Raw genomic sequence first — 144179 nt, 5'->3', positions numbered from 1 at the left:
AGGGAACACATAAATTCCATATACAAACAAAATACCTTCAAGATTTATTTTTAGTGTTACCAAACCAGTCCAGTTAAAACAGAGTGTGGATTATGTTCAAACATAACTTCCATCTGATCAGCAGGAATAATTACATGTTTACCAGAAAATGTAATCCAAAAATGATTAAATGTAGAACTATGTATCATGTCATCAACACTAGGCTCAACAATCATTGAGGTAATGGGTGCTAACACCCACCAAATTTTCAACAGGAAGGCCCATCACATGCTATACAAGCTTTTGTACTACTAATGCCCTCTGCTGTCTCCTGTGTTCCTTTACAATCCTACATATTATCAAATGATACACCACCAAGGCCAATATTTCACACCATCTTCCATGAATAACACAGTCAATTGCAAAGTGTCTTCTTTACACAGTGAACTACCTGTACATTTCATATATCCACATTAGAATACTATCAGCATTCAGAGAATTAGCATGATATATGTACTTTAACAAGTGCTCATTTTTTCATGACCTACCACATAACTTATGGTTTTTTTATTGCTAGTGAGGTGTGACTAAGTTCCTTGTACTGTGGCCACTTCTGCCTTATTGTACCAGCCCCAGATGATAGGTGAGGGTGATTGTGGGGCAATTGGTGGAATGAAGATTGGCAGGGGAAACTGAAGTACTGGGAGAAAACATGCCCCAGCGCCACTTTGTCCACCATAAATCCCACTTGACCAGACCTGGGATCGAACCCGGGCTGCCACGGTGGGAAGCCAGTGACTAACCGCTTGAGCTATGGCGTGGCCCTCATAACTTATGTTAATGCAACCAGTTAACGCTCTATAATTTGTTGCTATGGTAATGCAAATTTGTTTTCACAGCTCTGGTCTCACCAATGCATTACTTATACATGCATAGGACTACATAAAAGTGTGAAATAACTAAATAACTTACCTGGGCCAGGAAATGTTATCTGGACTTGATTGAACATTTCCCGAATTTCACGGATATTGTCTCCTTTACTACCAATGATAGTTCTGTAGAAGCGATGATCTATGATGATATCCCTCTCCTTTTCATTTTCCAATTTATGAACCATATCTTCGAGTTCCTGCAACAAGCAAGAATTCTGATTGGATTTTTTTTTGCACTTCCTATTAAATATTTAGCTATCTCAGAAGAATTATTAAACATGAACAGCTGTAGCATTTAACACAAAATGGGGTACGTATACATATAAGCAGTATGAATTCAAATGGGAAGGGTTGGTGCTTTTGTTGACCTTATAGATAATGTCCCTGGGCTTAATTAATTAAGCACCATGCCACAAAATTGTATACTGCAGTGGAGGTATAGCACCACTTTTTTTACCTCAAAACTAGATGGAGAAGAATGATCAGTTCATGATCCCTTCCAACACTTTACCTCTGGAGAAACAAGCCCCAGTACTCACTGTACAGGAGAAGTGGGCCCCAGAGTAAATCTGGGTGTCATACAGAAAAGAATCTCTTGTCCCTGCTAGGAATCAAATCTGATTCATCGGTCATCCAGCCTACAGCTCAGTCACTATACCAACTGAGCTATCTACTGATCTTATAGTACTGCAACATGATTCACCACTTCACTGTGAAACAGAAACATCCCCATAGCAAAATTTATATTCAGGACTTCAAATATCTGATTGAAACAGTGAACAATACAGTGACAATATATACAGAACATCATATACAACAAAACAGATGAACAGACCATAATACAAGGGAGAGTCAGTAAACAGGTCACAAATGGAAGTAAAACAGCTGGAATGGACATATTTTCTTTTTATTGCCAGTGGGGAGGGACTAAGTCCCTTGTACTGCAGCCACTTCTGGCCTATTGTACCAGCCCCAGATGATAGGTGAGGGTGATTGTGGAACTGGTGGAATGAAGATTGGAGAAAACCTGCCCCAGCGCCACTTTGTCCACCACAAATCCCACCTGACCAGACCCAGGATCAAACCCAGGCCGCCACGGTGGGAAGCAATGACTAGCCACTTGAGGTATGGCACAAACTGGAATGGACATAAGCAAGTTCTCTATGTGTATCATTATGTAGAAGCACCCCAGCTTCATGACACTGTAGGTAGCAGACACATGTTCATGTTCAGAGGCTGGTTTCAGTAGTCAAAATGGCAACTGTGCTTGAGGAGTGTACTAACAAAGACTCTGTGGGAAAAGGACTCAATGCAAAGAATATTCATAAAGAAATGTTCCCTATTTATAGTGGGAAGTGTCTGTCATGTAAAGCGCTTCATAACTGGGTGGCAAACGTTTCACTAATAAGAGGCTGAAATGCAGGGCCAGAAGTAGCTGAGACAACAGTCAAAAGATTTCTATGCTGTGGGTTTCAACACACTGGTAAAGTAATGGGACAAAAGTATCAATGTTGGTGAGGATATGTCAAGAAATAAATGATTTCTTTCCAGGTTTGAATATCACATATTTTACTGCATTTATGACCTAGTTAGTAACTCCCTCATACCTGCTTTGCCTTTTCCACGCCAGCTTTGATGCCTTCGATACGAATTAGGTTGCTACTATCATTTTCTGCGATGTTAATTACCACTCCAAGTTCATCTTTCATCCGATTAACATTAGCACCATTTTTTCCAATGATGTGTTTGTAGTACTTTGGATCAACTGTCATCTCCACAAATGTTAACTTCGATATCAGGTCTCTTGCCATATCTTCTAAAGAAGCCTGAGCTCTCTCTACTTCCTCTGGCGGTCCTTCAATCTTAATTCTGTCCTCCTTGTCAGTGAATTCAACGTGCACCTAGAAATATCACAATTAGAAGGAAACTATAACATTTCTTACAATATTGACTCCACAGCCATTTAACAGCACATCATCAGCCTGAAATTTTGTAAGGCATTACTTACTGATAGTGAAGTACTGAAGAACTCATACTCATACAAGCAGATTAATTATCGTCTGCCTGTAGGCAGTTACCGACAGTACAGAAGCATATGCTTTGTGACCTCCAGTATCATAAAAGAGCTTCTTTCCATACCATTATACGTGGTACAGTCATCAAGTTCGTGGACTGTGGTTTTATCGCATCATATTACAAGGTATTTACATACAAGGGTGAGTCAAATGAAAAACATAAATTTTTTTTAAAATGTAATTTACTGAATGAAAGCGGTACAAAACTATATCATTTTTCTAGTCTCCATTCATGCACGGCCTGCTGTACCTCTTCATCAGAATGGAACTTCTTTCCTCCCACGCCTCTCTGAGTGGCCCAAATATGTGGTAATCACTTGGGGCTAGGTCTGGTGAGTATGGCCAATGTGGAAGACGCTCAAAGTGCAAGTCTTGGATTTTGCAACTGCTGCACAGGCAGTATAGGGACAAGCATTGTCATGTTGCAAAAGGACACCTCTAGTCAAAAGTCCACGTCACTTTGATCTGACTGTAGGTCGAATATGATTCTTCAAAGAGATCTGAATATGAGGCACTGGTGATAGTGTTTCCCCTAGGCATGTAGTGCTCCAAGAGTACGCCTCATTTGTCCCAAAAGAGAGTCAGTATAATCTTCCCTGCAGATGGCTGCGTCTGGAACTTCTTGATTTTTGGTGATGTGGAATGATGCCATTCCTTGCTTGTTCTCTGTTTCCGGTTGATGGTGGTGCACCCAAATTTCATCGCCAGTAATGATTCTCGAAAGGAAGCCATCACCTTCTGCTTCAAGGCACCGCAGAAGTTCTTCACAGGCATCAACACATCATTGTTTCAATTCTGGAGTCAGCTGCCATGGCACACACTTTGCAGACACTTTGTGAAACTGGAGCACATCATGAATGACATGGTGTGCTGATATGACTCCTGTTAAGAATTTCAGCTATTTCATCCACCGACACTTAGCAATTCTCCATCACTAGGGCTTCAACTGCTGCAATAAACTCAGGGGTCACAACTCTGTGCGCCTGACCTGGGCGAGGAGAGTCTGCCACAGATGTCACACCATTTCTGAATTTCCTACTTCACTCATACATTTGCTGCTGTGACAAGCATGCATCATCATACTGAACCTTCATCCATCAATGAACTTCAATCAGATTCACACCTTCACAGATCAAAAAACGAATTACAGAACATTGTTCTTTCATACATGTACGTAGTGGAGCAGCCATCTTCAAACCGGCACTGTGATGGTGTTCTATTTGTCTGCATAATACTGCCACCTATAAGGTACTCTTTATAGCATTAGTAACATGTATGCCAACTTATAGGACAATGGCACAATATTTCGAATTTTTATCTGTTTTACAGTTTTCATTCGACTCACCTATGTACACTTACACAGATCCAAATCGGCCCACAAAATAGTCGCCATTGGCCACTATGCAAGTCTGCCAACGTTGATATAGCCGCCAAAAATACTGCTGAAACATATTGGCAGGAAATTCCCGTATGGCGTCTCTTGTGGCATTGACAACCTCCTCGGATGACTGAAATCTACGACCACGTAGCTTTGCTTTCAAGCGGTGAAAGAGAAAGAAATCGCACGGTGCGAGATCAGGTGAGTACGGAGGGTGTGGTAAATGGTGACCTGTTGCTTTGCCAGTTCCTCTTGGACAAGAACAGAGCGATGTGCAGGGGTGTTGTCATGTAGCAACAGCCAATTCTTCCTAAAGATCAGGATGCTTATGATGAATTGAATCGCGTAAACGGATAAGGATCTCCTTGTACCTGTCCTTGATTACAGTCGCTACATGTTGGATAAATTCCATGTGAACAATTCCTGACACGGCGAAAAACAGTTCAAGCATCACCTTGCCTTTTCACCTGTCCTGTCACGGTTTCTTCTTTCTTGGCGATGATGGAGATTTGCAGGTGGCTTATTGTCACTTCAGTTGCGGATCATAAAGAAAACAACATGTTTCATCTCCTGTAATGATCCGGTTGAGAAACGTCTCATCTTCGTCAGCACTACTGATCAGATCACCACAAATGGTCACGTGATCATCATGTTGGTCTTGCGTCAGGATGCGTGGAACACAGTGCTCGGTAACACATTACATGTTCAGGTCATCAGTGAGAATTTTGTGGCACGTACCAGAGCTTGTCCCTACTGCTGCTGCGATATCATCTATCGATTGAGAGCGGCTGGCATGTACTAACGTTGTAACTTCTTGAACCTTGCATTCAGTTCTGACTGCTTTTGGCCAACCACTACACTCATCATCCTCCAAACTGTCTCTCCCCTGCGCAAAACGTTGGTCCCACTTAAACACGGCACTGCAGCCCAAAGCTTCTTCGCCATATACTTGCTTCATCATGTTAAAAATTTCACTATAGTTTTTGGCAGAACTTGCCCATTCTTCAAACTGCCACATTTTCAATTTACGCCACTCATATGTAACTGCAGTTCACAATAGAGGCCGTAGTTCTGCTTACACTGTTTGCACACCACTGCCTTTTGCTGTGATGAGAGGGGAACTGACAGGGCAACATATTGTGCCTCAACTGTAGTGCACTGCAATGATACTTTGCAGTCAGTCCACGAACTTATTGACTGCGACATGTACTGAGAACAAGGTAGGAAATATATGAATAGTGTAACAATTCTAACAAGTTCCCTCACTTCTATTTACTTGTACCAGTCACAAAAAGTGCACAATTTTTCTCTGTAAAATCCATTCAAAACATTTTCACTCAGAAAAATATTCACAAAGTTATACTCGAGATGGAAACAAAATACGTACAAGGATCTTTCATTACCATCTGATTTTCACCAAAACTGGAAAGTGTTAATAAATATTTAGAAAGTTATACTCAAGATAGAAGCAAAATACTTGCAAGGATCTCTTACTACTGTCTGATTTTGACCAAATTGGAAATGTTTTGATAAATGTCAGTAAATCTCTAGAAAATCAAACTTCATGAATGTCCATACAGTAGATCTTCAGTTATATGCAGAGAGAATGACAGACATGGTAATGCTTTCAGCATATTTTTACAATTTTTTTAAATGAATATTTCGAACAGAATAAATACTTCAATACCACCAAACTGTTTCTTTTAAACATTCATACTCTTTTATACCATATAAAATTATAAGTTGGGGCCAGAATACAGACACGTAATTCAACCATTATCAGATATTAAAGTACTTGTTAGAACTAGTATATTTAAGGATTTTATAAATTTTCACTACACTGAGGTTGCACTGCAGCATGACTGAATTATAGCACATTATAAAATTTGGTATTTACTATATACGAATGATTTTAATATTAAAATACCTTTGTTAGGTCTTGTGTGAAGCGACGTATGTTGGCACCCTTACGCCCAATGATGTACTTGTGAATCCAATTTGGAGCATCCACAGTAGCTGTGATAACACTATGTGCCTTCTCATACACCATGTTCAGGGCTAAATTCACAAATGAATANCACAGATCTGATACTTTCCCCCTCCCATTGGTTTTTGAAGGTCAAAAATAGCGTTTTTCCCAAAATCGATAGGTAAGTTTCAAGTTTAATTACACCTACAGAAAGTGAGCTGAGTAAAAACTTGTAATAATATGATTTGTAGTCCATATCATGAGGAACAAATAGCGTTTTTATTGGAGTCTGTAGCTTCAATAGTTATCGAGATATGGAAGATAACGCAAACCTCCATTTCAGCCGAAAACGCGTTTTTTCGCATTATAAAAACGCCTGTACCGAGAGAACTGAGCGGATTAGAATTTTTTTAAAAATTTTTTTGTAGTATGAAAATATGTATAAATAAGTGTACAAAATATAATTTTTTTTAAAAATGGTGAGCGACCTTTCTGGATGATTTCACATGGAATGACCCTATATACGAATGATTTTAATATTAAAATACCTTTGTTAGGTCTTGTGTGAAGCGACGTATGTTGGCACCCTTACGCCCAATGATGTACTTGTGAATCCAATTTGGAGCATCCACAGTAGCTGTGATAACACTATGTGCCTTCTCATACACCATGTTCAGGGCTAAATTCACAAATGAATATATCTTCATATTCATAGTAATAAAATTCCACATATGACAAGATTAGTACATCCCAGTTTGGTCCTACTGACTTTCCTGGTTTATGCAGTGGAGACTTCTATGACACACACTCAGCTACAACTTATTTTTAGGCAATGATGTGAATTATGGCTGGCAGAGGTGACTTCCACATTAATATGGGTTCTGATCCTTGACACTGACCTGGTATTCCATTCCACTCATCAGAAGGGAAGATAAATACATGTAGAAATATCTACACTGGATATGGCCTGTACACAAATCTTAGATTTCTGGCACACAATTCTGGTGCCTTACCAAGAGACCTCTACAGTTTTAAGTATAATTTAAACTTTTATTTCACTAGCATATTTCATGCAATGATTTGTAGTATTATGCAAATATCACATCATAGATACAATCTCTAACTTGACCTAATATAACAATTTTTATCTTAATCCTTTATCTAAATCCCTAACTTTGACCAGCACATCAATTATCATTAACACGATTTTCACAAGACACGGCAAAGAACAGTTTCTCTGGTTGTGAAATGTCTGGAAAGTATTTAATGCACAATTATATCTGATGAAGCATTTCAGTCAACTGTTCCTCAGTCTTTACTCTCAATGCAATAAAAATGAATATGAAGAATTTATTTCAGCCGACATGAATAAATACTCACCAAGACCAAGCTTGTCATGAGGACCTCTAAGGGTGATAGTGCCTTTACTAGAGTCATTAGGAGGCATCTCTACACTGACTCCGGTAGTTTGCAAGATTTCTGCAATGGTGTTGCCACGGTGACCAATCACATGCTTGTGTTGTGACTTTGGAACTTCTACTGACACAATCGTGCATTTCTTCTCCTATAATAATAGAAGATACTGTTACATAAGTTATAAGACTAAGCTACATTTGTATCAACAGGAAATCTATTGTAACTGTTCATCATAATTTGCCAGACACTTTCATATTAATTAAAATTGTATTAACTTAAGACCATGTAATCTATAAACAATGATCCAGCAGATAGCCACATTTCTACATTGAGAAGTGTAAATAGTTCAAGTTTTGCTATGTGGACAAGAAGTAACATCTGGTACATTTCCTGGAATTCTGGCAATTTCAGCAGAGTTGGAAGGTCTCTGGGAATTTGAGACCTGACAGTTTGGAACAGCTATAACTTAGAAGAAGGAGTGCCTGAGCCTCATCCCCCTGATCTTACTGATATGTTGGGATTTTGGACTTTATCCATCATCCTGGTTTTTAAGATAACAAATAAAAACACGACATTGACATTTCAGAAACTGGATCTGTTTCCATCCTCAGGTGAAGNGGAAAACACCTATTCAGTTGGGTCCCTTAGAAAGAGCTAGCCTCAATCACTGGACAAACCAATGTCACAAAACATGAAGATTATAAACACCTGAGACCAGGCTAAGTCCATGAGAGCTAATAAGAAAAAATATTCATGACAAATTGTAGCAAACACTTACAAGCGTGGAACCAGGATAGATAGATCTGTAGAAATTTATGCCACGAAACTAAACTCATAACCAGGTCCATGACCCCACGGCATGGAATAGAAAGAAGAACTAGTAACAAAAACTAATAGTGTTAAACCAGGGTCAACAATGGAGTAAATCACGTCTATCTAATTTAGAACTTAATAGAAATAAATAAAAGCATATATCACATCATACAGCTCTTCTATGTGAATTGGTGACTTCATTGCTGATAATGGGGATCCAAATGGGAGAAAAGTCCAAACTGGGTTGGCTAATTGGGTTGGCCGAGCATGCCATATGGGCCGCTTCCAGGAACACAGTGCAGGTGAGCCGCAGCACAGGGAAAGGAAGGGATACAGGTGAAGGCAGTTATAAGTGACGTCAAGTCGGGCAAAAGACAGTCACGAGTGGCAACCAACACATGGTGTAAGTTTCAACCAAAGGGAAAACAGTTATACTATATGACTCAGTATCTGATATTCTACTTCCATGGTTCCCAAAGAAAACTCACCATTTCTTGATAGATGCTGAGAATCCGCTCTTTGGCTGTCATCACTCCTTCCTTTTCTCCTGTAATAATGATTTCATCTTTCTGCACTGAAAGAGGAGGGATGTTGATTCTTACCCCCGTCTCATTCATGAGGGCTGTCACCTTCTCATTATGTGCTCCACAGATAAATGGATGGTACATCTTTGGCACAGAGATGCGCTCATACGCCTGCTTTGACTGAAGGCATACAAATAAGTGGATGGTACATTTTTGGCAGACTCATGTTCACATGCCTGCTTGGTCTGAACATAAGAGTCAGCCAGCACATAATGCGTAAGTTCACTTCAACGTAACTGTTCAACAACTTTCTGGGCTATAAATCATAGAGAAACTGGATGAAATTCGGGCTAGGTTTTAACATTCTTTTGACTATAAAAACAGTGAGCATTTCCAGTGTTTGCTGTAACCTGGGTAAATTTTATATGTAATGTGTTTAGATTGTTCTCACATCATAACATTCACAAATTTATTTTGACACCTCTAGATGGAAGACTCATAATCAAATTCAGCATATTTTCAAAGGACACAGCACTTAAGTGTGCTTGATGTCCAGTTGTTCAGGGGAGCAGACTGTGATACCAGTATCTAGTCATTGCAAAAGTAAAGGAAAGACTGGCAGTAAATAACCAGACAACACACAGATTTCATATGGAGAAGTTCAGTCTCAAGAAATTGAAGGAGGCAGAAGGCATCTCAGCTTTGGAAAACTAAACACACTGAGGTGGATATTAGAAGAGCTTGGGAAATTATCAGAGGGAACATCAAAATTTCATCCAAAAAGAGTCTAGGTTATTATGAACTGAAAAAGCACAAGCCATGGTTTGATGACAGATGCTCAAAATTATTAAATCAAAGGAAACAAGCCAAACAGCATGGTTACAAAACCAAGCAAAATAAATGGGGATAATCTGAACAATATAAGATGTGAATCCAGCAGATATTTGAGGAACAAAAAGAGGGAATATCTAAAAGAAAAAACTTAATGAGCTTACAACGAACAGTAAAAACAAAAACATTAGAGATCTGTATAGAGGAATAAATGAATTACAGGAGTTACCAAACTAGAACTAACTTAGCAGATAGAAATACATACAGCTGAGCTGTCAGTAACTGATCCTGGTCCTTCTGAGGTTGAAAGTGCTATTGCAAAGATGAAAAAGTATAAATCGCTCAGTGGTGATCAAATTCCAGTAGAAATAACTCAAGCAGGAGAAACATTGGTCTGAGATCCATAAGCTCATTAATTCTATTTGGAATAAGAAAGAATTACCTGATTGCTGGAAGGAGTATATTATTGTACCAATTTACAAGAACAGTGATAGGACTGACTGCAGTAATTGTTGTGGCATATCACAGTTATTAGACTTATTACAAAATTTTATCCAGTGTCTTTCTCTTAATATTAAGTTCATATGTATATGAAATTACTGGGTATCATCAGTGTGGGTTCCTAAGTAACACATCGATTATGGATCAGATTGTTTACATTCATCAGATACTGCAGGAAAATGGAGATACAAGGAGAAAGTATATCAGCTACTCATACACTTCAAGATAGACTATGGTTCACTTAGGACAGAAGTATTGTACAATATTCTCATAGTCTGGGGTACCCATGAAACTAGTTGGGCTCATTAAAATGTGTTTAAATGAAACCTGTAGTAAAATCCATGTCATGTTCCGGGGGCTTCTTGAGGGAGCATGATGCCAGATCCACAAGGCTAAGCAGGTCGATGGACAGCTGGCAGCTTAGCCCTGAGATTGTCAGGTCAATGCTCTCCCAATAACCTTGCCTTCCACCCCCATACCTGCTCTGGCCTGCTACCTGCTGGCCCATCTCCACAGACCCTTCCCCTCTCCTCTCTATTGACTTCCCATGTGGCCCCTCTCCCTTCCCTTCCTGTTCTTATATAGCTGGGTGTTTTTTCTGGCACTCAGTCTGCAGCCACCTTCTCATGCTGGTTGATCGCCCGCAGATTTCTTATACCCTGAAGATGGAGGCGATACTTTCCTCGGGAACATCGGTTAACACATATCTACACAGCGCCACATCCCAGAAGATGGCATTCTTCATAGTCACCGCCATGAAAACCTCAAATCTTACATCTGTCTGACAAGTTTCCTATCCAAAATGGTCTAAAATAAGAAGCTGCTTAACCACCATTGCTTTATAATATGCCATTAGGAAGGTCCATGAAAAACAGTTGGGACTCAAATTTAATGGGACACATCATCTGCTGGTCTATGCTGATGATGCAAATCCATTGGGAGATAACACAGATACCACAAACGCAGAAACTTTAACTGATGCTAGTAAGGAGGTTGGTCTAGAAGTAAATGCTTTGGAAACTAAGTTATGCTGCTGTCTTGTCACCAAAATACAGGGCAAAATCATGACATAAAGATAGGAAATAGATGTTTTGAAAATGTGCCACAGTTCAGAGATTTGGGGATGATGATAAATCAAAACCTGATTCAGGAGGAAATTAAGAGAAGACTGAACTTGGGTAATGTCTGCTAACCATTAAGTCAAGAACCTTTTTGCCTTCTTGGCTGCTGTCTAAAAACATAATATTTAGAATATACAAAATTACACTTTTCTTTGTGGTTCTGTATGGGTGTCAAACCTGGTATTTGACATTAAGGGAAGAAAGTGGACTGAGGGTGTTTGAGAACAGGGTGCTGAAGAGAATATTTGGACCAAAGAGAGTGAAGTGACAGGAGGTGGGAGAAAACAGCATAATAAGGAATTTCATAACTTGTATGTACTCTTCACCAAGTATAATTAGAATGATCAATTCAATGAGGAAGAGATGGGATGGGTATGTAGCATGAAAGGGGGAAGAAGAGGGATATATATATATATATATATAGGATTTAGGTTGGAAAGCCAGAACGATAGTGACTACTAGGAAGACCATGGCATAGGTCAGTGGATAATATTAAAATGAAAGGGGTGTATGGACTGGATTAATCTGGCTCAGCACATGGACCAGTGAAGGGCTCTTATGAACACAGTAATGAACCTTTGGGTCCCAATAAATGTTGGGAAATTCTTAAGTAGCTGCACAACTGGCAGCCGAACTAGCAACTCAAATTTGTGGCCCAACTTGAAAGGATGTGTGAGACCTCTTCTGCATCAGCAGTGCCACAATTTACATGAGGCTCTAAAAGCTCAATGCACTTTTGCAACAGAGAACCATAACAGATCCAAGAAGCGTTTAACGAGTTAAAAGTATGAGGATTGACATATTAATAATTCCTCCCCCACACCCAAGAATTTCAAAGGCCTTCAAGTACTTCAGTATCAGTTCTCTAGTGTGAGAAGTCCAAATGGCTTAAAGCCAGCTGGTACAACAACGTGTGACTTTGACATTAATATAAACATTTATTAAACACAGATAATTTCAGCCCCTTCTTACTTATTCAGTTACTGATAACACAACTATAATGCATTAACTGAGATTTCAAACAACTTTCTTATAAATACCTGTTCATCTGATGTTACTCTGATTTCATGTACTGCCTTCTCTATGCCTTCCTTTGTTCCAGTTATAGTAATCTTATCTGAACCGTCAGCCATATTAGGTACAGAAATCTTGGTTGCTGTTGTCTTTTCCAAGTCCTTCAGTTTGTTCCCATTCTTCCCTAGGATGAAACGATGGTGCTCCTTGGGAATGGAGATGCACATACTGGCCTATAAAAATTCGGACAAATACGAGGGCTATTCGGAAAGTAACCTCCGTTTATTTTAGACAACTAATGTAGGAGTGGGGGAGAGCTCATGCATGCTAGGTAGTGTCCTATGACTCACTGACTTGTACATCACCACACAAATGGCCACTTAGCATTTGTTCTTGTCTCTACAGAGTGAGTTATGATGTGTGCTGCAATTGATAATTCTGCCAGCTATGAAATCTGCACTATTGTAACTGTCCTTCCTCGATGCCCACCATTGCTTGACACTTATAACTTTCCTTTTCTTCATTGGCAACTCACACCACGACCTGGTCGTCACTCGTGACTTTCTTTTTCCCAACTTTACGGCACTTATAAGTTCCTTTACCTGTATCCCTTCCTTTCCTTGTGCTGCGGCTCACCTGCACCTTGTTCTTGGACGTCTCCAATGAAGTTACACTGCCCTCCTTCCCTGTCGCATGGATGTCGTGAAGTTAGGTGGGAAGGGAGGAGAATGGCGATTGCTGGTGGTAGTAGGCAAGGGTTCTTTTCATGTATGATTAAGGTGTCTTGCAAGAAGAGAAAGTCGGGAGTAGCTGGGTTCTGCTCCATAATGGTAGAGATGAATTCATATCTAGGTTCGTACGGGCCTAGCTCGGGCAAGGCAGGAAGATCCATACATACACCATTAAAAGCAACTATGCACTTTCAGTAATTATTTATTTAACTTTAGCTAACACTGAAAATAAAGGAAACTTAAATAGTTTATGCTTATGTGGACTGAACTTGCACTACTTCTAGCGAAGTGACGTAGTTTTTCTGTCTGAATCAGCTGAAAGTTTTATAAAGACGCTCTGAGGTAGAATGATCTCTCTCTGAATCCTGAGGTCCATGAACCATATAACATTGTAGATAAATCCACTCCTTCAACATGAACTGTTGGTCTGATTTGAAAACTAGGAGGTTCCCTAAATTAGTGACTTTCCAATCATGTTGCTTTGCTATGTGATTCTCACAGTTACTGACCTAACGCTATAGCTGACAGTGGCTTGATCTATTATGGTCAAGGGGGATGAGGCTCTGGCACTCCCTCTTCTAAGTTATGGCTGTACCAAACTGTCAGCTCTCAAATTCCTAAAGACCTTCCAACTCTGCTGAAACTGCCAGAATTCCAGGAAATGTACCACATGTTACTTCCTGTTCACATAGCAAAACTTGAACTATTTACACTTCTCAATGCAGATATGTGGCTATCTGCTGGATCGTTGTTTGTATATTACGTGAGCTTAAGTTAATAAAATTTCAATTAATACAAAAGGGTCCGGCAAATTATGATGAACAGTTACACTATTAGGCTGCTTTCTTCATGCTGAAAACATGAGTGCTACAGAAATTCATCATGAATTATGCACAGTTTAGGGCCAAACTGTAATGAATGAAGGAACTCTTTAAGACAATGCTGTAGAATGATCAAAGATGCGCAAAGGAATGTTCACAGTGAAAAGCCAAGTGGTGGGCCATCTGCAGTGATGATTTTGTTTAACCAAAATATTTGTGAAAGATGATACTTCACAATTTCAGAACTTTTGTGTGAATTTCCACAAATTTCTGGCACTGATCTCTATGAGATTACAGTCAGGCTAGGCTGTCACAAGATTTGTATTACATGGGTTAAGAAAATGTTCACGGGTAGTCACAAAATGCAGAGAATGTCTTTGGCTTTGGCTTTTACAGAATGATACCACAAAAATGGCGATAATTTCTCAGTCACATCATATAAGTAATAAGTGATGAAACTTGGATTTTATTTCTGAATAATGCAACCAAAAAGCAATCAAAACGGTGGATACACACATTCACACAACAGGCCAAAAAAGTTAAACACTGTCTGCAAGAATGAGATAATTGAAGGTGCCAAAACGTGGATGAACTCACAGGTGGTAGACTACTCTGATACAGGCATACAAAAACTTGTACCCCCATAAGACAAGCGCCTCGATTCTAATGGTAACTATTTTTGGAAGTAGCTTAAGTGTGCATGTATTTTTTGTACATATTTTTTTTCTTACTACTTCTTTTGTTAACATATCACTGGAAATTACTTTCTGAACAGTCCTCATTTTGAAGAAAGCAGTCTTCTGGGATTTGGCACCATATATATGGGGCGTTAACAGATGTTTCGGAGGAACGTATCACAGTCTGCTTTTACCGGTTCTCACGGTCTCTTCGCTTGCGGATTTCTTATATTTTTCTTCTACCCTGAAGATGGAGGCGATACGTTCCTCCAAAACGTCGGTTAACACCACATATACACGGTACCAAATCCCAGAAGACTGCTTCCTTCATAGTCACTGCCGTGAAAGCCTCAAATCTTAAACAGTCCTCATTTTATTCCTCAAAGTGCTAACAAAATCATGCGAGCAACATTCCTCCCACTCTTCCTCACAGTCCCACAGTTCATGAGTCAATATATTGTAGCGTGTTTTGCCACTGAAGACGCCGTTCAGATTGTTAATTGGTTTATTTACCAACCTACAGATCGTAACTAAAATTTACAAACCCTACACACTAATCAATTCATTCTGTCCTCAGAAGTCTTCACGTCTTTATAACACAGGAGCCATACCAGTGTCACTGTATTACAAACTCCCAATAACTTCTCACACTATCGGTATTCTTCACGTTCACGATTCGCTCGCTACAACTGAACTCGGCGACTGTTGCAATTCAACTGACTACGGAGGCTGCTACATTTTAACTGTCTTAGGCGGATGCTAAGTTTCAACTGACTCGGCAATTTCACAATCTGCACTGTGTCATTCCTGATCACACACTCTCTCACATCCTGCTCAGCCGGCTTTTTATACCGTTCCCTGTTGCCTGTGTAAACAGCGGTGTCACATGTTACATCACAGTAGGCAGCACTGCCACATCACCGCGCAATACGTCACAATATTATGAAGTGAATTATTTTCAAAACTGTGGTCGATACTAAGATGAAAATCCTGGACAGACTCTACCTCCTTATAATTAACTATGATTCTGAGCGACCACCACTTGTGTGTGCTCTTCTGTTGAGCTGCATCACCCTGCCAATATAACTTGGTCACATCCTCATTCTACTGTGAGCCTGAACATGAGTGCAGCAACTTCCTCTGAAACACTAGTATTCACTTTCAACACTACACTGTGTCACAACCCAGAAGAGCACAATCTAAAAGAAAATGAAATCTTACAGGAATTTTCATGCTTTGTTATGATTTCATTTTACCTGTGTTTGAAAATGTGTCAGAATCTTGCGTCTTGCATCCAATACTGCATTCTGTTTCCCAGTCACTAGGAATGTCAAAGACATGTCTTTTGATGATGCTATTTCAATATGTGCCCCAGTCTCCTTCATGATCATTGAACAAGTACGCACAGATTCGCCTTCGCCAAACTTATCACTGTGATCAAACTTGCGTTCCTCAAAAGGCACTCTGAAAACCTGTAAACATAACAGTGCAATGACATGAAATTTTGAAGTAGTAGACAAGGATGCAAATATGAGGGCTATTTGGAAAGTAACCTCCAGTGTGCTGTTAACAATGCTGTTAACAGTGCTGTTAACAAATTAAGCAATGAGAAAACATTTTTATTATATATAAAAAATACATACATACTTAAGTTACATCTCAACATATTCACCGCCAGAACTGAGGCACCTGTATCAAGGAATAAGTTTTTGTGTGCCTGTGTCAAATAAATCAGCCATGCCTTGTATTGTGAAACACTAAAAAAACTGAATAAGGCCATTAACTCTTTGACTGGCGCGGGCGTGTTTTAACGCCCGGACGATGCCAGCCGTTCCCTGGCGTTGGCGTGTTTTAACGCTTTGACAATCTCTTCCCTTCTTTGCTCCCTTGGCACTCATCAACCAAAGACATATATATGATAGTTTTTGTGCATGTTTGTAAAGAACCCTTGTAAACTTTGTGGGGGTCTATATTACTGTCAGAACCCTCTGAGAAGGAAAAGGTCAGAAAATATTTCACATTCATTCAGTTTCACCATGGCTTCTTGCAGCAAGTGTCTTCGTGTTCCTACAGACCAGCTGGAAAATGTTGTGAACGAGATTTGTTCTGATGATGATAGTGGCGATGAAATAATGATTCCTGAATTGGATGAAGTTGATAGTGACAATAATACAGTGATAGACAATGATCCACAAGACAGTAATCATGAACATTTACCTACCATGAGTGCGGTGCCTGACACGCCCATCTCATGAACGTACGGAGACATTGTACCCCCAATATTTTCATTTGCTAATAGTTTCGGGATCAAANGCGACATAAGGTTTAAAGGGCCTGCCAGGACAGGGGTGGGATTTAAATACCCTTCGCGCCAGTCAAAGAGTTAAGACCAAAAGGCATGGAATCCTGACATCCAGTGCAGTGCTCCTCCATGACAATGTGTGTCCGCATACAGCTGCTTGCACTCGAGAACTGCGGGAGCATCTCACCTTGGAATTGTTTGACCAGCCTCTAACTCCAAGAGATTACCACTTGTTTCCCTACCTGAAGAATTGGTTGAGACCACAGCACTTCAAGAGTAATCGGGAGTTGATACAAGATTTCAAAATGTGCCTGAGCTCACAAGCTGCAGACTTCTTTGGCACAGGCTTACATTAACTTATTCCTTCATATGACAAGTGCCTCAATTCAGCAGTGACTATGTAGAGAAGTAGCTTAATTATGTACATAGTTTTCCTGTACATAATAACTTTCTTTTATCATTTGGCAGCCTGGGTTTGATTCCGGGGTGACTGTGACGTGTTTATGTCACATGTTACAGGTGGTAATGACACCATCCTCGGTGAGGTTGGCTAAACCACGGCTGTGTCTTGGTGGGGACGCATCATGGACCAGGCATGCGTTGGGACACCTCCTCATGGTCCAGCCAGGCAACGACAGCCCCCTTCTGGGGCTGGTGGCTAAGTTCCCATAAAGGGCCATAGCTATATGACCAGAGTAGCGGCATAATGACTCTTGGGTTTCACTATGGTGTACCCAGGATGAATGTGGGAGAGCACTCCTATGGGGGTAGCTTCGGCTATTTGAGTTGTCTCTCTAGAGTACTGATAAGGTGCCGCAAGCCTTAGAGCTCAACACTCTTAAAACGGTTTGACCAACCCATGTGGAGGGGTGAGAATGAGGGAGCTCATAAGCTAGCCGCAGGGGCGACTTTCTCATGTAAGGTGCCCTGGTCACAACCTCATGACCAACTCGTGTCACACTCCCATTAATCATCTGGGATACCACCCTCCCCCCAAACAGTCACTGCTGGTGAGCCAGATAAAATGTGCTAGATGCTCTGCACACCTCATCCTCCTTGACTTATCATTCTAATTATACTTGGAGAAGAGTATAAGTTATGAAGCTCCTCATTATGCAGTCTTCTCCAGCCTCTTGTCACTTCATCCCTCTTTGGTCCAAATATTCTCCTCAACACACTGTTCTCAAACACCCTCAGTCCATGTTCCTCCTTCAACGTCAGACACCCAGTTTCACACCCATACAGAATCACAGGCAAAATTATAGTTATATCCTAATTTTTATGTTTTTGGACAGCAGACGAGAAGACAAAAGGTTCTGGACTGAATGGTACAAGCATTACCCGAGTTCAGTCCCCTCTTAATTTCCTCCTGAACCAGGTTCTGATTTGTTATCGTGGTTCCCAAATATCTGAACTGTGTCACATTTTCAAAACTTCCGTTTTCCTTTATGGTATCTATATTATCACCCAGTAGATTCACATCATCAGCATAAACCAACAGCTGATGTGTCCTGTTTAATTTCAGTCCCACCTGTTTCTCCTGGACCCTCCTAATGGCATATTCTAAAGCAAAGCTGAAAAGGAGTGGCGATAAAGCATCTCCTTGTCTTAGACCATTCTGAATAGGAAATTTATCAGACAACTGTTTACCTATATGGACTTTACCATATGTTTCATTTAAACACATTTTAATCAGCTTAACTAGTTTCATTGGTATCCCAAACTTTATCAGAATACTGTACAATACTTCCCTCCTAACTGAATCATAGGCTTTCTTGAAGTCTACAAATAGCTGATGTACTGTCTCACTGTACAGTTTTTCTTCAATATCTGATTAATGCAAAAGATCTGATCTGTAGCTGATCTGTTACATTGAAATGAACACTGATGATCCCAAACAATTTCATCTATGTATGGATTTAACCTTGAGAGAAGAACACTGGATAAAATTTAGTACTAAACTTGATAGGAGATATCACCCTTCTTGTGAACTGGTACAATAATAGACTCCTTCCACTGATCAGGCAATTTTCATCATGCCAAATAGAAGTAATTAGTTTATGGATCTTAGAACGTAATATTTCCCTTCCTGCTACAATAAATTCTACCAGAATTTGATCCCATATTATCAAGAAATAACCTAGCAATGAATGGTAACAGTTCAAAATAGTATGACTTGAATAAAAATTCTATGCTTAAATTACATAATCACTGAGTACTAAAAATACAGAAAAGCAGCTTTCAAGTTACCTCCTCTTTAAGTTTCCTGATATTATATTTACCACTGTACCTGTTATATATTAACTCATACAACTGACCTGATTCTGTATTTTAAAACAAAGAAGACACTACTGTATCAACATTTATTTTACTGAAGCTTTTAAGGATGCGACATGTTTTGACCCTTATATTGGGCCATCATCAGGCATACAATGTTCGGCTTTAAGCTGCTGAACTACATCCAATTATCATTCAGTTCACTAAATAAGGATCCTTATTTTGTTTTGGACTTAATTCAGATACATAAATATATATAAAACAAGTCTTGGTCAAAATTTAACTTAATGTACTTAAATGATACAGTTAAAATTACAACATAAAAATAAATAATAAAATAATAAAAAAATATATAAAATAATAAAAAGTAATAAAAACAAATGTTGATATAGTAGTGTCTTCTTTGTTTTAAAATACAGAGTGTTGTTGTGTAGACGGTATATTCTTGTATGCCTTATATCTTATTTGAGACACACAACCTGATTCCTTGAACAAATACCACCATACATGTTTGGCTGAAATATTTTTAATAGCAGTGACATAATATGTACCCATAATGGTAGAATAATGACTTATTAGTACATCAATGTCAGTGTTCTTCAGAGTATGTACTATATTCATACAATGCTAATACTGCCCTAATATACACGAAGCTGACATTGTATTTATATTGTCCGAAATAATAGGTCAGCATCAACGTTCTTTAGAGTAAGCACTATACTTTGAACAACAGTGGTAACAACTTAATAATTATGACCGTTCACTCTATCATTACGGACAGGGAAATTTTTAAAACTATTAACATGTTCACAGCTTCAAACTTCACTGCTACAAGGAAATCGCTGGCCATTAAGCGCACACGAATTTTGTTGATGACTCAAGCATGCTTGATGGCTGATAACATTTGGAATGAAGGAAAATAATTAACCGATAGATCTCTACACAGTATTGTGTTACAAGGTGGGAAGTGCAGTTCATGCATGGGAGTTTTCTTTATGACTTCTCAGCAGTATGCAGTAGTTATCAATACCATGAGCCATTTGTTACCAGTTAACAGTTAGTCAGCAGTTTGGCACGACATGGTTCACAGTACTTTAGAGCAACATGTATTTCTGTTATGACACCTATGTGAAATATGGTTCTGCTGGAAAGTGTCAGCAAAGATTTCAACGTAAATTATGTGATGAAAGAGTTCCCAGCAGACAAACAACTCAATTTTGTGAATAAACTTAGAACAATGGGACTCTTAATAGACAAAAAATAAAATATAACTGTCGAGTGCTAACTGAGAAGTGATACTTGTGATTTTTCCTTCTGGGGTTGTGTGAAGGACAGTTTACAGCAGTAACTCTTAAACAGAACTGAAAGAAAACAGTCACTGGGGTATTTCAAATATTCCTGCAGAGAACCTTCAGACAGTAAATCAAAACCTCTTCCGCCAGTGCAAGGAATGTCTATGTGTAGAGGGACACCATTTTCAACATCTCCTGTGATTGGTGAACAAAGGTAAGAACTTCCCTTCATTCCAAATGTTAAGTTCATTAAAAAGCTCCCTGTATTACTTCATCATTTTATGAACATTTTAACTACATGTTTTACAATTGTAATATGTTACTTGCTAAGTTGACCACCCTTGCAGGAGGTGAAATTTTACCCCAAACATATTAGGTGATTAATTAGTTGCATGCCATTAACCACTTTGATTGGCTTGGGGTATCTGCAGTCAAACTACCACAGCCAATGCGATCAGCATGCCATTTATCATTAGTTGAGCATGTCAGTGTTTCTATCATTTGAAGGTTATACACAGTAAGTAAAGATATAACCTGATATATTTGTATATAGTTTCCTTGTATTCTGCATTTCATCAGACATATATCCAAATCACCACAATTCTATCTTCTCAGAACAAAAGATAGCTGCTCACCTGGGTGACAACAGAGGAACCAATTCTCATTTTATTATTCCATTGCCCAAGTTGGTTTACGGTTGGGGAGGTTGAAGTGACTGACTCAGGCAACGCTGGAAAAGCGTCGTCGTATTTAAGGGTTGGGGGATCATAAGCGGCTTCCTCCTCCATCACTGCTTGCTGCATTGTAAGGATGTCCTGATTCGCGCCAAGTCGTTACAGTAACACTACATAACAACAAACACACATACTGTACCATGTACAACAATAACGCCCGAATTCGTTTCACGAAATTGACAATTTGGTCTTCCTTATGGAATGGTAAGACAGTGTTGTATGTCTGTATAAAATCCCTGACATTATACAAATATTATTCCAAAGTTACTTAATTATAAATTACAAAATATATTTCAGACATCACATTTGATTTCAGTTAAAGGCACAAATGTAACAATACTGTTTTCCAGCCGACGTGTCACGGTAGGTAGGTTGGACCCCACACTGACGTGGACTCTACTTACTGTACTGTAATCCAGATAATCCGTCCTAGTTATTTCTTAATCGCATCCCTTTCTCCAATTCGACCGTCGTACACCTGCAATTCACAGCAAAACATTTAAATACAGGAATCAGCCAAGTATTTCACAATTTAATATCCTACCAACCACACTCTTGGCCTTACCAACGTCCACAACATGGACCGGCTTCATGCGCATGCGCTATTAGTTTGTGATAATGTCAGGACCGTCAAGACCGTCAAGACTGTGTGTAAAATTCACATTCGAAAGTTGCGCAATAATGTTAATTACGAGATATGATTAACAAGTTCATTATAATGCTTTCCTATTTCTAAGACAATTGGGAAATATAAAATCCAACATTAACATGACCAACAGTGCGTCGCGGAAGGATACAGTTTTGCGACAACTGGTCGCCTTAGCGATCCGTGGTATTTGGTATACAAAGTGATCCGTGGTTGGGTCTCTGTTCAACAGGACAATTCTGGATTCTGGAGGACAGAACTCAGTCCAGAGTGGTCCAGAGCGGTCTGGAGTGAGGCGAGGCAATGACTTCTGAAGACATGGTAATTTTTACTCATTGTTCATTGTTCGTTTATTTCAGGTGTAATGAATTGTAACCCTCTCGTCAGAGAGAATGTTACATAAGGATTATGCCCGCAAAGTGTTCAGTTGGGGAAAAATTTTACTGGTCGTGATACTCAAGGGGTTCTATCCAACATGAGCTGATTGGCGGCAAACCACCAGTAGTAAAGTAACTCTGAAACGGAAGTCATGTAAAATATCTTGGTGTTATCTTCGATAAGATGACATGGAGACTGCAAATGGGAATGATTTAAGCCAAGGCCTTCAGAGCATTTATTAGAATGTACTTCCTATTCAAAAGTGAGCGCTTAATCGGAAATATTAAACTAACTGATAGGCACTGATGAGATCAGTAATGACTTGTGCTTGTCACGCCTGGGAATTAACGGCAGACACTTACCTGCTAAAATTGCAGCGCCTGCAAAACATGGTTCTGCGTACCATTGGAAATTTTCCAAGGTGCACGCAGGTCCGCAATATGCACAGTTTTCAGGCTTCCATATGTACGCGATTATATAACAAAAGTGTGCAGGCAACAAGCAGAGGACAGAAGCCATACAAAATCATGAGAATGAATATGTTCGCGGGACACGACACAATGAAGCTGGACAAAGAAAATATATGAGGCTTGAACTTGGCGGTGGTCAAGCTTACGACCGTTAGAATGACTAGGATGCCGTTGTGCCATAAGATATGTAAGATAGGCATGATCCGCTTTGCAAAGTGTGGACTGGCAGAGGACGAAGCAAAGCCTGTTGATAAGAGACAAACCCATCTCGTCAGAAAGAAAGCCACATAAGGACTATTACTGCAGGGGTTCAGTTGAAAAAAATCTGTGGCCTGGGGTCTCAAGGGGCTTGCCGCCAAGACGATCTGATTTTCGGTAAACCGCCAGTCGTAAAGTAACTTTGACTTTGATATGGAAGAGGCACAATAGTTCACTGTGGTCGCGGTGCAAGGGCCAAGAAGGCCCACCCCTTGTACATTATTCATTGATACAGAAGGGGGAGTCTATGGAGTGAGTTGTAGTCGGCCGGGAGATCACGTTAACCCGCACACCAGATCTTGATTGGATTTAGTGATGTGGACGAAACGTGCGTTGCACACAGCAGTTTTTATGGATTTCACTTTATGTAGTGTATTCACGCAAACTCCCATTTGGCGGAGATGGCGTCGGTGAAGCCTGCCGCCTGGCCGCGGGTGACCGTAGTGCTGCGCGAAACATCATAGAAGAGATAGTGTTAGTGTACACGAAGTTGGCGGACGTCATAGTACCGGGACTAAAGAAATACTGGAAACAGAAGATAGCATCGCTGAAGCCTGAATGTTACGCCAGCATGGGCAAGTATCCAGAAGGAGCTAAGGTAGTTTAACAAGTATACCAAGTACTCCGCGTCATAGCTCATGAGGTTAGTCGCTGGCTTTCCACCGAGGAGGCCCGGGTTTGGTCAAGTGGGATCTGTGGTGGACAAAGTGGTGCTGGGGTAGGTTTTCTCCGAGTACTTCGGTGTCGCTTGCCAATCTTCATTCCACCAATTGCTCCACAATCACCCTCACCTATCATCTGGGGCAGAAGTGGCCGCAGTACAAGGGACTTAGTCCCACCCCAGTAGAAATAAAAAAAAAATACCAAGTACTCTGTGAAGGCGAGTCTCCTCCGATGCCATCTGTGGGAAGTACGACTGGGTCAGTTCTCAGTAAGGCAGTCCTGCAATGATACGTGGTCTGACGATTGTCATTTATGTCCCTGTGTCAGTTGTCATGAGGCATGGTCTGCTCCCTCTCGTCCTGCCCTTTTGTTCTCTGCAAACTGCAACGCAGACTCACTCCACTGAATTCATGATGTGAACACTGAGACATAAAGATCAATGAAGGGGATACTCAGGCAATCTATTTTATCCAAAAGACTTAAGAGTCCACAACGATGTACTACAACTAAACGGATGAGACATTCCCTTTGTAAATAATGTAATGTATCTTGGCGTCACTTTTGACAGGATGACATGGAGACGCCCAATCGAGAGGACTATAGTGAGGGTCTTGCCATGTAGGTAAGGGCCTATTCTCTATTTAAAAGTGGGCATTTCCATACAAATATTAATCTTAGACTTTTCAAAGCTCCAATTAGGTCAGTTATCACTTGTGCCTGTCCCACCTGGCAGTATGCAGTGGACGCTTACCTCTTGAAATTGCAGCACCTGCAGAACAGAGTACTCCACACTACTGAAAATCTTGACAGGTGTACACCAGTCTTGAGCAGCTGAGCAACCGGTGTCTTCTTCAAGGCTCAGCTCCACAGAGTTAGTCTTTTAGTAACATATAGTGATGTAAATTGCTGAAATACCTACTATAACAACTAGATGTCTGGGTACAATTTTTATTCTCCAATAATGCCAGACAACATAATGTATGTCTGAACCATATATCAAATTTAGCAGGTATTCAGCTAAAAAGCAAGGTAAAATAACAGGCTGATAAGTCAATTAGAAATTTGAGGTCATGTAATATAATTCTTCCACATCACTTAACATGCAAGTTTGACTATCATGTTTTTTAGTCCAGTAAAACTATATCTTTTGGGAAATTACTTTTCTATTATACAGAAAATCCTGAGTCCTATGTGTATATGCAAAGCATTTTTATGAGACATACAAGTAACATACTGATACCCTCATTCACCTCCACCTTTAATGCAACTTAAAATGTTCAGAATCTGTCATTTAAAATAACATTAAAATCACATCAGCTGCTACATGTTTTGGCCTTACTTGGCCACCTTCAGGCAACTGTTCACTTTTTGAAAGCTGCAGCACTGCATTATGAGATCTTAAGTCAATATATTTCCATTCTATTGCATTACTGTCACCTTCACTAAAATGCAAGAAAACTCCCTCTGATCTGTGTTATTTTCCTTTTGAAGCACTCATATTTGTGCCCCCACTGTATGTATGTTCTCACTAGTTGCAACAGGATGCTCAAATATAACATGATATTCTGACTTCAGCAGATACATAACAATGCCACTTGGTTTGTAAGGCACATTTCTCATAGGAATTACTCCCTGCACAACACATCTCTGACCTCTGTAGAATTACAACATAACAATTTTGACCCTCTAAATTTAAATTTTACAGAACATTTTTCAGTCCTGTGTGGTAAATTTATTTCAAGTGCTGAGATTTAGAATCAAGCCTACAATTAAACATGTGCCTCTGATGGCTTACATCAACACTGGACAATTCCAAGGACCCTCTTCAACCAAGCCTCCCCCCCCTTTTCTTGTCTTCACAGGGGGTGACGATATACTGAGAAAATAATATACTTGTAATACAGAGTGTTTCACGACTTTAGGGCATAACTGCAGGAGGTGATTTCCTAGGTCTTTGTGATCAAAAAAGTTCATATAAACATGTGTCCGATCTTGGATGGTTACGAAGTTATGACCGTTTTGTCATTCCTGTACACGCCCTTGTATGAACCGCGTCTGTCATCTGGCGGGTCGCTATTTTTAGCCAGCTACAGACAGAGCGTTCTCGTTATGTCGACACTTGAGAGGTACCTAAGGCATGGTGGTTGGTATGTCCGGCGCGGTTCACAACTGAGTGGCAGCCTGTGTTGCGGCTGGTGGTGGCATTTTCGAAAATCAGCCTTAAGCACCAATAAATTCTAATTAACGGTAATTTCACGAAGTTAACTTTACAGTAATACTTTAAATGTATCATATATTATGCTGGTTTATTATTTTGTTTTGTTTATTGTCAGTAATCATTACCTTCTATTCTGAGTTTAAAACGGTCGTAACTCCGTAACTGTCCAAAATCTGACACATGTTTATATGAACTTTTTTGCTCATAAAGACCTAGGAAATCACCTCCTGCAGTTATGCCCTAAAGTCGTGAAACACCCTGTATATATACTTATATATACATACAGTATGCGCCAAAAAATAAGTACTGAAATGAAAATATGTCCTGTTCATACCAGTGTCTATTCATGTGAAGGCCCCCTGCATGACAGAACCTTCTCAAATCCTGAAGAAATGGTCCGATGACCATGTCACTGTAGCGTTCTTGAGTGATGGTAAGAGCATTGCCTTCCTCATCCTCAATGAAATAGGGGCCTAATATANGCGTGCTCATATTTGTGTCTGTGCGCTTAGCCACAGAGTAATTCTGTATTAATTGTGAGTGTGTTTTGACCAGCTACTGCCCCTCAGGCAGAGTCACCTGTATCCCTTGTTATCAATATACACATTTATTTATATGTTAGAAACGCCTGCAGTATTTGTGTATACTTGGGTTGTGTGGTTTCCCTGCTAGTTCAGGCTAGCAGATCCGTCCAGCTTGGCCCATTGTGCCGACTGTGGTTTTCCTCTCCCGAGATCCCCTGCTCGACCTTGGGGAGGCATAGTGCACCACGTGCAAGCAAGTCGTCTTATGAGCCTGTCCCTTGCCCACAGTGAACAGGAGTCCATGGGTTAACTGGGTAGGGGAACTGGGTTCCCGACCCGCATGGTCAAGGGACATACGGCTCAGTACTATGTAGTGGTTTCTGGACGATAACATCTGGCCGCTCAAAACCAAGGATGTGAGTTGTCTGGCAACCACTTCCATATGAGTGGAAATAATACTAAACTATGAATACTTCTTCCTCCGTCGAGAGACCCATTTCCAACAACTGCACAACACAACTTCCTTTTCACTACTGGGAACACATGCGGCTGGAGCTATGCCCCGTCAACAGACACACGTGCGTGTTTGAGATGCACGAGTTTCAGTACTTTTATTTTTGGCGCATACTGTGTATATATATATACACACACACACATAATTTTTTTCATGGCTTTTACAAAAATGAAGTTCAAAATATTACATAAGTTATATTAAAGGTTATCCTGTTATGCATATGGCAACAAAATTATATCCAATATGAATGTTCCAGACACTGAAAATTTTAATTCAGCATTAAAAACATTAAAATATATTGTCATATATAGGATGTTATGCGTGACAAAAATGATGAGTTCTGGTTTGGATGGATTTATCAGCACCTTGGTTCAACGTCTCATAATCACACTCAAATACAGGAAATACAGCACTATCGCTGGATCCACACTTTATACAGTTTACTGTTACACACACTAATCCTCTCCTGGTAATGCAATTAAAACACAGGAACAAGGGCTTCAAATCACTCCAAATATTGCATATGAATAAAGTCTTCCAATCGTACACGAAGTCCTCACACAACAAACTCTCCGTGGCTATTTTCCAGCGAGAACTCTCTGCCACTTAAACAGTGAAATCTGTTCTGTCTCTGTCGTTATATAGCCTCGGTACCGATTACACAGAAAACAGGCTCTATTGTTGTAGAGGAGTGTTTACCACAATGTTGCAAAGCAGCAGTCGCAGCACTGATTTAATAGAAAACGCCGTACTTCTATTGTTGCCTTGCGCATATTTGGGATCAAGGTGTTTAAGAGTCAGTTACCTAGCAATGCTCTGGCTGTCCACGTTACAATATTGATTGTATTTATCCGACTATAGGAACCACAGATACAACATAGCCCCTTTCTCCAGCACAAAGTTTTAGGAAAAAATAATTTTATCATATTGATAAAACACATTATTGTTTTTCAGAAGAAATGCAACTTTTACCTCAGTCACCAAACACTGGGCTGAACAATAATATATCTTGGACTGCATATAATTACTAGTCTCGTTAGAGACCACCAATTCAAAATGGTCATCATATGTGGCGTGTGAGAATGAAGGAACCTGTAAGCCAAGAATACTTCTAGCTTACATATAGTCTCACATAATTGTGTCACGTAATTTATTAAATCCAAGTATTATTGTAATAAACACGCTTACTATAAGCATTAAAAAAAACATAATGTATTAAAACGAATTTCAATCATCCATAACTGTTCACTACTTGCACTTATACCATACACTGTACCTTAAATCACTTCATAACAATCACCACAAAGTGCCACCTGCATCCACAATCTAAATATCTCCCAATAATTTTATATCCTGAAAAACTTGTGTGGCTCTGCTGATATATATATGGAACTGAATAAACTTCAGGTTAGGGTGGTGGTACTGATGCTGGAAATCTAATGATCCCTGGTTTTGAAATATCTTCAGAGTGATGCAATATTCTAGATACACAAGTTTCGTGATGTGCCACAGATACGAGATACTACTTTCCCAGAACTAGCTGAATCACATTCAATTTTTATGTAGCTTTTTAGTCACAGATATAAGGTGACCATCTAGTCTTCAGGATGAAATAAAACTTAAAAACACTGTCTTAAGAATCAGGAAGTATGGCATTCAATGCCACCAAGAGGACATCAAAACTTACAATTGGTGCAAAATCATGAACCCGCCATCACAATGAGAACAGACCTACTTGCAGTTACTTGTAAGTTTAATGAGTTTTGGTAACCCCTTTATGTCTGGCCCTAGAAGTTTTGGACAGCTCTTAAAATGTTGCTTAATTTGTCCATCTCTGATGAATACTGAAATGAACTGCATGAGGTCTCTACATATGTATAATATGACATCACAGCACCAAGTAGGGAAGAGTATCATCACCGTTGGTAACTGAGTTTTATTCCCTCTCAAACTAACATATGTTTGCAACACTTCTCATATACACCAACTATATATATTTTCAATGTTGCTACCAAATAGACATGTGAGATTGAATCCCAATCAGCAGCACTGGATATGAAATTTAAAACTGGTTTATATAGACTAAAACTGATACTGAGGAGCCATTAGTTTGTATTGGATTTCAGGTTTTCATGGTGGTGAAGATCTGGATTGTGGTCTTCTGGGTTAGGGCACTGTGGTCTGGTAGCTGTATTCAACATTCTGAAGTAATATACTGCCTGAAGTTTCATTTATACCCTGAAGATAGAAGCAGCAAGTTGATAAATACCTACAATTCTACACAGTGTCATAATCTGGGAGACCATGACCCCAGAACAGTTTTCACATCCTTCACTTTCAACTTCTCTTTAATTCTCTCTACCAAAATGTATGCATTTGTGAAAGTCCAGATGGTTTCATGAGTTCAAAACAATTACATTAATGTGAATTACTACATCAATACATTCATGGACATACTTAGTATATATATCATTCAAAATGTGACTGAGTTTCTTAAATACATTATACTTTTAATTATCTGGAATAAAGACAAGGCAAAAAATAATTTACTTTTAACCCACACTACTGTGTAGTTTGCTAAGAAAGATGAGCACTGAATTTGCAAGTACATGTGGCTATAGTTCATTAACCAATAAAAGAAAGTGCACAAAATGAAACAAAAAATGTATGCACAATTCAAGGGTTTTTAGTAATAAATACCTATATGGACTACAGCAGAGACATGATAGATGTCCAGCTGAAATTTAATTTCATTCCACAGGTGTCTTAAACATCTCTGGTGTGACAGTAGCAGCAGCTGCAGTGATTTGGTGTTTTAGTTCCTCCACATCGGTTACCTTCCCAGTAGACCCATGGATGACACTCTTCACGTAACACCAAAGGAAGAATGTGAGAGGCATCAAATCAGGTGACCTTGGAGGAAAAGGGACTGGGCCTCCATGTTGAATACATGTACAGCAACTGTGCTTGTTTACCACACCTCTAGTGTGGAAAGTGGCTACATCCATGAAAAGAACCTCTAGAGTCTTCTATCTTTACATTTTGAAGCTGCAAATGTAGCCATGTATGTAGAACTCTTGTTTACAACTGACTTCAAGTGAAGAGTTCTGTATTCTGAGATACAATGCTGTGTAGTCAGCTGAAAGCCAACTGACGTTTCAGTGGAACATGTCGCCTCCATCTTCAGGGTCAAAGAATAAACCAAGCAAGAAACCAGCATGAAGCAGGTAGCAAGCAGAGCTCTGCTTGCTCTGAAATGTTGGAAGACTTTCAACGGACTACAAAGCATTATATCTCAGAAGATAGGACTCTTCATAACCACTGCTGTCAAACCCTCAAATCCTACAAACTGACTTCAGTATTTTCTGTTCTTGGGTTCACCAACTTATGGATTTCCCCAGGCTGCGTACAACTGAACCTTATATGCATTCAACATCTGCTTCAGAAATTCTCAGTCAACTAGCGTGTTCTGTTTGCAAAACAGTACTACATTGTCATGTATTTAGTGACCAGACAGAGGGACTGAATTGGTAATTCAATTTATTGGGCTCTTATAAACTGTAACTACAATTAATTATAGAACTATGGTGAATTCACACTCTACAATTCACTATTGCAAACACTTATTCTTCTCAGTCTGCTGTGTTTTCACTACGCTTTGCCTGACAATGGATCCCAACACTGTAGATTCCCCAACTTCCATATATGACAGCTCTGTCCTCACTAACTGGTGATTGTGTCGCAACTCCACGCCATTGATGTTTGGCTGTGCCTGGACACCACTAGCTATCACAGGTTAGCAGTGACTTTCAACTTGTCCTCTTGTCTTACTTAAACCTCCAGTTGGCTGTCCTTATATAGCCTCTGCGTGGAGCACAAAGAAATGCAGCCTCCAGCATTCCTCTTACTGCTGCATTCATGTATTCATTGTTGTGCAAAAATGTTTACCACCTGTTTGCTAGCAATGGTCATTTTTCTGGTTTTAAGTCCTCATGTTACAATATCCTCTTCCATCCATAAGTGATCTCTTGTAAATCTGTCTGAATACTCTTTGCACACCAACAAATTTAAATTCAGTGAGCCACCATCCATCATGCAGTATGCTTTCACTTGCCAAGTCTCAATCATACTGAGGATGCTTACCACTTATGTGACACAGAAGCAGTGCTGTGCAAGGAAATGGTGCCAATATGCCAACATAACTCTGAATTATGCATAATTTTTTGGTTTAATGTTGTTCAGTATCCTTATTGGTTATAAAATGTACTCTTACAAAATCCCGAGTCACTAAATGGACATGTGTACAACAGTTTGGTTCTATAAACCTTAAATAAATTAGATTTGTAATGAAAATGAAATAAGGAGTCTTGAGCAGAACTTGTAAAGCCTACCTGCTGACTGCACAGACTTCCAGTCCTGCAAATCTTGTACTCTTCATGTTATATGAGTATTTAAGTAATGTCAATTTATACTTCAAAAATAATATGAAATTCAGCTCAAGGGTTATCATATATGTAAATCCTACTTGAGGAAGAATTCTTTTTACTGCCAGCAGCTGTGAATATACAAGCATTGCAGATGGTTGTTGTTTTATTATTTTATTTCTAGGAGAATTTATACATTGTCTATATTTGTTTTATCATATATATTCCCTAAGTTTGGCACTGTTACCATGTTACTGCTGTCTTAATACAGCTTATATACCTCAATTTGTATGAGTTGGGATAGCTTTTTCAGTATACTGAAGGGTTTGATTGCAGGCAGGGTCAAGATTTTACTCTTCTTCACAATGTCCAGACTGGCTCTGGGGTCTACCCAGCCTCCTGTGCAATGGGTACTAGGGGCTCTTTCTCTGGGGAGGTAAAGTGGCCAGGGCATGAAGCTGACCACTCACTTCAATCTAGCACAGAGGTCAAAAATGATGGAGCTATACCTCCACGCCCCTATATTTTTTTTGTGGTGAACTGCTTAATTAAGTACAAGGACAACCATACCTTATAACTATAGGAATGCTTATAATTTGTCTTCATATAAGATCTCATCCTTCACGCTCCAATGGTCCATTAGTACGGCCACAGTGCAAGCAAAATGCAAATTTTCACTCAGTGTTGTTACTGTTTCACAATATACAAAAAACTTGCCTTAACAAATAACTGCATATTTTTCAAGAATATCTATTACCATACATCTCTTGAGGACCTCATATTAAGTGGTGCTAGTGTCGCAACCACCTCACACAAGTTTATGTACATGCCATTTCAATGTCACTGGATGTAGGGAATTCAAAAGTATAAGACTGGAGTAGCCTACAATGGCACAACATTCATACCAAGTTTAATGAAATTTGGCCAATTAGTATAATATTTAAAATGGGACCACACAAAGAGAATGGTTATCTCATAAGCCTATTCCTTTTCCTTAAGAAAAGAAACAAGGCTAAAAAATGCATGGACAATCCACATGTGGATGATCAGGGTGAGAGTTAAAACTCTCAAACAATAAAGATACAGGCCATATTATGTTTATTTTTGTCAAAATAATTATAACAGAGGTTATGGCTGCTAAAATACAATATCTAGAAAATGCATGTTAGATATTTTAATTATGAGTTAAATAATTACAAATAACCTAGTGCTGAACTCTGTGAACAATGATTACCTCATCATAACGATATTTAGAAGATTAAGAATGCTTCACTCTTCTCTTACTGCTCCGGGCACCAACGAAACATTTTCCGACTACAATGAAATAAAAAAAAATCCCAAATTTCACTATAATTTCTTCATATTGTCTAACTGAAAAGTCTGCAACATATTTAATGTATATAAATTTATTCTTCTATGAACAATTTCATTTTCAGGAAAGACAGAACTGATACATTATGAACACACAGATGCAAAATGTGTTGCACTATGATGACCAACAATGATAAACCATATTAATCACAGGTGACTAGGAAAGTAATGGGTGTTCAAATAATTTCTTAATGTCAGCACACTCTTTTGCAATCCACACTTGCCCTATTTCAATTTGCTTCTCAAGCTCATTGTTGAAGCAGCAATAATTGAAGCCATCCAATTTTGTTCAAGCTTAGACTGGATCGGGTGTTCCCGTCACAGTGGGATTTTTTTTTCAAATCTATCTTACTGATCTTCGCTGCCCAAATTATTCATAATTTTAATGTCACTTAGAGGTAATCACCTTGCCAGAGTCTTCATGCCCCTGGTACTTTGGTTTCCCATATGAGAATGGAAGGTACCGATACCTGATCATATGCTGAAACAAGAAAAAGTAACAAATAACGATAACATAATAATATTTCATGCATTACTATCTAAACAACCTCTCTTCCACCATTTCTGGAACTTGTTTTTAGTTCTTTGAAGGAAAATTTGAAATAAAAAAAAATAGCTCACTTAAATTCTCATTAATGTGGGTAATCAGTAATCAATATCAAATGGCAAACGTGTCCCACATTTTACAAAAAACTAGCATCATTCAAAATTTCAAGGGGTATAATTAATGACATGATGATGTTCCCATATCTATCTAATTCAGCCAATACACAACTGTTTAAACATTGTGTCAATCCACATGAAGATGACAATACTAAATGCAAAAACATAAAGTGGATGTACAATTAATGTATTTACGTCAATTAACGATATTCAATAATTGACAGGTTACTGTTTTAAAAAGGCTAATTAAGATCACAGTTGTTGCATGAAATACATGCAGTACATTTCCAGTTTAATTCTATAGTTGTAATCTATGAATCACTGCAGCTTTGTATGAAAAATCTTGTATAGTGTGTTATAAAATCACTAAAAATCTTATGGCTTATGGTATCATCATGTCCATGAGTCTGATGGGTCCAACAACTTTTGAACAAAGTGGCAAACTTTCATGTACAAAACGGTAAAGATATTCCTGTAACAGGCCACTGAGGCCTATAGGGTTGTGAGATGTTGAGGCTCCCATATCTTCCACAAAATAGGCTCACAGATGGTGGTGAGGTTGTCAGCCTTATGCGCCAGCCACACTTTACCCCCAGGAAGATTCCTGATACTCATTTCTGTTAGAGGCTGAGTTGACCCCAGGGCTATAGTGCAGCTGGAAGGATTAGATCCACCGAAAAACCAATGACCTCATCGAGAATTGAACCTGTAACCTTCCAGCTCATAGCACAGTGCCTCAACCAACTACGCTACCAGATGCTTTTTTTTTTCTTCCACATAACTTAGTAAATACTGTGCTACTAGGGACAACACCTTTGTACATTTTAATTTTCTACCATCAATAATATCAACATGGTGGCCAAGCAATCATCTGAGTAAGGAGCGACAGAAGGGCTAGTTAATATAGGGTCTTGAAGGTATGTGCGATAAAAGATGTTTGAAAAATATGCAGCTTTTATTGATTTCTTTCTGGAGAATGCAAAACAACGTAATCATACAAAATTATATACACCCATTGGTCTTATGGTGGTAAGTAAAGGACCATCAGGGCCATGCATGATATGAAAATACGTGGGGCAATCCAAAAGTTTCCAAAATTTGAATTTTGCACGCGAATGGTTATGAGTACATCGAAATACCACTAGGTGTCTCCTCACACATCCTTCTCGAAACAGTGTGGCAAGCGGCGTCGAGTTGAGTGGTTGGGTTTATTGTTGGTGAACGTATTTCCATTGTTGTGTTTCCATAAGTTTCTGGTTTTGCGATGGCTGACCTGAAAGAGCAGCGTGTCTGTATAAAGTTTTGTTTCAAACTTGGGAAAACCGCTGCAGAAATGCACCAAATGTTGAAGCAAGCTTTTGGTGAAAATGGTTTAGGCCAGACATAAACTTACAACTGGTATAAGCGTTTTAAAAATGGCCGAACATTGACTGATGATGACGATCGTTCAGGACAGCCGTCAACGGGCAAAACACCAGAAAATGTCGCGAAAGTTAGGGATCTGATTCTGCAAGATCGTAGACTGACCATCCAAGACCTCTGTAACACCTTGGGACTAAGTTATGGTACATGTCAACGAATTTTGTCAGAGGAACTGAACATGAGGAGGATTGCGGCGAAGTTTGTGCCACGACTGCTGCAAAATGAACAGAAGCAGCATCGCTTGGAAGTCTGCAGGGAACTTCAACAACAGCTTCAAGAGGATCCAAACTTTCTTTCGAAGGTTGTCACTGGTGACGAAAGTTGGGTTTATGGCTACGACCCTGAAAGTAAGCAGCAATTGTCGCAATGGAAGAGCCCTTCTTCACCTCGGCCAAAAAAAGCTCGACAAGTCAAGAGCAACATTAAGTCCATGTTGATCTGTTTTTTTGATACTGACGGGATTGTTCATAAGGAGTTCGTCCCTCCTGGTCAGACAGTCAATAAAGAGTTCTATCGTGATGTTCTAAGGCGTTTGAGGGAGAACATGAGGAGAAAACGTCCAGAGAAGTGGCGCACGAACGACTGGGTACTCCACCATGACAACGCACGACCGCATATGGCTTACATTGTGCAGGAATTTTTGGCTAAAAACAAGATGGCAGTTGTTCCCCACCCACCATACTCAGCAGACTTAGCTCCATACGACTTCTTTCTCTTCCCGAAGATGAAAATCAAGTTGAAGGGGCGAAGATTTGATACAGTTGAAGAAATTCAAGCAAAAACGCAGACGGTACTAAACACCCTAACAAAGAAAGACTTCCAGGATGCATTTGAAAAGTGGCAGAAACGCTGGGATCAGTGTATGCGCTCCCAAGGGGACTACTTTGAAGGTGATGGTGCAGAATAAGATCTAGGTAAGATGTAATAGTTTTTATTAATATATTTCGGGAACTTTTGGATTGCACCACATAAATCATGCACACACTTAAAAATTCAGTTCAATACATTGTTTACATGTCAAGAATACAATGTGGTGGTAGCAGGAAATTTTGAGTTTATAATTGCTGATAAATTTAATATAACTAATATTACTACCACTGGAAAGAATGCAAGAAATTGATAACCACCTCAAAACTGCGGAAATGACGATGATGGGGAGAACATGATGTCTTTGGCAGGATTTCATGCAATCCAACTCCAAAATAGAGAGGGCTGTAGATATGTTTATACATTTATGTAAACATATGAATAGAATTATTACTTCAGAGTATAAAACTATCATTACTACTATAATCAAAGAACTTTACCATTCACAGATGGGCTAAATACAGCATACAATCACAAAACAGCTCCTTAAACATCAGACAGTCCAAGAATATCATAATTTTTCTTACCTGAATTTGTTTCCTCATGGTAATACAGAGGAGGGTTATGAAATACACAACAAGGATGGGCCAAAACACAGGAATGTTGAAGCAATTAAAGAATGTGCATATTATTCCAAACACTGATGATCTTGTCACTGAATGCCAAAACTTGAACTCAGGAAGTCGGCGGATGAATGGTCGGAATTCTTCGTTTGCCCTTGTGGGTAGCTGTGGACCTTCATCTACAACATTTCACAATATTCAAATAAATTATAAAGATGGGCTCCACATATGATATACAAATCAACAATAAATATAATATTGACAATTATTTAAATATAAGTACCTTCATATTCATCTGCAGGATCTACCTTGGGTGTAATGAATGCTATGAATAGATTTAAGTGGTAAATTCCCAACGCATATGTAATGATATACCATCCCTGAAACAAAAGACAATGACATTTAAATGAATTAATCTATAATAATATGTTTAATTACATGGAGCTTGGAAAGTAATATAGTACAAACACAAGATATTAGAGGAAAATTAGAAGTAACAGATACATCAATATAATTATAAAAAATACTATTAAAAGAAATAACTAGAGCATTCGAAAATAATGCCTGGAAATAAACACCAAACCTGTTCTATCAACATAAACCAAAGTGTGTAAGATGTTGCAGTAATTCAGCAACACAATAGAACAATTTTTATTACTTGTAACAGAAACAGGCTAAACCAGTGACAATTATGATGATGAAGAATATGGATAAATGTTTACTGTGGCTAGCAGTTCAATCCAGTGTGACATACGAGTACAAACAACACAGCACGCACGTGAACTACACTACTAATAATAAGAACATAAAATCAAGAGAAATAAATGACATCTCCCACCATCAGGAGGAAAACAACATGACCCAATGTCAGCTCAAGATATTTTAATATAATAACTAATTTTTTACATGGAAATTTTAATACAATTTTAAATAGATTGGGAGGCTACTGTATGGAAAAGTGAACACCATATTGCGTGCAGTGAAAAACCCCAGTCAGAATAACCAGGAAATACACTAAAAGAAACTCATCATAAGTAAATCTACACTTCAAGAAGCGCCATTGTGAGTGCCTAAGACAAACATCAAAACCAACTGTGATAACAAAATTTATATAGAAAGCATTTGTCATATCTAAAGTGCATATTGTTAAAATTTCTTATGTGACAGTGTTTCCTTATCGTAGTGGTGCACCTCTGAAGATGATTCTTTTGAATCGAAACGTAAGGTGAATGAGGACTGAAAGTGTTGTAAACTTGTATGTCACACTGGACTGAACTTTTCATTATCTACTCTGTATCTAATCAATAGTGGATCTACTGTACCAAAATCCATAATTTCCAGTAGTTTTGTCTACATCTGGAATTAACCTTGTAGAAGATCACTGAATAAAACTTAATATGAAGTCTATAATGATGACATTCCCTGATAATTACTACAGAACGTATTACTGCCCCTTTTATTAAATACGAACTGTAACAAATTCCTTCCACTGCTGTGGCAAATTATTCCTTATTCCAGACATGATAAATTCATGCATCTTAGAACACAATGTTCTATCTCTTGTTTGGAACACTGCTCCTTAAATTTGATCAATGCCTAACGATTTATAGCTCTTCAACTTTTCAATCAGAGCCTCAACTTCATAGGAACTACATTCAAGCAGTACGCATTTCAACTGGTCTAACATCATTAACCCCATTAACAGCAGTAGCCGACAGAAGAAAATTTTCTACCCATGCAAAATATTGTTGGAATCTGCAAGCAAATTACCCTTCTCATTCTTTATTAACCTAGTTCTAATTTTGTAGTCTTTAATAAATTTATTTATAATTTTCAGTGAATGCATCCTGTTGTGTATCACATATTATTTCTTACTGAAAACTGTCACAATACAACAATCAATAATATGTGTAAGTAGCTCTATGAGATACTTTTGCTACATGTTTCAGCCTTCAAAAAGCCATCATTAGGCAAATACATTAAACTTTTTGTTATTGAATTGCATGTCAAATAGAGGATACAGTGCTAAACTTCCAAGTGTATACAATGCTATAAAATGATATGAGTGAATATAAAATATAAATCACAATAAAAGTTGAAGTCTTAAAATAACAAGTTACATAGTCAAAAGTACAGTTAAAAGATGTATATGTGATGGTATTTGGAAGCTGGCAGTTGTAATCGTAATTATGTAATGTTCATACGGACATATTATATTCACAATGGCTGATGTGGTGTTCGGATGCCCACTGTTATGTTGTATGTTATTATTTAATATTTGATACCTGGAAATAATATATCATTGGTAACTATTATTGAATTACTTAGTGATTTTATATGGTATTGATTGAATTATTATGGTTATGTAGTTTACTTACTATCTGACGGGCAACTCTGTTGTGTAAATGTATGATCTGATGGATAGATAGGTAGATTACAACTGATTTGGGATGTATGTCATTGTAGCATGCTGTGTGGGTGAGGGGTGTGGGGGTGTGGTGGATGTAGGATAGGGGTAAGGAAGTGTTTATATTTGGTAGGTTGCAATTATTGTGCTGAATATTGGGTTAAATGTTTCAGTAAAACTGTTGTTCAACTGGATGTTTTGCTTGATGATTTCATATATATGAAATCTTTCATGAGTATCTAACATTCGTCCTTTCTTTCTGATGTACTAAATGTCTATAGTTTGATCTATTGTTCGATATTCGTGGATAGTGTCTACTATATGCTGGGCAAATCTGGAACGTAGTCCACATTACATATATTACGATTACAACTGCCAACTTACAAATACCATCAAGTATACATCTTTTAACTGTACTTTTGACTATGTAACTGGTTATTTTAAGACTTCAACTTCTATTGTGATTTATATTTTATATTCACTCATATCACTTTATACCACTGTATACACTTGGAAGTTGAGCACAGTATCCTTTATTTAACATGCAATTCAATAACAGAAAGTTTAATGTATTTGCCTGATGATGGCCTTTTGAAGGCTGAAACAAGTAGCAAAAGTATATCTTAGAGGTACTTACACGTATTATTGATTGTTGTATTGTGACGGTTTTCAGTAATAAATAAATTTATTTATGCCTCTATAAAAGTCTCTAACATTCCTGTTATTACTGTCTATTTCAAGCTCATCACAATTAAACCTCGATTTAATAGATTTTGGATTTAACACATAAAATTCTTTGATACTACCCCATTATTGTCCAGTTGACATGTTAGTAATTCACCATAACAGTCTGGTTAATATGTCATGTATGCATACTTTGTCAGTTGTGCTGCAAACATAACACATATCTGGTACATAGATCGTTCTATCACAAATTAAATTTGCGTTGTGTGTTAAAAATATATTTTTTTTTTAAATTCACCACAGATTAAAAAAAAAAGAAAAAGAACAAACATGAGTGTAAAACAAAAGTTAGAACTGACTGTATATTAGAATTTGGATTTAACAGATATTCAGTAATTTAAGATACACCTCCCCTAGTTAGCCTGTCAAACTGAAGATATACTGTAGTTTCTGTCCTTCACATATCCCCCCCTTCATTTTGCTCCTGAAATATCTATTAGTTTCACATCTTACATTTTCAGATTATCTCCATTTGACTTGGATTCTGGAACCACTGCTATTTCAGCTGTTTCTTTTAATCTAATAATTTGGAATATTCTTCATCGAACCATCGTTATGTTACTTTAACTCATAACAGCTTACACCATCTTTTGCCAGTTTTGATACTCCCTCTAACACTCTACTTTTCCAAGTCCTGCTTATATCCATATAATCATATAACTTCCCAAATGCTGCAAATCCTTTGAAATATTGACCTAATACTTTACATTAATTTCCACATTGTTTCTTGAGATTACATCTCTGCACTGAACTACTGCATTTATCTTTTGCCTATCAACAGTCTCTCTGTAACTTTTGCAACAATCTCTTTTGCCTATAAACAGTCTCTCTATAACATCTGCAACCATCAGAAAGTGGTCAGCATTATAATCAGCTCCTCTAAAAATAACTGGATATGACATATACAGGAATATTTTTTCTAACTATGAAGACATAAACAATCTGATCCCAGTATATTTATGAATGCTGTGATGTGAGAACATGTACTCTTTAATAATTAGACTTCCTGACAAGACAAAATTTACTGCTCTAATCCCAATACATTTACTGATTTTATGAAAACTCTCATACCAAGCTGTTGGTTTGAAAATATTTTCTTTCCCAGTTTTTGCACTTAAACCTTCTAACAAAATTTCCATATAGTATTTAGGAACCTTAGTACATACTCTAATTCCTTATAAAAACCAACCTTTGTATCATACTTTACTGGAGGCTGCACACTAAGAACAATATCACACCAATGGCCTCTTAATATTACATATGACATCCTATCACTAATAAACTCTACCCTCTTAACCACTGATAAGTTTCAGTCATGTACAACCCTTCCCCCCCCCAGAGAGAGAGAGGGACTGGTGTGTCCTTATGTGATGATTGGCATCTCCATTTCTGCAGAGAAATGTATCTGCTGATTCAGTGCCATCCCTGTCCCATCTGACATCCCGCATTTCCACCAAATCTAAGTTACACTTCATTAATTCTCTAGCTACTGTTAACAACAAACGTGATGGAGACTCCTAACATAGCATGCTCCAATTTTCATGTCCATTTTCTGTTGCTCAGGTCAGTGGTTCTCAAACGCTTCTAGCTTGGTCCATCTGTGTTTAGATCAGCAACCTAATTTTCGTTTTCTTTCCTAATCAAATAAGGCTATTAGCATTTAATAGATTGCATGCACTTGCATTTCTATATCTGACTCTTTCTGCAAATTACAGAAAACATACCTGTAGCAGAAAAACTCTTGCTAAGAAAGCTATTATTAGAACAGCTGCAAATAACCACCTTGTCAATGCATATGGTGTAATATCATCCAGAAACTTCTGGTAGATCTGTAACATGTGTGCAATTAGATAAAATATTAAATAAACAGTTAATGTTTAAAAACTACCTTAGAGCTAATTTTGCCACTACATAATATTCTAGCTGGTTATAATTTTCTTTGTCTGTAGTGATAATGAAACTGAATTACACAATAGTAAAATGATCCTCAGCAAAAGGTTACATTTTTGCTTTGTTCTGACACCACCAATATTAAGTCACATGCTGAAAAGTAGAATGGAAATATGAAAATCCTGAATACCACAGCACATTATGCCTAATCAAACAGCATTTTCTCAGGATTCTAATGTGTTGAAAACTCATTAATTACTTGGGATATAATTTAACATTAACATTATTTCATTAATTATTTGGGATACAATATATCCCATGAAGTAAAAAGTATTTCAATGCAAAAACTATGTCAAAACAATACAAATTGTAAAATCACATCTTCAAACTGTCAATAGTTTCCAGGCATGTACATGAATATGAATTTACAAGACACTTCTTAGACCAACATTACATCACTGAGTGAATCATGGGCAGTGAGTGGTGATGAGAACAGACTGATGTAAGCAGAAATGTGTTTCATGAGATACACCCTTTCATACCATACAAGAAATCAAGCAGTTATGATGGAACAAATTCCCCAAACAACAGAGTTTAAAGAACTATAGAGAAGAAACATTTTAACATGATTCCCAAAGAACACTTTAACATATCAGCAAAAAGAAAGATGATGTCTGAGAAGACCTATGAAGTGACAGAATGATTCTGTTGTATAATATCTGTAATAGCTCTCAGAAGAGCTTAATATATGAGTACATGGCAGAAAAGATGAAAGTGATGACATAAATCCTGCTCGCTTGGGGAAAAATTCAAACATTTGCAGGAGTTTCCTTATTCATGGTGCTCTTCTGAAGGATGCAGTTGAGTTAAAAAAATAAAAAATCTGGAGGACTCAAATATTTTTTAGGGAAATATGAATGTACTTGCCCCAGGTTCCATGACAAGCAAGTAATAAATGCAGTGTCCGAACATACAGTACGACCATGATATCGCCAGTGTTACACAAGACAAACGTTTTTTACATATTTCTATCACTGACATACCATTTTCAAAAAGCAGTCTTCATCCCAAGTCACATAACACGAAGGTCCTAGTACAATGACACAAATGGAAAAACAGATGATAACAACAACTACAGAAAGAAGAGTACCTAAACTGACAAAATTTGCATGTTTCTTGTAACAAAAAATTATATTTTTCTAAGAAACCGCTTTTACAGAAGGAGCAATCTCTACTCGATATATGCAAATGGCATTTAGATGTTCAGTAGGGCCACACCATAGCTCAAGCAGTTAGTCGGTGGCGGCCTGGGTTTGATCCTGGGTCTGGTCAAGTGGGATTTGTGGTGGACAAAGTGGAGCTGGGGCAGCTTTTCTCTGAGTACTTCCGTTTCCCCTGCCAATCTTCATTCCATCAATTGCTCCACAATCACCCTCACCTATCATCTGGGGCTGCTACAATAGGCCAGAAGTGGCCGCAGTACAAGGGACTTAGTCCCACCCCACTAGCAATAAAAAAACAGATGTTCAGTGGCTAAAGGGGAGAAGACGGCAAGATGGTGTGTGCGTTTCTCACAAATTGCCAAACATGATGAGAATAATTTATAACATTTACACAAAAAATATTAAGAAAAAAAAAACAGAAGTGCACCACAATTGCCATCTCTATTACAACTGACTGACAGACAGAGAGGCCATCCACATTACAACTGTCGTCATGGATCATAAGTCAAGGAATTAAAGGGGAAAGATGTCTCAATTCCTCACAACTACTACCATGAAACCAGAAGTGTAAAAGAAACATTCAGTTGGCGAAGAGTCTAATGCTTGGTTCTGCTCATGACTCTGATAAGAACTGCCAGCTTCAAATTGCACATGCTCACCTCTTGGAACTTCATAATGGCTTTCGATATGATCTTCACAGTTTCTTCCAATCACCAATATGGGATGTCGTTATATGAAGAGACAAACACTTCTTGATATGTTCTATAATATTTATTATAGTTGCACAGTATACACAGATGCACTTTGGTTTGAAGAACTGAAGACTAATAATAACAATAGTGAACTCTGTAACAACTTGAACGTTGTATTGAAACGCAGCTCTGAACTAGAAATGTAGAACTTTCACTCAATGAATGTATCTTCTTATATAACCTTGAGTCAGACCAACAGAAAACATGTCACTGTCTGTATTGTATCAGGATTTGCCATCACCTGCTGTTTACTCAGTCATTGCTAGGCAGCAAATGGTTTCTAGCTCCTGATTGGCTAGTACTTGATCCACTGTGTGTGCTTCCCATAGTCACATGTAGACCTTACATAGAAATGACTGTTTACTCACTGCTGCTAAGCAATGGTACTTGCATTGTCACTGTAACATTCTTTTTATGCTAGTGAGGTGGGACTAAGTCCCTTGTACTGCAGCCACTTCTGGCCTATTGTACCAGCTCCAGATGATAGGTGAAATGATTGTGGAGCAATTGGTGGAATGAACATTGGCAGGGGAAACCGAAGTACTCAGAGAAAACCTGCCCAGCGCCAATTTGTCCACAATTCCCACTTGACCAGAATTGAGCTTTCATTAGTGTGCTGGTATGGTGTGGTGTTATGTTAGGGCTACAGTCTGGGTATTAGCATGCTCATTCCTCATAATTAACTGTCTTGTACTTGAGGTTCTTACAGCAGTACTGGGCAACATTCATCACATCCCAGAAGATAGTACTTCTCGGGCTTTGTAAATTCTTTTGTGTATGACTATTAATTCATATATAAAATACCATCTTATACATATGTCTTACTGCAGATCTGAATCTAGCAAATATTCTTACTACCATTTACATCCCTTCCTTCGAAATTAACGCTTTCTAGCTATTACACTAGCAGCCCATTTCACAAACATTTCCACAGTAACGTCCCACTTACACTGGCCAACATACACGGAACACGTACCCATGAAAAAAGTAATGCTGCATGTGATAAAACTTTACATTTCATCACCTACTTGTCATAACTAATTACATACCAATCATATCAATTCTTGATACGGTACCTCTTTTAACAATTCAGATTATACTATTGCACTTCCTCCTCAGTTACCATACTGATCCCATTAAACATCACTTCAATAATAATCAGTGGATGGTTTCCACAAATTTATCCTCCTAATTAATTACAAATTAAAAACAGATCTACTCATGCAATAATAATGGGAGAGACAGGTCATCAAGCTGATTCACATGTTTAAATTAACACAGTGATCATCAAATACTCATAAATAAGCAAATAGCATGCACTCACTACGGTACTATGTACATTTTCATACCTGCTGTAGCCGTTTCCAAGCTTGAGATACAACATTCCCTTTGGAATTTGGAACTGCATCATCACCTTGCATCATCGTGGATATCCCACATCTATAAGTTTACTTGTCCACAAAATGATTCCCTGTAGGCCTATGGCATAAATATCGTATTAGGTTATGTTCCATAAACAGAGTACAATATCGTCAATCTCAGTAATAACTTATCCAATAAAGGTATTTCATTAATGCTTCAACCAGAATTCGAAGCAGACGAAGTCACAGTCCTCGTGTCGATTGATAAGAACAAACACCTCGAGCTTCTAGACACCAGAAATTATGGTATTTAACATATTATTCAAAACACAACAAACATTACTTCTTGCTGTAACTGTCACATTATACTTACATAAAACTGTCCACGTCAATCACCTCTCACCTAGACATAATCATCACGCATTGCTAACTGCAGATATGCAACTTAATGCTAATAACGGGAACAGCACCGAGGAGCACAGATTACTAAATACTAAATATGCACTAGTAACATATTGACCTGTGTCACTGACTAGATACAAGGTTTGGGTAGATAATTGGATTTATTAAACGGTTATGACTCAAAACAAGAAAAAATTATTATAATACTTCCACTAATTCGTCCATCCATCGAAATCATGCTACGAGGAAAAGGCTACAATTTCAACCGCAAGACGTGACACTTGCGCTCTTGGGACTAGTTACAGAGATTATTTTCCTCCCACAACATGAATATTACCACAACATCTTTATTTCATTTTGCTCATATTGGTATTGGCTATTTTGAAAACAGAATAGTATCATGACGCGTTATTTGCTCTACATATCGTATTTAGGAACGAAGTTTAGGTATATTAATATTCATTCTTTGGTATGCTTGTGCTACTTGTCACGAGTTTATTATTGCGATATTTCGAAATGCGGACATTTGGAATTAGGCGTACATAATCTGGTATGAGACGCATGGTTAGGTTAGTTATTGTAAGGGCCGTCCATCTCAGCAGGTTAGAATATCTTTACATTTTTATTTATTACCAGCGGCTAATTACTGGCTTGAAGAACCCTGTTAATCGCAGAAGTCAGAGTTTTCCCATTATTACTACCGATTACTACGTCCAGAACGAATTGGAACTAGAATTAGTATAGAACACAATGTTACTGAAGAGTTCGATCTTGTGGGATGCAATGCTTTGTAGTTCGTTGAAAATCAACCGACGTTTCAGAGGAGCATGTTGCCTGCCTTCACTGGTTTCTTGCTTGGCTTATACTTCGACCTTGAAGATGGAGGTCGCTTGTGCCCTCGAAACGTCTATTGGCTTTCAACGGACTACGCCGCGTAACCACCACTGTGAGTACCACAAGTCCTACATAGGATATTACTGATGAACGTAAAAAAGAAAAATAAACTGATATTCTGTAGTGATAGTTATGGCCGAGATATACCTATGTAACTCAGTAAAACTAATGTGGATATCTCATTGTATGGTGAAGTTAGGAATGGTGCTAAGGTGAAAGATGTACTGAAAAATTCTGCAAAGAATGTGCAGTATTAGGCCCTAAGGACCATGTTGTAATTATGGGGGGTGCCAATTACATTTTCAGGAATGAAACAAAGAATTTTATAACAACTTTAAAAAGTACACTTTCTGCACTGACCTCTACAAATGTTGTGGTTCTCAATATACCAACTAGGCATAATTTAATAAAAGAATCAATAGTAAATAAGGAAAGCAATTATGGACATAAACAAGGTATGTAAAAGATTCAGAAATGTAAAAGTACTAGACGTAAGCAACATAAACAGAGCGTGTCATACAAGACATGGATAGCACCTAAACAAAATAGGCAAAGAGCATATATCTCAAGAAATACGTAAAATAATAGGCAAGACAGAAAAAAATAATAATAAGTGATAATAAATGAGACTGGATCCATAAGGCTCCAGTGATTACAAAGTATAGAAACCAACTCTAGACAAAAGCTCAAAATAATACATCAAAATGCACAATATCTCAGTAATAAAACTCAACTATTCACAGCATTCCTTCAAAGTACCACCCCAAATATACTGGCAATTTCTGAATATGGTCTTAAAGATGATGAAATTACTCAGTGTATATTAGAAGGATATACTGTAGCCTCACACTTCAGCAAAAAAGATCAAAAAGGGGGTGGGATAGCTCTTTACAGTTCTAGGAACATACAACATAAATCTCCGAAATGGGTTACTTTTGAGGTTAGTAGTGTGGCAGCATCCCACATAGCACGCTGTTCCGCCGGTCTTTCAGACAACACTCACTCCTAAGTGAATATCACATTGGTGGCGACACTCATTTTTATACAGCACTCGATGTCCAACCCACTTGCAGATCATCACGTGCGCTAACCAATCACATTGGTAGCAGCACTCATATTTGAACAGCACTCGATGTCCAGCTCACATTTAAATCATAACGTGCGCTAGCCAATCAGCACTCACAAACGCAACTGCAAGTTTCGCTCCTCCATCAAGCATGGTATAAAAGGTGGGGCAATCACCAGTGAACACACACAATTCAGAGCGATCAGCCATCAGAGGCATCAGCTCTTCACTGAGTCATACTTTACAATTTTCAGCAACTTGTCTCAGTTCCTTTTTGTGCATGGCAAGACAACTTTCTCCCACTTTCATTTGTCATTCATAATCGTGTGGTTCTCATCACATAACATGCTATGACACAGTATCAGAAAATAAATGAAGAAACATATGACATGTAGGATTTGAGATTTTCACAGCAGTGGTTAAGAAGAAAACTATCTCCTGGGATATAATGCTATATAGTCTGTTGAAAGTCAACCTTGGTTTTGGAAGAACATATCTCCATCTTCAGGGTGGAATAAGCCAAGATACCAGTCTGAAAGGTGGCAGTTTGACTTGGCTTGTCACCTGCTTTCACGCTTGTATCTGCTCAGCTTATTCTACCCTGCAGATGGAGGGCATATATTCTTCTGAAACATAGGTTCACTTACATGGAGTTACTTACTACATGGAGTTATATCTCAGACATATTATATTACATGCTCAGACTTATATTATTATCAGACTTATTATATTTAGTACAAACATCAAATCTTGAAGCCTTTATATGTTTATCATCAGTAACTTAAGCCTTGTACCACCATTTGTCTTTAAAGAAAGAATTCTATCTACTTTCCATTGTGTTCCCATTGCCATTACTTAGAAGCTTGTGAGTCACCCACATCATGTCTTCAATGCCTTGAAATTGCATTTCTCTTCTAGGGGCGTACAGAAACAGCTGGTGAATGCAGAATCTACAAAATCAGATCCTGAATCAGTTCAAGGAATTCTTGAAATTTGCTCAAAACGTTTTAAGCCAGTAAATGAACCTCATGTTTATATGTCAAGCAGGTAGTAAATTCATTCATTCTGTAGGGATCAATGTGATAAAGGACAGAATCCAATAGTCTCATCATTTATAACATATCTTTCCCATGACAGAACAGATCGAGGAGTCCATGCACTATGTTCATCTGCTCACGTAGACTTGGAGCATGCTGGAGGTTTGACTTATCATCCAGCACATTTAACTGTTGGTTATAATCGGTACTTTGCTGAAGCAGAGCTTGATGTTAGGTATGAACATTTCTTCTTACTGATGTAAAACTGTATGTACAGTGAATGAAAATAGAAACATAATTCTCAGCCATGGGCCATAGACCCCTTTTGCATGCCATGTCAACGACATGAATCCATTTATATTTTTTGTTTTCAAGAGCCATATAAGATTAGTTTTAAATACAGACTGTTGGATACTTCAGTGAATAACACAAGTTCCTTGAAGCTAATGAGGCAAAGTTGTTCCTGTACTTAACTAATTAAGCACTATGCCATGAAAGCATATGGGGAAATGGATGTATAGAGCCACGTTTTCTTGACCCTGGCACTATTTGGAGGTGAGTTAAGCAAGTTTAAACTAATTTTTCAGTGCTTGTAAGGTCACTAAAAATGTATGAACTTTTATGCACATTGGGAAGTGTGGACAGTAATGAAAATTTAGTTGTACAAACATCAAGTTGAAATGTTGTCCTAATCTAGTGTCACCTAATTTCAGAGTTCAGAGTGTGCACATTGTGCCCGAAACATTTCATGCCCGTTTCAGTGCTAAATCTCGAACGTACCTATATCGTCTGGCTGTAAGGAATCCAGATGCTCCACCTATCAATGGAAATAGTTCCTGGATGGTAGAAATTCCATTCCTTGAATGGAACAGGTGCCATTTCATTCAGTAAGTAGCTACTGGTCACTTTGTAAATATAATAGAATAGTTGTGTAGGATATACTGCATTGAATGTGATGTTCGTAAAAGGCAGTAGACATGATTTTTTATGATGTACCAACAACTACTAAGAAAGCAGGTAAACCTGCTTAATTGCAGTTTCATCCACCCATATCCAGTTGTACTAGGTTCATGTTGATCATCCTAAAGTGGACAGATTTATAAGGTTAAAATTTTAAATGTATTAATTCAAAACAAACACACTTTATACCAATTGTAAAGTATGGAAACATGTTAGTTAGTATGGCATGAGACAGTATCATGTATTTGAAACAGAGTCTATGAAAGCTGACATATGCTAGTGTAGAACTTTCTCATTTTAAAATCCTGACCACGTTTTGGAGTCTTCAGTTTATTTCTTTCTGTTACTTGCCAGGAAGGTGGATAAATTTGATGTGTCACTGTTGAAAGCTGCAGCTGCTCTTTTTCCTGGCACAAAGGATTTTCGTACATTTATGGGAAACAAAGCCAAGCTTCCCCCAGACATCAGCACAGTTAAGGAAATGTATAGATTGGACATCACTCCTGGCACACCTTTGTTAGGTGCTGAATATTCTTCCTGCTGCTCATATTATACCTTCTGGGACATCACATGCCAAGCCAGATCATTCCTTTACAGACAAGTAATGTGAATTTGCTATGAACTAAAATTCTAATAACAATCTTTTTGTTTGCTATTGCTGTGTTTTACAAACTGCAGGTCACACTCAGTCAGTGAGTGGGTTACGTGAATTCATTGGGTCACGTGTATTAATATAATACAAAATCTTACATAAATAAATATTAGTACATTTTTTAAAATAGTGTCACTCATAGGGTCGCATGCATGACAACATGACGGGTTCTAGTTCAGTAGATTGGATTTATTAACACTTTGGTTACACACTCTTAATTACACTTAAATAGAGGCAATACAACGCTATCACTTTTATGCACACACTAGTATTCTCAGTCTCTACTAGTTGTCTCCTAGCAACATATCTCAGCACAGAAACTGGAATACAATATGACATTGAAATCAATTGCAGAATGATAATCTCAAAATGATTTTCTATCAGCACTGCTGGCAGAAATGTATTTTTGGACCACTTTGAAGCAATATAGTAATTTTGTTTCATACTTCTAATTCTTTAATATCAGTCCAGCAAATTTATGGTTGGACCTTATGTAATTACTTGGAACTGTAGCATAAAGCATATACTACATATGATGTATACATTACTCTATATCGCAGTTTTGTAATAGTTAAAATAGAAGTTTATGGTTGTCAGATTCCTGCCCTCGGTAGAACTGCTTTTATTAAATAACCCAAAAGGTTTCTTTTATTCGAGTGTTAAATTAAAAACCTCCAAATTTGGATCTCAGAAGTTTATTCCAATAATTTATTTTTCACGGTTGCTTCCTTTGTAAAGAGAGTCAGATATAATTCATATCTTTTCCTCGGTGGCGAGGAGCTGTATACAATCAGTCTTGTCAAATCCTGTTATCAGATACAGGTTTGGTACCTTGTTTTATGATTGTATACTACCAGTAAGATCTTGTGCAACAGGTACGGCGAATGGTTGGAGCACTTATTAGTGTTGCTGTGGGTCACATTTCCATTGAAGAGATCCGGTACATGTTGGAGAGCCCTTCAAAAAACAGTTGGAACAGCAGAATAAATGTTGTCCCACCATATGGTCTGTACTTGGTTGGTGTTGAATATGATCCTCTTGAAATTGTCATGCCACAAGAGATAAGTGAACAAGATCAGAAGAGGAATACAGCACTTCTTGGTCAAGTGGAATGAACATCAAGTTTTTTTTTAACATACTGATCAGTGCAAAGGCATAATCTAGTTTTAATCCTGTTGTTTCAAGAACTTTCAATGAAGTATTCAGTAGAACTAGAGGGTGAACTAAAATTAAAAGTTCATCTGTAATAGGATGTGTTGTATGACTTAAAATACAGCTGATTCTTGGACATTTAAATACAGAAACTTACTCTTTCGCCAAGTTATGTGATTTTGCTAGAAGACTTCAGTATAACCGGACAAATAACCAAATCTGATTTTAATGAATTTGATTTATCTACCGCGTGAAATGTGAATGTTAGAAATGAATCTTGCAGAAAAAATAAAAGCCCGTAAATCTTGCCTGAATTCCTGTGAAACCACGGTTACAACTGTATCAGGGCACAGTTACAAGGAGAAGATTCTAGCAGATGGAACTGTCATCACGTCACAGCCACAAGCTGGCACTTCTCCTGGTTATGTTGTCGACATGAAGCCAGACTTTCAGGTGGCCCTGGTGCTGCCTGGACTGTGCATGGGCTCACAGGATGTTACACAAAATAATGACATACTTAAAAAATATTCTATTACTCACATCTTGAGCTTAGGCATCAAGCCCATCATACTGGATGAAACACTCTCTCACATGTATATTCCAATTCTTGATCTTCCTGAAACTAACATTATGAGCAGCATAGATCAGTGTTTCACTTTTATAGATAATGCAATACAGACTGGAGAATGTGTTTTTGTACATTGCAATGCAGGCATTTCAAGGTCAGCAGCTGTGGTAATAGCATATCTCATGAGAAAAAAATGCATGAGCTATCAGGAGGCATTTCTCCACTTGAAGACAAGAAGAAGTGTAATTAATCCAAATCCTGGATTTGTCAAACAACTGAAAGACTATGAGAAAATTATAAAGACTCTGGATAGTGAGTAGCAACATTTTGTTACTGCAGGCAGAACTTCATTTATGAGAGTTGAGGTTCTCACATCAGTGAATATCAAGTCTTAGGGATGTGACACCATATACAAGGTGGAGCAGAAGAAACACATGTTCTTCACATAAGAATAACTTTGTTGATTTTCAAGATAAAACCTTTTTAATTGCATAAAAAAGAGGTATTTCAATACATTTTTAACTTATACTATGTACGGAAAATAATTTCAGTTAGATGACATCCTTTTTGCTGGACACACATTTGGAGCCTTTCCTCAAAATTCTGCATCGCATTCTCCAATATGTCTTCTGGCACAGCTGCGATTTCTTGACGAAGGGAAAGTTTCAGCTCGTGGGTTGTTCATGGTCTGTTCGTGTACACTCTTGCCTTGAGGTGTCCCCACAAAAGTCACAAACCGATAGCTCAGGGGCCAAGAAACATCACCGAAACGGGAGATCACACGTCGAACAACTTCCATCGATGCTCCTGCATCCAGAACTCCTAAGGCAGTGGGTAAACATGAGACAAATGTGGTTCCAACAGGATGGTGCCACAACTCACACGGCGAGACCTTCGATGGAAGATGTTTGATGCATGTTTCCCCAAACATGTGATCTCCTATTTCTTGGCTCCCACGCTCCCCTGATCTATCAGTTTGTGACCGTTTTGTGGGGATACCTCAAGGCAAGAGTGTACACGAATGACCCAAGAGCTGAAACTCTCCATTCATCAAGAAATCGCAGCTGTGCTGGAAGACATGTTGGAGAATGTGATGCAGAATTTTGAGGAGAGGCTCCAAATTTGTGACGTCATCTGACTGACATTATTTTCTGTATGTAATTTAAGTTAAAAATGCATTAAAATACCTTTTTTTGTGTAATTAGAAAGGTTTTATCTGAAAATCAACAAAGTTATTCTTATGTAAAGAACATGCATTTATATTCCCTACAGAATGGACAAACTGCAACTGAGTTACAATTTATATTCCCTATAGAACAGACAAATACAAGTACACTGTAAGATGAGGCACTGGCTAAACAATTAACTTCAGTACTATACTACATCCATACCACGGGCCTCCAAAGCAGTTTATTACATGTACATAAAATCTAGAATATATCATTATATCCGCGGGAATATAACATAATTGCAACAACCAACAACTGACTTGATGATGTAAAACATAACATGAAGAGTCTTAACTTTGTTTCACCCCATAACTTCCGTTTTTTATATAGTCTAGTTGATTGTACTTTTATGCCAAGCATTTTATAATGTAATAATTATCATGTATCCAGTTTTACCAGTACTACAGTTCAGTGGAGTGTTTGCCTGATGATGGCTTTAATAGCCGAAACATGTAGCTGAGCCAGTCTTGGCCTTGACCTTGATATTGTTGTGTTGTGACAGATTTTAATAAAGAAATTGTATATTATAACACAACAGGGTGCAAGAAATGAAAAAGAAAACAAAAATGTGCGTATTGTTCATGTCACAGCCTAAAATACAGTGAGCTACTACACTGTATTTTCATTTACTTTAAATGCTTTGCTTCCATCCACATCATGGGATTAAAAAAGAACTATTTTCTCCTTTCAGACTGGTCCCTTATGTCCTTATTCTATCATGTGAAGCCTTTATACTGTTGTTATGTTTCATTTGAGTACCATCTTCCTGTCACCATCTGTTCAATTATTTTATTAATCTGTATTGCATTTCTTATCCCCTCCACACTATAAAACTGCCATCTATTCTCCTTCCATTGTGATGAAACATCTCGACCGTTTTTGCATTACAAATCCCATTTTCAGAGTTACATCATTCCACCAAACTAATCACAGCACACAAAAGGAAAGTACAATATAAATATGGACCTGTACAATAATTGTGCTATCTTACATCTCGGGTACAGTGAAACTTCATTGCAGTATTTCCTGCATATAATGTTTCAGTTCATGTTCCGTGTGAATAATTCTTAATATCTAGATCCCATTTAACTTTTCTCCCAATTTTAAAGGCATGATGGTTCTGTTGTGGTGTAATGTTCATTTAGCAAGTTTTCCTTAAGACACATGAAGATGTATTCATTATTTCTTTCAGATTTTAACCAAAACTGGGATGTAAATAAAAAATAAAGTTAAAAAGAATATAAAAATGCAGAATCTAAATAACAACTCAAGAAAAATAATACAAAATAATAATCTTACTGACAGATTTTTTTAAAAACCCATTCAGCATTTCTCTAATACTTTTATGCATACTTAATAGATACTCTACGGGCCTGTGAATGCACCCAAGAAGAGTGCTTTCTGTACAAGAATGGTGGGATTCAGGCATGTATACATGCTGTCAAGTAACTTTCAGCCCTTTATTACAAAATGTAGTTCCTTACACATTAATCAAAATTCTCTTTCTAATGCAAATCATTCTAAAGTTTCATTGTACAGAAATATGCTTGGCACTGGAATGTATTCAGCAGTTGTTATATTCAACAAAAATACAATTTACAGTCTTTGATGAACATAATTCTGTTCACTTAATTACAATAATATGTAAAAAGGCAACTTTTCAATTTCCTACCTGATTTGAATTTTGCACTGAACTATAGTATTTTTGTCACTGTTGGTAACTACATACATACAATCACATGTGATGGCAATATAAAATGAGCTCTATGATAGAGAAATCAGTAAAAATGTAAACAAACCACCCATCGGAATGGTATATCCAGGTTTAATCTGAAAAACCTGGCAAAGCAATAAACATAAAAGAGGAAGTATCTGACAGAAAACTGCTTGGAATTGGATGCTGACTACTGTTTGTGCTAAAATCTTATCAATGTCAACAGTTCCTTGCTGTGCTAAGTGTTCACCCTTTTCTCAAATACCAAATTTTATATCAATTTAATATAATGTAAATTACTTAGGAACTTAATCACTGATAGAAAGCTACTGCAGGACACAGTATACTGAGGGATTTAAATGCCCTTGCTGATGGGTTGAAAGTCCATAAATATACACAAAACATACAAAAAAAGATACTGATAGTTTTGTTCAAATGTGCCCCATCTCTCCTATCTAGTATTCTGATCCATCAAATAGCATCATTGTATGACTTTTAGGCTTTTGTAATTTTTTTCACAGTAAAGTTCATTTTACTGTCCTACCCAGATAGGTATGAGGGTAATGTCCCTACGCTTAATTACGCACCACACTATGAAGATATCAACCGAGCACTAGATGGAGGTGAGTGGTCTCTTCATGTCCCAGCCATTTTAATCCCAGGGGAAAAGCCCTTTATACGCACTGGAAGAAGGTTGGGTGGGCCTCAGAGCCAGTCTAGATGATATGAAGAAGATAAAAACATTATTCTCATGGTGTATATATCATATTTCACACAATTAAAATTTGTAATCTATGTTACCATTTTACTACCGCATGTGAACCATTATGTTTTCAATTTAAAAATAATCATATAACAAAGACAAAACTCTGTCCAGTGTAACTATTGAAGTTTTTACTACTTGAAAACTTGAACACCCTTACATGTTTCGGTCCCTATAGACCATCATCAGAGGGACACTGATACTTTTTGGAAACTACTATCACAATGGGTGTTTTGAGTGTTAAAATACATATACATACAATGTCTGTAATGCACAATATATACAAAATCCAACTTTTCCACAACTACAGCAGCTTTCTTGGTATATTAAAGTTTTTAAAACTTTGTTATTTAAGTTAAAATTTATAAACCAAATAGGTTCGTGTCCCTTCTCCCATCATCTTTCTTGACTGGGGGCTGAACTTGTGCCACCTGTCTATCTTGAGAGGGAGATTCTTGGTATCATCTTGTATTTGTTTGTGGTGTTCTGTGTTGTTTGTGATAGTAGTTTCCAAAACGTATCGATGTCCATCTGATGATGGTCTATAGGGACCGAAACATGTAAGGGTGTTAAGTTTCCAAGCAGTAAAAACTTCAATAGTCACACTTGACGGAGTTGTTCTGTCTTTGTAATTTGTTAGTGTGATGGACCAGAATGAAACAAATCATAATCATATTCCGTGGCTGCTTTGTTGTAAGTCATATAAAGTGTTGAATCTGCAGAGTACAATCCAATTAAACAAGTCTTCTATACTGGTTTCAAAACACTGCATTCTATAAATACTTTATATAAGATAAATTCAAATATATGTATGTATATATTTTACAATGAAACAGAATAACTGACAAAAATACTGTCTTGTACCACCACCAATTCAGCCAGACTAAAATAAGTTCACAGAAAATCTGCTTCCTTCTGTACTTACATGTAATTTATTTATAAAGGAGGCTTTATTTGTTCCCTGAACTCACAGGACAGATATTATAGTTCAGTGCTCAAATCAAGATTCCCAGGTATGAAACAATAAATGCCATACAAAAGATAAGTACAATTGAATTTACAAATATATATTTTCAGGTCCCCTCTAGTATTAGTAACTAATGTGTAATATATCATATATAAAATATGTAATAAAAATATGATTCTTTCACTTATGCTGAATTGCTGCATGTATTCACAAATTTTTAAGTACCAACTGCTCACTTTATAATTGCAAATATATTTAAAAAAATAAATAATCAGATATGTTGTGTTTTAGTACAATATAGTAAAGTAGGTTGTTTACAGATTTGTTGTTTCAAGTGTTTCAATATTAAGATCAAAATGTTGCATCACACAGCTGAAAATGATAAATACACTGCACACAAATGATCAACTAGAAATGGTATTTTACAATCATTCTTTGTTATCTGGTGTGTAATGTTTGAGAAGGCATGGTCCCACAGAATCTTAAGCAGTCCAATCAAAGGATGGAGTTGCTGGATCAACAGGGATATCACCCATTACAAGTTCACATTTAATTATATCACAAATAAGCATCTTCACAGCAACACACTTCAGTGCCTGCAATAAGCTGACAGAAACACCCTCAACACTGGCATCAGCCACCCTGCTTTGTACCCGCTGATTTGTACATTTTTTCTGGAATGAAAGTCATCTCACAATGGTGCATCAATATCAAGAGGACTATGAATAAATACAGTACCAAGCAATGATATACCAACTGGAAGAACTGTGTGGTAGCAGAAGGGCTGTAATTCAAATGAGATATGGTGTAAAATAATGTCACATAAAATAAATAAATTAGATAAATAAATACACAGTGAAGTGTGGAATCTGGTTCTGCTACATATGCATATTTCCCACACCATTTATTCAATGCACAATGTTTCTAGCATGTATCAGTTTCAGCTGTGTAATATCCCACATTTCTAGCATAGCTTGCAAATCTAATTAATAGAACATTCTCTAGATCAATGTTTCTTACAAGGCCAATACATTACTATTTATGTTAAACAATATTCTTAACCTAGGTATATGGCAGATATTTAGAAAGAATTTCCATAGCAATGCTTTAAAATCTCTTTCAAATAAGCACACTGATTTTTTTCCCACCTGCCTTTTATAAAGAAATGTAGCATTATGATACAATGTCAATGTGTCTGCTTCTCCCTTGCCACTGACATTTTTGAATGAATTCAAGGACCTTACTTTTGAAAACTGGTATGAACATCCTGCCACTAGAAGCCTGTCCACTTTTGTAATAATAATTATTTTTATTTAACATTCATCACAGTTACAAATTGTAACTCTTGAACAAGTCACATACATATACAACTTTTCCAGTCTAATTGGCCTCCTGCCCAATTGATTGAACATCATCATATACTAATGTACTAATTCTACCATCAATAATACCAATTTGGCAGCTCTGAGGTGGGAGGAATACTAGCAGTACTTAATGTAAGACCTGAAATTTTGTAATAGATCATACAGAACTATGCAACTTTTGTCAGGGAAATTCTAGTACAAAGAATGTGACATAACAGCCATTCAGAATCTATATTTAGCTTTCTAACTGATAGTAATAATTAATAAACAACTGGAACTAGGCATATGGAATTTTATATGGAGATAATACAAATTATATACCAAATATATTTTTATATATTAGCACCTACCAACTTGATGTATTTAACACTACATCTGAACTAATGGAAGTTATGTATGGAAACAGCTTTCTAAATTATGCAAACATTCATACACACTTGCTAGCCTCCTTAACTGAAGCATCTGAAAGACTGTTAGTATCACATGTTCTTCCCAAATTTTGTGTTTCCACTTACACAGACTGAAAATGAAGTTCATACTTCTGAATTATGCTAAACAGAAACAGAGCAACAGTGAGTCAATATGGGAGCTGTACATGACCCAACATTTCAAAATCACTTTCTGTACTGTACTACATTACACCCATTACTGATATGTCTATTTCTGTTCCTCAGAATCTTTGCATTTTAAAAACATTGTATGTGCATAACACCTATAAAAATGTTATTCTCTGCATGCAACAGTAACAGCGAAGCACTGATCGAGAGCAGTTCTATAGCTTTTGCCAAGTGTGTAACATTATTTATTTATACAGCACTAATAATAAATAGGATTCAGACAACAGAAATAACCTATTTATATTAACAAATGGTATTTTCACAACAACAAAATCTTTTATACAAATGTAGATATGTGTAAAATCATTTACTATTATAAAAACCAACACTTGGAAGATGGCTCCTATTCCAAAGCTCCCATGTGGACATAATCCCTGGAAGATTGCCTTTCTTAACATTGCTCCTTCACCAAATACCACACACCAAATTATGCATATTCCCATAGTCTTATACTGAAAATACGAGTTACATTATTTATATTTCCATTTTTACATTAATAAATATAGCTGAATGTTCATCCAACATGAAGACAATTTAAACATTAGGAATGACTGCTGTCTATTAATTCTTTCTCATGTATACTTATAAAAGATGCAGACAGCAAAAAATTGAGTAAATCAATGAAAAGATACTCTGAGCTACTGTAGTTACCCAAACTCAGACTTCTTTTGGGAGGTGGCTAGCTTTGCTGAGACTTTCCATTTTAAAGTCGTGAATTATATATGTAACTGAAGATTATTTATTTTGATCAAACATTTAATTTCCCACAAACCAGTGTCTCATAAGAACATGACCAAAAAACAAGACATCAGTATACTGAAACCGATGAAAAATTTCAATGTCAGTCCTTAACAAACAGGACTTGCTCATGAAATCCTTGATTACATAACCTAAAGGCTTAGCACTGTAATAATCGAATCAGTCCAGTTCACAACATACTTCCTTAATAGCAGTTTTAACAATTGGTTTTATTTCACATATTTCATCCATGCAATTCCATATAACTTCCTGTTAGGAAAAATAGTTCCTGGAAAACTTACTTTGTTCCTCCTTCCTAACCAGCCAGACTACATTAACAGCTTTCATATCCAAAAGCATAAAATTTCCAATTAACATCTTACAATGCTTGAACAAATATTTTATTAAAACAGTACCCTCATATATTACCACTGGACTAAAATGTAATTAATGTTGGGAGTTCCATGTGCTTAAATTCATAGGAATCAATATATAAACTACATGAATGTCGAATGACATACATTTCATTTTTTCCTAACAGCCAACTGAAATATGTTCACAAACTGCAACAGATGGAGTCAAGTTTGTCAGTACTTTTGAATAACTATGAGCTATTTGTTGCTATCATGAAATTACACAATAAAAAGGTATGCTGGATTGATATCCTCCCCCCTCCTCCTTTGATGGGTTATTTAACAACAGTTTCAGTATTGAGACTGTTCATATCAATATTGAATTTTGTCCCCAATACATTTTATTAATTTATCAACACTGACAGCCACAGTAATTTATGGAACTATTAAACATGTTCAGTTTAATTTATACAGAAACCTGAATCTGTACATTATTCTTTCATATATATGTCAAACATTTTGTGCCCGAAGACCCTTCTTGATATCAGCAAACTGTATTATTTTGACAGGAACATGCACTGTATGAAAGCCTGGCAGCAGCAGTCATCTTCTACACAGGACAGCTCAGTCCAAGGAACATTATGTATTCAAAATCAGCAACCCACAAAATTATAAATTATCTTAAAATATCAACCAAGTTGACAGAGTTGTCAGCCTTATAGTCTCCTAGACTAAAGAATTTCAGGGATGCGGTTACATCAAACAGAACAAGTTACCTACCTATTTTCAATAGAGCCCTGATCATGTATTTTACACACACCTTGTAGACCTACCAGTCCCTACATGGCACACCCCACTATGAAGCCAACACGAGCATCAAACAAGTGATATCAAAGCAACAACTTCTACTTCCTCCATCATCTAAATTACACTATTCACTTTGTATGTGAAAGTGCTACCTACCAACACAGAAGAAGGGGGTGTGTACTCACAAACCATTACACTAGTAAAGAGACTGTGCAAGAAGCTATGTAAACCAATAAACATTGTGAAATATTATGTTGTTCCCATATGGTAAAAAGGTAAAGTTGTCCCTGCGTGCTTAATTATCTAAGCACTATGCCATGAAGACAAATGGGGGAGTGGAGGTACAGCACCACCATACTTGACCTTGGCACTAGATGGTGGTGAGTGGTCAGCTTCACAGCCCTGCTGCTTTAACCTAACAATCAGCTCACAGGTAGTGGTGAGGATGTCAACCTTACGCGCCAACCACCCTTTACACCCAGGAAAATTCCTGGTACTCATTTCTGTTAAAGGCTGAGTCAACCCCAAGGCCATAGTGTGGCTGGAAGGATCAGGTCAATCGAAAAGTCCAATGACCTCATTGGGAATTGAACCTGTGACCTTCTGGCTTATAGCATAGTCCCTTAACCAACTACGCTACCACATACCCCCCATTATGTTAAAAATAATCTGTTATTGTCAGTGCAGCACCTCTGTCAAATATCCTACATATTGGGTGTCTTACTGTATTCAGTACAGTAGAATTCATATTGTGGCATGTAGACCCATTGCCAGGCAATGACCGTGAAACAAAAAATATAAAACAGTCATTGCTATGTAGCAGCTCCACCAACAGACACAAATGCAACAATTCCATGGCAACAAAAGGAGACAATAATAGTGGGAAGTGGTGTTTTCTACGGGGTCCATGTCGAGATGTTATAAGCAGAACAAGTTATTGAGGAGTTGCTGTGCTGTGACAATGCAGATATATTAATGGTGAAACTATAGTGCAAAAAAAGTAGCACTTATATAGAAAGATGCGCCCCTCCTTCATCAAAGGAGAGGCCCCATTTTGAAACACATACATGTCTAGGACATAATAAAAATCTTGGTCATGGATACTGAGGAGACTGGGGCCATGAAAAACTACTGGCAAATGCCAGCAGCAATTTAACCAACCAACTGATTGAGAAGTTGCCAGTTCGTCAGTGAGTTAGATAACTGCTGGGGTTCAGCTGTTGTGAGCTGTTGCTGTTAGAAGCTGGTAGCTGAGGGCTGGGATAGTTCAGGAAGCCAGGGGAAGGGAACATCTGCTGTTGGAGAAAAGCCATGCCACATAGTGACACACTAGTGTTATTTATGTTTTACCAGTATTTTCAGTTAGTACATGCCAGTATGCACTGACAAACAGTTGATATATATTGGGTAAACCATCACATAACTGGCAGTGCAATGTGTTTCAGCCTTCAGGCTACAGCTGAATATGGGAGAAACAGCAAACATATTTTCAGGAAGAGAAGCAGCATTTTACATTGGACTTTCTTCATCTCATGTTTTATGTGATCTTTATACTACATTAAAAGATTCTGTATAGTTAAGAAGTAATTTTACTGCAGTAAATATGATTTTAATACCTTAAGAACTGCCAGTTACATTATTTGCAAATCAGAAAAATTTGCACATGATCAGACCAATTTTCTTTCAAATTTATAACTGGAATAAAGAGGGAACACAAAATATGTGATGTTATGAATAAGGTTTGCAACGGTTTATGAAATATAATAAAAAATTAGATTTCATATTTGCAGCTTTATACCAACATAAAATCTTACTCAGACTTTTAACTGCTGTGTCAGATAATGTTTCCAACACATGTGTCATACATGCTGCACAGGAAACAATTTTTAGGAACTGTACGTGGGTCCCATTAAATTTTCATAGACTGAATCACATAGAGCAGGAAATGTGTGTGCAAAGAAATAAAACCAATTATTTACTGGAAAAAGTATGGAACAAAGAATGGCTTCAGCTTTGGCTTTTTATTGTGATACCACATAGATGGCAATGAATTTCTCAATCACACTGTATGAGTAAAAAGTGATGAAACCTGGGTCTCATTTGTGAATAAAAACCAAAGAGCAGTTAAAGTAGTGGATGCATAGACATTCACAAAACAAGCCCAAAAGCTTAAACAAACGCTTTCTAGAAAGCTGATGGCAAATGTTTTCTGGGACAGGACACAAAAGGAGTATTGAAGTTGAAATTCATGTAATGAGGCCACATTAATGCCAGGAATGTATTGCAAAACACAGAGGGCCTTTCAGAATGAAAGCTGTGGACTGCTGACATGGTGTAGTGCTCCTCCATGGCATTATACAGCTGCTCACACTTGAGCACTGCTGGAACATTTCAACTGGGAGTTGTTTGACCACACTCCTTACAGCCCTCATCTTGCTCCTAGTGATTACTGCCTCTTTTACCTTCCTGAAGACCTGTTTAGGACCACAGTGCTTCAAAAGTAATGAGGAGCTGCTGGAAGGTATCAAAACATGGCTCAGTCACAGGTGGCAGACTTCTCTGACAAAGGCATACAAAAATGTATTTCATGACAAAAGTGCCTCATTTCCAGCAATGACTATGTTGAGAAGTGGCTTAAGTATGTATGTATTTCTTGTATATAATAAAATTCTTTCTCTCATTGCTTGTTTTGTTACAGCTCAGCAGAGGTTACCTACTGAATATCCCTTGTATAATATTCTTCCATCCATGTCTTAGTCTTTTTAAGAGGTCTCTTCCATTCAGATTTTCTGCCTAAAATTTTGTATGCCTTTTTTCTCTCCAAGCCAGCTTCACAATTAAAAATGCCCATCGCAGCATGTCTGCAATACAGTGGTATCTGCTCTTTACTGTATTAAATCCACTGTTCCCTCCAAAAAATAATCTTAAATTGGAGTTTCATTCAATTATGTTATAACATAGGTCTGCCTGATCTTATGAGACAACAGGATTATGTTCCGATCTTGGTACATGACCCACTAAATCTTTAACTTAGTTTCATACTGCAGTTCTAAGACTTGCTCCTCTGGCTGGAAGAGAGTTGCTTTTGGCTGGGATCTCTCTGGAATGTGAATGTGCCACTACTATGGACAAACATTGGACCCACTCCTCAGCGTTCTTCCCATCTTTCGGTTTAAGGATAAGTGACTGGTCCCCTGTGAAGATCTCAAATGCCTTAGGAATGTTCCTGGCACCTCGGCTCACCTTCACACTGCGGATCTGATTCACCTCAATTGGAGTCATGTCTTTGTCATCTTTCTGGAAAAAAAAAAAAAAAAAAAAAGAAGTCACAGAGAACATGGCTTCAGAGGCTAACTGAAAATGCTTTTAACGCTGAAACCTTTTTTTTTTAGCAAGACAGCTGCTGATGTTAATACTGGCAGATGGACAACAATAAAATACTTTGAGACTGAATGCTTGACCAATTAATGGTATACTTAATGTATACATGCTCAAATCGCTACATCAAGTAGACCAACACTGCATCTCCTTGATGTATATTTTGATAACTACGTCCTTTTTTTATGAACTCATTACGAAAATATTATGCAAATTAATCTACTACCCACTATTTTTTAAAGTTACATTTTGTCACTTCTTTGAAAATCTAGGTAAGATGAGTAACAAATCCATAGCAACTTAGCCTCACTCCAGTGTGTTATACAAGCATGCAAATTCCTTATTTTTGTGGGCTTTTATATACTGTTTTGGTGAAACTCAATTAGTGTTTCAACACAGAGTCTCATGGAAATCTATATAAATAAAAATGTAACTGTTGGTTTGGCTCTCCTCGAAGATCTCCGAAAGTTCTTCACCGATTGCCTCAAAATTTTGACACAACGTTGCATTTGAACACACGCGTTTTTATATGCCTATTATGTAGATGTCACACCCATGACAGGTAAAAACAGGTAAAATATTAACTGTATTCAATATTAATATACTGTAACGTTATACATCAAATACCAACAGATCGTTGCCTAGGAATAACTGTGGCAACGAACTGTTGAAACAGCGGGTCGTTGCCTAGGAATAACCATGGCAACGAACTGTTGAAACAGCGGGTTGTTGCCTTGGAATAACCGTGGCAATGAACTGTTGAAACGGCGGGTCGTTGCCTTGGGATAACCATCACAACGAACTGTTGAAACAGCACATCGTTGCCTTGGAATAACCGTGGCAACGAACTGTTGAAACAGCGGAAATAATGCATTTCTGCGGCAACGAGCACAGAAGACGTGAAATGGAACCCTCGGCAAAAGTGCCCTCTATTGCGCCCGAAACCGGGTTATAATAGTCCAGCTCCGAAGAAATTTTCGGTGATACTGGACGTGATAATAATTGTGCTCGCTGGTGTAAAAGGGAGCGTTCAATAACTTATTCGCTGAATCCGAGACGTGCGTGGAAGTTATTTCGTAAGTATAGTTTATTTTTCGTTGTTTTTCTTTTCGTTTTCTAAGAACAAGCTTAGGTTGTCGTACTCGCAGAGCGGAAGCAATGCGTCGAGTAATTTCAAATCAAACTGGGGAAGAACCGGCAGGCTGAGCCACAGCAAGGCGTGGCCGGGCACAGCTAGTATGTCATAAATGTCTTAATAATCCTGATTCATTTTGTACGTGTGTGGGGAATTAACATTAAAATCCCCAAAACAAATCATAACTACATTATAGAAGGGCTACGGATTACATTTTGTATGTAAATTAGGAGATCATAACAAGAGGTAAGCTCCCCCATAGTTGTAGTTCGTGTAGTAGCAAATTAATGAGTTAACATTCATATTTGTTTCCTGCTGTTCCCATGGTATGGAAGGAGCAAAAGGCTCATGCCAGTGATGGTTGCTTTTGTCTGACAAATATATCTCTGTGTTTCATTCAAAGTCAAAACATTCCACACAGTACACAAACCTAGAACAGCCATATGAAGAGCACATCATAAGAATTTACCAGTACCTAACATATTGTAACACGTTTGGAGTAGATACTTCCGTGGTAACGCAATAACAGTGAGCCATTGCGCAGGAATTGCAGAATCAACAAACGCGTTTTCCCAGAGATGGAAGGTTTGTTGTGTAACAACGAATTGTTAAAAGCATTGAATATGGTGTTCGCTAAGCGGTTTGAAAAACCCCTATATAATGGGTTGAAGGCATTCACCGAGACAGTTCAATTCTAGCGACTGTCAAAAACAGTGAAGTTCCACTGTCGAGCATAGTCGAAGACTAGCATTCGCTGAGTGAAGTCGAGAATCGACTACGGTAGAAGGAGTAATTGTGACACTGTAAAGTGTATGAGGGAGTAAAAGTGAGTGTTCAATAAATATTCGCTAAATCCGAGACCCATTTGAAGTTATTTGTCGCGCTGCATAGGCAACATGCAACAATATGATTGAATGGACTTTGGAGAAAGAAGAATCTAGCAGTAACTTTCACAATGAACTGTCAACTTCTCAAAAATTTATGCATCCAAAATTTCAGTCATTTAAATGAATGGCACCTCATTTATTTCACAGAGAGGAATAATTCCGTTACAGACACAGATCTCTAAAATAATCACGTGGAGCTTCTAGGATCTAGATTACAAGAGTGCAGTTGCATAGAAAAGAGAACTAAGATAAGTTTGTTTCATAACTACCATATATATGTATTAATGTTTTCATATGTGACAGATCTAAGTGGAGATCTAATATTTTCAATTATGTAAATGGACTTGTAGGTATTCTAGGCTGAGAACACAGTCCAGATGCACAGCATTTGTTTATACATCATCAAAGAAATATGAAGACAGTACTTAAACAACTGAAATGTTTCCCTGTCTCTATGAGTCACATATGCTGTTTACGAGGGAATCTTATAGTAACAATCAGTTGCTTTTAAAGGGTGTTTGTTAATTATGACAAATATGCATGAAATATCTGCTGTGACCTGAAATTCTAGCATTCCATTAGGGGTGCAATTAGGATACATGATGTGGTACAGCATTCTACGAGAGGTCAAAAGACAGCCATTATAACGTTAAAGACTGAACTCTTGGGGAAGTTTACTTCCAGAACAGAAAAAATCAACTAAATGTAAACCCAGCAAACTCTTCTCCTGTCACCATTTCACATTAAGTTAGGATTGAGGAAAATTCTGTCAAATCTCTTCATTTAATTCTATTTAGTATAGATCAAAGAAGGTATTTTTATTGGCCAGCATATAAGGCATGGATGAGAGAAACTTTCCTGACAGCTTAAACAATACTATAATAGCAGCAAGGAATGCATACAGAGTGTTAGTGCTGACTTCTTACTATATGTTAAAGTTAATAATTATGTTGCACAAAGGAAGCTCCATATTTTTCAAGATATATTTTCTTCATTCATATCCAAACTTCTTTCCATTTTGAGTGCTGTCAGTGATGGGCATACAGAAAGGTTCCACCAAGATATACCTGAGATGTTACAAGCAAAGGCGAAATTCAAGCATGCTGGCTAACTACTTTCAGTCTCTCATTGGAGAAGCTACAGAAAGTTGAGATATAAACTCAGTGCATCTCAGTGTACTGGAATCACCTATTTTCATTCTGCAGGGCAGTCTTATTTGTTGTATAAGATAATATATGTGCCTATTCAAATGAAGACCACTTCAGTTTAATTAAATCTCTGAAACATGGCATTTCAAGGTTAAAATTTCACTATATTATCATCAGTTATTTATTACTGCCAACTATCATCAATATCACCAATACAAAATCTTTCAATAAGTTGTCCTTACAGAACCCTTATATGATAGATGTGCTCCCGACAATGTGAAGTATCTTGTTCTCCAACGTTTGAAGATCTTCCAGCGCCCCTTCTTCTCCTTTAGTTGTCCTTCAATAACAGGCTGACTATCCTGTAAGAACCCCACAGCTCTTTCAGGATGGTTACACAGGAAACAGCCCCACTGAGCTCCTCCACTTGGCCCTGGGGTCCCAGTTGCTTCAAAGACATCAAAGAAACCGCTGTGACGTAGCTCATTCAGCAGAGACTCTTGGTCCTGAAAATTATGAACCAGTTACTCATTGTACTTGTAGAACAAATCAGTTCGCTATCTGTATTTTTAGTGGAAGAACATCCATTTCCAGAAATTAAAATGAATGATATAAAGGGCTATGAAAATGTAAAACGTAAGTAAAGTTGTCCCTGAGCTTAATTAATTAAGAACTATACTATGAAGACGTATAGGGGAGTGGATGTTTAAATCCACATTTTCTTGACCTCAGCATTAGTTGGAGGTGAATAGTCAGCTTCATTCCCTCCAGGAAAGAGCCCCCATTACCCTTGAATAGGAGGCTGGGTGGGCCCCAGAGCTGGTCTGGACAACATGGAGAAGAGAAAATTCTTCACCCTACCAGGACTCGAACTCCAACTTCTTGGCTAGTCCAGCCCATAGCCAGTCACTATATTGACTACACTATCCCAGCTACCTCTATGAAAGAGTACATAATGTAAGTATTAATCTGAATAATTGTTGGGTCTTGCTGTGTTCACTGTATGTGCACATTTACAGTTACTGAAATAAGTGCTAGTCAGTTATTTTGTGCTGTAACAGTTGCTGAGATGATCTTGTTCTAAATGAGATTTGCTAAGAATGATAAATTGGGAGGAAACAATCATGGCTTGCTTTTAAATTACTAACTTGACAACCTGACTTGAGGGACTGAAAAAAAAAATCATGAAAGCTGGTCCCTAGACAGAAATTGAACTGGGTACATTGAAAATGGTTTCCCACCTAAAAAGTTAAAATCATAAGGTCTCAAAAGTAATACCACAAGAATAATTATTTATATCTTGTTTAAAACGTTTCCCAAATAAGATCTACTGTCTAAGAAGAGCAGTTTTAAAGACAGCTATCCAAACGGTTTACTTTTTAACAAGTTTCTGTTTTCTCTCTCTCTCTCTCTCACACACACACACACACACATGCACACACACGCATGAGGTCTGACATTAAAGTTAGTGAACTCGCCACTGTGTTCTTACTGTGGCAACAGTGGAAAGAAACCTCAGTATGGTTTGATGACATTGGCATATCAGCATTTCACAGCTGTGTTGTTGTTGTTGACTTATGGCAGTATCTTTCTGAGTCATGTCTATTATTGTCTGAGTGTTTTAGTGTGTTGTCAACAACAACTCATGGATCTTGCAGCATGACAGTGCACTTGATCACACAGCACTGTCTGTGAAAGAGTTTTTTGCTAGTAAACAAATAACTGTGCTGGAACACCCTACCTATTTGGCAGATATAGCCCCTAATGACTTTTTCTGTTCCTGAAGATAAAGAAAATATTGAAAGGAAGGCATTTTGATGACAATGATGACATCAGGAGTAATATGACTGCAGCTCTGAAGGCCATTCCATAAAACCAGTTCCAAAATTGTTATGAAGGGTGGACTAGTAGCTGGCATCAGTGCATAGCTTCCCAAGGGGAGCAATTTGAAGGCAACCACAGTGATATTCAGCAATGAGGTATACAGTACTTTTACCGTGATGAGTCCGTGAACTTTACTGTCTGGCCACATACATACATTACATACATCGTATATACAAAACGAATAAGAAACAATGTAGATGCTGACATAAATTAACCTTTAACATACAGATTTTTAAATTGCCGGGAGCCCAATGCGACCAGAATTTAAATCGCCCTAATTAATTAACATTGCAAACTTTCAGTAAAAACTACATATTTACCATTCTATGCAACATAGAAATGCGAACTAAAAACAACCTAAAAGACAATAAAATTTTCTACAATTTTTACAAACGAATATAAACTGTGATTATTTTGTCATGAAATGCAAAATATAATCTTTATTATGTTATGAAATGCCAGAGGACTTACCTGTAGTTTTTCTTTCAACTTGAGACTTGCTGATATTGTAAATATAATCACACTATATACAATAATATTTTGTTCAGACTGTATGCGAGATTGAACTGCGTCACTTCACAGTTTACGATACCTCACACTCTTGACGCGCGTGCCACTTCTTGAAGCAGCCCTCGACACACAGCAGAACATCACACTTTTTGCAATAGAAAATGGTGCTCCTGCTTTTCTTATTTAGCAAAACACACAACAACATCTTTGTTTCCCTTTGGTTCGCCAGTGTTGTGAATGTTTCACCTCCAGTCAACTCAGTTGGGCCCCAGATAACCTTGGCCTCCCCCAAGAAATGCCACTGACTGATATTCGCCTTGTGCAATTGAAGAATCATTTTGAAGGGGGGTTTCCAGCAAAATTGAATAAATTATGTTGATTGACAAAGCGGCACTCTCACCTGTTAGTAATACTCACAAAATAGTGATGCAAAGTAATTATAATAATACTAGTCGAAAAGAGTGCCAGTCCGACACTGATACTGAAAGTCGCAGTGGCGAAGATGCCTTTTACTCGCAAAGTAAAAGTGGCTCAGTAGGTTTATACCTCTTCCAAGACACAAAATAAAAATGATATACATAGAAATATTAGACAGTCCGACACTGACTTCCTAACTGATAATTCACCACTGGAAACCAATCCTTGAATGTGTCACACTTCCTTGAAGGCTCTGGAAGCACTCATCTGAGAAGTGGATGAAGGGATTTTTAAATGCAATGCAGTTATGAAATGTGGATTGCTAACATCAGCTGTATCTACATATCTACTGAAATAAAATAATGGTATAAATCTAAAGATTAACATTTGTAATTTGTTTTACATGGTTGTGAAATTTGGTTCCTCACTCTAAGAAGAAAATACAATGACGGTGTTTGAGAACACCGTACTTTAGGCATTATTTGGACCTAATAAACAGGAGGATCCAGTAGACTGCTTACTGAGGACAACCATTTGTACTTTATGCCTAATATCCTTAGGGTGATCGAAAGATGAGGCAGGCAGGGCATATAGGGATAGACATAAATGGGTACAAAACTGTGGTCAGAGGACCTCGTAGAAAGAGACTAGTTGGAAGACTGAGAAAGAGATGTGAGAATAACAAAATGGACCTTAGAGCTGGATATAAGGTGTAAATGGACAAAATTCAACAAACTCGCATGGTCTGGTAGAAGGCCTCCAGGTTCCATAACAGCACAGAATTTCTTTACCAACTGAACACCTGCCGACTTTTCAAGGAATATTTTGCACCATGGAATTAGACAGCTAGCTTGCATAGTGGTAATGGTTTCACTAATGATCAAGTTCATACACTTACTTCAGTGAAACATATAACTATTATAACATACACATGACATGAAGTTTCATACATAAACAAGTTTCTCAAAATCCCTTCCACTCTGGGCAAGGGAACGAGGGAATAAATTACTCAACTGACCTTAGCACATGGAAATGCTGATGTGACGAGAGTCAGGAATGTTTTGTTTTCACATTTTAGTATATCCCAGCAATTCTTTAAACTGCTTACAGAAGAATCTCTTGAGCTCAGTGCAGACTCAGACCGTGCCTGCAAAATAATTTCAGAAATACAGTCTACTTTTGCTGTCTGCCATGTACAAAGATAAGAGAAAGAACAAGTTTTGATAAAGTAGTCACACAGCAGCTAGATATATTTAATTCTTCTACAAAATGGCCAAGCATTTGGTCCAATGATACACACAAGTTTCCCTATTCAATTAGTATAAAATATTTTTGGTTGCTCCTTCAGTCATTCTTGCAATGTTTCTTTCCACAACTTGCTCATTTCTGATGTAATTTTATCAATGCCAAATTTTCAGTTGTTCCTGTCAATCTGATCTGCTCTTTAATCTCCACATATGTTACAGTTGAATGCCTAGAACACACATCATCAAAAATGCCTGTCCCTCTGCCTTTGAATATTCCCATTTATTTGCACATTTGCCTCTGGTTCATACAATTACCACGATAATAAACTGCCATTCTTATAAAATTTCAAAAGTTTTAACACATTCTCTTCATAAAAGCTGATTATGTTGTTGACCTTCTTTTGTATATTCTATCAATGAAGCAGAGTTATCACTAATCATACGACATTGAAAACCAACAAGATGCAAATGAGGGAAGGTTAATATTATTTATATGTGCCTTCTTTTACAGTGCTACCACCTTCACTCTTGAAGTACTGTAGGTAAGCATGAAGTCTGCTCCCATAAGAGGGGGCAGCAGTCATCACTATTAGCTGGCTCAAAAGCATTGCCTAGCAGTCTCTTCTTAGTATTATACTGGAAGATTATTTCTATCACCGTAGATTTGTTTCAAGATATCTCATGTTCTAACTGGTCTCTGGGAACGATTTGATTGGCATTAGATTCCTGAAAGCATGGAGATAATGAAGGCATTAATATGTATTTTTGAAGCTGTGTGAGTGCGAGTACAGATAGTTACAAAAAATTCAAATTTCTGCCCAAGTTTTGAGCTGCTATAAATTTTTGTTCTATAAATGCAACATAAAACTTTCAGAATATGGAATGTAGAAGGTCTGAAGGGTCTTTGTTCTGAATGTTCTCTATAATTTGAAGTTTAGGTGGAATGTCAAATCTTTCACCGTGAAAAAAGGTTGACTGTGCAAAATAAACAATTCTGATTGGCCCATCAGATCTTTTAAATACACTTCAAAATTAAATGAAAGTCTGAAACTGTGTATTCCTAAGTTAGTGCCAAAAGAAACTGAAAAACTAGGAAAGGGCCATGGGCTCAAATCCCAGGGTCCTCTTTATTTGTAATTATTATTAGGTATCTTCAAGCTTATTAAAATGAACTGGAGAAAAGATGGTAGGCCTGAATGAAAGAAATGTTTTAATCCATGGTTGGTTCTGAAAATAGTATTCGCACTGTTTACATTTCAGAATCACCTACATGATGCTTGAAATATATGCACACAACAATTTTCCCCCACATTGTGGGTCCCTGTCCTTAGTTAAGACCATGCCATAAAGATGTATGGGGGTATGGAGACAAAGCTTCATGCATGCTTAACCTTGGGCCTGGCTCCAGATGAGTGGTCGGCTTCATAGTACAGCCAAACTACCACCATAAAACAGGCCCCAGTAGCTTTCATTGTTTTACTTCTTTATGTATGAAGTAGACCTATATATGATCAAATATTGTGACCACAAAACTATCTCCAGAATTTGACAGATTTACAGTTTTTGAACCTACTAAATACTAAATATGGAAATGTGGTTTCAGAAATACCATCTGTCTGTATGTATGGATGTGCCTTGCTAATGCCTGAACAGACAGATGACGGATAGCTTCCCCCCCCCACACTCAGTATTTACAAGTTATCCACCACAGATTGGTGTCCAGTGTATTTGAACACTCTACCGGGCATTCAATGATAGAGGAAACCTGGCAGCAGTGTAGAGCAGACACAACATTTCTTACAGATTGCTGCTGTAACTGTCAACAGCAGAATGAGTCATTAGTGCTGATAAATCAGAACAAAATCTTGTTTTCTTTATTTTACTACCATATTCCAAATAGTTTTGGATTATATACAGCTTCATATGCACTATGGGCTCTTTTCTAACAAAAGAAAACCAGCCAGAGCTTGAAGCTGACAACTCACCTCCATCTGTAACCTGGGATATGAATGAATGAAGTCTGATCTTCATATTCTCTGTATACCTTTGCAGTGTCAAATACAGTTATAAGTTTCATCTTTGCCCGAGTCCACAGAGGAATGAAAGCAAGGTCTTCATTCACCAGTACTTAATATTGAAAAATGGTACAGAACAAATTTATATACTGTAATGAGGATATTTAATGCTATGAAAATTGTATGATCTATTTTTGACAGCACTGTACTCTTGTTAGTCAATGTTACAAAATATAATTTTAGAGTAAAGAACATCTGCATGTATTTTTCCACTTGCCACATCCTATCATTTGCCCACAAGGTACAAGAAAACTGCAGAAATATGTCAAGGTAGGCATTCCTTGCCAGGTTTAGAACTGACATCTGCATACTTCTGAACATGAGGCAGGACAGGTACCCACCAAATTTAATTATAATCACTGTACTTTATTTATTTTTTACTCTAAAATTGCAATTAACTTGATTTTTAGAATAAGAGTTCTTTTTTCAAGATTATGCAGATGGTCAAAGCCAGAGTTGGTCATACTAAACAATTTTAAGCACACAATGAAAGATGTCACTAAAATATTTGAAAAATCCAAAAGATTTGAATTACTACAATTGTTGTGTTTGTGAACAATCAGATGATCTACCAGAGCCATGTGGGTAGATTCTCTGTATTTCCTGGTGACATGAGCAGACCTGACATACAACCTGACTCAAGATCTCCTTGAAAATCAGAATTAGCCCAATATGCATACAAGGCCACAAAATATGTTGAAAAGAAGTGAAGATCTTGCACAATAAACCAAACACCACCTACAAGAAATCCACCCATCCCTCTGGTAGACCCATTGATCAGTCAAACCAGTTTGGGCATCTCTCCCATCTGAACTCCCATTATTGCAGCGCAAGTCAGAAAACTACAACTCTGCCCAGGACAGACTGTGTAAGAAAGCTGTTTTTATATTGGTACTATATAGAGAACTTGTTTCTTTGGTGATGGCTTATATTCTGGAAATGCACTAATTTTATAGACACTGGCCATTAGATAACGGAAGGCACAAGATGTTGGGTCTCAGGTGTGGAAATTTTTAAAGTTTTCCATGTATGTCTTAATTCTTGTTGATGCTTTATGTTGTGGCTGGTTTATATGAGTATATCCTACCTGATGTTGGTGCTGGTGTTAGGAGATAGGGCCTGACTCTACTGACTGGGGCTGAATAGGGTTTTATCTGGAGACGAAGACAGAATCCAATCTCCGAAACGTTTAAAATAAAAAAACAGGACAATGGATAATGTCCAAAAACACAATAATTGTTTCAATATTCCAGCAACACAAACGTTTAGATCTTATCTACATTTACTACATCTACTGGATGTGCTTTCTCTCTTCAAACTGCAAAAAACTTTTCCATATCTCCTAGCTGACAATTATTAAAATAAGAACAGCAATCCAAGGGTTGAGTTTTTTGGAATAGTTTACAGTGAAGACAGTGGAACCATCCAATGTAATCACCAGAAAAACATGACAAACATATGACTGCTTGTACCATTTCATGGAATACAGCACATACTGGGAACTATGGCAACATCTGTTTTTGCATGTTATAGGTGATATATATATATCTTAGAAGACCCTCAATAAAATAGTTCTGGCATTAACATTAAGCACAGGGCTCTCTGAAAGGCCTCTGATAGATCAAAGATGCACAGTGGAACCAGGAGTGGTCTGAGTGCTTGGGGTGACTGTAAATTACCTCCCCAGCCCAATATAACAATACAATACCACAGATGTTTGAATATAGTGATGTTACATCTTTCCATTCTTCCTCATTTATCATATATGTTTTTCATCCCAATATAATGAGCAATTCATTTTAACCAATCTGCATAAATTTCAAAGGGCCTGTAAATGTAAGCAATTTTTAATTTTATGTTCCAGTGGCGAGTGATCATAAAATAGGCCAAGGTTTGTTATGGACGGTAGCATTCATAAAAGGGGAAGACATACAAAACTGTATGAATATGATAAATTTCTGTATATATGGTTCATAAACTGAAGTAGAAAATTAAATACAGTTGGACATTCAAAAGATTCTGAACTAGAGCTCTGCATAATCACAATCCAATTATATCCTCATAACATCTAATAATGAAAAAATATAGAACACAGGTATCAAGAAACCCTTTAAATGAACATTTTTCATGAAAATGACAACAGCAGAAGACACAGATTGCTGGAAGGTTCAGCTGCTCTTAGAATTATTACTACCTGTAACCAGGATGTGAAGCACTCTTATCAGCACACTGAGTTACTGTAATCACACACAGCATCATTATGATTTTCTTGTATATAAAGATTGCCCTTCTATGTACAGTTAGTATATAATGAAAACTTATATTCCTTCCTGTGACTAGCTATTGCTTTCCCTTTAGTATGAGCACTGAATATGAAATACCTGACTTCCTCACCTGCAATGCCAAGAACATCAGGTGAATCCATATGCGAGGGTTCCTTGTCTTCATTGTGAAGAATGTACGGTTGTAGAGACAGTGCTCTCCACGACCCTGACAAGCAAAATGGAGTTTGGCTAACTTCTTTGCACGCCGTTCTATTAAAAAAAAGTAGGGGAAATTAACCTGTTGTTATGTGGCATAATAAATAATGCATTAATATCCTCTTTATCCATTAACAATTGTTAATCAAACTAGATTTTAATGAAATTGTACAAACAAACCATAACTGCTGAAAGATGTTATGTCACACTGTAGAAATTGTTTTCCACAACGAAATAGTATATTTAATTCAATGTATGTGCACAGAAATATGATCAGTACAGAATTAATATTAATATAATCAACTTACACAAATAACGTCCATGATTTATTCTGACCGTCTTACAGTGCATACATTTATTCACCTTGCTCTTCTCTCTTGCACTACATGTTTCGGCACTAAAGTGCCATCTTCAGGTGCTTTTCGATGTACGTCGAACTACTGCATTGCATGCCCTGTTGTCTTTATACTAAAATAACTAAAATATATATTCGTCATATATATTGCTAAATTTTAAATATTAAAACTGTTCAGGATTTGTCATCCTTATGTCGTATTTCAGTACGCGAGTCACGCTTATCTTCTGTTGGAGTATTCTTCCTACTTTCATGTGTATTGTGCTTTGTGTTGTGTCTTACTCCTGTGACTGCATGTGTTATATTGCTGGGCCTGCTGGATATGTATACCCAGCATGTATGTACCCATGTATGTATACAAAGCACAATACACATGAAAGTAGGAAGAATACTCCAACAGAAGATAAGCGTGACTCGCGTACTGAAATACGACATAAGGATGACAAATCCTGAATAGTTTTAATATTTAAAATTTAGCAATATATATGACGAATATATATTTTAGTATAAAGACAACAGGGCATGCAATGCAGTAGTTCGACGTACATCAAAGCACCTGAAGATGGCACTTTAATGCCGAAACATGTAGTGCAAGAGAGAAGAGTAAGGTGAATAAATGTATACACTGTAAGACGGTCAGAATAAATCATGGCAATAAATCAGTGCAACAGGACGCTAAAATATGACATTACACAAATAAACTGGTAACTGAATTCCAGCACTGACAATATTTTTAATGCAGAGAAATAAGACTATACAGTGAAATGTCTTACAAAAATGTCAGTCATCCTTCTTAATATGTTCAGCAACAATGGAAACTCTTTAAATGAAAACTGGTGAAAATGTGTGTAAAATACTGAAACATGCTGTCATATGTATAATGACAGGAAACTGATTGCCCATTATGAGTTTTCAGGAAACTATATGAGTATATGCATTCAATCTCAGTGGATTCAGATAAAATATTATATAAATTGTGCATCTATTTTCAGCTTACTTTTTAATTTTATTTTTATCATATCAGCATATCTGTGTTACTTTCATGCATCTGTGACTTCCTCGTAACTTTTTAACCATCTGACATATTTTCACAAAACTCAGTACATCATGCCACTGGAGGTCACCTAAATTTTGCACTTTTTTTATGTTCTACCAGCAAAATCAAAATGGTGATTGCACAAATTCCGGAGGTAGGAAAAGATCTAATGCAATATAATTCAGGGTCCTGAAATTTTATATGCTTGTTATTTTAAGTTTGTCAACCAGGATAGCTCAGTTAGTAAAGCAACAAGCTAGAGGCTGGACAGCCAGGATCTGAATCCCAAAAGGGGAGAGCAAATTTTCTCTTCTTCAGTGTTCATGCCGGTTCTGAGGCCCACCCAGCTTCTTACAGAATAGTCACTGGGGGCGCTTTCACTGAGAGTAAAGCAGCTGGGGCCTAAAGCTGACCACTAACCTCCATCTAGTGCCAAAGTCAAGAATGGTGAAGATATACCTCCACTCCCTCATACATCTTCTTGGTGTACTGCTTATTTACGAATAGGGACTCCTTTACATTTTTACCTCTACATTTATGGTATGTTTTGCAGAATTAATACAAAAAGAAAACATACTGGAAGTGTGAAATTGCTCTAATGGTTCATCAATTATCACTGCCAAATGGAAAGTTAAATACAGTTCTCAAATGGACATGTTTTATATTCCACAAAAGTATGACCTAACAAGAAATTGTACAGGTTTTAAATAAATTTCCACACAAATTGTACAATTCTGTCTTAAGTGGCACTACTGTTGCCTCTGCTTCAGAAATTTTCATGGGTACCATATTGGTATTGTGCCATATAGACCTGTTGCTAAGCAAAGATCTTAAAATAAAGAATGAGCACAGCCATTGCTATGCAACAGGCCAATAAACAAATGGCCGTTTCTAAGCAACAGCTTGGTAAACACATTCTGGTGGAAACAAACACGCATGCAACAAAAGGTGTTTCCAATGTGGTCCCTGCCAAGGAGTTATAAAGACAACTGGGGCAATTCAGTTCAGTTGAGGGTTGACAGTTCAGCTGAGCTCTATGTGGAAGGCGGAGAAGAGAGTGAGTTAGGCTGAGTTCTGCATCGGTGGCTGTAACAAAAGGATCTGAGCACAGGAAGCAGAATACTCTCAATTATCTGAAACTGTTGCCACGAAACGTCTAGTTGAGACTGAGAAGACTTAGCATGTTCTAGCGATTTGTAAAGTATGGAGATCAGCAATAGCGCTGTAATTACTTTTAGGTTTGATCAGTGTGTACAAGTGGTCAATAAATCAGTTCACCAATCCAAACCCCATCTATAATCACACACCTAAATCGTGATAACACGAGTATTACTGATCAGAGGAAAAAAAATACAAAGGTGGGGTGATCTCTAGAACTGATGCTCCAAGAAAAAATAAAACAAAATTGTTTTAAAAGTTATTTGACATTACTGCCAGATATACAGATATAACATTTGCCTGTATTTCCTTATAAAAGAATGAGGTTAAACAGAAAAGAACATGACACACGATACAGTAGAAGTTCTGATATTCGGCACGTGAACACCGGAAGTGTGCAGTCAGAGAAGCACTGCAGAGACATAAACCGCTAGACAACGGTTCGGTAAACACACTCAACAGTGGAAGGACAGCCGTTGCCAGGTATCAAGTTCCTAGGCACGTTTCCATGACAACGAATACGCATGTAGTGATAAAGAAACTGTTACTGGTGGTGATCTATATTTGGTTCTCCCGTAGTTATAAAAGGGAGATACTTCATTGATTAGTGATTCAGTGAGTCATAACAGATTCAGTAGTAAGGGGATTAAGAAGGCAGTTCAATAGCTCAGTGTTCAGCTGGGGAGCGTAAACCAGTGGACAACAGAAGCTGAAGAAGTGATCAATTTGTAAATCAGAACCAAGTCAGTCGTGGCAGAAAAGAAGACACTCGTAGTCCAGTAAGGAATGGAGTGAGTCTTAGACAGTCACTGATGGTCAGCTGTTATAAGTCATTGTGATTACAAGTGACTGTAATATAAGGCATCCAATCATCTGATCCAGAATCCATTATTATTAGCCACAGAAGCCTGGACACATGACAATATTCGCAATTAGTCAATTTCTGGATCATCCACTGTCAGGTATTGCAGTTTTACTGCACTATGAATCACATCTGTTTGTAGAATATTTCAAACCTTAACCCAAGTGCAGCTTCAAAACAACTTACCTTCAATCGTACATTTTGCAGGAGGTGGGATACGAACAGATACCTTTTCCATATACGATTTGATTTTGTCCAAATGTTTTTCACAGAAATGTTGCACTGTGTCTCGCATGGGATATGGTTCAAACACGCTTATCCTCTGCAAAACAAAATTGTATGCAACAGTAGACACAGACAAAAAATATTATATTTGTAAAAAATAATGCAGAATGATTTTAAAAATAGTGAAGGCAAATGAAGGCGAAAGTTCAGTAATCCTGAAACATGAAGAATATTCAGAGAAAATGGAGAAAATAATATACAAAAATTAATATCAAGAACTGATGAATGATCCCATACATATATACCAAAAGGAATTAAGAGAGATAATAAGGAAATGATGACATTACTACAAAAAAGGAACATATTTATACAAGCAAATCGAAAAACACCAAAGCTAAGAGTAAACATAAGAATGCACAAAGTCTATCAGCCCATATGACTAATTTTATATTTCACTAGTGCACTTACATATAACACAGCAAAGCATGTGAGAAAAAAGCTTATACAAAGTACAGAATTAAAAAATCAATATAAGAAAATATAAAGAATACTAAGCAACCCACACAGAGAATCTTAAAGATCTGAACATCAAACGCAGTATAAGAATGATGTCATTAGATATCACAAACTTGTACACAAACATACTGATACAAGGAACAATATGAAGCTAAAGCTATAAAACAAGAAAAATAAAGACAAAAGCATGCAAACAGTCTAATTAACACAGAAAATTTTGAAACATAATTACTTTCAATCCAGAAATAAGATTTATGGACACAATAATGGTATACCAATATCAAGGATTACGGCCAGAATATTTGTACAAACAATGATAAATGCAAGCAAACTGGAGTACATAAACTTAAATGTAAGCTATCCAACAAAACATATATATGACAAACTGGGAGAAACTTCAAGGGAAGATACAAGGAACACATCCATAATATAAAATACAATAAAGAAAATTCCAATATAACACATCCTGAACACACACTACGAATATAAATAAATGGATGAGACCATGGATACCTGCAAACAATTTTATATAGATAAATAAACTCATATTAAATATGAGAGAAACATCAATAAGGGAGGGGCACAGGACATATTACAAATTCCACAACTAAAAGTGATTTACAAACTATGATTCAAGAGGTAATGCAGTTGTGACAGATGTGAAATGATTGATATAAATTATAAAAAAAATTGTCATGAGTGAAGACAGTCAGTTACAAGAAATAACATTGATAAGTAACTTTGTTCACCATCAAGGGCATTGCTGCACTCCAAACACTGCTCATCCTTCTGTTATCCTGTGAAACTTTCCCTCAGCCAATTTTATAGCAATATCTAAACAGAAACAGATATTCTTTCTGGTGATATACATGTCAACAGATGCCCATATCAGTCCAGTCAAATTAAGACTGTCATTTGGTGGTAAGGGAAAGAAGGAATGGACATGGTCAGATTGAAAACCAGCAATTATGAATATTCTGAATCTGGACTCGTTCATTTTAATAATATCACACAGATGTGGCTACTGAAAGATATGCCATGATTCAAAAGCCAGCTGATCTTGGCACTTTGGTACAATACAGCAGTTGGTGCTAGACTACTCTCAGAGCATGATAAAGAGCCAAATGTTAACAGAATTTGTTCTGTGGTGATAATCTCCAGACTCTGTCCTCAATTTAAATAATAATAAAGCATTCAGAATAAAGCTATTTTCATCATGATTATGCATGATGGTACTTTGCTGTCCCTTAGAAACAGTCACAAGTAGACCTGCAGTCATACTGTGGCATATAGACCCATTACTAAGCAGTGACTCTGTAAACAGCGACCATTTCTGGGCCATGACTCAATAAACACATACCTGTTGCTGGGCAGCAGATTCTTAATATTGCACCAGCTGGACTACAACAATGGTAATGGGGTGCTTCTACATGGTCTGTGCTGAGATGTTATACGCAAGAGACAAAGTTCAGTTGATTCTGCATGGGAGGCTGTGAAGAGAGGACCTTAGCATGTGAAGCTGAAGAATCTCCACTGTTAGAAGCCGCTGACAGGGAAAGGCTGGTGAGGTACAAGAGGCTTGAAAAGGCTTAGCGGGTGCTGTGATGATTGGTGAATTGTGGAGATCAACAGTGGGGCTTAATTGCTTGTAGTTCCGAGTTGTGTTAAGTGGTCAGTCAATCCATTCACTAATCCAAACCCCATCTGTAGTTGTCACACATGTCACGTGACAATACCGTTACTCCAGACATGTTCTTTTTGTGTGTTAAGAGTGAATATGCATTTTGCTCATGTGGGTGATATGGCACAATTAAATTTCATAATTATCTCTTCATCTTAGTCCTCTTGCATGACCAACATTTTTTTCAATAAGAACTTCTTTATCTTTGATTTTCTTTACCTAAAACCAAAGTCTCTAATTATGAGCCACAGAGCCCACATCCTTCCACTATTGACAATTTTTTCCTTACACTTACTAACAGTGATTGAAAATTACAACTTAATTACAAATTAAGTTAACTTCATGAAATTACCTTTAATTTGAATTGATTGGTGCTTAAAGCTGATTTTCGAAAATGTAACCACTGGCCGCAACACAGGCTACCCCTCGGTTGTGAACCGCGCTGGACATACCCCATAGGTAGCTCTCAAGTGTCGAGATAACGAGAACGCTCTGTCTGTAGCTGGCTAAAAATAGCGACCTGCCAGCTGACAGACGCGGTTCATACGAGGGCGTGTACAGGAATGAAAAAACGGTAATAACTCTGTAACCGTCCAAAATCGGACACATGTTTATATGGACTTTTGATCACAAAGACCTAGGAAATCACCTCCTACAGTTATGCCCTAAAGTCGTGAAACATCCTGTATAAGGAGCAGAACTTCATCAGGGTGGCCTACTGAGGTAGAAATATCAATGGATAATGAAAACTAGTGTCAATCACTAACTCTGCTGGGCAAATTTCTTCAAAGGCTGATAATCACCCAGCTGACCAAGAAATTTCCTGCCATTTATTGAATGGGCAGATTTATTACCATATTCTCCACAACAGTACACCATGGGATCCTACTCTGAGGTAGCTGAATCCAGTGCACACTTCTGCATGTCAGTTCTTTACAACTGACTTTAATATAATCCTCCCATCTGCAACTAGCTTCCCTTCAGGTTTGCCAACTAATATTCTGTATCCATTTTACATCTTCCCCATGCACGCTAAAAGCCCTATCCATCTGATCCTCCTTTGTTTGATAAAAATGATGAAGCTCCTCATTACGTATTTTCTCCTGCTCATATGTTCTCTATACAGTTAACAAAATACTCCAAATATAATATGTAAAATACAGCTACCATTGATGTATTTTGTTAATCTGTTTATATGGCAAGTTTCTCATACTTCTGCTATTTCCTCCATCAGAAATTCATGCACGTTTCTCAAACTCTCTCCTCAACAAGGTAAAATTATCATTTCACGCAATTCACAAATTCAGATTTTTAGACATGAGACAGGAACATGAATGATATAATTATGCAGCTGTGGCATTCATGCTTAAGGCATATTTTTGTACAGTTTAAAAGAGTTTTCACAGTGGCGTGTAACCATAACTTGAACTTGAGTTTTTCAAAACCATAGTGCTTTGGATATTGGTCACATTTACACCATGACAAGTGTTGGGGGAGATCTACTATATTGTGCCCACTGGACAGAACTAGTCGCAAGCACTGAACAAAAGAAATTCTGAGCGAAGAATATACTCTTGATATTGTAACGTGTCTTGCTACTGAAGACGCCGTTCGGGTTGTTAATTGGTTTATTTAACAACCTACAAGTCTTGGGTACAATTAATTATAACAGTGTTATGGGTTTACACAATTTACAAACCCTATGCACTAATCTATTCACTCTGTCTTCAGTAGTCTTCACTTATTCACAGTACAATACGGGAGCTATACCAGTGTCACTGTATTACACACTCCCAATACCTTCTCATGCTATCACTTCTAATCACATGTTCCGGTATTCTTCTTTCCGCTACAACTGAACTCGGCGACTGTTCCAACTGTCTCCGGCGGCGGCTATATTTCAACTGCCTTCGGTGGCTGCTGTATTTTAACTGCACTCGGCAACTTCACGATCCATACGGTGTCACTCCTGATCACACACACTTCACATACTGCTCTGTCGGCTTTTTATACCGTTCGCTGTTGCCTGTGTCAATAGTGGTATTGTGTGTTACATCACAGGAGGCAGCGCTGCCATGTCACTGTGGGGGAGGGGGAAGAGTGTTGACTGGCCTGTTACCAGAGCAACGGCAGCACTCCGATGCCGCCATGTCACCGGTGGCAGGGAAGGAGATGTCCTCCATCGCGCAATACATCACAATATGAAAACTTAACAGCAGGATGTGATAAAATTTCCAATAAAAATTAAGAAGAAATGAAACTGAAATCCCTTAGACGTAGGCTTAAAATTCTTCATAGAGTCACTATAACCAAATTTAGAAAATGACAGCTGAAAATTTTCTGTTGTAATCAAATACTGACAGTATAAGACAAGCAAATGATGCCAAGAAATGGCAAAAACTACAAGAGAACTAAAATCCCCTGTTGGTAAGGTTAGAATCTTGCAGAGGGTCACTACAGAATGACAGCAGAAAGTGCTTTCTGTTGACATTAACCATCATCAGCAGGAGACAGTAATATGTCAATAAAAACTGTAAAAGAATCCACTATGGAATAGTCATCTTACAATTGGAGATGGAAGCACAACAAGTTTTCAATATGCTATGATTTGAAAAAAAGAAACTCATGACAAAGTCCAAAATATCACTCCTAGTTATACATTTTTATATTTAATGTTAATTTAATTAATTAATTAATTAATAATTAATAATGTTAATCTTAATTTAAGAAATCCCCCATTACCAGTTAATTGTGGAATATTGGCTTAAATAAATTTAAATAAGCTGTTAAGAACTTTCAACCTAGTAACTTATATAAAGGAACATACCTGTGATGCAGCAGCAATGGCAGCATTACTCTGCAGGTTAGAATTGATGATGGTCACACTTGTATTTGCTCTTCTTGATGTCACAACTGTGGCTGGTAAAGTCTGTGAAGTTACTGTCTGAGCACATGACTGATTATGTGAAACTGCAACTGACTGACTTGCAGAATGTGTAGATGATGCTGAAGTTAGTACTGGCTGATTAAGAGCAATGTTACCAGAACTACTAAGTACACGGGATGGCATCATATGAGGCTGTGATGAAGTGAGGCTGTGTATTTTGTTGCCAGACTGACTAAGATTAATTCCTGTCATATTACTTGCTGAAAACAAGAATTAACACATTTTCAAACAGATCTATTATTAAAGTTTTACATCTGTTCATACATCTACTGAAACTGATAATTTCATCTTCTATCTTTCTTTAAAGAATCTCTAGTAAAACAAGATTACTGCCCTAGATCTGATCTAGGCCATACCGTGTTGTTTACTGCAATGAACTCTGGATTACCTGCAAGCAGATTACACAGTACCGCGAATACAAAACAAATTATTACATTCACCATAACCATCTCATCTCTAACCTTTGAACAACCGTTCATAAATTACTGTTATCTAACAAAACATTTTAGCAACATTCTGCAGATACTGTACTTCAGTGAAACAGTTGAGAATTTAGTCCTCAATTGATGCTTCTTTCACTACTCTTCTATAAAATGGCATGGGAAATGTAATGAAGAGGTACTAAAAAGCACAAATTCTTCACAACTCTGAGAGGGTTATGTTGTGGCCTGGTAATCTGTCATCCAACAAAAGCTGAACATTGAAACACAGGAAAAATCGTAAAATAAAAAGACCGAAAATGAAACACCAGTCCCAAAGGGTGAAATTGCCTCATTGGAGAAATTGAAAAGAAATAAAAACTAAATCATAACAAAAACAATGTTCATAAGTCACTACTTGATATAATGTCATGATTGCAACAGTTAACATTAATGTGAATCAGGATATGATTTGACTAAACGTGACAACACAAAAACATCTAAGTGTATTGTTATATTATAATTTTAAATTCTAAACCTTATTAACTTACTGTATATATTTTATAGTATTTTTATGAATATTTTTAAGCATCCACAACTTTTAATAAGTTTTAATATGTTTAAAGATATAGTGATGATTCTGTCACGTCGAATGTATTGACTATGTATAGAACAAAATACATTGATAATTGTAATAATGTAACACATATACTTATGTGAAACAATTCAATAGTTTCAGAACATTTCTATTAGTGTATATTCACCCGATGATGGCTTTTTAATAAGGCAAAACATGTAGCAAGTTGAAGAAAGCAGTCTTCTGGGATTTGGCACCGTGTATATGTGGCCCAGAAGACTGCTTTCTTCATAGTCACCGCCGTGAAAGCCTCAAATCTTACATGTAGCAAGTTATACCACTAAGATCAGTAAACTGACTATACACACTTGATGCAAATGAGATAATTGAGAGTTATGTTGTGACAGATTAAAACATATGCTTTATCAACTGTTGTGTCTATGTTACATGTTATGTAACATGAACTGGTGATTATGACTGATGAATGGAAAGGATGTGGAAGGGAGCAGTCATGGCCTATTTCAAGGCACTATACAAGGATTTGCCTGAAATGGCTGGAAAATGTGGTACATTAACTAGTTACACTATTTCTTTGACCATTCACTCTTTTGTTTATTTTCTCCTTCACCTCTGTCTGCATAATTTATTTACAACTTTGTTGCACATTACAACAGTCTTTGTTATCAGATTTATGCATATACTTTCTGGCTGCTTCCAGTCCTTTCAGTGCATCCAAGAATATTGCTTTTGCTTTATATTCTGCAACTTTCTCTTCCTCTTCTTGTTCTTCTCCTGGCCTTGCCATAGGTTAATCTAACACCTGGTTGACACTCCAGACTCCACAGACTTCTAGAGCGCTGTCACATGCTGGGTAGCCCTCAGTCTGCAAGAGGATGTAGACTATGCCAGTCATCCTCTTCTTCTTCTGTGAGTTTCACTGCACTGCTTTCATTGCTGCTGACATGATCAATCAAGAAACTACACTTCACAAAGCAGTTCCTAATTGTAGCAGGTGTTATCAGTCTCCAAGGTTCTACTACTAAGTGCACTGCAGACAACACATCTAGCTTCATCTGTGCAGCGTCTTGGAGCAGTCGCCCCAGCATCATGGTGGCAGTCTTCAAAATCAGCTGCTTTCTGTAATGGCACTTAAATGTATGGATGATTCTGAAATACAGAGGGTATGGCTGGGTGGTATAGTTAGCTGGGAGAAATAAAATTTTGGTGTCACTGAAAAATGTAATGTACTTTGAATAAGCATCACATGGATCAAAGCCATATTTTGCAACTTTTAGCACACAGTTTTCTAAGCAATGTTGTGTCTCCTCTTTAAGTCCGCTGATCCAACCAGTGGAAGCCAAAAAGAAAATCAGAGATCTGTAAGCCCTTTTCCTTGAGGTGGGTGCCATCTATGGAAACACTACTCTGATGTGCTTCAACTATGCAGCAAATGCAGATTTCACTTCCTCCAGTGGTGAACATTTCAATGACTTCTGCTGCTTGAAGAAAGGTCTACAGTGGATGAAACTCCTTTCAATTTCTTCACAGTTCGTCACAACAAGGTTTAATGCGGGCATTGAAAGTCTCAACTATGTACCTGTTCAACATGTGTTCCATTATGTGCATTAACTTGTACTGAAATATTTATTTTATCACTAACTGTAAGTGACTTAGGTTTTCCTTTATTATTCACATTTCATCCTCTTGCTGTGAAATCTGTCTTAGTCTAACTACAATTTGGCCTTTACAAAGAGAAGTCACATGGGCACAGGAAAATGAAATAATTTAACCTGTGTACATTTCTGTTACGTTTCACCTATGAAAACACAATAGTTACGGTGATGCAATTGTCATTCTTTGGTACAAAAACAAACTCTGTGGTTCTAGTCCGCAAGCGAACTATGCCCACTGAGCGACCACTGCTACTCAGAGAAGTTAGTGCTAACTTTAGCAGATACAAGGTATGGCGTGGTCATCACAACGATTCCCCACGGCCATTAATTTCGGTTCTCTAGACTGGCATTCTTTGGTCAACTTGTCAGACATGGGAGAGACAAATTGCCCTCAATAAGTTACTGTTATACTAAGATGCATCAGGTTAAAAACTTGTTTAGCACACCTGTGAGCTGTCTGAACTGCGATGGCAGAAAAATCAGCTCATGCGTGCTAGGTCATAGTGAAGTCATATGGTGCATGCTTGAATCACAGCCATGCATCAGCTACATGACACATGTTTCCACACTGAATTATTAGGGACTGCTAACACAGGAGGAGGTCTGTTGTCTCAGATAAAAAACTGTGAGAATTAAACTACAAAGTGTAAAATGTGGTACATTTTCACAGCCATGATTAGAAAACAAAGTGCAAAATAAAGGGAAATGTAAAGTTTCAGAGATGTAAAATCCATTAAGTTTAACATTAATCTTATGGGCATTTGGCCAGGACCATGCAAAGGGCATAAATTCGTGAAAAACATAAAATCCAAGATTGTAAGATTGAAGTTTCAGTGTAGTACCCATCAAGTAATAACTGCACAAAATTTCATCTGCCAATACATACTGCAAGTGTCAATAAAACAAAAAAGGGAAACATACGCAGAGTTACAACTGTGACTAATTCTATTCCTTTTGTGTAATTATCTCAAAGACACATATACAAATTGCAGAAAAATTTGGCATAGTAATGAATATTTTAATGTCCTGTCTCAACTGGTCATAGTTCCTGAATACTGATCATGACATAAGTACAGGTGCATGCGAGCATGCGTGAATGTATGAGTGGGTGGGAGTGCACAAGCACATGTAAACTTTCAGACCACTGCTAATTATCTTCCTGATCATTAACAAAGCTCATCGCTTTCCATTTCTCCAGCAATTCTAAATAAATTGAACACATCTCTTCTATACGTAAAATGAGTTTTCAATAAACTGTTGTTTTTCCTACCTATGTCTCTAGTTCCTGCTTGTACGACCAAAGGACTGTTATTCTGAATAGGCAGAGGGTAAGATGCAGAGATGGAAACAACCAGGTCTCTGTCTTCTCGTTGGCCAGATGAATTACCTCTGAAAAAATAACAGTCAAGTTGCATTACAATAAATCACTGATTTTCAGGTATGTGTTTAGAATTTTTCAATTACAAAATGTTACCAGGATATCAAATGCAGAGTTATCTCTCTCTTCATGGACCAGTGTCCTTCTTGTGCCTCTTGGAGAATCTAAAGGTTTATTACTGTGTTCATAAGAGGTCAGCATTGTCTCTATCCTGAACCAAATCAATCTGATCCACACTCTCTCTCATTCTACAGTATCTTTCAGGTCCATCCACGCCTAAGCCTTCCAAGTTTCCTCTTCCTTTCAGGTTTTCCATCCAAAACTCTGTATACATTTTCTATCTCTCCCATGCATGTTACAAGCCCAAACCATCACACTCACCACAATCTGAATCACCCTAATAGTATTTTATGAGGAATACAAATTATGAAGCTCCTCAATATGCAGAATTTTCTGGCTTCCTGTTACTTCATCCCTCTCAGGTCCAAATATTCTCCCCAGTACCTAATTCACAAACTCCAAGTTTCATAACCACACAAACAAGAGACACAATTATGGTTCTGTACACCAATATGTTTATCCTCACATTTGTCAATGGGGCACAGGAAGGAAAAAGATTATGATTCTAACTGAATCATAGTAAACATTTCCTAAATTTATTCTACTAGCACTTTTTACATGAAACACTTTTGATCCGTTACTGTTGTTTTCAAATATTTTAACTTAGTAACATTTTATAACATGTCTGATCAAAATAAATCTTGGAACCATTGTTTTAAGCTGCCTGCAACTCATTCATTACACCTGTTCTCCATATATGATGGCCATCTCTTCCAGAGTATGCTGCGCCCATGCTGTAGAGGCAAGGAATTATGAGAGCTGCAATTCACTACATCTGCTTCATTCAAACTGCACTAAAAATTAGTCTACTTCATAAATAAGCAGTCCCATCATGCAAGGAATAAATTTAATCTGTCTTACATTATGCTTTTATTGGGACTTGCTGTTGTGACTGTAACTCCTCCACTTGAAACCTTCTGAGCTGCTGACACACTGTATTGCCTCCCACCATTGATTGTGGTGATACTACGGTTATTGCTTATAACAGTGGGTCCACTCACGGAACTGGGCACTGGAACCAGGTTTATTTGCTGACTGGAACTCAGTCGCGTCATGCTTTTATGGAGGCCACCAACAGAGCCCACACGACTACCACCAACTGTAAGATACCGGGACTACAGTAAGGCACTGGTTTCATTTACACGTCATCCATTCGCTCATTTACTTTTGGCATTAGAATGCAAACATTTCAAACCACTAACATACAAACCCACACTGGGCAGTTCAATCTAATCCACTCACAAAGACCCAGCTTCTTGGAATTCTTCTTAGTATTATTATACAAATGATTTTTACTCACTTAGTTCAGGTTTATTTAATGATGCTCCCAGTAGCTCAGGCTATTCAGTATTGAAGGAGAAAATGGTTCAGTAAATAATAAATTGTAAAAGATTAGAAAATGCTTATGGAATAATTTGAAGTACTATCATGGAACTCCTTGGAGGGACTGAAGAAAACTGCTTAGAACATCAGTAAAGACAGTCTTGTGTCTTCACTGAGATCCCATCTGTGCACATTCTAAATACAAGTCAGAAGCATTACCACTTCAGCCAATGTTCTCAAAATAAGCCTATATGAGATTCCTGATATTCACAGTGGCACAGATTCATAAGGTCAGAATTATGATATACTGCTTCTACCTTCAGGGTAGAAGACAGTAATGTGACATGGACGGCGCAATGCACGGTAAACCACCCCCCGTGACATAACAGCACTTCCCACAGTAACATAACAGGGGACACCGTGGTTACTACGCACCAATATCAACTCTCGGCAGCGTTCCCCAGCAACGCCTCTAAACACGGTGTTTACGCAACAGTGAAGCGAGGTGGGGTTTCTGCTGTCCAACTGAGGGTTTATAAGGGAGACTGGAATGTGTAAGGAGTTGAATTGTAGCAGCCGCCGAAGCCAGTTGGTATTTGAAGCAGACAGAAGACAGTGGAAGTCTAGCAGCCGTGGAAGAAGAACATAATGCGTGATCAGAAGAGTTTATGTGTGATAATCAGTGATAGTTTGTGATAACTTAGAAGGTATTGTGAGTGTGTTATTCAGTGACATTTGTAGAGCTCCCGCGTTATAAATACATGAAGACTACTGAAGAGATTATTGTGTAGGGTTTGTAAATTGTCTAAACCCACAAGAGTGTTATAAGTATTCGTAGTTGTGACTTGTAGGTTGTAAAAAAAACCAATTAACAATCTGAACAGTGTCCTCAGTAGCAAAACACGTTACAGTATGTTTACTCAATATGTTGGTATCAACCTATCAGACTACCAGGTGTCATAACCCAGGAGGAAGAGCAGCCAAAAATGAACATGGTGGTGGTAGGGGTGGTAGCAGAATAATAATACTTTCATATTCTTATGTCACAGACTCAACATTTCCTAAACTGTACCTCTTTCCTGACACCTGCGTCTGAAATGGAAACTGAAATTCAACTACCCACCCCCCCAATAAACATGGTTCAGACCCAAAAATACTGACCAATGTTCAGTCTTGTCATGCTCCTGTTGCCTATAGATGTGTGTAACCTTCCTGTACTCCGACTGTCACCCCCAAGTCTTGGACGGTTTATAACCAAGCGATTCACTTCTTGACGATTCAACCAGCACCCTCCAACATCTTGCTGAGCTAGAATTGTCTGCCTGGGACATGAAATCAGCTGTTCTTTTGCTCCTACTCCTGGTGCCACTTGCTGCTGCTGGGTCTGCACTGACAGGCTCTGCTGCAGATCTGGTCGACTTCCGCCAACTTTCACAATAGTTACACCACCAGACATCTGGTTTACCTGTGTACTAACAAAATTACTAACATTACAATTCAGACATCTTGAACAAAGAAGGAACATCTACACAGTCGCAGACTAAGCGAGTGGTGTGAAAACTACAAAGAATAAAGTGACCATAATGAAATAATTACAATAAGCATAGAAGGGAAGCCAATTGTCTAGAATATGTGGGAACCTCAACATCTCACGACTCTATGGGCCTCCATGGCCGGTTACAGGGATACCTTTACTTTGACTTCTTTACTTATAGAAGGGAAGATCATTTCTAATTGGAACTTAATGAATGGAAATGTGAGGCTGTGCAGCAGATTCAAATAAATCAGGACAGGATCTGGAGGCAGACACTTGTGATATGGTAATGAACCTTTCGATCCCATGAAAGGCAAGGCATTTCTCAACAACCAATGTGACTACCAGAATCTGAAAGAAATGTATTTAGTTTTGGTAGGCTCTTGTGAAAATGATAACAAGCCTTCAGCTTCCATAAAATACAGTTAATTTATTGACCAGCTGAGAAAATATCCATTTCTCAAGCATGATTCTGCTCCATGAAGTTCATGCAGTTTGTTAATTTTATAAAGTTAACCCAAGTCCAGTTTCTTGGTTCATACTATCTCAACTGCACAGGTTATGCAGCACTGGAGTGGAAGGATAACGGCAAATCATGAACTGAGACAGATGTCAATGGAAATGGCTGGGACCTATTTTAAGGTAAAATCCCAGCATTAGCCTAGCAGAACTGAAGAAACCACAAAATACCCTGTGCCACAGTAGCAGACCTCTGGACTATGATAAGGATTTCCTGAATGTGAAACATGAATGCTTCCCATGACATGAAGTTCATAAACACTAGGAAATGTTAAAAGTAAGAGAAAATCAATAATTACAATGGTTCATTAATTCAGATACGAAAAAACATGATAAATAAGAGCTGATATCAACAATGGAGAAAAACTTTGCATAAAGACTAAATAAAACAAAATACTCCTTTATTAAATTTGAAAAGTCATGAAAACAAGATGATTCTAAGAAAAATCTTACTACAGTAAACTCCCAGTTATCTGGCAAGTATGGGGAATGGAATCTTCTGTTTAGACGAATCTGCTGGTTGTGTGAGAAGAGAAAAGCTCTTACAGAAACCCCCAAGATTTACACAATTTCTCCCTTCTCCAGTCTTTGGCACACTTCCATTTTCTGTTTCAAGTACAGGACGTCTTCTTTACAGATACAGTGAATTGATGGGTGGAAGATTTTGGGTATAATGTAACATGATCAGAAATTCAACTTGCCTCTGCTGTAATCACAGATCAATGTGACTGTAATGACATCTGCTTGAGAAGATGCTGGGCAGCACTTCTAGTTTTGCAATGCAAAATTTTTATAATAATGGTAAATTTCCTTTGAAATTTTTGTCAGTTGCATGAAGATTCCAGATCCTTGGTGACTAGCTATCTGGGAATTTATCATATACATATCTCACAGAATACAGGCGCAAAATGTAGAAAAAGACGTTAACTTTTACAAAGTATGATCAAAAAAAATATCAGAACTACATCACTGGAAATTCAGACACAACACTTACACAAATATGTGGATAGCTGATCTTCAAAGCAGACTAATTCAATGCATATACACCTAGTCCACTTTCAAGTATTTTAGAGAATACAAAACTCTTATGTGTACAGCAGAATCAGTTAATACAGACCATCCTGGCACTGCATCTAGTTTAAGCAAGCTAGAAGAAACAAAGTGTTTTACTAATATAACTTACAAGCTATGTATGCAGTGTATGCACTGCAAGACGGAATAAACAAATCATGAACTTAAATCAGTGCAACAGGACGCTAAAATATAACATTATTTATAAAAGGTGAATTTAATTTAAGCTTGCTACATAAAACAAATAGATCCCCTAAAAGAAATTAAAAGTTGTTTATAACAGGTAAACATGTTAATACTGTATGCATCACTAATTACGTGTTACAGTATTTTACTTCTGGCAACTGTACCACAAGGACCAACGAAGATTAATCAAACCTGTGTGACAGCCAGTTTCCTCACCAAGATTCTACTGATGACCCGCTGAATATGAAGCACGAATTTAAAAAAAGATTCATACTGAAATGTGGCAGTTCTGGTCAGATAATTCTGATACCCTTTTCAGCTTCAGGGTAAGAGATAATAGGTGCTTGGATAAGGTTTAATTCTTCACACAAATGCAAGTAAGAATAAATTCACTATAATCTTATGTAATTATCGCTTGCACAATAAAACCAGCAGTTAAAGTTTCCTTGAGAAGCAGTAAAACTGAATTCTTTTACTGAGGGAAATCTTAAATGGAAGACGTTTAATGTAGGATATTTATTTTTAATTACTGAAACTGAATATTATATTATGAAAAACATTAAATTGGACAATATTAAAATGGGTTCTGCTGAAATATACAAATACTTATGCATTTACAAAATTAAAAAAATTTTACTGTGGGCTTACAATGTACAACCATTACTACTCGTATACCACAGTCATTGGTAATTAATGCAGTAAGTTTCCAGAAAAAATGAGAAGAAATAAAGATAGAAATAGGACATGGAAATTAAGACTGTGAAGACAGATGATGAATGGGAAAGATAAAGTTAAAACATATTTTAATCATGCAGTATTCTAAAAACAACAAAGATAACTTATGTTGGATACTGTCCATAGTCTTGAGTTTTCTTTAAATACAATGTTTTGGGAACTGGACCTGTTTCTGACATCAGGTGTAGGGAAGGAAAAATTCTTACTTAGTTGTACCCAACAGAAGGAGCTAGTCTCAATTACTGAAGACCAGCTCCTTCTAAAGAGGACCAACTGAGTAGGAACCGTTCATCATACCTCTTGACAGAAACAGGTCCAGTTTCTGAAATGTTTTAAAACATTCAAGACAATTAACAATATCCAAAATAATAGTCGTGTTTATTGTTAACACCATCACCAGAAAACTTTAGACATGGCATGTAGCATTTAATCTGAAATAAGCAACACTCTGTATGATGCAGATGAATCAAGTTCTACAAGATATAATTTGGTACTGACAGATCCATTCTCTTATTTTCTATTTGATTCATACTTGTTATTTGACTGATTCTTGTAGCTACACTGCTTTACTTCTGCCAACATCTTCTCATTCACCAGAACAGGGTAGCTACTACACAGTAGTGTAGCCTCCCTTAATAATGTCCCTTGACTTCCACGGTCAGCCTTTGGCAGATGTTCCAGCACAAAATTCAATGCTTCTTGAGCATGATCCTTATTGAGTTTACCAACTGAAGAAATTACTTGGGCAGCAAGGCAGAGAGTATTTGGGTGACATTCTGCCGCCTGCTTTATCTTGGACAGATGGTCAACAAGTAACTGTGGACGCTTGCCTGCCATATTGAGGAACACTTGCATTGTTGCTGAAGTGGTTGAGGCAGTGCTCAAGTATTCACAAAGCTGTGGCAAACTCGGCTCAAGAAGCTGAAAGAGAACATTACAGTTCAATTACCTCCTTTAATTCTATGTTAACTTCAGAAAGGAGCAATATACAAATGTATACATTTTCTTTGGCTCTTTACAACTAAAGAGCAGAGGTGCACCAGAAAACCCAGCTGTGCTAGTTAATCAAAATCATCAGCAACAAACCTCCCACATTTAAAAAAAAAATACTATTTGGCCCACTCTCCTTATTTTAAAAAAATAAAATAGGCATATGAGATCACCTTGCTCTGTGCATGTATCTGCATGTGTCTTCCTCCTAACAACTTTTGAACGCTTGAACTGATCTTTATGAATAATGTATAACAACAACAACAACAACAACAACAACAAAGCAGCCTCTGAAACTGTTTACTGACTTTGTTATGTATACATATGGAAATGTTTTCCTACCTGTATCAAGTACTCAAATTGTAGTGAAAGAAAAGTAGGTGATCAGTTGGTACTTCTTGCCAGTACCATGTTAATGAGTATAAAAATATGAACAGGTATACCTCACTCAATGACAGGGTCAGGTTCCTCAAAAACACATTATCAGAATGGCAATTTTCAATATATGCACATGTTGTACTATCAGCATTCCTTGAAAAGGAATTATACTATATTTTAAATATAGTATAACAATTCTTAGGAGCATGAAAATTGTGAAAGAACTAGAGCAGATGTATTCTATTTTGCATAAATTTTGCATAAACTGACAATATTTTGTATAAAACATGTTGATGAAATAAAAGATCAATATAGTTTTCAAGATAACAACTAAACATAAAACAGCCAGAATTGTATATTCCAAATAAATTACACCTCAGCTTGGTGAGAAACGTCACAATTATGCTTTACTTATTTAATAACACTTTCTCAGCTACAATGGTTACATGGTATCAAAACAGTACAGTGAAATGTGAATGAAGAATCAGACAGAATGTTAAATGAAACAATAGTATTACAATCTTCAGCCAATGGCAACTAAGATAAATCACCACAAAAAGTACATCAGGACAAATAGTTACCAGACCAATCACAAACCTGGAACTTCTCAAATATGAAACAGGAGTACCAACCAGTCAGTTATGATGTATCCTACAGTGCTGTATTTCTGTGCCACTTGAAAGTATTGTCACTCAAATGTGTACATTTTTAACATGTTTTGGAAATGATTTTTCAGACATCATTATAATGAAGTGTCATTAAATGAGGTGTATCCATATTCAGCATTAGCATAAAATGAAAGAGACTAGAACTAAATATGTAGGATCTGAGGCTTTCACAGAGGTGGTAATGAACAGTTCTATCTTCTGGAATATGACGCTTTGTAGTCCCTTGAAAGTCAACTGAAGTTTCAGAGGAACATGTCTCCATCTTGAGGGTCAAAGATTAAGCCAAGCAAGAAACCAGTGTGAAAGCTGGTGGCAATACCTGTTTTGACACTGGTTTCTTGGCTTATTTTACAAACCTAGCCAATAAATTAACTCCATGAACACCAATGCCTACCACTAGTGCCATTTGTGGAGTAAATCCTGAACACTCGAGACTAAAACCTAAGAGAAACCCCATGATGAATCTGTCACGTCATATGGATCTCTGTGAGTTGGTAACCTCATTGCTGATAAGGGGGATCCAGATGGGAGAAATTTCCAGATTTAGTTCGCTGATTGGATTGGTTGAGCATGCCATGTGGGTAGATTCCTTATATTTCTTATACATGCTGTGACTTTCAATTTCTAAAATCCTAGATTCAGTCCAGCCTACCCTATGATCCTCTTCATATGCATGCTGGACTAATTTTTATTTTTCTAGAAGACCCTCATTAAGATTGTGCCTATGTTCACAGAGCCATACGGCCAGAGATCTGCCTGTTTTGCCAATGTAGCTTCTGCAACATTCACAGGGAATACTGTAGATGCACCGCGCGGTCTGTTGCAGATCTCTTTCTGGTCTGGTTTTGTGAACTCCTATGGATGTGTTTAGTTCTGAAAATTGTCCTACTGTTAAATCGATTCCCTATCCATTTTCTACCTCTCTTCTGCTTTATCACAATTTTTATTTCATATTCTCCTACTGTCTCCCTTCAACACAGCCTTGTCTCAGGTGATTAAATAGCTGTGTGAATCTGACAGGGGTTGCCTAGTGATTGAGGTTAGCTCTTTCTAAGGGACCCAACAGAGTAGGTGTCTCCCCCTCACATGAGGACAGGAGCAGATCTATTTTCTCAAACCTTGTGTTTTCTACACAGAGTTACTGGGATTTTGGACTCTTTCCGTTGTCTGGAATATTAGGTAATAGAGGACACAACATTTCAGAAACTGGATCTGTTTCCATCTTCAGGTGAGAGAGGAAGACACCTACTCAGTTGGGTCCCTTAGACAGAGCTGATCTCAATCACTGGATTTGCTCTTTCTAAAGGGCCAAATTGAGTAGGTGTCTTCCGTTCTCACCTGAAGATGGAAAGAGATCCAGTTTCCGAAATGTCGTGTCCTCTATTACCTAAAATTCTGGATGATGGGAAAAGTCCAAAATCCTAGTAATTCTGTGTGTCATCCTTAATCGTCAGAACCCTTTAGAATCTACTTCTGTTTTATAGCTTTTCAGAATACCAGATGATGGACAAAGTCTGAAAACCCAATAGTCCTAGATTGATGATGTTTTTCAATCACATATTATAATGGTTCTATGCTTTTGTGTTATGTACTTCTGCCTGAAGGGTGAGCAATTCTGCATTCATATAACCATTACTAACGTTCTGGATTGCAAGTTTTCTCGCCTTTGTCTGACTAGGGAGAGGCCCAGAGGGTGGACTAATGGTAGTACTTTTTGGAAACCTGCAAGTACATTCAGGAAAAGAAATTACACAAAAAAGCTGCAACTATTTAGGAATCACTCATAATGATAAAAATAATGGAAGAAAGATCCATTTTATACACTTTTTCCATACATGTAACATTAGGAAAGTGTTAATGAATTTGTCACCATAATGAAGTTCCTGCTACAAGCCAAACCCATTCTATCACAGTTATATTGCCTATGTGAAAATTTCTTCAGTGCAATTATGCCACACTTTACATACTAAATTCTGCCCTCTGTTCCAATGTAACTCTAGGTTTATATTTGTTCTAAAATTTGATCTAATAGTATATGGTCCCCTTTCAAACTTTCTATGGTAACATTTTTACATAATTAAAATATTTCCATAGTGATTGTGTAACTATTATATAATATCTAATTCACTCATACTCCATTCCAACTGTCTCTAGTGATGTTGTAACTCCCTTTTCCTCTGAAACCATGAGTTTCATATACTGAATTCATTTCTAATACAAAGCTGTAGTTGATTTTCTCCTGTGCTATATCTTCCTGCTTCACAATTATCTCCCAATGCATCAAATCCTTCTCCATATTCTCCTCACACCTGAATATTATTATTCCCAGTTACAAAACAGGTTAGTCTAGATGTAATGTTCTAACACCTGCACTGGGGTGTTGCTCAGTTCAAATATCAGCCACAATACAGGTTATCCTGGTTGTGGTTTTAATTTTTTCTTGGTTCTCCCAGCAAATGTTGCAGTATTACCTCAATTATGCCACTAGCAATTCTGTGCAAATACTTTTCGCCATTCACATCATTCTACAATCTGAAGCTATACAGTCTGGAACTGGCAATAGTTTTAAATAACCCACACACACAAGAAAATATTCCCCATTATGCATACTGTTTCTCCTACAGCACCTCTGTCCACTTCAGTAAAAAAACTTCTTTTTACATGGCACTGGAGCCAACCTAAGTGCATATACCAAAATTAACTCTACTACTTGTCCATCCATAATTACTGGAATCCAATACTGAGATGACAAAGTGTGATAATTATGCATGAAATTACAACATTTCAGACAAATCTGTACTTACACATGGGTTATTTTTTGCAATGAGAGCAAATAAGTTGAGTAGTGCCAGTTTCTCAGGATTTTCACACAAAGGCAGAAGTGAGACAAGGGCCATCACATGTTCATGTAGAGGTTCTGTATTTACTGCATAGATTTGTGGTAGTACACGGCAGAGAGGATAGTTACCTGTAATTAAATGTTACACATGAAGCCCTTTGGTTCTCACCATGATAAATTATTTTGTAATTCTTACTTTCTTTGTAGTTTGTGGGATACTGTGCATCTAGGTTGTGTGCAGAGGAAATACAAAGCCTGATCGATAGTTTCATTAGTACATTTACGAGGCATATCCACAAAATAAGTTCCGTTTGCAAATATTGCCGCTGCAGCACTGCGGTCAGTGTGGTGGGCATGTGTGTAGTGTGTTGGTCCTTTTGGAAGGCACAGACGCCATATGCATTTACACATCATCCTGTGTGTTTACGATGTTCAAGAAAATCAAGAACCCCGGCGCATATGAAATGCAGTCTGTAATCCATTTCTTGAATGCAACAAATATGAAACCAGCTGACATTTGTTGTCAACTCTGTGAGGTGTATGGAGAACATGCCATGAGTGATTCAATGGTAAGGAGATGGGTGAGACACTTTAATGAAGGACACGAAAATGTGCATGATGATCCGCGGAGCTGTCGACAATCTGTGGTTAATGAAGATGTGGTGTGTGCAGTGGAAGAGAAGATGCAAGAGAACAGACAATTCATCATTTCATCACTTTCCCTGTCACAGTCACTTCTTCACAAAATTGAATCTGATAAACTTCGTTTTCAGAAATTTTGTTCACGCTGAGTGTTGAAGTTGGTTATGGATGAACATAAAATGAAACAGCGGGCCAGTGCGTTGACCTTTCTGACATGATTCAGTGAGCAAGGCGATGACTTCTTGAGTCACACAGTCAAAGGGGACAAGACATAGGTGTCGCATGTAACTCCTGAATCAAAGCAGCAGTCCATGGAATGGAGGCACACATCATCACCAATAAATAAAAAATTCGCTCACAAGATCATGTGCACAGTATTTTGGGACAGAAAAAGCGTCCTGCTTGTGGCATTCTTTTTTCAAAGCTCAATCAATGCAGGTGTCTACTGCAACACACTTAAGAAACTGCATTGTGGGATCCAGAACAAGCAACATGGCATTCTTAGTCGGGGTACTGTGATGCTTCATGACAAAGCATGCCCTTACACTGCCACTGAAACCCAAGATCTCACCACAACATTTGGCTGGGAACAATCTGGTCATCCCCCTTAAAGCCCAGACTTAGTGCCAAGTGATTTTCACGTGTTCCTGCATCTGAAAACTTTCCTTGGTGGCCGGCGGTTCCATGATGACGAGGTCAAAGAAGCCGATAACACATGGTCTGAATCACAGGTGGCATCATTCTACGATGCAGGGATACAAAAACTGGTGCCCCGCTATGAGGAACTATGTCAAAAAGTAGTGTACAATATGTACATCAATTCACAATATAAATGGTTTGGAAATAAATTTTTTTTCCCCAATATCCCATCAGAACTTACTCTCCTGGATAACTTACGTACTTCCAAGAAACAAAGTACATGATAGCTATATGAGAAACCCATCTGGTCAGCCTCATTGGAAATCCAGTTCAGCTGTCAACACATACTTGAAGACGGTGTAGAAATGTGAATATTTGCAGGGTAGTAGTTACTGCCATATAAATAAGGAAGAATTGACCATTCTTCTCTAGACCGGAGCCGCTATTTCCTTAAAATAGCTCCTCAATTATAATCACGAGGCTAAGTGGACCCTGTTCCAGACACACTAGTTCTCAGAAAAAATCTGGTAGCGCCGGGAATCGAACCCAGAACTCTGGATCTATAGCCGGAACTCTAACCACCAAACCACAGAGGCAGTGTAAGCTTGTAAACGTTTATCAAATGCTAATAATGAAGATATTTTGAATGTTTTTTTATTCTGAAGACAGTAATTCTGATCTTGGTAACAAAGAAATAAGAGTCATGACTAGGGCCCAGATTTTTTGAAAATGCATATTTTGAGGGCTTTGGGTCGTTACTGCATATTCTAAACGTAAGAGCATATTTCTGCATATACCATATGTCCAAAAAGTATCCGACTTTATTTTTTCCGCTGTAATGGCCAAAGGGGTGGGGAAACTGAGAGTAGTGGTAGAAGGGACTTTCATGTGCATGCCTGATTTTTGCTGACTCGCAACACTGCCGGATGCATCTGTGGCTAACAGATAGCGAAGTGGCATAACACGTGTTCGTTGCATTCGCGTGTCGCTCAAGACGACAGAATGCTTGGAGCAGCGATACTGCATTAAGTTTTGTCAGAAACTTGGGGATACCCAAGCGGAAACAATTCACAAAATTCAGCAGGCTTTCGGCGATGATGCAAGGGGGGGTCACTCATATTAAAGAGTGGTTCAACCGCTTTAAACATGGCCATATGTCAGCGGACAGTGAGCATCGTTCCGGGAGACCATCAATGAGCCGAGATGCTGATGTCATTGAAAAAGTGTGGACAATGATCATGGAGGACCGTCATTTGGCCATCCGTGAAGTTGCTGATGAGGTTGGGATCAGCACAGGTTCCGCAAACAAAATTTTAACCAAGAATTTGGGAATGGAAAGAGTGGCGGAGAAATTTGTGCCCAAGCTGCTTTCGCCGGAGCAGCAACAACTCCACCTTGAGGTCGCGCAGGACATGCTGGAGTGCGCCAACAGGGATCCTGAGTTCCTGAAGACTGTGATCACTGGTGACAAGTCATGGATGTATGGATATGACCCAGAAACCAAGGTTCAGGCGTCACAATGGAAGCATCCAACATCCCCAAGGCCCAAAAGAGCACGACAGGTTCGGAGCAATGTGAAGGTGATACTGACTGTTTTTTTCAATTACTGGGGTGTTGTGCATCATGAGTACACACCACTAGGCCAGACTGTCAATAAGGAGTACTACCAAGAAGTCCTCCGCCATCTTCATGATGCAGTTTGGCGCAAGAGACCGGAGCTGTGGGACGCACGCAACTGGCAGCTGCATCATGACAATGCCCCAGCTCATTCACACCTGATCCAGGGTTTCCTAGCCAAGCACAGCATTCTGCAGGTTCGCCAGGCTCCCTACTCTCCTGACATGGCTCCTTGTGATTTCTGGCTGTTCCAGAGATTGAAGACATCGTTAAAAGGCTGCCGTTTTGACAGCCACAAGGACATCATACAAAATGGCGCAGCTGCACACCATTCCAAAAGAAGCCTTCCAGAATTGCTTCCAGCGATGGAAGGACTGCTGGGCTAAGTGCGTGGAGTCACAAGGGTCCTAGATTAGGTATTGTAACCACCCAGATACAGAACTTTTTTTCCCGGCCCAAGGTCGGACACTTTTTGGACAGAGCAGTACNATTCACTGCTGAAATACTAAACAACCTGCTTCCATGGCCGAGATACAGGGCGCCCATATTATAAGGTAAGGTTATAAAACCACCATTTAAGATCATTTTAGTGAAAGTTTCATGTTCCTATCTCATAGAATTTAAGAACAATGATGAATAAATAATTTTCGAGCAAAATTTAAATGGCCGGCTGAATATATTACCGCAGGAGCCGCGGCCGCGGAATTTAAATGACCACGTCAAAGGGTTAATGTGTTACTCTTTACTTTAATAGTCTGCATCAAAAAAGTGTTCATGTACTGAAAATGCCCAAAGAAAAGTGCAGGAGTAGATATTTAAAAATTCGGTGGGTGTTGGGTAATAGTGACTATTCAACAGATGGTGTCGTCGTGTACTGTCAAGTGTGCTCAAAGGAAGTAAACTTTGAAAAGAAATTTCAACTTGAACAACACTCAAGAACGACTGCACATATTATGACAAAGAAGAGGAAGAATAACAGCACACCACAACAACTACTTCTTACACAGGTCAAACCCAAATCCTCTGTTAATACACTTTCAGCCCATCTTTATAAGGCTTTAGTATGAAGCAACATTCCATGGAATAAATTAAGCAATCCAGTTGTGCGATCTTTTCTGGAGAAATATTGTGTAACTAAAAAAATTCCAGATGAATCAACTCTTAGAAAAAAATATCTACCTTTGCTGTATGAATCTACTCTGGAGTCAATCCGTTCTACATCAGAGTGAACTGTGTCTGGATATCGGTGGATGAGACAACTGATTTATGTGGCCGATACATAGCAAATTTCGTAGTTGGTAAGCTACATCCAGACAAACCCAGCAACCCTCATCTTCTTGCTTGCAAAGTACTAGAGAAAACCAACCATAGCACAATGGCAAGATTTATAAATGATTCTCTGCGACTACTATGGCCATCTGAAATTGAGAATAATTGTTGTAAGGTGCTTGTATTGCTCACAGATGCAGCTTCCTATATGTTGAAAGCAGCAAAGGCCTTACAAGTATTTTATCCAAATCTTATATACGTATCCTGTTTAGCGCACGGATTACACCGTATTGCAGAAAAAATATGCACACAGTTTCCAGCTGTTAACGAAGATGAGTATGCATGTGTCCGTGAAGCAAAAGTGGTGTTTGGAAGTGATACTGTTTATGAAGATGTGAATTTTATCCATGCACATTTTTCTAGTTTCAAAAGCCACTGAGAGCTTAGAATCTTGTGGTGCACTCCTTCACGACTCACTTCAACTCGTTCAGAAAGCAACTTGTTCACTGAATTCCGCTCCAGGCGAAATTGGAGACAAGATTAAATGCAAGTTAGAAATGGTGTTGAAATCGAACCCAGGACTAAAAGAGATTCAGTCAATTAGTCAGTACTTGAGTGGAATTAGGGTATCTTTGCCAGATGAATGTTCCAAACCTTCGGTGTCGGTGTATAAATACTGTCCAATCATGTCAGTTGATGTAGGAAGATCATTCTCAGCCTATAAACTCATTTTGATGGCCAATAGACGTAGTTTCTATCCAGAAAACATTGAAAGACTTCTAGTTGCCTATTGTGATGCTACTTTCTGCAGTGAATGATACATGTAAATAGGTGAGTCTGAATAAAGTGACCTGTTTCTTAAGTGAATACTGTTTTATTTTTGGTGCATATTTCCCTGCTTTTTAGTGCATATTTTAAGTGATTTAGCGCATAAAGATCCAGGCCCTAGTCATTACAAAGAGTTCTACTGTATCTTCTGAGATATAATTCCATGTAGTTCACTGAAGCTTGCTACCTGCTTCATGCTTACTTCTTTCTTGGCTTATTCTTTGACCATCATGATGGAGGCGACATGTCCCCCTGAAACGTTATTTCCCAGAAGGAAAATTCTTCGTAACTATCATGAGAATCTCTAATCCTACAGAGTTGTTATAAGTTTTGGAGCTAGTGTTATCTGACACATACAAATTTCAATCCCCAGTGGAAATTACTCCTGCACCAAGTGTGGGGCTAGGATTTAAATCTCACCATGCTGACAGATCAAAGCACTCTTACAGACGTATGAAAATTACAGGAAGCAAGATGATAGAAAGGAAATAAGTGGTTCATGCACAACCCCTACCTTGATGGGTTTATATATGCAGAGAATGGCTAAAGAAAACAATAAAAAATCTCAAAATAGCTAGTACCCAAGATGAGATATGAACAAAATATGATAGTGTTAACACTACTTCAGCCTGCTCAATCCTGCAGTTAATACTTGGCCCCAAGTGACAGTTTCCTGCTCAGATATCTAAAGAAATTTATGGACAGAAAGAAGTTTTCAAATGATTCTGACCCTGAAGTTGATATTTGTGCGTGATTTCAAGGTCTGAAAAAGTCACTTATATTCTGAGAGAACCAATCATTAATGTGGAAGGTAAACAAGTGTTTTTGCATTGAAAGGTCCATACAACAAGACATACAGCTAATTTAAAATTCTTGCAGCTTAACAGAATTCAGTCGACTTAATCTGTAGCACGCACAGGAATGTTACAGGTGGACAGCACACTACCAAATACTGAAGCTGTTGTCGTTTGTGGTATACAATCACAAAATAACTGTAACGTACATTAAACTATTAATTTATTACCTGAAATAATGGAATCAATGATAAGTTGAATATGCTTTGCTAGAAGATCAGCATTCTCAATCGCAGCCAAAGATAAGTATGATGACATGTTTCGAGACAATTCCCTATTGCCTTTATGTAGGAATTTGACAGCCACAGGTAATGCACGCTTCATCACATCCCTCTTACTATAGTTCTGTAACAGAGGTCAATGAACATTTTACTTCTTAGCCACATCAATTTTATAATTTCTGCACTCCCAGCGACATTTGCAGTAAATGTAATACATTGATGCAGAAATTCTAAAACATCTATCGCTTTTCAAAGAATGTCCTCTAAATTGAAAACTGTATTTTTATTTCAGCAATAGGAATTGGGGTATACATTCTGCAGCATGAGCTGGTTGTTGCTGAATAATAATCTGGAATTAAACCTTACAGTTAGTGTACAACCTCTGCACAGATTGCATGAACATACTATATGAGGGGTACCCAAAAGAAACCGAACTTATTTTTTTTTAACTTATTTATTCAAATTTTAAGCATAAACTTTCAATCCCCTTCAAAGTACTCTCCACTTACACTAATACACTTGTCCAGTCTTTTATTCCATTTTTCAAAACATTGTCTAAATTCATCTTTTGAGATGCTTGACAGCGCCTCCATCATTTTTTCTTTTCATGTCTCTTTTCATTCGAGGAAACAAAAAAAAGTCGCATGGGGCAAGGTCGGGTGAGTATGGAGGGTGAGGAACAGGGGTCATACCATTTTTGGTCAAGAATTGTCGTACAGACAGGGCTGTGTGAGCAGGGGCATTGTCATGATGGAAAAACCAGTCATCCAACTGCCACAAATCTGGCCGCTGAGCTCCAAGTCATTCCCAACAGCTCCACAATTTCTTCAATGGTCTGTCGTCGATCTTCCTTGATGATTTCACGAATTTTTTCAACATTTTCATGTGTTCGGGCCGTGGAAGGACGACCAGAACGAGGTTTGTCATCAATTGACATTTCACCATTTTGAAACGGGAAACCCACTCAAACACTTGAGTTTTCCCCATAGCATCGTCCTTGTACGCTGTTTTTAACATTTCAAGAGTTTGTTCCACTTTTCCCGAGCAAAAAGCAGAATTTCACCACCGCACGCTGTTCACGAAAATCAGCCATTGCAAAAACGATGATCACACAAAACAGTTGTCACTATAAACTCTGTCGAAACTAGTCCTTACCTTCTGAAGCAATGGTAGTCGGCTTATCGACTCAGGAATGTTAGCTCTATGCACTCATAGTGGCAAAACACGGTACTACAAAAGCTCTGCCCACAAAAAAATTAGTTCGGTTTCTTTTGGGTACCCCATCGTATATAGCAGTGATCATGTCTGCCAGATTACCATCCACATGTTTCAAGTAAAGAATGAATGAGTGGATTTAGATGAAATTTGATATAAATTGTCATGTCATAAACGGCCAACCCAAACTTTTACTTTTTATTTTTCTGCCACGGTAATAATAATGTGGCATACACATGCATATATGACATATGAATGGCGTGCAGCGAGAAGCAATTGCCACATTAACAAATTTCATAGCTTTGAGAAATGCATATATGATAAAGCTCATTTTTCTGTTGATGGAAACAAGCATCCATATGTTGTTCAACCAACAGTCTTATTAAATATTACTACAGTCTATTCAGGAGTTACAAACTCTACAGCATAATTATGTATAAGGTTTCAATAATTTTAAAAATCATAATGTTATTTAAAGGCAGCTACATAAGAACTGAAATTAAAGCTGTAATTAATAAGTTAATGTGGTCTTTAAAGATAAGTGGAACAGCTAGACGCATTACGAATGCAAAGGTGTAAAAAAACGCATATGGGAACTGTGTTCATTCCAGTAAGAATACCACCTTCATAGCTATCACACCATCACCAAAATCACTCAGAATTAGCTTTCAAATCTTGAGAATTTGGTTCAGGTGGTGAAGTTATGTGAAAACAACATGCAATTCTAGACCAATGCTACCCTCTGTATCAGGGACTGAACCAACCAACATTATATTTAAGAGCCTGGAGCATTTAAACACTAAAAATCACCTTTCTGGTGGATTTAAGGGGTGAGGGAAATAATCTTTTAGATACTACAAAAAAACTACTTACATTAAGTTTCATCACAGAAAAACATGTGGAAGCTACTTCTAGAGGTGACTTCATGTGAATAAACATGCATGCACACACATTTAATATATCTTATACTGTGTCCAAAATATTGCTTCATCATCAGTGATACAGATCATTACATCAACATGACATTATTAGATTCTCTTTAGAACATATGATGAGAATGAAAACTGCTATACTAGGGGTGTCACTGAACACGCACATCCTGTATTCATTAACCGGAGGGGCCAATTGGCCCTCTACGTTTCTATATCACTGCGGACCGGGCGGGCCAACTGGCCCTTTTCTGACCCGTTATGTTGCAGCCAACTATATCTCGCTGTGTGGCCACGTTGCATCATAACTACTGCGTAGTTGACCTTGGGAATATTTGCTAGCTTAGCCAGTAACATGATCACGCTCATTTCCTGTCACACCCTAAAGAAGAAAGCCTTTGTTCGAGTCCAAGCTTTCACATATGAACCAGGAAGTTAGCAGTGCAACATGGATCAGAGACGAAAGCAGTTGCAGGCGAAGCGTTCTCTCGGAGAACAAGAAATATTAGATTTGTTCTCCGATGAGCTATCAGATTTGCCAACTGCTTCGTCTTCTGATAGCGAGGCCAGCCTCAGTGAAAGTGACAGTGACAGGGGCCACAGGGCCCCCCCAAAATATTGTGTCCAGTGAAAGTGAGAGCTCCGATGAAAGTTTCCAGAGATATCACATGCACAAGCACTTCTAGGAGCTCTGGTAAGTGTTCTCCAAAAATTTTAGTTCATAAAATTAATTAGGAGATTTTATATTAATTTTTAAAGTGAACAGTGCACAAGTTAGGGTGCTAGGCTTAAAAACCCTGGTTCCCAGGGTGATTTAAATATTTAAACAACCGGTCCGCAATGTGTTACGATTGTGTACTCAAGGTATGGTACACCCTCAAAGATATTCACTTATATTCATTTTACCCCTGAAAGTCTGGTTCTGAATGGTATTCTCTGAAACATCCTCCCAACAGAGAAGCAAGTCACACTCTTGCAGTACGCTGTAGTGTACTTCACTTCTGTTTGCCCAGTTTTATGTTTGTTTCCATCTGTGCACACCTCACAGCTTTGCTGGGAACAGCCTTTCAATTTAGACTTGTATATGGAAATCTGTATGAGAAATGACCTCATCTCAGTTTGCAATTGTTAAAGATCTTGCAGTTACTTCTCCGTCTGCAACTGCTGTGTGGCAGGATTTTCTTATTACTCTTCCTACAATGTAAGATCTGAGCATTTGCTATTGCAAGATCACAGAAATAATAGAAAAGTTTCTCTCACGACTTATGGAATATTCTTCAGGCATCAGCTGGTCAGATTTGACAATGCCAATTTTATATTTATTGTAGCTGATTAACACGATATGTTTAGTTTTCTGGCAGTATCCCTTGGAAGACTGCACCTCAATTATGAGATCATGCATTTTGGTCTTATTTACTTTGTACCTTTATTTAAGTAGCTATATATACGAAATCATTTTTGTGTTCTTTCTTTTAGTTTTATCTAGGCAGCGCTCAAAATCTATTCTAGATGATTTTTCCCTGTGTTCTGGTGATAAGATATAAACTTGTACTTAGTTATTTTTTAAATTTATTTCTTTACCAACCAACTTAGCACACTATAAAAGAGATTATGTATATTTTTATAACATTTATGTTCCTATGTTCTCATGCAAAAATTTATATCATCAACACAGACTATTCAATTCCTGTTCCTCCTGGTTTTCTCGAATCATAACCATGACAAAATTGAAAAGGTATGGTGACTATGTTTTAGAAGGTTCTGAATAGGAAATGCATCAGACAAGTGTTTACACATATGGACTTTGCTATAGGTTTTGTTTAACACACTTCAATTGGCCTAACTAGTTACACGGACATACTGAATTTAATTATTGTACAATACTTATCTCCTAACAGAATCATATACTTTCTTGAATCCTATAATAGTTGATGTAATCATCCTACCATACTCCCAGTTCTTCTTCAGTATATGACAAATGCAGAATATTTGATCAGTAGTTCATCTATTTCATCAAAATGCCCACAGATAATCGCCCATTATTTTGTCTATGTATGAAATTAGTTTGTGATAAAAGTATAGGAAAAAACGTTGCGTGTAATTGATAGCAGTAATATCTCTCAATAATTATTACAATTTTTTTAAACCTTGAAGAAAGCAGTCTTCTGGGATTTGTCACCGTGTATATGTGGTGTTAACCGACGTTTCGGAGGAACGTCGGTTAACACCATATATACACGGTGCCAAATCCCAGAAGACTGCTTTCTTCATAGTCACTGCCGTGAAAGCCTCAAATCTTACTTATCAAACCTTCTTACAAACAAGTATAATTAAAGATTCCTTCCAACGTTGTGGTAGTTCTTTCTTATTCCAAACACAATTAATAGTCTGTGTTCAAGGCACAGTACTAAACTGAAAGTTCAAGTAAACATGAAAGAAATAATTCAGTTGTCTATTACTTAGGCAACAAAATGTGCAATCTCCAACTAAACATTTCTTCTTTTTAAGATTTACAGCCATTTACAAGAAAAGCAGCAATTATGCAATTTTAGATTTTATACCTTAAGCCTGAATTAAATGGCCACACATAATTATGGAGCACCTGGTACTGTTACAGCCTTTAAAATTCTCACCCACATGAATATCTACACCTTCCTGCCTGTATGGTGCACAGGCACGAGCAAAAGTGAATCAAGGATTATAAATCATGTAAACTAATTATGAAAATTATAACTATGCAGAGTGCATAAAATTCAATTAAAGCTCATTGTGGAATACTGAAATTGCTTTTGTCATCTTTGTGAATATGAGATAATCTGTCACCCAAAATCTGTTGCAAAACAATGTGCTTACATATATTTGCTTTTCAATACATTTTCATGCTTCACTGCTGTTTTACAACACAGAACACTGCCTCAAGAAGTGCCTGCCTTGACACATACTACACAACACAGAATCTATGATGAATTCACTGTGGCAAGGTCACTATGCTTGAATTGTTCATGAATGGAATGTGGTAGGAATAAGAACAGAAATGAACAATGACATATACAATAGTGGCATAACGAAAAAATTGCAGAGAATTACTACAGGGGTCCACATTTAGTTCATGTGACACATTTACTAGCGGCTGTTCAGAAACATTAAAAATCTTATTTCATTGTGCCACAGCTTCAAATATGGCATAACAACAATGAGTACTCACATTTCCTACAGAAGTACTTAGGTCTTCATACTTCTACTTTGACTAGCACATTCTACAGCACTTCATATTTCCTTTATCAGGCCAATAAGGAAAGCAAGTGCAGCACTTAGTCCTCCACACACAATCCCACAGAGATGAGGTCTCACATCAGTTGTTCCTTGAATTTTTTATGGGTCATAATTTCACCACAAAACCTGTGGAGAATAACATTTATAGTGACCAATTCTGTGAAATGGCAGAACCTCTTCATTTATTCCAAGATCTTCCTGTTCATACCATAGCTGGTGGCCATCTGTTTACATCTGTCCATGTATCCCAGAGAGGCATCTCTTCAGTGACTGCAGGTCTGATGGTGTTCTCAGATTCAACACTTGTGTGGGTCATGAATGTTATCAGTATATGCAACTTTCATTTCTCCTTCTAATATATGGTCCACAGACTTGCATGGACCTTGAGATACTACACTACCTTTCATCATCATAGATCCTTTTGCTTGAAATTGGCTGAAAATGTTTCTGCTGTGGTAAAGTATAAAACAACTTGTTTCCTTCTTCCAATGCTCAAATAACGCTGGTGAGGAAAAATAATTGCCAATATAATACTTCATCCACTTTTCACACATGGTGCAGCATTGCACCATTGGCACAATCATCAGTGGCTGCAAGTTCTTTTTGTTTATTGATACATTCACGTTGAAAGTGACATTCTGTCACATAGTTTGTAGAGCTGTAATCCAAAGCTGCTTCATTTATTTGGAATATACTGCATGAACGCAGATTTCCCTTTGAAAAAGATAGTGACTTCACCTACTGATAACTATTCAGTCAGATGATATACTTGAGAAAATATGAAATTCAGAAGGCAAACACTTTATCTAAGCTTCTAAAATCTGTCATAATTTGGATGATTTATATTGACAAATTCCTCTTGTTCATAAAACGTAAATATTTCAGAATATGCGAAAAATAATCATGTCCTGCTATTTGATGAAAAAAAGGGGGTATGGTCTATTGTTTGCACCTGGACCAATAATCCCCACGTGACGACCCATCCAGATAGTAAGTGCTACAAAACGACAGATTTACTTCATTTTCACATCTTGCATAGCAGAGGTACTGGGTCTGTTCCAAGATGCCTCATTTCAGTGGAAGCAGCAATTTATACAATTATACAAAATTCCTATTCAAGAAACAACACAAAGCAAGTGGTCAAGAATTCATCTAGATGTGGCACAGCTGTTCTGTTCAATCCATTTGTTCCCCTACAAAATTACTTGCACAAACTTTATCAGCAGGAACACTGCCCTTCCATTACAGTTCAGCATAACTCTCTTTCTTGTGGCCCTCTTCTGATGAAATAAAGCTTCCATTAAGCTCTACCTGAATCACATCACCTTCTTCTAATTTATCAAAACAAAGACATTTAGATTGGCCTGTCATGTGAGTTCTAAAGAAACTGTGGGTAGAATCAAACAATGATTGCTTACTTCAGATACAAATAACCACTGGTAACTTGCACAGTTCACTGTAGTGACTTTGTGTGAACACTCAGTTTGTTTGCAGTGGTTATAGCAATACTGAACTGAGAGTGACTGACATAATACTGAAGTTGAATTAAATCCCCCATTGATCTCTTGAAGAATTAGGGAGTTCTACATGCTCCATCTGCTGCACATGATCAACAGTTCTATAAACAGGAGCAGTCACATTTCAAAATAACATCTGGTGATAGGCGGAGTTTAAACATAATGATTTCAAGCAATTTTAGACATAAAAGGGCTCCAAACTTCAAAATTTGTAACAGACCCCATTACAGTTTAAACAACAAGACTGTGTAGCAGAAGTGGACTAATTCTGTCCTGCAGAACACATGTTACCCTGCTTAGATCACACAGGGTGGCACTGAAATGTTCTCCTTAAAATTGATAAGTGTCAGTTATGTGATTTGAGCTTCTCAACAATAAATGCACAATCACTAATGCAACCATTCAGACTCTTTAACATCTTTACTCCCATAAGCAAGTTCAGTTGTTCATAGCTGCTGTGTCCACATTGTAGAGAAGTCTGAATGTTTCAGACTGCGCTATGAAAAGGTCAACAATTTTTTCCTCTGAAAGCACTTTAGGCAAGTACATTCTTCCTCTACCAATAGACTGTGCATACAGATATCTTTTGTGATTGTCTGGACGTACACAGATCACTTGCTATTTACTTCTTTATTGTGAAGCACTGCCAACTGCTAGTGGACCGCTTAAAAAGGCAGGCTGGAAAGTAGGCTACTTGCAGAGGTACTGGGAATGCAAGTGCTGAGGCTCATATATCCTTCAGCATTGCAGCATAAGTTAATTTAAACACAGCTTTCTTCAGAATAAATACTAAACAGCAGATTTTAATCTGATGATAATAAATTTTACGACTTACAAGGAATATACATGATATTATGTCAGATGATATCTTAGCATGTGGGGGGTCCTCATCTTTGTGAGATGGCTTCAAGTTATGGTTGAGACACGATTCAAGCAGAGCAACAAGGGCGTCAGCATGCTGCTCCATTGATCCTGTCTCCCTAAAACAAGGTACATACATTAAAAACTGGCAAACACCACAGGCTTCAAAACTTTTCAGAGAAATTACAACACATGTTCAGCATAGCCAAGAACCATGTGGCATGAATACAAATCCTTTTAAGAAACTGTTAAACTCTGCATCACCAAGAACACTCACATAAATCAACATACCTGATAGCAGATGTAACTCGAGTAATACAAATTTCAACAACACTCTGATCATTATCATTGTTGATATAATCAGGAAGACTAGTTATTTCAGAAATTGTGTTTACAACTTCTGTTAAATCATTCACTATAGCATGGTCAGCTACTGAAAACAGATCTCCTGCCTGAAAAATATTTGAAGCATCCATTTAGAAAGTGAACTTTAAACTAGCTAAAATCATTCATACATATCAAACTGAATCCTGTTAACGTGTATTAAACAATTTCCTGTAGCTACATCCCATTATGTGTGGAATAATATTTATTTGTTTTTCAGAGAAAAGAAAAAGCTTTCTGTCAATAACAAAATTATATTTATTATGTTGGCACTTGAAAAATTATTTTTTTCTTTTTGTATCCTATAATCTCGAGGTGTTCTAGATTATACCCCAAATCTTCCACAAATTCGTGTTTCAATCATACGAACATATATAATTTTTACCATGAACGCAACAATACTTTATTATTTATTTATACAGCATGCACTACATGTTTCGACCTCAAATGGGTCATCTTCAGGTGCTGCAACATTTCCATTTTTATAAATACAAGTTAGTTCCTATTGAATTCACAATCTAGACAATACTTAGACTAGACTTTGGTTAAAATTAACAATAAAACTAAACAAATTAGAATAAAAATCATACATGTGATAAAGTCTCATATATAACAATATGTTAAACCTAATTTAATAATTGCCAGTCACGGTAGCCGAGCAGTCTAAGGCATGCACTGTCTTCGCTCGCTCGAAAGCCGGGATCATGGGTTCGAATTCCACTCAGGGCATGGATGTTTGTGTGCGTTTTTCTGTGTTTGTCTACAGGTAGAGGCCTTGTGACGAGCTGATCACTCGCCCAAGGAGTCCTACCGAATGTGTAAGATCTAGTAAACGGAAGTGAAAATGGAGTTTCATGGAGGTAGGCCTAGGCCAAAATTGGGGCTGTAGCGCCACAGAAAAAAAAAATTAATAATTAGGTGTCCCTAAATCCACAATTTGTTATTTCAAAATGATTTAAAAAATGATCTTTCAAAATGTCATAAGCTGTGAGTAGCTTCGTTTGTTAATGCAGTAAACCATGTACAGGCTTCATCAAATTCCTTCTACTGTTTGCTGCACTGGGTAGCCGTGTTAGTATCGTAGTGTTACCATTTTCCTAAGAGAGCAGATCCCTCTTCTTTCATATTGTAGAGAGTCAATCTAAAATGGTTTGTTACGTGAATTAATTGTGATATGTTATGTTGCATTTTATATTTATAATAAGTTTCTGAGTATTAATTACTTTATAATATTATTTTATTACTTATGGTTAATGTGTGCTGGTTATACTACATGGTTCATATTACAGTAAGCTACTTCATTTAAGGTTGCTAGCTTATTGTCCCAGAATGAGGGTAACGGTATGGAGGGATGGGGTGTTCAAGGAAGAGAAAATATTAGTGGGGTACAGTGGGTGGGATGTTACACTGTGTACTATCAGAATACTGATTATTAATTAATTTCTCACACATTCTTCCTGTTATATTGTGTTATGTGTTACATGAGCTTTTTCTTCAGTTCTACTGTATCAGTTCCTCTTTCTATATCCATTCTCTTACATCTGTGCAAATTGTTTTCGTCTCTTCTACACTGCTACTTTCCACTGGCTGTATATTATTTTAATCCTCAATATAAATAAAGGTTAGACAGATGCTTATTATGTAGGATTTGAAATTCTCACAAAGGTGGTTAAGAAGACTTCCATCTTCTGGGATATAACACTGTGTAGCCTGCTGAAAGTCAACTAACATTTTGGAGCCCCTGCTTGCTACATGCTTCACACTGCTTTCTTGCTTGGCCCATTCTTTGACCCCGACGATGGTGGCAACATGTTCTTCTGAAATGCTGACTTTCAATGGACTACATGGTGTTATATCCCAGAAGACTGAACTCTTCAAACACTTATTAGTTACCAAAAAAAAATCCGTGGCTTGAGTCCGCAAGCAAACTATACCAACTGAGCGACCAGTTACAGACTGCATATTTCATTTCCCCATTTTATGAAATACTCTTGCTCTATGTCTTTTTGTAGGTACTGGTTGATTTTGACACATTTAAGAGACTGGAATTTCATACAATATAATAAAATACCAGGAAAGTGTATACTAAGAAAGGGTGGGGCAAAAGAGAGGCATGAGTGAGATACTGATTAGATTCTGCATTTAATTTTGTTATTTTAAGTATCAATATGGTAATTATTTTTTCAAAATTCCTCACATCTATGACATGAAAAGGATGGAAAAATAATCTAGTAGTAATGCTTCCAACTGGTATTCAGGAGGTGCCTGCTTCGAATCCAGGCTGGCTGATTTTTCATGGTGTTTCAGTCACTACCTGTTTTAAAGAGTTCATTTATATATGGTTTATTTAATGACACTGTAAGCAGATCAGCTGATTATGTATAATTAATTTGAAAAGATGCAGAATGAAGCAGTCATTGCCTCATAAGGGGTATTAAACCTGGCACTCAAGCTGACCAAAGAAAACCATGAAAAACGTCATGATAGCCAGTCTTCATTACTTCCTCCAAAATGTACTGTAATATACACAGGAAATCTGGAAGAGAAAGCCATCCAGTGCAAACAAGTTTATTGTAAAGAGTGGAATTATTTACATGGCCTTATATGTTTTGGCCCTTTGAGACCATCTTCACAGGCTCAACAGTACAAGGAACTTGTTTTACAGTTTCTAAGGATCTTACAGTGTCATAATAATAGAATAAGTTCAGAGGCTCCCAAAGGACCAGAACATGTAAGGCCACATAAATAATTGGATTATTTACACAAAAATAGATTTGTTTACACACTGGTTGGCTTGTCATTCCAAGGTGAATACAAGTGTAATGGCAAAGATGTGTGACATTAAAAAATATAGACAAAATTTCCCTTACTTTTTTTAATGTGGCAACAGTACTATGAAGGAAGCCAGGATAGTTCACTTGGTAGAGCAATGGGCTGGATACCTGGGGTACAATTTCTAGATGAGGCAAGAGATATACGTCTATTCCACAGCATCCAGACAAGCTCTGGGGTCCACCCAGCCTCCTATACGAGTATCAGGGAGATCTTTCCCCAGAGGTAAACTGGGGTAAAGCAGCTGGGGTGTGATGCCAACCACTCACCTCCATCTAGTGCCAAAGTCAAGAATGGTGGAGCTGTACATCTGTTCCCCCTTACAACTCCATGGCATGGTGCTTCATTAATTAAGTATGGGGACAACCTTCTTTTTAACATCAATAATTTTCACAATGTAACAACCAATAAATAACAAAGTGAAACTACATGAAAGAGAGTGAAGGACTAAATGTTTGTGCTTATAATAAGAAAATGCTGTTATCAGATGCAAACAGAAGTTGTAATTATGTTCTTGTTTTTCTTATGGCATGTGATACGATGCCCAAAAAGTGTGAGAACACTTGAAAGGGAATCAAGAGGTCACAGAGAGCAACAAATGTGGATGGGAAAGGAAATAGTTACCAAATGTTATCACAAACAGAATGGACCAACAACTTCAGATGATAAAATACCAGCATTTCTAAACTAAAGCATGGAATTAATATAGTCGATAAAATATGCAATTTATATTCTGTAGCTGGCATCATTTAGGAGTGGCCTATGGCAATGAACTTTTTACTAATGAACACAGCACAAACAGATGAGAAAGTTCTTTAACATTCTGATGCAGAAAAACCCAAACAGACAAGATAACTTTTTAATAGAATTCACTGCTCTCTGATGACACTATATATTATTCAGTCCAAAATAAAGGCATTCCCAGCTGGAGTGACAGCAGTCCTTTCAAAATACTGGCAAACTACTTAAGGTAACAAGGTACAAATGAAGAAATGGCGAGAAAAGTGGGTCAAAAGTGTAGGTGCAAAATATGTATAGACACCTTCAGAATGTAATTCCTACAACCAATTTTCATTCACACAACATGTTCCGAATAATATGCAGCTGTTATAATGGAGACTGCAGCTTCTATACTTAATATACATACATTCACTGTAAATGGGTTGAATTGCAGTTATCTCTGTCATTTTAAAATTTATGCCAATCATAATGTTAATAATGAGAAAATAATCAGTGCTTATGTTTAATAGGAAACAAAACAGTTGAAATAAAGAACATAGGAACAATTCATTGACATTCTATAGAAATTTTCAAGGACAATTTCAAAGCACACCTGCTAAAGGGTGAACACACACAAAATAATGGAATTTTACATATAACTAATGTGCTAATAAAAAATAAATATTCCATTTGTTCTAATGGAATGGTTCACAAAATTACTGAAGTACACACATCTTAACAAACTGATGTACAGAGAGAAGGGGTTTTAATTCTGTCCAGCTTACTGTACCATGGCAGTATAAATTGTTTGTTCTCTCACAATGAGTAGTCTGAAACATAACAGACACAATCTGCACACTTCTAACATCTGGCTCTTCTTGGCAATAAACATAATTTTATTTGGTAAGAGAGTACAAAAACTTAGTTTTAGAGTAAACTTACATGACCGCTAGCTTAATAAACAATTCTGGATAGTCCAAAATGTGTAGGTAGAACATGCTGTGCTGTTTATTAGGTGTAAGATGGTGAGCACACACTGAACATAACACTTACCTTAGACAAATCCTTTTTGCTCAACACCTGTGTGAATAGTTCATGCATATTTATATAGTATGGTACTCAGCAACATACCAGCTGCCATCACATCTCAGCACCACACACCTTTGGATTTCTTTATGCACATCACTGCAATTAAAAATGAATAAATCTTCGCACTGGCCCGCTTGACTATTCAAAACCTAAATGTCATTTGACACAAGTTCACTTAGGCTAGGGAAAGTACCGTATTAATACTGGGGTTTGTTTTCGAAAATCCTAAAAATAATTCTTATGAAACATTAAAAATGCATATTTACTATCTGAAACGTTTCACGTACTATACGCCCAGTAACAACTTACACATCAAAAGAGATATGAGCCACATAACATACTTCCTTACTTTCTCCACCCTGCAGCATTTCAAACTGCAACTGAGCTACGTGGTTAAGTGGTTAACGACCGATGTGAAGCTAACCACGCTAGCCACCACGCATAACCTACACAGTTTCTGCCGTGTACCTGTGTCGAAATAGAATAACAGCAGATTGACGGACGGCTGCATGTGGCAATAACATCGTACAGACGATACAGATCACCACCCTGTGAAATCATTGTTGTTGACGGGCAATACAGCCGCCGTGACATTTTTTTTTCTTTTGAAAAAATAAATGCATGTGCAAAAATTGCCTAGGCACAACTTTACTTTTACAGGGATATTATGCCCATAAACAGCGCCTGACAATCCAGATGCTTGCAAAGGAGGTTCCCTTCTATTTCGGCTCTGTCCACTAGCTGATTCCACTTGTCGCCATTGTTACACATTTCGGACGAGGTCTGAACTGCCTTATTTGAACTACAACAGCTCGAACTGGAAAATTTTAATTTCTTGCATCCGCGTAGTCCGCTATTAATTATTCACACGTTTCTCGGGTCGGGTCGGGTCGGGTAAATTACTGCTGGTTCCCGTCAGCACACTCATTCTTGGTTCGGAGCACCTCGGCGCTCATGGTTGTATATTACTCTCTCACGACTCTGAAGGACTTATAACTCCGTCCATACTGTAGCATGTAGTACCGTTGCTATGCAACGATCACGAGAAGGAACATGCGTTGCTTGGTAGCGGCCGGTAAACCCGTCAACAATATCCAGTCTATTGCTAGACGGCAGCCCATAATAATAGAAAAATGGTTGGAGGCGTTGTTTTCTGTTGGGTCCGCCATGAGGTTATATAGCCAGGGCCCCAGGTGAGACGTAGGAGGCGACGAAAGGGGAAGTCTCAAATCTGAGACTGCCGATGTAGCAGAAGCTATTAGAAATAGGGCATAATCTACTGTACTGAGCCTGGACTGACAGAGGCCCTGTATATATTTAATACATTTATTATCATGTTTAAAATGTAAAATGTAAATTTCCTTTACATTATTTGTAGTTCCGAGTTGTATGTATAAGTGGTCAATAAATCCGTTCACAAATCCAAATCCCGTCTATAGTCACACGTAGTACGTGATAATATTATTCTGCCTGAAGGCATCCAGTATACATCTCAGAGGCAGGCTGAATAGAAAACACTCTCTCCAACAGTTCCTATGTTGTGTGTGTAATCGTTCATGCGGAAATATTGTTCAATAAACCGTCGCCTAACAATGAACGTCTCCGCAGCGTTTCTGACTCCACTATTCTAGCCTTCAGTCAACATGTGTTCTCTCTCCCCCGAGGCTTCACGTACCGGATAATTTTCAGGCGCATTGCCATTTCTTCTGTTCCAAAGGGGCCCGACTTTTATGTCTATGATCGCCCTTGCGAATTACAACGTCCTGCTGGACCCCGACGTTTTTCTTTTGCTCTCTACGGGGGCCATCCTACATTCATTAGAGATCTGGTCTCGCACTGCTCTTCTGCAACTGCTCCCACCTTAAGATTGCTCGTCTCGATCTGTTCCCTGGCAAAGGCAGTAGTCGGTCCAGATGAACTATCATCCTTGTCACGACAGTAATTCTCTATACAACTGTTTGGTTTATTATCTTTTCGAGTATCCTTCGGAACAACATCTCTATTGAATTTTGTATTACTCAATTCTCTAAACTTCAAGATATAATCTCAACTTCAGTTGTGCTCAGGGTTGTTAACATATTTATGGATGTTGTCTGCCTTATGATCGTTCTATACTTCAGTATTTGTGTAGATACGAGCTAATGACTCAGTTACAGTATCATCTGAAAGTACCTCATTTATTTGTTTCCATTCTTCCCAATTCAGAATGTAATCATCATCATGTCTGCTTCTTTCTAAGAACGGATGAAGACGAGGCCAGGAACCCGTAGGTAGATCACAGGCTTCTTGCACCAAAGGCTGTATGACCACAACGTTCTCATCAACACTGCCATGATCATCAGGCAAATTACATACTTTTGTGTCACAAGTACGTGTTTGTTTCCGTGCAACTGCTGAACTTTCTGCTGTGAGTTGACAAGCAGTAGAAGATACATCCGCATAAGCAGCAGATGTTAATAATGTTCCTCTGGCATCGGATTTAAATTCTGTGTTGTCTTTCTCATAGTTGCATGTGTCAGCTGTTTTCTGAACTTCAGTTTCTTTATTAACTGATATAATAAAAGAATCCCAGTCAAAACTGGAGTTATTTTCTGTACACTCCACGTATTCGAAAGGTATAGACACTTCGTCAAAGTTTCTGTTTGGAAAGTCTATTTGACAACTTTCCAAAATGGCGTCTATATCATCATCATTGATCACAATTGCACTTTGTAACGCAGGTATTACTTCTTGTACGTTGGTGACTCGATTTTCACAATCCCCTTGATAGGAACTTCGGCCACTTTCAGTATTAATATCATTGTTGAGAGGCTCTTCCACGGTTTTCAATACATTATTCCGAGTATTTAAAAAATTCGAAACTCTTTTTACATCCGTGTTCTTTACTTTCGGACGCTCTTCAGGAAAGTATGGCTTCAGTGTTTCCAACGATGAAGTAACTGTTGAGCACCAACGTGAAACCGAACTTTGGTTGGATTCGAGGAATTTTACAATGTCACCTACTGCTTTCTTCAGACCTATTACCTCTTGTCTCATTTTCAACATCTTTCTTACTCTTTTAGCAAGTATGTCAATATCCTGTAAAAGTACAAATGACTGTTTGTGCGCTACCAAAGCTTCTTCAGACAAGGAGTATGACGATTTACTGAGCCAACGATTGAAGGTAGCCCGTCTACATTTTACATCCTTCAGAACATCTTGGAGAGGAAGCGCTTTAGATGTACAACTTAAAATGACTGGTGCCTTAGCTGCCTTTTTATTTCTCATAATATGCGAACTTGCAGTAACTCGCAGTAGTTTTATTTCCATGCTAAATTTTTTAGAACTTCTAGTAGCAAGAAGTCGTAATAGTCGTTCTTTCATTAGCCACTGCTCCTTCAAACGATTTAGTTCTGCTGCCACGCCTGATGCAGCGTCAAGTTCAGTTTGTAGTGCAAAGGCTTCCTTCTGAAGGAGAAACATATCATTTTCCGCTTCTTTTATCAGCAGTTTAAATCGTTTGTCTTTCTTCATTTTTATATACAAGAATTAACCAATTATATTAATTTATAACTATATGTTGTTACATTATTTTGATAGGAACCAATTCCAGTTCTTACACCAGCTGTCACGTGTTTGTTCACTTTACTTCCTTTACAGCGCTTCGCTCAACTTTTATGTGTATTCGTTGCAGAGGAAACGTGTTGTGATAAGCTGTCGCCTAGTAATGGGCGTCTCCGCAGTTCTTCTTTGACTCCACTATTCTGATTTTCAGGCCTCATGTCACAATATTATTAGAATACCTTCATTATTTAAAAAAAAAATTCTGGGAAGAACTACTCGTCTACTTTCCTTCGATATGACAGACACAGCATGTGAAAAGACGTGTCCAGCACTTCTTATTTTGTTGCGTGTGTATTCGTTGCAGCGGGAACGTGTTTATCTAGCCGTTGCCTAGCAATGAGAGGGGGGTATATACATAGACAAAGAACAAGGTTATGTTATAAGCCTACTTTTTTCAACACAAGGAAAATATTCTGAGAGAACATTTGGACTTAACTAGGCATACTCAATAATTTAAAGGTTGTTGCCTAGGAAATTACCGTCTCCTCTGTCTTCTGGGTTTTGCACTAAGTGTTCTCTCTTTGGCCTGACCCAATGTATTGTGACATGTTGCGCAAAGGAGAACCCCCCCCCCCACCAGCAGTGACGCGGCGGGTGAGTCAGCGCTCCCCTCCCCCTCCTCCGCACGGTAACGTAACGGTGACGCAACCGGATTGTTACGGTAGTAACAGCGGTTACTACCGCTAGCGCCAGGCAACAAGGGTGCCTATTACGTGGCCGTATTGTCCGATCGAGGCTACATAAGGAGCAGCGAAGGCTATTCACAGTCAGTTGTACTAAGTCAGTCAGTTAGTCCTAAAGCTACCTACGAGTCAGTCCTCGAGCTACGTTAGTTCCGAGTTAGCCAGCAACCAGTCAGTTGTATTGTGGCATTTAAAGTGTACTAATTGTGATACTGCAGATAGCAGTAATCGTAAATCTGTAATTTGGGTAATTGTAAGTGCGAATGTGAAATAAAATTCGCTATATAAAATACAGCGTAAAGTTATTTGTCGCGATATACGCCCAATACGCGACAGTATTAAATAGATATTTAAACAGACAGAGAAGGTACGCCTAGATACGACCGTTACCGATCTACGACTAGTGAAGAATGTAACGGACTAAGACAGCGTGTATAGTAGTGATTGAGAGAAGGAAAAGAGGCGGATAAGAGAAGTTGAGCTGTAGCAGTAAGTGAGAATTATTGAGAAAAATGAAGGGGGTGGTGAATTTGAGAGTATACCAAGATGGCGGAAGACCCAGTACCGGAACTCCGTAAATACTGGTCACAGAAACTAGAATCGCTTAAATCTGAACGTCGTACTATCACGAACAATTACCCAGAAGCAGCCTCTGTTGTGAGTATATTGTAACGTGTTGATCTGTTGCTGAGTAACGGTGATGAAACGACGCCCGTTGCTGGGGCAACGGATACTTAATAAACGGTGTTACGCAACCAGTTTCTGGGAAACAACTTGGTAGTCATGTTCCCGCTGCAATGAATACGAAATCAACAATAGAAAGAACGGTGTTTTATATGTGGTCCGTGCCGAGAAGTTATAACCAGGACAGCTGGAGGTAATAAATACCTGGTCATAAGCCTCAGATTGGGCTCGACACCAAGACTGACTGACTGACTGACTAACCGTCGGTCGCAATGTGACTTTAATTGTGACTGTTCTTTTTCCGAACGTATACGATTATATAACAAAATTGTGCAGGCGACAAGCAGAATGAACATGTTCGTTGTATAGGACAAAGCGAAGCCAGACAAAATATAAGAGGCTTAAACTTGGCAGTGGTCAAGCTTACAACCGTTGAAATGACTAAGCTGCTGTTGTAGCATAGGATATATAAGTTAGGCATGCTCTGCTCTCTAAAGCCTGTACTGACAGGGGACTTGTACAAAAGGAAGAATTTTCAATAACATGTTATATGTGTGAAATATACTCTTGACGAAAGGCCAAGCGCATTCATAAGAGACAAAACCATCTTCTCGTCAGAGAGGATGCTACATAAGGACAATTACCGCACGAGTTCAGTTGGAAAAAAAAATCTCTGGTCGTGGTCCTCAAGGGGCTGGACGCCGAGACGAATTGATTGGCGGTAAACCGCCAGTCGTAAAGTAACTTTGACTCTGACTTTAACTTTGACTTTGGTCTTGTTTCTTTTGAGGCGCCTTCTCTGATGAGAGGACGTCCCACAAAAAACAAGACCGTAATTGTCAAACAGTAATAAATAGCTGGTCATGAGCTCGAGATGGTGCTAGACACCAAGGATTACTGATTGATCGTCAGTCGCACTGTCACTTTTGACTTTGACAGTGAATTAACCCCGTGTGGAGGCGAGGTCGAATACCTCCACCGCAGCCCTGCGAGTCGTAGGAGGCGACGAAAAGGGAAGTCTCGAATCTGAGACAGTAAAATATGGCCAGAAGTCCCACGGGACTCGGACACGAAAATGACTGTGCTGGCAAGGTGTAGCAGCATCGTAAACGGCACACCCTCCCTCTCGTCAAAGAGAGAGCTCCACATCAACAAACCCGCAACTGTCTGACAGTAATAAAAAACTAGTCTTAAGCCCCACATGGGCGCTTTATTCCAAGATACACTGGTGGACTGATCGTCGGTCGTCATATAAGACTGACACTCAGACTCAGTGAGTTAAGTTCTGCGAGGTAGTCTGAGAAGAGATGACGCTATAAATAACTTGAGAGTTCAATTGTGAGTCAGTTTCCAGCCAGCAAGGCCGTTAGCACGGAAGCAGAGGAATCTCCACTGTTAGAAGGTGTAATCAAAAAAGACTAGTGAATACATCACAGAGACAGAATTCTTTGTGTGTGTTATATTAATTAATTAATTAATGGAAATAGCGGTGGCGCTATAATTACTTGTATTTAACATTCGTGTGTATAAGTGGTCAACAAATCCATTCACCAATCCAAACCCCGTCTACAACCACTCATACAGGTGACAATATAAAATACTCAGTGACATTGAGAACCTTGCCGTATGCACACAGGCTAATTGAGCTCTTAATAGGATAGAAACCTCATCCAGCGTCATATCGAGGCTACGGCCATGCAAAAGGAGAACTGCAAAGGAGAAGAGCACGAGCTCTAAGCTCAACTCACCAGAGCAGTTCTTCGCAGCTGCACTGCAGACATTTGGGAAAAACGCGCAGAACCCCTTGCAGCAGCATCTGAGACAATAGGAAATTCAGAGAACAGGTCTGTCAATACAGTCTCCCAGTTCGACTAACAGTGACACGTCAAAATCGCCACTGTATTGCAACAGATCATGACAGAGCTCAGTGAAGCTGTGTCAGAAACAGACAAAATAATGGTCATTCGTTTCGGATGTTATTGGCTGTCAAGCATGCTGATTCATTGGCAAAACTCTCATGCGCCTCGCAGCCGGTGGTGCACCGGTCGCCGTGGTACCGGTCAAGAAAGTAAAATCCTCTCTGTAGTTATGAAAAGGTCGACCAGGCGGCAGAAATGTATGTGCTTCGCCGGTATTGTAGTCTCGTCCTTCAGTGTAGGAAGAATGAAACACGAAAGATTGATAATATGTGGACACTAGACGGTAAAGTAGGAAATTCCATTTCGAACGTTGAATCCACTTGTTGAAGTTGAGATCTATAGATTAATGGCAGACTGCGTATTAATACACGAATAGATTACAAGAAATACAGTTGGAAAATGCAGCGTGTGGTGATAACATCAAAATAATAGCTATTGGTAAACTTTACGAATATTTTTTTTAGCTGCTCTTCATATCATTCAACCATCGACTGTTATATCTTGGAAATTACCGGAACTTAAGAAATGAGAGATTCGATATTTTTTATGGTCTGATTTTATAAGCAACCTACACCAGTAACATTTTCTACATAGCTGCACCGTTTAATTCCTCGGCATTCTATCGCGGCATTCCCCGGTAAAGGGTCGAAAGATGTGTTCTTATTTCAAATACGTCCGCGGCAACATGTCTGTGAGCTACAGCCTGGTCGGACCTTTGGTGACTTCAGGACATTCTCACAATTTCTGTAGCTAACCAGAAATATACACATATTGTAACTTCCAGCAAAAATAGTATTTGAGTATCAAGTTATAACACCATTTTCACAACATTTACCATTTACAGCACAACTGTTTGAAGGAACATGGAGGTCAAGTCAGACAGTTATGTAACACACACACTGACATGCCTGTGGGACTTCTGAATCACTTATCACAATCAACACTTTTTTATCTGTGCAGTAATTTTTTCTACCATGCTGTAATTTCCTGCTAGTTCTAACACCAATCCTAGGATCTTTCTAAGGCAGAAATTGTCAGATTCCAATCTTGTCTCATCATTTACATTCCTAGAAGGTCTTGTCACCCCTTGTGACAGCTTCTACATAAGACTGAAGAAAAATCAAAATGCGTGTCGACATATCCATACGGAGTGACGTAAACCACCCTCAAAAGTTTCAAACCAACAGGAACCCTTGAACTTTGCTGAAATCAAATAATACATAAAAGTATACACTGTGTGGGATTTGTAGATACTCCAATAGACAACCACTTCAAAAAGTTCGCGGGCCCTGAAAAGGGCCATTTGTTGTACCATGTGTGCGCTGGTAGAATTTGCTCCTTTGAAGTACACCAAGTCTTTACGGCCGTTCAGCTGGTTTGTCTGACCAGTGATGTGGTGCTGCATGCGCCAGTAGAAACAGCTGCCTATGGTGGTTGCTGGAGTTGCGACAGCTGCATTAGTTGCCTGGTCACAGAGCGTGGTCGCTGGAGACTTGCAACAACTACGTCAGTTGCCTGGTTGCAGAGCTTGAGAATTGCGGCAGGTAGCAAAGCGCGGTTCCTGGAGAGCTGCAGCAGCTATGTTAGTTGACTGGTCTCAAAGCGAGGTTGCTGGAGGGCAGCGGCAGCTACGTTAACAGTCTGGTAGCAGTGAAGAGCTGATGACTCTGATGACCGATCGCTCTGAACAGATACTAACAACTCAGCTGCATGTATTTCTATCTGCCTAACAGCACTGACTCTACGTACATTCTTCAATAGTTTACAGAAGCAGTTCTTTCACCTATTCAAAATACTGTGGGAATCTGCAAGCAGATCGCCATTCTCATCCTTCACCAAGTTACTTCTAGGTTGGTAACCCCTCTTGAAGTAATTTATTCCTCTATACATGTCTCTAATGTTGTTCTTACTGTTTGCTGCAAGCTCAACATTTCTGTCTTTCAGATATTCCCTCTTTTTATCCCCAAAATACCTACTGGTTTCACGCCTTATACTGTTCAAATTATCCCCATTTATCTCACTTGGTTCCTGTAACCACTGCAATTTGACTTGTGTTCTTAGCTCTAATAAATCTCACCATCCTTGCTTCTTCAGTTTATAATAACCCAGACTCTCCTTGGCAGACATTTTGATATTCTCTCTAACAGTTTCCCAAGCTTTATTAATATCCACCTGTGTCTAAGTTTTCCAAAGCCACAAACCTATTTGGGATTTCAACACGATACTGCTCTTTAACTTCTACTTCGTTTAATTTCTTGAGATTGAACCTCTCCATACGAACTCTGTCATTGTTTGCTCACTGCCCATCATTCCCTAACCTTTGCCACCTCCAGGTAGTGGTCGGTATCACAATCTGCAGCCCTGGATGGACATCAAGTATACTTGGATGCCGCCTATCTATCAAAATATGGTTGAACTGATTGTGTGCCTTCCCATCAGGAGATGTCCAAGTAAATTTATGGATGTTACAAGGTGGGAACATTGTACTTTTGACAGCAAGATATTTGTTGTATCAGATAATACAAACTTCCAACAAAAGCAATTTCTATGTGCTAGAATTCTGTGCTCTTTCCATAATCAGAAATTTGAAGGACAAAGTTAGGACATGTTGCTCTAAACCAGCAAACACCTTTTCAGCTACATTCTGAGCAGGGGGGGGGGGAGCACTTGATGTTCCACTTTTTATTACAACTTTTGAAGTTACAACCAAAATTGTTATTAGATTAACAATTTATTGCACTTCTCAAATTACACGAAGGGAATAAAAACAGTCTGCATTGTACAGAACATTATATATTATATTTATTTATATAAGTGGCATGATTTTCTTTGTACAGATTATATTTACAGAGGTACTATTTACATAGGTGCAAATGTTAGGCACTAGTCTCTCCATGTAATTCCATTTACTCTTTGACTGCAATAAGGCCACAGTGACTAGGTTAAAGAACAACAGAGCCTGTTTCATCCTAACTACGATCAAAGAGTCAAGGAGATTTCACACCAGCAACACATTTACTGGGACAGTTTCTTTCTCTCATTTCAAGTTTCTTCTTATAGCAGTTACCAGTTACAACTTGTTTTCTTGTAATTTACAGCATACCAAACAGTCTCCTCAAAGAAAACAATGTCTGAAATTAAGATAACCATTTCAGGGTGCCAGAACTACTATTACTTGTAAGGTTTCACAGTACTTCAAGGAGTTTTCATTCCTGAGTAGCTAGTTTGATTTTTTAATTACGTCTTATTCTGTCTGCTGTAAATCAGTTCCTGAATACACCAAATTTTTTAACAAGAAGTCTTTAACAAATGGCATCTAACTTTCAACATATAACACATACTTTTCATATAAAGGAATATTATTGAAATGTAACTCAACACATGATGTTATCTCAGCCACAGCACTTGAGCCACTGCGTCCCACTTAACCAGCCTCTGTTACAGTGGCAAAACTACTGAAAATCTCAAGGCCATAGCTCATGCCTTACTGAACCTACTGTACCTAGCTAACAGAACATGTTCATGTGTCTGAAACACTTAAAAAGTAGTAAGTGATCCTGAATTACAAAATTCTGTTTTTATACTTGCCATTATTAACATATAACATTCTAAAGTTAAGAGACCATAGGCACAGAATCACTGGATGTTCTTAAACTGGTTCTAATCTATATGATACAATATAGCTCAAACATTGCACTCATAACATGTTTAAGTTTGCCTGAAAATTAAGCATTCGACATTTCGCAACATATACCAAATAAAGACATCATGTATTTTCACACTGCAAATGCATATTACCACAGAATTTTTAATCCAGGGACTGAAGATGCAGCTTAAGGCAATGAAATATTTATCCCTCTGCAATAAAGCAAATTTTGGCAGAATTTTTATGTGCATGTACGTTCCATCCTTCATAGTTAGTGAATTCCATCCCATTATTTAATTCCTAGGTATAGACCCTGTAATAAATTATTATATCAATCACAATAACTGTGTGCACCAAATTCAGTTGCTTTTTATAAAGCAGTGTTTGCAAGCAGAACAGCATAATATTCATGCAACCTTCTTCCTTAAACACAAACAAATAAAGTTTAATGTTGTGTAGCAATTTCTGGTACTTTCCTTGTTGAACAGACCATAAACATTACCTGGAAGTGGAAAAACTTACAGAAGGTACTGGGTGTCAGGTTTTTGTTACATACGGTATTCCTGGAGAAACAAGAATGCAATGTGAACCCAGTTCAACACAGTAAAGAATAAATTTTGTAACAGCATTAACAGTTCATTCAACTACAAGCTGGTAACATCAAATCCACATGTTTATGTCAAAGTTGGATTCGTGGCTAATTTTATGTTCCCAAACAAAAGTACCACATTACTTCAATAGTTTAATTTTATTTAATGGTATACCATCATGTTATAAATATTCATAACATGAGATATCTTGAATATGTAAGCACATGTCTACTGATAGTAGGAATTCATTTTTGCATGTACAGAACAACTGACCTTTTAATTCCAACTGCAGAACAGGAAATTAAATTCAACAACATTACTGTACTTCAAAATTTTAAACAACTCTTCAAACAGAGGACATGAATGTCCTTTGTTTCATACAAATCCAGCCCTGAGAAAAGCTTGCATGCTTCTAAGAAATAAGAACATTGTATTACAGCTTATCTCTCATAGAGGACAGAAAATTATGTATTAACTTTCCTTTTCTTCTTAAAAAGTTATGGTTTTGAAAATCAACATTAGTTAACCAAATTACACAATTTGCCATAGTCCCCAAATACTGACAAGAAAAACACTTTATACAGCCAGTATTCACACAGTTTTACTCCACAATATTCAGATTTTAAATAATTTTTTGTATAAAAATCAACTATTATTCTACAAATGGGGAAAAAAGAACTGGTCTGAATTCTGATTTAGCAAACAGTATAATCTAGAAACAGGCTATAAGAGAAGGAACTGCCTGCCAGTACCCAAACAATACAATGAAAGAAACCATAACTTACTGTGATTATGTTAACAAATGCAAAGGTATTAAGCCATGTAACTGGCAAGTAGTAACCAAATATCAACCACTTGGGTAGTTATCAAGAACATTCATTTTAATAAAGTTAAAAATAAGTTGAAAAAATAAAAGAAATGTGCTTAAACGTAACTATAATGAAAATTAAATTACTCAACACTAAAATGTCAACCATTAAAGGAAATCATTTATTATGTTCTAATGTTGCTTTTAAATGCCTCCACTAAAAGAATACAGTTTTCATAGTCAGTGACTCAAACACATCTGATACTGTGGTTAATTACCAACAGATACAATCTACAAAATATACATTTACTGATGTACTCAAGTGATTGACTTGTTTAACAAGTTGATAATATTTCAATCAGTCTTTACTGTCTATATTCACCATGAATCACACCAGGTGTGCACGCATGCACCAATGCACACAAAACACTTCAAAATCTTTGTGCCTGACTTTACAGTTTGTGAGTTTTCATTTAAGTGAAAGAATCCCCCATAATCACAGCCACTGGCATATGAACACCTCAGGCTCCTATGAACCTACAAATTTCAAAACTCAGACGTGATGATTCTGAGTTGGATTCCAATATAAAAAAGTGAGCTGTCAAAAGGAAAATATAAGATGCAATTATCTCATACAAGACTTCAGATTTTCACAGCAGCAAAAATTATGACACCTTATAGTCTTTTAGACAGTTACCAACATTTTGGAAGAACTTGCTACATCTACCTACTGAACAGAAGGGAAGAAACAATTAGCTCATATTTCCTTCACACTATTAGCTGCTACCTTGTTACAGAAATAAGTAGTCACAGTCACAACAGTATGACTTGGCTAATAAGAGCAGGAATTCTCTTACATAAAGAAAATGAAGTACTTCAGAAGTCCTTCTGATTTTATAAAATGGAAGCCACAATCACTTGCTTTGTGGCAGACACAGGATAGTTGCTATACATTATTTTACATTCTACAACTACAGTATTTGCTTATACAGAGGAGTGTTGTCATTAAATGAACCAGTGTGCATGAAACTTGCCTTGTCAGTTGCTGATACCAGAAAGAATTCGCTACATCTCTTCAATACAAGTTCTCTCTATAACCTCTACAAATCACACATATGATTGAGTTGAAGATGAATCAGATTTGGGATGTACTGTTGCAGGTCACAAATGATATTGCTTGCCTGATGCTTCTTGCTACTGAAATAACTCTGTAAAATTGATACTGATGTAGTTACAAACCATACAATGAACTGTTTACAACAAATCTCTCTCTTAATTGTTTATAACACTCACATGCAGGTAAATATATGACTCCGTTCTCCTGATGTCTTCTTATTCTTTCTTTCTTAACAAAATGTTGATGACATTTCTGTTGTCGTTTTCAACTATAAAATTTACAAAACTGAACTGAAAGGAAATTTGCTTCATTGCAAGTGAAGTTGTACCTGTGCTTAACTAATTATACACTATGCTATGAAGATGTATGGCAAAGTGGATGTATAGATCCACGTATTCTTGACCTCAGCACTAGTTGGTGAGTGGTCAGCTTCGCACCCCAGCTGCTTTACCCCAAGGGAAAGAGCCCCTCGTAACCATTGGACAGAAGGCTGGGTGAGTCCCAGAACCAGCCTCAACAACATGGTGAAAAGAAAAATCCTGTCCAACTGGGATTCAAACTCTGACCCCTTAGCTGTTCAACCTGTAGCAAAAGGTTATACTGCCTGCACTGTCCCTTCTCATTTTGCATGTGGAGATGTACTTAGATAAGGGCGTAACAACAGCAACGAATGTATTTAGGAACAGAACCAAAAGGCTGCTGCCATAATTCCATTCTCACACAAAATCTTTGAAGTAATACAGAAAATACATCACATAACACTGTATGTCTCTGATTTTATGGAAATGAAACAAATGACAAGGTTAGAGAGAAAAAGAGGTTATTTCAAAATATGCCTCAGTTACATGACCCATATGCATGACTCAGAAATGTGACCATGCAGTTTTCCTGGACAGCTGAAGAACACATACATACACAGATTAGGTTACCAAACAACTTACTTACTTACTTACTTACTTACTTACTCATGGAGCTGAGCCCTTCTGGAAGAGCCGCCAATTCTGCAGCTACTCAAGAATTCCCCAGCATTTTATGGAACCCAAAGGTTCATTACCATGTTCGCAAGAGCCCTCCACTGGTCCCTATCCTGAGCCAGATCTATCCAATCCATACCATCCCATCCTCTCTCTCTCTAAGATCTATTTTAATATTGTCCACCCAACCTACATCTTGGTCTTCCCAGCGGTCTCCTTCCTTCCAGCTTTCCCAATAATATCCTATATGCATTCCTCCTATTCCCCGCTCATGCTACATGCCCTGCCCATCTCATCCTCCTTGACTTGATCATTCTAATTATACTTGCAGAAGAGTACAAGTTATGATGGTCCCCATTATTCAGTTTTCTCCAACCTCCTGTGACTTCATCTCTCTTCGGTCCAAATATTCTCCTCAACACCCTGTTCTCAAACACCCTCATTCTATGTTCCTCCCTTAATGTCAGAGACCAAGTTTCACACCCATACAGAACCACAGGCAAAATTATAGTTTTGTATATTCTAATTTTGTTTTTAGACAGTAGAAGAGAAGATAAAAGGGTATGGACTGAATGATAGCTAGCATTACCTGAGTTCAATCTCCTCTTAATTTCTTCCTGAATCAGGTTTCGACCTGTTATCGTTGTTCCCAAATATCTGAACTGTGCCACATTTTCAAAACATCTGTTTCCTATCTTTATGTCATGATTTTGCTCTGCATTTTGGTGACGAGACAGTAACAATACTTATTTTCCTCTGTTTTTACTTCTAGACCAACCACTTTACTTGTGTCAATTAAGGTTTGTGTTTTATTCTTTACGGTATCTACATTATCACCCAGTAGATTCACATCATCGGCATAGACCAACAGCTGATGTGTCCCATTTGGTTACCAGACAACAAAGCAGAAAATTATCTTGCATGGCAACCTTTTTCTGTGCTCATAACCTAACCAAGCACTTTCAGACCTCTAAGCAAGTACTGAGTTGGATGGTTTACTAAGATACTATATCAAAAATCAAGTTTGGATTCATCAGTCTTCATATAAGTTGTAACAGAAACACAGCTGTCTTTCAGCCATTAATTTTCAACCAGGAAAATTTACAGTCTTACACACTGAAGATAAGCTTGGTAACTGAAGCGATGAAGTCAGAATGTGTTTGTATATTGCAGACATAAATCATGTTACAATTGTACTCCAGTTTAAAAAAAGTGATTATGAAGATGATGATGACTAATATTGTGACACACTGCTAGGCAACGGCCTCATAAACATGTTCCAACACGCAACAACGGGAGCTGTGTTCTCAGTGGGCGAATCAGCAGTTAAGCACGCCAATGAACTTGTTGGTTGGATGGCTATCACGTGATAACCTCAACAGAAGCATTTCAAAGACAGGGGCCGTGCTTTCTGTGCAATGGTCCATGTTGTAGCTAAATAACGTGAGTCCGCTTGTAGCTCCATCAGACTAGAGAGACTACAGAGTATAGACTCAAGAACCATGGAGACTGGAGACACAATTACGTCGGCATTTCAAGGTGATTGAAGAAGAAATGACAACAAGACTTCACAGTGATTTGAAGTGATAGTTTCTGTTATAAATTTGATGCCAGTTAACAGCATGTCTTTATGATCTGTGAAGTGAGTAAATCAGTGTTAGCACTGCATTGCCTGTAATTAACAGTAACTGTAAAGGAAGGTGTTCATAAATCCAACCATCCTATCCGGAACCAATTATATTCATCACACTTACCAAACTACATATGACAATATCTTATGCTGTGAGTACAAGCGCACATTCAAGTGCACGCACACAAACTTATTTCAAAATGTTGCTGCCATTGCTACAACCACCACCATTACTACTACTGCTGTTGATAATAATGATGATAACAATAATAATGACAACAAAAATAAGAATTATGGTGATAAACCAGAATAACAAGAACACCACCAACACCATCACATCACTCAACCACTCTTGGGAAGCCAAGTGTTACTCAATCACACAAAAAAAATCCATTCTCTTGACGGGGGCCAAACGTGTGCCACCTTGTCATTCTTGAGAAGGCGGAAACAGGAACAGGAAATCATGCCACAAATTATATGCTGTCATAAACAACAACAGTACTGCGGAGAAAACATGAGTGCTTGAGCTATATACAATAAAGGTCATTCAGTGCTGGATGTCACAAGTGATTTATACACAGAACACAGACTGTATGGTCATACCTAGAAGAATGAGAGTGGACCATGTTCTGATAACATCCAACACAATAATGCCAGTCTAAAACTGTGGTGCCACTCAATCAAGTCATCATTGCCATGGATCTGTCTAGAAGTAATAGTAAAGGATTTAGAAAGTCTTGTATATCTTATGCAATATAAACAGGGAGCAGAAGTAGTTGAGAATGTTTAAACCAAAGATGAAAATATGAGCAGTGAGTATAAGACAAACAGGAATTGTGTGTACAGAGAAGTTGAGAAAGATGATAAAAGATGGTGTACATAGTAGGGTATAAAAATGCATAATGAGGTGATTCATAACTTGTACCCTTCTCCAAGTATAATTAGACTGATCAAGTCATGGAGGATGAGGTGGGCAGGGCATGTAGCATGAATGGGGGAGACGAGAAATGCATATAGGATATTGGTGGAAAAGCCAGAAGGAAAGAAACCACTGGGTAGACCAAGGCATAGGTGGGTGGACAATATTAAAATGGACAGTAGAGAGATAGGATAGGCTGGTATGGATTGCATTGATATGGCTCAGGATAGGGACCAGTGGAGGGCTCTTGCTAACACAGTAATGAACCTTCGGGTTCCATAAAATGCTGGGAAATTCTTGTGCAGCTGCAGAATTGGCAGCTACTCAAGAAGGACTCAGCTCCATGAACAAGTAAGTAAGTACATAGTAGACTGGTAAAGCTGAACATAAGGCTAGCGACTTCACAAAGGAAACTCTCAATAAATGTCAAGTATAACATGCTTTCTAATATTTATTTTCTTGCACATGTTTATAGTTAGAGTATGAAACTAATTCATAAAATTATTTTTTTGTGCAGACACATTTCCTAATGCAAGGTCATCCCATATTTGGAATCATTTTCCATCTGGGTAAATACAGTAGTACACTTAAAAAGTGACTAATTTTTAAACTGTTACAGTAAAAAAATAAGTATACTGCAGAAAAATTCTCATGCTTATCTTGATTCTCAAAATGTTCCAAAATTCTGTATCTCAAACTGAGAATGTTAGTCTCTCATATGATTATTTTCAACAGATGCTCAAAATCACAGAAAGTATAGTAATTATACTGCATGAATCCCCTGCAATACAAAGACTAGAAGGTTCCTCCTACCTATGGAAAGGGTTTAGTGAATGTTCCTAACCAAATAGGCTACTGATGAAACATGAACTGTTACTGTCCATGAAGCTATATTTCATAGGAACTGAGGTTCTCACTACAGTGGTTATGAAGAGTTCTATCTTCTCGGATATAATGCCATACACACCACTGAATGTCAACAAACATTTTGGAGGAATATGTCATCTCCATCTTCAGGTTCGATGACTAAGCCAAGCAAGAAACCAGTGTGAAGAAGGCAGCAAGCAGAACTCTCAAGCTGGTTTCTTGCTTGGCTTATTCTCTGACCCTAAAGATGGAGGCAACACGTTCCTTCGAAGCACTTGTTGACTTTCAACAGACTATATGGCATTTTATCTCAGAAGATAGAACTCTTCGAACTATCTTTTACTTTGTAATTCCTTCCTGCCTAATCAAGACACTGGAACACTTCCTCAAAATTAAGATCTGGTATCAGTATATAAAACAATGGCAATTGTAACATGCAGCCTTTACTTGCAAACAAACACTGTGTTTGGATTAGTGAACAACATCCTCTTTCTTTTTACAAAGGCATGCACACGGCATTCAGGAATACCAACACTGCCTTGTAATGTACTGTGTATTCTTTGGGGTTTCTGCAGAAACTGTATTCCTTCCTTCTGAAGATTCTTCATTCTGGAAGCCGAATTCAATATGAAAATAAATGTTACTTCTTTAACATCACTTCATGCCCAGTTACAAATGTTTACAGAGATCGTGAAATTTTAATGAACACTTTAAGCTTAAGAGTGCCCTTCCATTGTTCATAATACTTCAAATTTGACCATTCAAAACTAAAAGTAATTATATTAATAGAGCTGTCATAGTTAATTGATTAACCAACCTAATTATTTTACTGTTGAATAATCAAGACATTTTATCTAATATCATTAATTTCCAAGCTTTGAAGTGGAAAATGTCACTTAAAATATTGGTGTGCTCATCAAAGCCTTGCCCATAGGTCTCTGCACCACCCAACTGTAAAATACCTTAAGTAATGTTCTCAGTATCATTTTCCATGTCATTATTATTCACCAATTAATAAATCAGTTGTTTTGACCCACTACATTTCTAATAGCCAAGTAACTCATTAACTGGTTGATTAATACATTATATACAGTTAACTAATTAAAAATGTTGGCTGACAGTCCTAGTTATTTCTGCAACCCTGAAAAAATTACTAGACTTCAGAATAAATAATACATTTCACCCCATCTACAGTTACAATTAGCATATCTGCGAAGCTTAATTTATTTACCTGCAGTTCCCTAGTCTCTATATTATAGCACCACATCTATTAACCCTACAAGTGTTAAGTGTAAAAAATTTCAACCTGGTGAAGTTGTCTGTGGTGCCCCAGTTTAATATTTTGATGCTTTCAAAAACTGCCATATTTGACTGCATGTGATATTTAGATACATTTTATTTGAATTACATAATTAAGAAATATCTAGAAGTAACCGAATCCATACATTTCAAGTTCTCTCTGAGTTCTTATACAGTACACATTACTTACCAGCAAAATTAGACTCTCAGAACACAAATGATAGTGATAAAACTGAATTATGTGGAAGAAGGCAGTCAGCCTACTGACACTGAACATGGAGAAACAGAAAATAGTGTCAGTTATAATGTGAGTATATTTCTGACGATGGGAACACTGATTCAGCATCTGGAAGCAGTGACATGAGGACCAAAGGTTCAGAACGGTTACATCACAGCAAGCAAGAATGAAAGAATTGCAGTATCATTGTTAATAAAGATTCTAAAACAAATTTTTGAACAGAAGCTGCTAATATAATAAGCACCATTTTGTGCATTTTTAATTTTGGGTCATATACAGCTTGGGGTTATTTTAGTAAAGGGTGTCCAAAACCCTTCCAACAATTTTAGAAAATAATTACTTGTATTGTATGTAACTGGGATCACTTGCATGGTTGTCCATCATTAAAATTTAAATATTAAAATATCACACAATTAATTCTCTTCAGAGTGGTATACGATAAGACTGTGTGTTGAAAACTGTATCAGTGGTCTGCATCTTTGTTGGATTTGACTTTGCAGTGTTATGGCTTGGCTCTGTAGGGATTAAAACTGGCACTTGTAGGGTTAAACATCAAACATCCCAAGTACCTCAGGCTGCTAGCAATTGGATGTATCGCTGCTGTACATCTTGCTGCTCAACTGGATGTGCATAGGTGGTTGTGGGGCCTGCTGCTTCGCAGCAGAAGTTACCAGCTGTTTTACTGAAAGGAAAGTGAATAAATGTACAAAAAATGCAAAATAATTACATTCAAATTCAACCCTGAGTCCCCTTTATTTTAATACTTTCTTCATACTTCTCTGGACCACGGGTAGGTGATGCCTCTTTATAATACAATTTTATTTGCTGCAATGAACAACAAAACTCATCTGCACTAATAGTGTAATGAAGCAATTCCCATTCTCAGTATATCCTAAAGAGGTTTTTGTATAACTAGCATAATATACTAAACATTATATTGCATGTAACTTTTCCCAACTCCAGTAGTTCCCACACATGTACATCACTTTCCTGTTTCAAATTAGAAGAATGGGTCTCACCCCCCCCCCAAAAAAAAAGAGCACCATTAGAAGAGCACATATTTAAATCCAGTTAAAAACATGTCCTGCATAAAATGATATCGTGACTAAAAATGGAAATTCAACAGCACATACCACACACTGTACCCAGGAAACGAATTTATGTCAGATTATGTTATGTGCAGAAATGAATGAGGAACAAAGCAGATATTTACATAAATTGACACCTTGAAAGCACTACACAAATGGCACCAAGTTTGGAGGGACCAGTGGTTACATTTTGAAAAAGTCTGCCTCATGCTGTTTCCTTTACCTTGCTTCTTTCAGTCTAGCAAAATCTGTTGAGGCACTGTCTCTGTACATCAGCTTACATACACTGAACATGAGGCTTCACTAAACAGAATACTCAGTTTTTATTGCTGCATTACGAGTATACTGTAAATATTGTATATAAATATATTACAAAACTGGCAAAGGGTGTAAAGCATTATCAGTTTCTGATAATCAGAGATCATTAAGAAGACAGATGATCTACATTAAGTGATCCACAAAATGGTAGCATAACATCTCAGCAAACCAGCGTTGAGGCTAAACAACATTGCTAGGCTTCAGGGGTGACTACAGACGGGGTTGTGGACAACTGGATTTACTGACCACTCACAGGTGGTAACTACAAATAACTACAACACTATCACTGATTTTCACACTTCACAAATCATGACATGAAAAGTCTTCTCCAGTCTGCAGTGTCTTCACTAGTCACTGCATTGTAACGAATCTTAACAATGTGCCATAGCTCAAGCAGTTAGTCGCTGGCTTCCCACTGTGGTGGCCCGAGTTCGATCCCGGGTCTGGTCAAGTGGGATTTGTGGTGGACAAAGTGGCAATGGGGCAGGTTTTCTCTGAGTACTTCCGTTTTCCCTGCCAATCTTCATTCCACCAACTGCTCCACAGTCACCCTCACCTACCATCTGGGGTTGGTACAATAGGCCAGAAGTGGCTGCAGTACAAGGGACTTAGTCCCACCCCACTAGCAAAAAAAAAATCTTAACAATGGAGATTCTTCAGCTTCTGTGGTCATGCTGTTGCACGCTGGCTAATACTCCAAAACTGAACTACAGCAACATCTCCCTTCAACTTACCTCGCAGAACTCAACTCCCATATGACAACTGAACTCACTGATTGATTAATTACATTAAGGTGAGTTTATTTTAATTAGAAAAAGCTGCGCTCACACACAATATGATATTTTGACATACAGTGCAACAATTTTAGCAAAACAGAAGACACCTGATAATGCCCAGGAAGAAGGGTGACTAGATAATAAGTTGCAATTAAGACAGCAATATGTGTGACATAAAAGATATATTAATGAAACAGGATGCTACACTCATATCACTCACATAGATGAGCCCTTCTTGAGAAGGTGCCAATTGTGCAGCTACTCAAAACGTTCCCAGCATTTTATGGAACCCAAAGATTCATTACCATGTTCACAAGAACCCTCCACCGGTCCCTATCCAGACCCAGGTCACTCCAATCCATACCATCCCATCCTCTCTCTCTCTAAGATCTATTTTAATATTGTCCACCCAACCTACATCTTGGTCTTCCCAGCGGTCTCCTTCCTTCCAGCTTTCCCAATAATATCCTATATGCATTCCTCCTATTCCCCGCTCATGCTACATGCCCTGCCCATCTCATCCTCCTTGACTTGATCATTCTAATTATACTTACAGAAGAGTACAAGTTATGATGCTCCTCATTATGCAGTTTTCTCCAACCTCCTGTCACTTCATCTCTATTTGGTCCAAATATTCTCCTCAACACCCTGTTCTCAAACACCCTCATTCTATGTTCCTCCCTTAATGTCAGAGACCAAGTTTCACACCCATACAGAACCACAGGCAAAATTATAGTTTTGTGTGTTCTAATTTTGTTTTTAGACAGTAGAAGAGAAGATAAAAGGGTATGGACTGAACGACAGCAAGCATTACCAGAGTTCAATCTCCTCTTAATTTCCTTCTGAATCAGGTTTTGATTTCTTATAATCATTCCCATCTGTTACATATCTTTTGCCCTGCATATTGGTGACGAGATGGGCCAACCTCCTTAACTATTATCAATTAAAGTTTCTCTGTCTCTCTTTATGGTATCTATGTTACCCAGTAGATTCACATCATCAGCATAGACCAACAGCTGATGTGCCCATTTAATTTCAGTCCCACCTGGTTTTCTTCAACCTCCTTAATGGTATATTCTAAAGCAAAGTTGAGCATTTCCTTGTTTTAGGCCATACTAGATAGGAATATTAACAGACAAATGTTTACCTATACAGACTTTATCATATGTTTGGTTTAATCAGCCTGACAAATTTCATGGGTATCCAAACTCTATCAGAAAGCTGTACAATACTTCCCACCTGACTGACTGACAGGCTTTCTTGAAGTCTACGAATAGCTGATGTACTGTCTCAATGTACTCCCATTTTTTCTACAGTATCTGACAAATGCAAAAGAATTGATCCATAGTTGATCTGTTACATCAAAACTCACATTGATGATCCCCAATAATTTCAACTATGTATGAAAGAAAGAATATAGGAAAATACTTTGTATGAGGTTGATAGCAGTGAGATCCCCCAGTAATTACTACAGTCAGTTTCATCACCCTTCTTGTAAACTGGTACAATAATAGACTCCTTCCTCTGATCAGGCAATTCTTCCTTATGCCAAATAGAAGTAATTAGCTTATGCATCTTAGAACGTAATATTTCACCTCCTGTTTGAATAAGTTCTGCCGGAATATGATCACTACCTGGCGATTTTTTTGTAATTTTGCAATAGCACTTTGAACCTTAAAAGGTCTAGGATCAGGTACTAACAACTCAGCTGCATGTATTTCTATCTGCCTAACATCATTGACCCTAGGTACATTCTTCAATAATTGACAGAAGCAGTTCTTTCACCTATTCAAAATACTGTGGGAATCTGCAAGCAGATCGCCATTCTCATCCTTCACCAAGTTACTTCTAGGTTGGTAACCCCTCTTGAAGTAATTTATTCCTCTATACATGTCTCTAATGTTGTTCTTACTGTTCGTTGCAAGCTCAACATTTCTGTCTTTCATATATTCCCTCTTTTTATCCCCGAAATACCTACTGGTTTCACGCCTTATATTGTTCAGATTATCCCCATTTATCTCACTTGGATCCTGTAACCACTGCAATTTGACTAGTGTTCTTAGCTCTAATAAATCTCACCATCCTTGCTTCAGTTCATAATAACCTAGACTCTCCTTGGCAGAAATTTTGATATTCTCTCTAACAGTTTCCCAAGCTTTATTAACAATCACCTCAGTGTCCAAGTCTTCCAAAGCTGCAAACCTATTTGAAATTTCAACATGATACTGTTCCTTATCCTCTTCATCATTTAATTTCTTGAGACCGAACCTCTCCATATGAACTCTTTTGCTTAATTTGCTTACTCATTGCCAGCCTTTCCCTAACCTTTGCCACCACCTACAGGAAGCTTAAATACAATATATACATAAATGTTACATATAAGCTTCTGAACTAGCTACATGGGCCAGAACGAACACTGGTACTGGAGCAGACTTAGCCATTGGGCTGTAATTAGTCCATCCCAGGTTTTTCATGCTCTTCTGTGAGGTATCACTACTTATGCTTTTATACTGAAATGATATGGCTGCTTCAGTATCAAGAGGGATTGTGGTTCGGCCAATAAAATAATCTGATCAGACACTTTTAATCCCAAAGAGAAATATAACTAGTCTCTTCTCAGGTTATGGATGTTCACACTTCTATGCAACACTGTGCCTCTCACCTTGGATAACTTTTGCTTTTGCATGCCTGCTCAAAAGAACTGTATGGGAAAATGATAAAGTGGGCTATCTGATATCAGGATGGTTTGTAGTTTTAGAACTTGCATGCTACATCTAAAAGTGTGGTTAACTTTTTTACCAGCCATCATAACAATAGACAAGGTGTCATTCATCACAACAATTTCATTTTGGAAAGATACAAGACAATGCCAAGAGATGTTCTTCATCAAGATGTTATCCACTGCAAATGTCCTTTGCACCGCACACTGACCTCTTTTGGTACAGGAGAATGGTACCTCAGCACTTCCATAACTTTCTATTTACCAGACGTAGCCCTTGCTGATTAACACCTTCCTTACTTACTCACTCACTCATGGAGCTCAGCCCTTCTTGTGGAGCCACCAATTCTGCAGCTACTCAAGAATTTCCCAGCATTTTATGGAACCCGAAGGTTCATTATCATGTTCACAAGAGCCCTCCATTGGTCCGTATCCTGAGACAGATCAATCCAATCTATACCATCCCATCACCATCTCTTTCCAAAAATGAAAGCTTCTATCAAGGAACACACGTTGCAGTTGGCAGAAGAGGTGAAGAGGCTACTTTGGTAGTAATTAAACAGAATGCAGTTAAGTGCTTCCACAAGTGGCAGAGCAAACACATACGTATGACAGTGAAGAGGAACTACTTTGAAGGCTTAGTCAAGTAAAATCCATCGTAACAGGTGAACTCACACGGACAGATATTCATGAAATTTCTTTCTCCTACAAGAGCATTACTGTTCCTGCACAATATTTATAAGTAGACTGTCCAGTATAAGAAAGTTTCATGGTTTTAGAACTACAATACTGCATTTTTTGCAAGACACCTTTTTGCATTTACAACCAGTGACCACACATTTTACTCCTTTCATGATCTCATTAGATTAACACAGTATTACTGACTTCCATTTTGCTTGAATTGGTACATTTTTGTTGTTATTAAAATGCCCTAAAAGTTATGGTTTTAATGTTCAAAGCTACAATATAAATATGTTCTCTTCTGTTAACTTACCATTTCTACTGTTGTAAATTTTACACACTCTTTGGAAGGGTTGTGGCGTTGGAAATTCATGCACTGAATGAAAATACTCAGAAAACCTGGCCTCTAGTTCACTACACATTGATGATCCATTTCGTATTGAAGTGTTTCGAACGGGTGGTGGAGGGGGAGCAGAACTTGGCACCTGAGAAGCACGATCACAATCAAATTCCAACATCCCACTCTTACAAATGATTCACATCACATACTTCATAAGTATAGTTAGTGCCTCGTAACTTTAGCTGTGCAGAAAGGTGAACGGTGTTGAGGAGCAAGCGAAGCTGTACGCTTGCTGTGATGACATTCAGAGCTACTCTGAGTGGAAAACATTGCCTGCAGAGCAACACAACGTACTATACACCTGACCACACTCCAAGATGCTACATTCCAAACAGGCAGTACCCATGCTAACATAAGCTGATAAGACATCCGCGAGAGATGGTATCACCCCTCTACCACGGCTAGACTTCCGAGGAACCAACAGTACCTTCTAAATAAATATTAAAGATTTCATAAAATTAACACACAAAATGTTATTGAAACAGTACAACGGTATATCTCAGTAACAACACTACAGTATATTTATAACATCCTTCAAAACATTTAGACAACAAATATTTAGCCGTGACAAAATCACATTCATACATGATGAAACAATGTTACATGTGTAAGAAAAATGTTAACATGGTCTGTGATATAACATTAAAAATACTGACACACTTAAAATACATCACCCCAAATGAATGGAAACAACAAGTCTATACTGCTGCATTCATACTTCCTAATTACAATTTAGATATCAATACTTTTTATGGATTTTATAAAATTCTCTTATCAATTTAATGAGCACATTATTCTCAACTAACTATTCTGATAATTCACTGTACTTACTGCTGGAGCCAGTCTTGTCTGCAGTGAGGATGATGGGGGTGCAGGGGAAGTCCTGTGTGGGGGAGGTGGTGGTGCAGATGTTGGAGGTGGTGGTGGTGGACACTGTGGAGGGTTAACTCCTCCACCTAATGTCCGCAAAGGTGGAGGCGGTGGTCGGGCCACAGGTGGTCTCAGGGGAGATGCCATTCCAGATCTAACAGGGCCTGAACATGGAGTGGAGGGCAGAGGTGTTGAAGTGGGAGGTTGCGGTGCAGCTGACTTTATTCCATGATGATTTAAGTTTGAGGGTAATGTGGCAGTTCTTGGAGGTGGTGGAGGATTAGAACGATACTGATGTAATGAGTCTTGGGATTGATGGAATGATGGTAAACCTGAGCTGCCTCCACGGTAATTCCCGAGATATTTAGTTGATGGTGGAAAAGGAAGACCTTGAGGTGGAGCAACTGGTGGTGACCGTGGCACACGCATACTCTGTGCTCGAGTCACAGGAGGTCGGTTTGTGTTTCCCACTGTACCATTTGTGACTTGTTTCTTAGGTGGTGGTGACGGTTTACTAGTGATGTTGGCAGCATTTGGTGCAATGCCAGGAGGCTTGGGTGCCAAGTTTGGCTTGCCATAACCTCCTACAGGTGGTTTGCTAGGAAGTGAAGGAGGACCACCACTATGTAGGAAGCTTCGATTATTCACATGATCAAGGTTATTGATGCTACTACTACTTCCAGTTTGGCCAACTGAGCCACTGCCTGTCAGTACTGAATCCGATGCACTCTGAAACAAAAGGAATGTGTTTTACCACTACAATCACAATCTTCAGTTTTGCACATGTGTACATGCATATGTGCAGGTGTATGTGTTTCTGAATAGACCTATATTAAAAAGTCTGCCGCAAATACTGTTAGTACTACGAGGGTCAGTCAAAAAGTTCCCGGAATGGTGGTAGAGCATTCTAATGGTAGGACATATGGCAATGCTTACCTAATCACCTTCAAAGTAGGACTCCTGCGTGCGCACACGCTTGCTCCATTGATCCTGCCATTATTGGAAGCAGCGGTGGAAGGCTTCTTTTGGAATCTTCTGGAGCTCAGCTGTCGCATTCAATTTGATGTCCTTCATGGTTGCA

The 144179-nt window shown here is 38.0% G+C and overlaps 6 protein-coding genes across 20 annotated transcripts in view; 2 read left to right on the top strand and 4 right to left on the bottom strand.

Annotated features, from left to right (window-relative positions):
- Window positions 1-21990, bottom strand: part of LOC111872534 (vigilin) — a 55138-nt gene extending 33148 nt beyond the window's left edge. For 2 of the 3 annotated variants that reach the window (XM_023866551.2, XM_023866552.2), the window contains exons 1-10: window positions 21953-21990; window positions 21792-21865; window positions 21289-21497; window positions 16039-16254; window positions 12580-12786; window positions 9051-9266; window positions 7714-7897; window positions 6882-7012; window positions 2519-2812; window positions 952-1108 (exon numbers count right to left, since the gene is read on the bottom strand). In XM_023866551.2, coding sequence (XP_023722319.1) covers window positions 952-1108; window positions 2519-2812; window positions 6882-7012; window positions 7714-7897; window positions 9051-9266; window positions 12580-12786; window positions 16039-16254; window positions 21289-21456 — 1573 coding nt within the window. In that variant the 5' untranslated portion in view covers window positions 21457-21497; window positions 21792-21865; window positions 21953-21990. Of the gene's footprint in view, window positions 1-951; window positions 1109-2518; window positions 2813-6881; window positions 7013-7713; window positions 7898-8256; window positions 8291-9050; window positions 9267-12579; window positions 12787-16038; window positions 16255-21288; window positions 21498-21791; window positions 21866-21952 lie in introns of those variants that run through there. The other variant, XM_023866553.2, reaches the window with a different exon arrangement.
- A 10573-nt stretch (window positions 21991-32563) lies between these two features.
- LOC111872546 (protein RER1) lies at window positions 32564-45428 on the bottom strand. Of its 2 annotated transcripts, none has more exons than XM_023866576.2 (7): window positions 45119-45428; window positions 44734-44863; window positions 41244-41348; window positions 36652-36748; window positions 36333-36547; window positions 33260-33334; window positions 32564-32796 (listed from the first exon to the last, which is right to left on the bottom strand). In XM_023866576.2, the coding sequence occupies exons 2-7, from the start codon at window positions 44806-44808 to the stop codon at window positions 32752-32754; spliced, it is 612 nt and encodes a 203-aa protein (XP_023722344.1). In that variant the 5' UTR covers window positions 44809-44863; window positions 45119-45428; the 3' UTR covers window positions 32564-32751. The 2 variants fall into 2 exon arrangements, with proteins under 2 accessions (XP_023722344.1, XP_023722345.1); XM_023866577.2 differs by lacking the exon at window positions 45119-45428 and adding an exon at window positions 44968-45088.
- Window positions 45429-45532: 104 nt separating this feature from the next.
- LOC111872537 (tRNA pseudouridine synthase-like 1) lies at window positions 45533-50891 on the top strand. 7 transcript variants are annotated; one of them, XM_023866562.1, is made up of 7 exons: window positions 45543-45594; window positions 46348-46496; window positions 48026-48154; window positions 48250-48379; window positions 48858-49031; window positions 49459-49705; window positions 50632-50891. In XM_023866562.1, the coding sequence occupies exons 3-7, from the start codon at window positions 48127-48129 to the stop codon at window positions 50869-50871; spliced, it is 819 nt and encodes a 272-aa protein (XP_023722330.1). In that variant the 5' UTR covers window positions 45543-45594; window positions 46348-46496; window positions 48026-48126; the 3' UTR covers window positions 50872-50891. The 7 variants fall into 7 exon arrangements, with proteins under 7 accessions (XP_023722325.1, XP_023722330.1, XP_023722327.1 ...); XM_023866559.2 differs by having other exon boundaries at window positions 45544-45697; XM_023866557.2 differs by lacking the exon at window positions 46348-46496 and having other exon boundaries at window positions 45533-45594; window positions 48245-48379.
- Window positions 50892-51151: 260 nt separating this feature from the next.
- On the top strand, window positions 51152-55325 carry LOC111872539 (dual specificity protein phosphatase 19). The gene has a single exon (XM_023866563.2). It carries the CDS (start codon window positions 51170-51172, stop codon window positions 51794-51796), a length of 627 nt encoding a protein of 208 aa, XP_023722331.1. The 5' UTR covers window positions 51152-51169; the 3' UTR covers window positions 51797-55325.
- Window positions 55326-62802: 7477 nt separating this feature from the next.
- LOC111872544 (protein melted) lies at window positions 62803-117707 on the bottom strand. Of its 4 annotated transcripts, none has more exons than XM_023866571.2 (16): window positions 117611-117707; window positions 117234-117365; window positions 112536-112696; window positions 112219-112363; window positions 104399-104573; window positions 98345-98508; window positions 94037-94425; window positions 90621-90931; window positions 88998-89235; window positions 87909-88027; window positions 83850-84169; window positions 78787-78922; window positions 75104-75243; window positions 70406-70534; window positions 66819-67082; window positions 62803-63325 (listed from the first exon to the last, which is right to left on the bottom strand). In XM_023866571.2, the coding sequence occupies exons 2-16, from the start codon at window positions 117279-117281 to the stop codon at window positions 63065-63067; spliced, it is 3000 nt and encodes a 999-aa protein (XP_023722339.1). In that variant the 5' UTR covers window positions 117282-117365; window positions 117611-117707; the 3' UTR covers window positions 62803-63064. The 4 variants fall into 4 exon arrangements, with proteins under 4 accessions (XP_023722339.1, XP_023722340.1, XP_023722338.1 ...); XM_023866572.2 differs by having other exon boundaries at window positions 117619-117696; XM_023866570.2 differs by having other exon boundaries at window positions 117579-117688.
- A 17335-nt stretch (window positions 117708-135042) lies between these two features.
- The window catches only part of LOC111872547 (WAS/WASL-interacting protein family member 2), a 27108-nt gene continuing 17971 nt past the window's right edge, over window positions 135043-144179 (bottom strand). For 2 of the 3 annotated variants that reach the window (XM_023866578.2, XM_023866580.2), the window contains 3 exons: window positions 143060-143827; window positions 142142-142313; window positions 135043-136928 (listed from right to left, as the gene is read on the bottom strand). In XM_023866578.2, the coding sequence (XP_023722346.1) occupies window positions 136825-136928; window positions 142142-142313; window positions 143060-143827 (1044 nt within the window). In that variant the 3' untranslated portion in view covers window positions 135043-136824. The remainder of the gene's footprint in view (window positions 136929-142141; window positions 142314-143059; window positions 143828-144179) is intronic. The other variant, XM_023866579.2, reaches the window with a different exon arrangement.

Source organism: Cryptotermes secundus, unplaced genomic scaffold (assembly GCF_002891405.2).
Source record: "Cryptotermes secundus unplaced genomic scaffold, Csec_1.0 scaffold690, whole genome shotgun sequence".
Lineage (NCBI taxonomy): Eukaryota > Metazoa > Arthropoda > Insecta > Blattodea > Kalotermitidae > Cryptotermes > Cryptotermes secundus.
Note: the sequence above shows the minus strand (reverse complement) of the source record. Positions and strands in the feature narration are given on the sequence as shown.

What these genes read in the sequence shown, in the direction of transcription:
- LOC111872537 (XM_023866556.2), top strand. Translation starts at nt 45,700, where the DNA reads ATGAGACGCATGGTTAGGTTAGTTATTGTAAGGGCCGTCCATCTCAGC. An exon ending in AGGGCCGTCCATCTCAGCAG is followed by an intron (nt 45,750 to 48,025) that starts GTTAGAATATCT and finishes TTTCTCTTCTAG; the next exon opens with GGGCGTACAGAAACAGCTGG. An exon ending in CATGTTTATATGTCAAGCAG is followed by an intron (nt 48,155 to 48,244) that starts GTAGTAAATTCA and finishes TTCCCATGACAG; the next exon opens with AACAGATCGAGGAGTCCATG.
- LOC111872539 (XM_023866563.2), top strand. Translation starts at nt 51,170, where the DNA reads ATGTTAGAAATGAATCTTGCAGAAAAAATAAAAGCCCGTAAATCTTGC.
- LOC111872544 (XM_023866571.2), bottom strand. Translation starts at nt 117,281, where the DNA reads ATGCATGAACTATTCACACAGGTGTTGAGCAAAAAGGATTTGTCTAAG. An exon ending in CGAGTTACATCTGCTATCAG is followed by an intron (nt 112,364 to 112,535) that starts GTATGTTGATTT and finishes ACCTTGTTTTAG; the next exon opens with GGAGACAGGATCAATGGAGC. An exon ending in CCATTGCTGCTGCATCACAG is followed by an intron (nt 78,923 to 83,849) that starts GTATGTTCCTTT and finishes TTTGTTTTGCAG; the next exon opens with AGGATAAGCGTGTTTGAACC.
- LOC111872546 (XM_023866576.2), bottom strand. Translation starts at nt 44,808, where the DNA reads ATGATGCAAGGTGATGATGCAGTTCCAAATTCCAAAGGGAATGTTGTA. An exon ending in CTTGGAAACGGCTACAGCAG is followed by an intron (nt 41,349 to 44,733) that starts GTATGAAAATGT and finishes CACATGTTACAG; the next exon opens with ATCTACCAGAAGTTTCTGGA. An exon ending in TCCTGCAGATGAATATGAAG is followed by an intron (nt 36,548 to 36,651) that starts GTACTTATATTT and finishes GAAATGTTGTAG; the next exon opens with ATGAAGGTCCACAGCTACCC.